We start from the raw sequence: 144,179 nt of genomic DNA, 5'->3' as shown, positions 1-144,179 counted from the left end.
TCTCTATCTTATTTTCAGTATCTACCATGAGCACCAACATACGCATACACACACACAAGAGAAAGAGACAGACAGACAGACAGACAGACAGAGAAGAGCAAGAGAGAGAAGGAACAGAAACAGAGAGAGAGATTAATGGATGATACTGAAATAACCAAAACCTCTACTTGGTGCTGTGGTGATGGTAATATCCCGAGGCTACCCAGGGAACCCAGCTTCAGTAGGGTAAACTCAGCATCATAAACTCAAATGTGGACAGCAGGGTTCCTTTTGTCAAGAAGCCCCTAGGACTCAGGAAGTTCCAGGAGCTTTTGGAGCTCTGTGCCAGGAACCAGAGACAATGATCAAATCTATTTGCTTTTACCATAGCTCCCTATATGATTTTATGTGTACTTTGACCAGCCCTCTGGTCAAACAGCCTAAGAATGAAAAATTGGTCATAAAAAAATAAAAGGGGATCCCGGATGGATCAAACAAAGCAGACATGCTGCAAAGACTGGTCATGCTGGGCTTCTTCTGTGACTTAGACCAGAAGCCAGTAAGTGGCATTTGCCTATAAACTAGCACTTTGGAGTCTAAAACAGGAATGTCCTGAGTTCAAGATCAGTCTTGGATACATGAACCATGTCTCTAAAAATAAATAATATAATATAATATAGAATCCTATTTGAACTATACATGTTAAATGGGGGGGATCTTCTTTAAGATTTTAAAAATCACCTCAAGAAAACTGTTTTCTGAAAACTCTTCAGGGTGCACCAGTCTTTGGTCCCAAAAATGTAATATCATTGAGGGGTCATAGCCTGGGTCCACCTAAAGCTGAGTTATTATTGCTATGCCACCATGATTCTCTCTAAACATACTTAGTTTGGATGTCATCACCTCTGGGTTCTTCTAAGCAACAGAGTTCTATCTAAGTAGCAGAAATTTGGGGAAGCATCTAATATCACCAAAGAAAGTTGATGGTGGTATATGAGGTTATGCGGTGATTAGCTACACTGTCTATCAGAACTCTCTGTATCACTTCCAACAGATGCAGTTGACTCTTTGTGTCTGTAGGGTTTGCAGCTATAGATTCTGCCACCTGCTGCTGCTGCTGGAAAGTATTTAGGAAAAGCTATTATGTGGCTGTTGATACAGACAGTAACCTGTCACGTGGCTGTTGATGCAGACTGTGTAGTCATACCTCTAATGGTTGCATCTGGAGTGAACGTGTGGAAATGTGTTCATCCTTCCCTAAATAATACAGAGTAATAACTGTACAAAGCATTCATATTGTGATAGATGTTATAGATCATCAAGAGACTGGAAATGCTAAACGCAAGGCCACTACCTAAAGAATAAAGGATATGGGAGGATGTGTGGGGGCATATGTAAATACTGCACCATTTCATGGAAAGGGCTGAAGCAAGCAGGGATTTGAGAACCATTCCCCATGGATACCAAGGGACAGCTCTTCCATCAAGGCCAGTGGGAAATTTGTATCACCCACTAAGAGTTGTAGGTATTTATCTTAGGTGATTGAGTTGGAGCCTCACAGAGGCCTTCCTGTGCCTAGTGAAAACCATCCTCACTAATAAGGGGGCCCAACACCTGTACCAGCAGCAGAATGCCTTCTGCACCCTGGCAGATGGAAGGGACACCTAAACTTTTCCACTAATGTCACTCACATCTGTTGGTGATATTGAGGGTTCCCAAAGATCATGAAGCATGGTATGAAGGTCCTATGTCGCTTACACTTTCTCTGGGGGAAATTTTGGGGTACCTACTAAAGCAGGTTGGAGGAGGTTGGAATGAGGGGGGAACCTGTCCTGAAGTAACATTACGGGACAAGTAGCCTGGGATGGGAAAGGAAAGAGATCAGTAGAGATGAGTACAAAAGTAAAGCCCTCAATAGCCACCCTGGCTCCACCCCTCGCTCCGCCCCTACTTCTTCACCCCTGTGACCTGCCCTACAGTAAGGCACTCAGCAAGAGTGCCCTGTACATCACATGACCCTCGTTCTTTCAGAACCCCAGACCAGCAAGTGTCGAAAGGCTATTATTTGCTCATGTAGCCCATCTTCCTTAGACAATGATACGATCTGTAATAGGTAAGGCCCTGAAGGGAATGGGAACACCTCCTTTCCAACCAAGGAAATCCTACGTGGTATGTGGTCATTTGGTTATGCAGCTATGGGAAAAACTCAGAAGCAAATGAGACGACGAGGTGACGCAGATCATCAAAGCAGGTCGATCTTTCCACCTGCTGTGATTTGACTATTTCTCCTCTCTCCAATTCGTGTTGACCTTTAACCCCAGTGCAACAGCGCTAGGGGTTATGGGTTCCCGATGAGAAGGGGAGTCCTCTCCTCTCTTATCCACACCTGTCCGTGCCCCACCCCTATTTTCTCCCTAATGTTTACCATGTAAAGCCTTGCTGATGAAGCAAGAAGGCCCTCGCCAGATCTTTGCAGCCTCTAAATTCTAAAAAATAATTGCTTTTCTTTATAAATTACAGCCTGGTATTCTGCTTTGCCAACAAAACATATACCAGGACATCAGTCTCTGATGAGAGATGGAGGCAGACATGAGGGGCTCCATCATGTCTCCAGGGGACCCTACTGGGCACCAGAAGCTACAGAGAGCATAGAGTTGTTCCCAGAATGGAGAGCAGCCTGTCTGAGATCCAGAGATCCCTGATGTCTCTCCTCTTTGCCCTCCAGTCCAGTCCAGCACTGCCACTGGGCTCTAAGGGCAGGGGAACTGCAAGGGTAGAGTTCCCTGAAAAATAGCCGGGCAAAGGGGGGAAATGAATCCAAGAGCAATCCGATCCCATATAGTATGTTCTTCAGATGAATTCCATATTTTAGGCACTTGATTTTTCCTAGTGCTGTCCTGTTACATGCTACAGTCAGGGATAATAGGTCAAACATACATTAGAAAATGTCCAGGGGTTGTGACTCGGTTGGCTGGTTCTAGTGCTTTCTAGGAGACACAAAGCTCTGAGTTTAGTACTTAACCTCACATGAAACTAGGCATGGCAGTGCATGTTATAGTCCCGGCACTCAGGAAATGGAGGCAGAAGGACCGGAAGTTCAAAGTCATCCTCAGCTAAGTAATGAGTTTGAGGCCAGTCTGAAATACATGATACCCTGCCCTCTCCAGGCCCCCTCAAAAGAAAAATGAGAAAAACTTACAAAGTATGGCCAGGCATGGTAAAGCATACTTGTAACCTTACTACTTAGAGAAGACGGAGGTAAGAGGATTGTAAGTTCAAGATCAGCCTGGGCTACGTAGTAAGACTATGTCAAAATAGAGGAAGCAAAGGAAAGTTAAAATAAAGTGTTATAAAACTTAGTTTTAAAAATGAACAAAAATTTTAAAGTCTTCAGATAATTGCCTGACTTTGTGTTGGGATTGAGAGAGTGGTGATGACGAATTGGTTTCTGACCAAGTTATTATGTTGGCTAACTTGGTTTGGGTCACATCATTGATCCCTAAAAGGATTCAGCACCATGTAGCAGCCTCATTGTTTTCTAGGGACCCACCAGGCTACAGTGTTAAGATACTGACCTCCTCATTAAAGTAAAGCTGGCCTGGTCCAACCAGAGACAGAGCAACACAGGCAACTAAAACTGCCTCAACTTCTTTGAAGCCGTGAGCAGCGGTCACCAGCCTGTAACCCAAGACAGCTGGTAAGAAATGAAGGTTCTTAGGCTCCACCCAGACTCAGGTGGATCAGTACAACCCAGGGCCCTCTGCTGCTCTGTCTACCAGGAGCCTTCATCCTCTTCACACACACACACACACACACACACACACACACACACACACACACACATACAAGCACACACGCACACATGTACACACATACACTTGAGCACACACACACGTGAGGAAGGAAGGAAGGGACGGAGGGGAGAGAGAGAGAGAATATCTTTATGAGAAATTGTGTTTTATCTACTCCAGACAGCACCACCTCTCAGGAGTTGGTTACAATTCAGGGAACAGGGAACAGCTTTTCAGTGGCTTCAACTCCACAGGGCACCTGAGAGGTTGCTGGTCTCTCTCAAAGCTGGGCAGTTCTGTGTGCCTTTTGTTCCATTTTATTCCCTCATTGTGTCTTTTCCCCATAATGTTCTAGATTCTACTGAAGAGGCTTCTCCTCCAAACCCTTCCAGTTGGGTCCTGTTAAGTGTAGGGTAGATCGTCACCTCCCAATTCATAGCCACGGACCCTCAGTTGGAAGGGGGGACTCCAGGCCAATTCATACACAGCCTCAGGAGAGACTCTGATTATGAACAGCCCCGATGGAGAGTCACAGAATCTCAGAAGGTCTAGAAGTCTCCATACCCCACAAGTTCCTTCTTCGCTCAGCCACAGAAGTAGATGGTAGGGTTTCATGAGTAGTTTCTTGTGAGGGGGGTTGCATAGGATTGTAAGCCCTTTCCACCCCACTGTGGTCTCGATAGACTAAGGAATAAAGCTTTGCCTGGCCAGAGCTGCAAGAAGAGCTATTGAACCATGGCCACTAGAACTAACGTGGCAGATGTGCCTGGAATATTTACCATGTCCTTTGCTGGCAAACTTTACCATGGCAAGCACCTGTACTGCTTGTAACCTGATTCTTGTGTTTCTGAGGCCTTCCGATACCAAGTGTGTGCCAGCCTTGAAATTAAAATATTAATAACTACTATGTCCTGCCATCTGGTGGTAGGCACATGAAATGATGGCTGGAAAGTCCAAGTCAAGAGGAAAGCAGGTTCCATTTTGCAAAAACTACTGAACACAAGCTGAGGAGAATGTGTACTAAGGCCAGAACCTATCAAGATAGGGAATAGGAAGTGGTCATGTATAAAACAATAGTCACTTCATTAATAGCAGCTACATTATCTCACCAACCTTTATAGCATTTATTCCCCCTTGAAAAGTTTGTTTTTTTTTTTTTTTCGGTTTTTCGAGACAGGGTTTCTCTGTAGCTTTGGTGCCCGTCCTAGAACTAGTTCTTATAGACCAGGCTGGCCTCGAACTCACACAGATCCGCCTGCCTCTGCCTCCCAAGTGCTGTGCCACCACCGCCCGGCAAAAGTTTGTTATAAAGTGGGAAAGAATTTAAAAAAGAAAGTCCCTGAGCCAGTACTGGATGCATAGTGATCACTCACCTGTTAAGTGCGTGTTCGTTACTTTTATTTTTAATTACATGTATCTAAACGTGTGTGGTTATGTGTACATGAGTATAGATACCTGCAGAGGCCAGAAAATGGCACCAGATTCCCTTAAGCTAGAGTTCCAAGTAGTAACTGATGTGGGTGGTAGGAACCGAAGTCAGGTCCTCTGGAAGAGCAGCAAGCACTCTCGACCACCTGGAACCATCCCTCCATGCTTTGAGTATTTATTCATAAGTACTGGTGGTCCTCGGGCGTGGTAGAAGATGCGCTGTAACCGTGGTTCTCTGTTTCACAGGGGTCTCCTAAGACCAGTGGAGAACACATATATTTACAGGACAATCCAGAATAGTAGCAAAATTACAGTTATGAAGTAGCAATGAAAATAACCTGATGGTTGGGGGTCACCACAACACGAAGAGCTGTAGTAAAGGGCTTGTGGCATCAGGAAGGTTAAGAACTACTGCACACCATGCCGTCATCTCGTTGTTCATAGCAACCCTGACAAGCGAGAGTCATTACTCTTACCGGGTGGCTGATTGGACAAGTGACGCTCAGAGATAAAGAGCATTGCTGGAAGTTGCAGGACTCCTATGTGGAAGAGACGTCATGGCCGCCCATCTCTGACCTAAACCTGTTCACTTGTCTGTGCATCTAACCACCAGAGTGATGGGATGCATCTTCTCGGTGCTTATAGAAATTTGATACCATTCCATGTTCTTTACCTCTTCCCAGCACACACAGGGGAGTGGTGGGGAGAGAGCCTGAGAGACTATAGGTTTTTCCGGGGAGCACCCACAATACCATTGTGTCCCCAGACCCTAGCACAGTGCCTGGTGCATACCAGAGGCTTGGTGTGGACTGCAGAAGAAATGAGCCAGTGGCTCATCAAACATCCCTCATTTTATTTTTATTTAGGTGTGTGTGTCTATATCAGTATATGCCATGTGCCCACAGAACCCACAGGCATCTGAGCATGGAAAAGTGGAATTATAGTAGGCAGACGTCAGCCTCCCAATGTGACCGCTGTGGACTGAGTTTAGGCTCTCTGCCTAAACAGCAAGGGCTCTTAACCAGGAACCTTCTCCCCAGCCCCAGTCAAGTATCTAATCACTAAATCAGAAAGGAGGGTGGCATCCGAATTGAAACAGAAGACCAAATGAAACATCTTTAAGATCTGACAAAATGACTTATATAGTAAAGACCACAGCAAGAGAAACAGTTGTGTTATCTGGGTATATGAAAAGATTGTGTCCCCACATGCAACAGAAACAGCAAGGGTCCTGTGGACTCCACAGCAGTGAAGTCGGGGATCAGAACCTGGCCTGTTCCTCTTGAGTTCTGAAAGTGGAAGCATCACAGTGGTGGTATAGACACCTCCACATGGGGACGTAACTGCCAAGGCCAGCTGGGGCAAGGCCATAGAGACAGCCTTCTGAAGGACACAGTTCCAACAGGCCCAAGGCAGCCTTTCACTGAGAAGACCCAGCTGTGTCTCCTGAGGAGGTGATGACATTGGCTTCTCAGTTTCCTACTGCAGATGTATGGTGGTTTGAATAAAATGGCCTCCACAGGCTCACAGGGAGTGGCACTGTTAGGATGTGTGGCCTTGCTAGAGTAGGTGTGGCTTTGTCGGAGGAAGTGTGTCATTAGCGGGTGAGCTTTGAGGTCTCAGAAACTTAAGCCAGGTCTAGTGTGACGTTCAGACCCAGTAGCTCTCTCTCTTTCTGCTGCCTGCCAATCCAGATGCAGAATTCTCAGCTCCTTCCCCAGCACTGTGTCTGCCTGCACAATGCCATATCCCACCATGATGATAATGGACTGAACCTCCGAAACTGTAAGCCAGCCCCCGACAAATGCTTTTCTTTACAGGAATTGCCATGGTCATGGTGTCACTTCACAGCAGTAGAAGCCCTAACTAACACAAGGTGTTTCATAAGGCTCAGATGTCTGGACTTGCTATGAGCTCCCAGTACTCAACACCCTCCCCAAGGCCCACCACATGAAGAAGAGGGTTCAACAGATGCCCCCCACCCTTAATCTGAAACCCTCACTCCTTCCAGTGACTCTGCTTTTTGTACCTGTGTCCCTATCTCAGAGTCCTAGGGCCCTGGTAGAAGAGAACTGAGTCAAGGTACCTAACTCAAGGGAGTGAGATGGAGACGTGGGGCTGGAGGAGAGGACACTGGAGCCAAACCTTTCTCTCCTAGTCAGGATCATGACTTGTGACCAGTGGCCCCCAGTGACCTCTCCACGAGCTTATGGACTCCTTTGCAACCACTGAGCAAGCTTCCCAGTGCAGGGTAGCATGGATGCCCTCAGGACTCCTCCAGCGTCCACAAGCATGTAAGCCGAAGCAAATCCCAGGTAGATAGGTGGTGGTGTGTGGCATTCTTGTTTGCCACTGCCGTATCTGGATGGTGAGATCTGGAAGAGATGCAAGAGACTCCTGATGGCAGACAAAGACATTAAGGACTCAAGAGAAGCAGCGCCCCTGCGTCTGTGACGCTGGAAATAGAGTTGCGGCTAAGGTGCAGACTCCTGGCACCCAGGCATGGGCTACAACGGGCTAAGTGTATTGAAACCCCACAGTATAGCATTCACGTGTAAGACTCCTGATGAGAAGGGCTGTCTTCTCCACCATATTTTTTCCCAGAGCATCCCACAGCATGGGTTCTAACAGTTTGATAAGCTTACTACAAAAGTAAGTTGTGTGAGCTAGGATTTTAGGGAAATACTAGGATAACTAAGGAAAACCATCCCTTGTTATAACTCTGAACGTGTTCAACTTTAATCTCTGCTCTCCCCGAGCCTGTTTGACCAGGGAACTTCTGGGGGTGGCAGGGAGGACCTATAAGTATGCCTCTCTATACAAATGTCCCATCCAACCCAATTCTTGGCAATACTTACTTATATCTAAAGCACGCCATCGATCAAAGGTGTAAAGTGAAATATTTAACGGTCTGGATAATAGGAATTGACCTGTAATCTTTTAACATCTCAAATGCAACAGAAGCTCAATGCCTTCAGGTAGGAAAAAGTCACCTACGTGAGATTCCGCGGTCTGTAGCTCATCTCCTAATCCCTCTTCACCTGTGGCGTCGGAGCGCTCTCAGGTTGGGCCTGCTTCTCTTGTGTCCCTCCGTGAACAGTCTACACCTGCTGAGGTTTCCTCCATTCCTGAGACAGGAGCTCAGTACCCAATAGTAGCTCCCTAAATATTTGGCTGCTTTGCCCTCTGGCCAGGTTCTGAGAAGTCAGATTTAGAAAATGAATTCTGTTTTCTAAATAGTAGCAAGTTTTCAAAACAGAGCTAAAATGTGTTTCATTTTACGACAGCTCTCTCGCAAACACCCCAGCAGCCTCCTAAAGCCTCAATCCACTTCTTGGGAACCACTTTAAAGTCTGATTTCAGAGGGTCCCTGAAGCAGCATGTCCTTGATGCTTGGGCGTAGACCACAGGGGAGAAAAGCGGCTGTTTCCCATCCCTCTCAGGTCTTGAATTGTGATTCGGGGCCAGTGGGTGGGGAACATGGGTGATCTGAACATGGGAATGAAAAGACCCTCGGTTGGAATGGCTGATCCAACCTGACATCCCAAGGTAGTACACACATGAAACCCCAGCCCTCAGGAGGCTGAGGAAGGACAATAGTGAGTCCAGACCAGACTGGACTACATAGCAAGGCTATTTCAAATCACAACCAAACAATACCACACAAGATACCCAGCCCCGTTTCTCTCCCCTTCCCTCACCTGCCATTCCTGCATTTGACTAGCAAGGGTGAAGTGTTCTCTCTCTCTCTCTCTTTCTCTCTCTCTCTCTCTCTCTCTCTCTCTCTCTCTCTCTCTCTCTCTCTGTGTGTGTGTGTGTGTGTGTGTGTGTGTGTGTGTGTGTGTGTGTACAGTATTTGAGGTAGATGATGGGCACCAAAGCAGGAGGGGCTTCCTCTGAGGGGAGGGTCATCCTGAGGACAAAGCCCCATCTATGACTGTTTGGTGCCTCTGTCTTTGTAGGCCCAATGCAGGCAGGCACTGCTGTAAGTTTATAAGGACTGTGGCTAGGGCATGGCCAGAAGAGAACATTTCCCAGCCCCACTCCCCATGATCGGGTCCTTCATTCTCCTTACCTATCTTGTTCCCTGGGCCTCCCTCTGTGACTCTCACTTGGATCCATTATTGCTATGAGGGGTAACAAGCGGTTTGTTAGCTGCCTTCCTGCTTGCATGACAGAGCTGGCCCTGTCCCTTCCGCACTCATCTCACTGAGGTCTTGTTGCTCATGTTTTCATCAGTGAGCTAGAGTTCTTGATAGTCCTACTCGTTTTGATGGTCTGATGACTCCAGACTTGGCCAGCAGAACCCCTCTAAGCTGCCTAAGCAATCACTCTCTACACCAGCCCTGACCCCTTGGCGCTCTTTTTTGAATGCTGTCAATTTCTCTATTAGAAAACAACAAGGCTTCCTACCCCCATCCCCATTGTGAAACAGGATTTTCCTGCCTGAAGATTTCGCCACTAACTAATGCAGCCCTGACCATCTTCAAACACAGGGCTGTTTAACTTCAACACGAAACACGGACAGAGTCGAGCAGTATGTGGCAGCCTGGGAGCAGGTGGCACCTGCACTAGGTAGACTCAGCCATTCTAATGGTATTTGCTTTTCCCCTGTGTAAACCAAACCCTGACTGCAAAAGCTAAGCCCTTTGCTTCCCTGTTGCTGTTTATATCACTCCAAAGACAAAGCAAATTTGGACTCGTCTTAGCCATCAAGGGCTTCCACTGTAAGTTAGGAAGAAGGCGGGTAGATTGCTCTTTCGGAACTCAGTCTTCCCTCAGGGGCTGATAGTTTTCTAATTTCATATATCATGCTGGAGGAGGGATGTTTCCCTTTTGCTCAGAGAGTTCCTTGTTCCAGGCAAAATGTGGATGGGATTTTGATATAGGCACTGGAAATGGACTGAACTTGATCTGATGTGTATAAGGAAGAATAATCGCAGATATGGGTGTGTGCGGTGCGGGAAGGGGGGTGAGTATATTGGTCCCACCCTATTCACCTCTGGGTCATAGAACCTTGAACATTAGAGCCATTTGAGAGAAGGAATGTCACCAGGAAAGGAAATCACAGAGTGGAAAGAAAGGGCAGGACCTGAACCAGGAAGACTGTCCCACAGCTCAAGCCGGTACCTGACTCAAAAACATGGCTCTCGAGTGTGAGACGGGACCTGAAGGAAAGCCAAGAGGTGAGCCCTAAGAGAGGCAGTTTAGACACTAAAAAGGTAAATGCTACTCAAATAGCCTGTAATTGCAGGGTTTAGTAGAGCAGTGTGGATCCTGTCTCTCCTAGGACAGATGGGGGAGCCTGAAGAATGCAGGAAACACACATGCAGTTGAAGGGCACAATCTCTAGTTTGCCTGCCTCTGTCTGTCCATCCCCCTTGGGAAAGGGTAGGAGGAACGTTAAATCCGGGCCATTCCTGCATTTCTGAGCAATTTACTCTGTGACTCTAGTCCAGCAGAAAATGCAAAAGGCTTTTAAGCTTCACCAAGTAATAGCTCCCAGGGATCCAAGCAGCTGCTAAGAAGCTGGGAGGGACCAACACTGTGCCTGCCCCCACCTCCCCGGCCCCACCCCCTTTGCTTCTTTTCTCCCTCTCTTCTGGCTGCTAAACTAGAACTCCAAAAGCTGGCCTACTAATTGCTAATATTCAGTTATAGAACTATCTCAGTCTGTCTTTTTGGTTTCTCAAAAACTATTGAGCTCCCTTTTACTTTGTCTTAACTAGTTACCTTCTTACCTGGATTTAAAAAAAAAAAAAAAAAAAAAACAAGAGTTAAGTATTACGGTATTGCAGGTCCTGTCAGTTATAACGTATATTTCCATCTGATCTATGAGTTATGAGCAGAAAGTGAGACAGTAGGGAGGTAGAGCTAGGAGCATAATCCTAAAAGCCACTGTGTTTGTGTGTGTATCACATGTGTGCGCACATGTGCATGTGTATGTGTGAGCATGTTTTTATGTGCTGCTACTTAAGCATCCCGTCCCTTCTTTCTCTGCAGGGCTGCTGCACTTTGGTCTCTGTGTGTTTTTCACTTGATGTCATGATTGACAGACCTGTACCATTGGTCTTTATTCCAGAAAGAGTTAGTTCTTGGTGTTGCTAATGCCTGTGTTATGGCAACTTGATTGCATGTTTTGTGAGTATAAAGTGTGTGTCTTTTATAATACAAATAAGGCATGGAGAGCTGACTACATCATGAAAATAGATCAGAAATGAATCTACGACGTATCAGTCGTAGCACAGGCTAGGAAGATAAATGAAAGATAACCAGGAGGGAAGATGAGAGATGGCTGGGTGACCAAGTAGACTTGCAAATTCACTAAGGGATTTGGTGCTTGGGGAAAGGGAGGATATGTAATCACTTCCTGTGCTGCTGGAAAAATTGCTACAAATGGGGTTTTCAGACAAGTAGTCAAAGCTTATAGAACATCATAGTAGGACCACGTGACAGAAGATACTTGGTCACCTCATGGCAGTTGAGAAATAAGAAAAAGGAAATAAAAAAGAGGGCTGGGTCCAAATATTCTCTTTAAAGGTATGTCCCCTAATGATCTAATTTCTGTCCACTAAATGCCACCTTCAAAAAAGCCCACCACCTCACAGTAGTACCACAGGCTGGTGACCAACCCTCTAACACATGGGCCTTTGATGGACATTCAGGATCCAAACTATTGACATCTTAATACCTGAGGAAGTGGCAAGGAATTCTCTAGGAGTGTTTACACCTCCTGCTGCTGAGCTGTGTGTGCTGTGTCCAGAATTCCTGGGTCCCTGGGGAAGACCACAGGCCGCTAAGCATCATGGGTCCCTTTGCTCCCGGCATTATTTCACCATGCTTTTCTCATCTGCAGATGGCAGTGGAATATAAAACTTGGATGGCTGAAGAGGGGTTTGTGTGAGTCAAGAGTAAAGAATGGGAACTCTGAATCCATGACTTTAGAAATGTGAGGCGGGTCTGTCTTCCTGATTCACGTGCTATCCTTTGACCAGAACTCACAGCTCTTAATTTTGATTATCTAGAAAAGTAAACTAGATTCTCACTAATACGACTAATGACATTCTCTTTTTCTTGCCCTTTCTTTTCCAGATGGTAACAAAAAATAATCCAGATGGGGTGCAGGTGCTGTAAGATGATACACAGGTAAGTGAGCAGAGATCGCATGGCCAGGGGAATCTGTAGCCACTGCGGGGTCTTGTGAAGACCATGCCTATAAAATAAGACGTGGAAGTAGAAGAGGGACTCTAGGGAGAGAACGGGACAGTGCAGGAAGGGAGGACACACTAGAGGATGGGGGTGAATAGTCAAAGTCAATTATATACAGGGATGAAAATGTCATATGGAAAACCATTGTTTTGTCCAACAGCAAACGCTGAAGCAATAGCAAGCTTATAGAAATAAATAAACCCATAAAGACAATGCATGTGGCAGCAGCTCTAAAAGTAACCCAGTGCGATTGTGCCGCCATCAGTACACGTAGGCAGCTCAGGCGTGGCCCGCATTGCCAAGACACAAAGGCTTGGCTCCATTTAGCATTGTTTAGGTGTTGTTTTTTAAATTTTTCTCATTGCTCAAAACTGTTAAGACATACCATCCCTCCTGGGGTCAAATTTACATTTCTCCCAAAGCCTTCAATGCAGGGGGGAAAAGGGCTCAGGTTATAAAGTACTCCTGAAGGACATCACCGATAATAAAGAGTCCAGTCACCTTTCTTGTGACATTTCATAAAGCCTTGAGTGACGTGAGTCATAAGGAAAACAAATTAACTGATAATGAAATGACTTCCCGGGCTGGGGTGGGAGAGGCAAGGCTGCAAGCGGGAAGCTCTGACTTCATTTGATCCCAAACACACACATAAGCGTCCCTCTATCACAGCCCTGTGATGTTGGGCTTCGTTCAAGCGGATTTATTATCTCCAGTATTGGTTCTCTACATCCATGGACTCTACAGCCAGGGTCCACCAACCTGAGATTCAAATATTCAGAAAAGAAACCAAGTCTGTGCTGAGCATTTGGACTTTCTTCTTGCTGCCCCCTAAACAGTGCAGGTTGAAGATCATCCATATAACGTTTATCTTGCCTTGGGTAGAACAGAGAATCTAGAAATGACTTGAAGTGTAATGAGGTGTGTGCAGAGTATATACCATAATTTAATATAGAAAATTTGAGCATCTACAGATATTGTTATTTATGAGAGTTGTGGAATTAAACCCCCAGGGTCTGTTTTTTTTTTTAAACCTTACCACAGGCTTCATATTTATCATTTTCATGATTGCATAATATTCCCTTGGAGAAATATACTGTTGGTACTTGGTATTTAACCCCTTATTTCCCTGTTAGTGGACATTTTTTAAATTCATTTTCATTTTTAAATTCCATGAACTACTTTATAATTCACCTATCCCTTTCTTTTGGGTCCCTGCAGCTCTTTTCATGAGCCAAAGATTTGTATGCCAAGTGTATTTATTCTCTTCTGTCCTCATGTCAACTTAGCTGATGGCTGTTCCTCTCACCCCCAGCTATCTCTTCGACCCGGTTCAAGTGCCCTCCCCTGGCTTTGTCAACGAAGTAAGCAGCTGCAAGTTGGAGGAGGACACTGTCAGACTAAAAGGCACCCAGAACAGCGAGTTTGAGGTGCCCAGGAACGCGCTGCATGCTGGGAGCCTGAGCAAGCCAGAGAACAGAGATAATATATCTGGTCTACCTCACCAAGGACCACTCCCTCAGGAGGACTCAGAAGAGAGACGCTGTGCAGAGAAGCAGGGTATTGTCAATGGCATCAGCCCCACTGCCAGTCTGCACTTGGTCAGGCCCCACCAAGATGACGGTGGCTCCTGGGCCAGCAGCCCCTGGGCAGGCTCTATAGACAGTGCTCACCCAGCTCAACCCTTCCTCGAAGGAGAGGACTGCAGGAAGCAAAGCCACACAGTGCCCACCTCAGAAGAGACCCAGACGGTGGGACACGGAGACTGCAGAGCCCCTGCTGAGGTCTTGGCGGTGGCTGACCACATCCTACACATACCAGCCCCGGATTACCCCCAGCTCTGGAGCCCCACGGTAGACGGTGGAGACCCTGAAGAAAAGGATTATCTTTTTGAGAACCACTCTGAGGTGGAGCCCCTGCCGGCAATTCACCCCAGCATGAGTGAGCAGGGTTTGAACCTGCCCTTCTCCCTGAAGAGAAGCTGGGACTCACTGAATGAGGCAGGGCCAACAGAGGTTCTGAATGTCTGCTTTAAAGAAGAGGGTCCTGCTCACCCTCCATCAGTGGTGGATTCTAGAAGTGAGCGGGAAGTCCCCCACACCTACAATGGGGACAGGGACAGGGTTATGGTAGATGAGGACGCTGAGGTGGCTGAAGCCCTTGCAGCATTAGAAGCTGCGACCGCGGGAGAAGATGCAGACGAGGCAGATTAGGGGAGGGGCTAGGTGAAGGGCCCCAATAAGGTGAGAGAAGCCTGTAGACGTGGGGCTAACCACTCTGCGGGCATCCCCGGGCGGTCTCACCAGCTGTGCCACTTGTTTACATCTGTTCTCTCCCCGTCGCCAGGACCTGTGCCAGGCTGCCGACTGTCGACGGCACCCCTCTGTGCAGCTGGACTCTGACTCAGAATGCTAGAATCAGAGTTAAGTGTGGGCCGTCACGACCATGTCCACAACAAATGCAGAAGTTAGGCAGCTTGCTTGCTGGCCCTGGAAGCTCCCCTAGAACATCTGTCCAGATGTGCATGAGAATGCCCTGATATATATTCCCGCACCCGATCCCAGGGGCACACAAACATGGGCCGTGCTATTTGAATGTATTTCTTTACCTTGTTTTTTTTTTTTTTTTGAGAGCCAAATATGTCACCCGACCTAGATAGGGTAACTATCCACTTAAAGTGCCTACTGTATACCAGAGGTTAACTTCAGGAACAGGCACCCAGGGAACTACTCACTAACCACTTGTTGGACATCAGGTTAAGTTCTGCAGCCTTCAGGGTGAACCGGATGTGGCCAGTGAACAAATGGTTAGTCCGTAGCTGTGCTAATGAAAACACCTTCACCTTAACTTTTTTTACACGATTACTTTTTAACCTCCTCTAGGATGTGGGGTCTGGCCAAAATACTTCTTAAAAACAAGTGTCATGTTTTAGTTCCAAGTTCATGAGTGTTTTGGAACAGCAAAGTCATTTGTGGAGGGGTTTGTGTCATTAAATGTCTGGTAAAAGCATCAGCACATCTATGCCTCTCTATCTTGTCTCAAACACCATCAGCAACCGCTGGTGTCTCCTCTAGTTTACACAGGGTAGACATCCGTTCGTTGGAATGAAAAGGGAGGGCCCAGATGTGGCACTTCCTGTGTAGAGGTGGTATAAGTGCCACTTTCTGCTCACACCAGGTTGGTTAGCATCTGGTCACTTGGCCACATCTAGCTGGAGAGGAAAGAATAGCAAACATAATCAAGCTGCGTACTCGGGTATCCCACATCAATTTGAGATATAATCCCTGAGGATGGGAGAGAACGGACATTGATTCTGAGGTGAGCAGCCTACAGTCTCTGCCATGTCAGAGGCTTGGTTTACAAGAGGTCCAAGGATGCTTCTCACATTGATTGTGGCCCAGAACAGCCTTAAGTCTTTGGCCCAGGAAAAGGAAGTCTTGGCAGTTACCACCACCCCAGCTTCAGTCACACTCCCAAAATGGACACAAAAAGGAAATTCAGACAGGGCCTGGGTAAAGAACAGACTGATACAGACAAGGCTGGCTGGCTGTCCCCAAAACATTGCACTAAGCATGCTCAGTATCTACTCGGCTTGTCCCCTAAATTCCCCAGCACAGACAGCTCTCTCGCGTTATAGGGCTTCATTTTCTGCAAAAAGTTGCTTTGAGAAGGTTAACAGCCAAGAATTCCAACCTTTTTTATGAAACAATCTTGGCCCTAATCACCTTCACCCCCACATACAGGATTCACCAAAGGACATCTTTGAGCCAGCACTCTGAACTCAAAAACTGAAAAAACTCCCCATTCTGGCTTCTTCTATGGGTTGGCCCTACAGCCACCAGCATCTTGTGTGTATAGTATGTTCTCAGGGGCGCTTAATCAGAAGGGTGAGGTGGAGACGGTGCCCTTTGGAACATCTGAGCATCTTGAAAGCACAGGCGCACCCAAAGTGAGGGACCAAAGGTCAAGCTCAAACATCACGGGTCTCTATAATCTGTGTGTGTGTGTTGCACATGGAGATCAGAGAACAACTTGTGTAACTCAGTTTTCTCCTTCAACTGTACAGAGCCCAGGAATGGAACTCAGACCATCAGGAAGGGCAGCAGGCACTTTTACTGGCTAAGCCATCTCACTAGCCCAGCTTTATTTTATTTATTTATTATTACACACAGATTGCTCTTTTGAGTTAAGACTACATTTAACTTTTCACTGGTCGAAACTGAACTATCCTATACGTCAAATTGTCATTTCTTGTTGCAGATTGTTATAATTGTCAAGGCAGGGCCTCAAAGGAATGAGAATTTCAGTGTCCCGCAGGGCACACAGTATTTGTCAGTGCTCAGTGAATGACGCCATCTGTCATCTCCCGTCTTCCTCCGGGTCTCTCGTCGGTACATCCTTTCAGCTTGAGAGAGCTGTCAGCCCTGGGGAACTCAGAAGCAGTTCCTACATGTAACTTTCTGTGCACAAGGAAGCACCAGATACAGAAATATGAGCAAATATCTCCTGACTTGCCTGGCTTAGTCCCCCCTGGCCCCCATAGCAGGCAGGACAGCCCCAATGGTAGTTTGGACTTGAGGTCTCTTCTCACCAAAGGCACTCTCATCTAAACAAGTCTTTTTTAAAAGAGTAATTTTTATTTATTTTAGTCAATTCATACATGTTTGATATACATACATATATTTTTTCTTGTTTGGGGTTTTTTTTTTTTTTGGTTGGTTGGTTGGTGTTTTTGTTTTTTGAGACAGGGTATCCCCACATAGCCCTTGCTGTCAGGGAACTTACCCTGTAGGATGGGGTTGGCCTTGAACTCACAGACGCGCCTGCCTCTGCCTACTGAGTGCTGGGATTAAAGGCGTGCACCATCTTACCAGCTTGTTTGCAATAAACACTGAACATAATCCAATCAAGCCTCCATCCCACTCACTCAGACCCTACCATAACCCCTCCCACCTTCACATCCTTTCCTTTCTTTCTTTCTTTCTCTTTCTTTCTTTCTTTCTTTCTTTCTTTCTTTAAATTAATAGCCCATTGAGTTCAGTTAGTGCCACCAGTGGTGAATGGGCAACTTCCAAGTTGCCACATCCCAGAAGAAATATGACTCTACCAGTGCCATAAATTGATGGAGTTCCATGAGCCCACTCCTGCCCATGCTGAAATACTGACTGGCTTTATCTCGCACACACCTTTATGATGGAAAAGAGAATTCTCCCTCTCTGGTTTCATTTTACTTTTCCTCTAGATTAAACTCATTCACCTGAGTTTGGTGACAGAGATGGTGACAGATACTCCAACGCTGACATTGACTTATGGCAAGTGCTTTCCCTGAAGATGAAAAAGTAAGCTTTTAGTTTTACTTTTGGCTTTTTGAGACAGAGTTTCATGCAGCCCAGGCTGGCCTTAAATTGACTGTGTAGCCAAGGCTGGCTTTGAACTGCTGATCCTCCACCTCTGGAGTGCGAGTCACCTGTGTATTTATGTACTGAGTGTGTAAGGCTCTCACATGGGTCAAGTTCCGGAAGGCTTAGGGAGCAGACTGCTGAAGCTCACCAGTCTCTGAAAGAAAATAAAACCCACACTGGTTCTCAGCCAGAATGTTGACTGAAGTTGACTCACCTGCCCCTTGAAGTGAACTATCTGCTGTCCTTCCCACAACTACCAAACAGGTGCCGTTGGCTACAGTGTACAATCACATATGGCACAAGCGGTAACTAAGTTCACCCTCTGCTGAATGAATGAACAAACACTCTGCACATGGCCTGAGGAGACGTCAGTCAAGATGGCTGAATGACGACAGTGGCTTCGTGTCCCGGTGACGTGCACGTATGTTTGTAGCCTGGCAGAACTCAGGCCCACACAAATCAGGTTTCCTGCAGGCATTTCACCCTAGACTGTTTACTCTTGTTCAAACCAGGCTTTCTGGTGAGCCGAGGAAGGGCAGACACAGACTAGAACACTGAGTCCTTATTCACCTGACGGTGGGAATCCCAAACTCCGTCAGAGACCTTAAGAAAGCCAATGTTTAGGCTAAGATGTTGGGGGTTTGGTGACCTCAGATTTCAGTCATCTTGAATTTAATCTCTAAAATTCCAAAGCAGGAAAAGCACAGGACATATCCTGTGAAGAGCCCCCCACTGTCCTTTCTCTTGATTCCAAATGTAGAGAAAGTACCTTGGGCTAGCTCTTTACAAATGTAGAGAAAGTACCTTGGGCTTGCTCTTTACACAAACTTACAGCCAAGAGTCATGGTGTCCAGGTGCCCAGAAGTTCTGACCCCAGGACACTTGCTCAGCACCTCACACACACACACACACACACACACACACACACACACACACACACACGGGCTTCAGTCACGCTGCTCCTGGAGTCCCCTGTGTCTCTTGCTATGAACCAGAGTTTACATTTCTTCCTCTTTCTTCCTTTTTCTTGTCTCTGATGTGGGGACACTCCTGCTTCCTAGCCTGAAAACATACTGTCCAGCTTCCCTGTGCTCTGGAAGCACACACTGCCTTTGTAAAGAAAGGGGAAGGAGAAAACGGATTTCTAGACCTCAGAATGCAGAGACTTACTAGACCTTGAGGTGGTCCCTGGCGTCCACACTGTTGACATGGGCAGGTTCCTCGCCTTGTCTAGCAACACCGAGGCAGTGGCATCGATGGTAGACACCTTGTTGACCTCACACTGGTCATCAATAACAAATCCAGTACACTCACCCTACATAGGTATGTTATAACTAAGTGTCCTGTCTTCTTCTGGTATGAATTCCACCTCACAGAGCATTAATTAAAATATCAGAGTTGAAAATTTCTTTCCCATACCACAGGGACCTGTGATACCTACTTCGGAAACCACTGATTTAGAAGACCAAACGAACCCACATTTATAAAAGCTCTCTGTGAATAAATAAAACGAGGCCAATATTGGCAGAATATACAGTACCCATGTGTGCGCGCCTCAGCCTGAACACATGCACGCTTGAAAACACATACCCAACGCCAGCTGCCTGCCACTGTTCCCTCACTGGGGCTGCTGGGGAGCACTTTGAGGCATTTAGGAATAGTTAATAGGAAACTAGATTGAAATGTGATCTAAAGGCCAGGGAAAAAAGGCAAAGAATTTCACTCATTTCCCTTATCAAAATTGCATGGTCCAATGTGGATGGGGGAGGGGTGGGCTAGCCTAATTAGAGCACTTAGTTAGAACCTCGCTACTTTGTGCTTTCCACTCTTCCAGAGGAAGAGTACCCACATCCCAGTACCCACATCGGGCCACCACTCACAACCACTGTTACTCCAGTTCCAGGGGATCTGACTCCATCTCCTGACTTCTAACTTCCACGGGCACACGCGTACACAATATAGACACATACATAAAAATAAATCTGAAAAAAGAAAGGAGAATCTTGACACTTTGAAAGCAATACAGTACACTTCTCATTATAAAATAATAACTCCCAGACAGTGGTGGTGCACGCCTTCAATCCCAGTACTCCGGATGCAGAGACATTCAGATCTCTGAGTTCAAGACTAACCTAATCTACAGAGCGAGTTCCAGAACAGCCAGGGGTATTACACAGAGAAACCCTGTCTTGGAAAACAAACAAATAAATGAAAACTTACCAGCTGGGCATGATGGTACATATCCAAAATCCCAGCTCTCAAGAGGATGAAGCTGGAGGACTATGAGTTCGAATCCAACTTGGGTTATATAAGGAGATGGTATCTCAAAATGGAAGGAAGTAAGCCAGGAAGGAAGGCCAGACAGATGGACAGGAGGGAATGTAGTTCAGTTGGTAGAGTGCTTGCCTAGCATGCGCAAAGCCCTGGATTCCATTTTGGAACCTAATAAAACCACCCTGTGAGGTGCACACTTGTGATCCAGCCCTCAAGAGGCTGAGGCAGGAAAAGTCAAAAGTTCAAGGTCAGGTCTGTAGATGTGGCTCAGTGGTTAAAAATGAATACAGATCTTCTATGGGACCCAAGTTTGGTTTCTCAGCATTAACATGAGGCAACTCACAACTGTCGGTACCTGCAGGTCCAAGGGATCTGATGCCTCGGTAGGAAACTGCATTCATGTGCACATCCCACATACAGATGCACATATATACAAATAGTAAAGTAAATATTTAAAACATTTAAGGTCATCTTCAACTACATAGTTGGTTTAAGGCCAACCTGAACTTATAGGGCATCCTTTCTGAGAAAAAAAAGAAAGGAAGGAAGGGGGAGAGAAAAAAAGAAAAGAAAGAGAGAAAGAGAAGCAAAAAAGGAAGGGAGAGAAAGAAAAGAGAGGGAGGGAGGGAGGGAGGAAGGAAGGAAGGAAGGAAGGAAGGAAGGAAGGAAGCATTAGCCCTCAAACATATATGTAGAGAGGGTTTCTCAGGTTCAAGAGAGCCAGCTGTGGTCTCTGGGTGCGGCTGAGATTCTCTCCCTGTCTAAAATGTTGATGACTGAAGAGCAACAAAAGGTTTAAATTACGAATTTGCAAATCCATGAGACTTGAACTCAAAAAGTTTCATGACATCAGCCAGAATCCAGGTGACAATCTTGCAAACACGGGTGTCACATTTAAACTATGTCACAAATAAACTAAGCTCATTTATTTATAGCAAGATGAAATAACTACACCGACCCTGCTTCAAAATACCTCGCTGAACTGGATGCTTATTGGTTGGATTATTGACTCGAATCCTCTTCAGTAGTATCTGTGAGCAGATGCTGCCAGTGCATGCTGAGATCTACTCCCGTCTCATCACCTGTAAAGCAGAGGTGATGCTCAGGCCTCCCTCCGCACCACGAGACCACACTGAGACACGAAGCACTTGTCACCTGCCCAGACCCAGGGAAAACATCAATACTGGCTGTCACTTGGACACTCAGCTAAGGCCACTGGCTCACTTCTGTGGGTGGCACTCACCATCCTTTGATGTTGTCTTAGCTGCCATGCTGTAAAGCTCTCTGAGTCACTTCTGATGACAGTCCTCTCTAACGGGATGAACCCTTTCCCACACACATCACCAGTTACACCTAGCCTTAGAAATACAACAGGGGCCCTTATCTGAGACAGGCTTTAATCTCCTCTGTTTCATCCCTTGCTGGATAAAGCACACATGCAGGTACTTACGCTTTTAGGTCACCTTGTCCTTGAAGTGAGCACCTTATTAAAATGGATCTTTATTTTATCCTTCCTTGTCCCCAAATAAAATTTTATATAATAGAATGCACATTTGCTACACAGTAGAAACCTTGAGAGGGCCAATAGTGCTGGATGGTTACTCTGAGGGGTTACGTTTGGTTTTGCTTTTATTTAGCGTGGCTTATGTTTGATATTGCCAATGTTAAGATATATGTGCCAGGCGGTGGTGGTGCACGTCTTTAATCCCAGCACTTGGGAGGCAGAGACAGGTGGATCTCCGTGAGTTCAAGGCCAGCCTGGTCTATAGAACAAGTTCAAGGACAGGCTCCAAAGCTACAGAGAAATCAAAAGAAAAAAAAAAGATATCCATATGTAACCGGCTAACCCATGGATACTGCAATTTGAGCACAGTGTTGTAACTGTGAGGACATTTTGCTTATGGTTTGTCAGGTAGAATAACTCAATAACAATAAATCCAGTTAAATTCTACCATACTGAGATGTTCATCTCTTTTTAATGATAGAATAAAATTACAGCTAGTCCCTTCTGTCATACTTAAGAGTCCATTCAGCCTCAGGGAAAGACAATGATTCACTCAAATAAGGTGTATGATCTGCTCCTAAAGACTCAGTCAGCAGGGCTGGAGTCTTGTCTTAACCTAGCTTTCCCCTTAGGTCCTCAGTCCATCTTCAAAGGCAAAGCATTGTGATTGGGAAAGAAACATCAACCGGCTACACTCTCAGCATTTCATCTCAAAAAAGAAACAGAAGGGACTAGCTGTAATTTTATTCTATCATTAAAAAGAGATGAACATCTCAGTATGGTAGAATTTAACTGGATTTATTATTATTGAGTTATTCTACCTGACAAACCATAAGCAAAATGTCCTCACAGTTACAACACTGTGCTCAAATTGCAGTATCCATGGGTTAGCCGGTTACATATGGATATCTAATTTTGTATAGTTTTGGTATTGAGCGAGTTGAGTGCCAACTCTATCTGGCCCTATACATGACACACCCAAGCTTGGGTAATGCTCAAAAATGCCACCCAAAGAGTACATTATCTTCACAGAATTTGTAGGATGGGCAAGCATATATGGAAGCTGTGCTCTTACAGGATCTGTAGGAATGAACCTTGTGCTAAATCAAGGAGAAAGAGCACAGAGGGCTTGTGCTAAGGCGATGGGAGGAGGATTAGTTTGCAAGACCTGTGCATGATCAGGACTCCTGAAGATGGACCCAAGGCAGCTCTGGGCTCTGAAATGCTGTGCTTACTACAAGGGCTTTCAAAGGTATGTACATCTGGGACCCCTCACCCATCTCCCTTTCAGTAGGTAACTCTATTTGTTACCCATCGTCTTAGTCAATGCTGTGAAGAGACACTATAACCACAGCAACTCTTGCAAAGGGGCTCACTTACAGTTTCAAGGTTTAGTGATTATCAGCATGGCAGGTAGTCTGGTGGCAAGCAGGCAGACATGGTGCTGGAGGAGCTGAGAATTCCACATCCATATCCACAGGCAGCAAGAGGAGAAAGATTCTGGGCCTGGCTTGAGCTTTTGAAACCTCCAAGTCCAACCCCAGTGACACACGTCCTTCAACAAGCCCACACCTACTCCCATGAACAGTGCTACTCCCCAAGCAAACATATGAGCCTATGGGGGCCGTTCTTATTCAAACCGCCACACCCATTGTATTTCAGTTAATAACTCCATTACTGTTTGGGGTCTATTGTTTGTATGTTTACAGTTGCAATAACAAGAGCTCAAACTATGTATGGCAGAAGAGATGCTACCACCATGGCACAGGGACAGGCGAGTCTGAGACGCCTGTCTTCCCTCTTCATGCTTCCTTCTATTCCTCACACGAGTTGGTCTCTCACAGCTCCAGTTTGTAAGCATCCCATGCAAGGGCTTCTTTAGGCCTGGCGGAAGTTAGGTCAGGGGTCCACCCTGAGCTGCAGTCTGAAGGAGGAGCCACCAGTCCCTAAAGGGACAAGGGCACTGTTGATGAAGACTAGATGTCCCACTACACACTCTGCCTTTCACCCTCAGCTCCTCACTGCATCCCTGGGCTTCAGCATCTTCCACACTTGGTCCCTTCTTTGGTTTTCCTCTGAGGTCCATGAGCTCTAACTTGGCTCAATTCAGAATAGGAAACTTACTGGCTCAGTCAAACTCTAGACAAAGCTGTGTGTGCTTGGCCAATAGAGAGATGTGCACAGACCCACAGAGATGTTTAGTGGTGTACCTAGAGTTTATCTCCACCAAAACAACAAAAATGATTTGCAATGTAATCATGTGAGGGGCTCGTGGGACTATAGGAGATCGTTATGTTATGGGGGCTCAACACTCATGAATAGACTATTGCTCAATTTACTGCGTTGGGCCTCAAGACACAATTAAGGAATGAACTGGGTCGTGTGAAGCTGCATTCGTTACCCAGAGAGCAGACTATTATACAGCAAAGTCGCCCTGGAGTTTGGTCTCTTCTCTCCACCTTCCTTCGCCACTCACACACCCTCCTGCCATGGTGATGGGGCACCTGCCACGTTACAGTGAACATTAAAGCCTTCACTGAATGTGCCTGCCAAACTTAGACGTTTCACCATCACCACCGACACTTGGGGCCAAGTAAAGTCTTTTCTCCTTTAAAGTATCCAACCCCAAGTTTGTTGTTTATAGCCACACGAAATGCACCAAGAGCCACTAGAATATCAGTGCCCTCTGGATATCGATGGGGAGATGATGGCAGGCATCGTGATTTTGCATGCATTCCCTACCCCTTAAAAGCCCATGAGGGATCCCCACAGCAAGCTGGCTAGCTAGACTAGTTGAGTCAGTGATCTCTGGGTTTAGCAAAAGATCCTGCCTCAGTCAGTGAGGCAAAGAGCAAATTAGACTCTTGATATTGACATACGCATGTACATACATGCACACGGGGATGCACAGCACACAGGCATAACACACACACGCGCATGCATGCACACGTGCATCCACACCACACATTCACATGCAAAAGTAAATAAATAAGTAAATCCACCATGAGAAGTGGCTCAGGAAAACGCTGAGCCTCCGAGAAGCCAAGAGCCCGGTTCCCAACACAGCATGAGTACTGGAGCTCAAGCCCAACTCTACAGCAAATGCGAGCCTGCCTCTCTGAGTCCCAGTTAGTTCCAACAGTCACACCATTTCCATTACAGGCGTAAGGCCTGGGGTTTCCTCCACCCAGTCACTCCTGTCTTCATCCAACAGGGCGCCTTCAGGAACAAAGGTGCTGTGTAAGATAAGGAAGCATGTTGACGGGGAAAGCAAGATAGGACTCACAGAATAGGAAAAATAGATCAGGGAAAAAAAAGACCCAAACGTGGTATTTTCTATCCTTGATTTTTACAGGTTTATTCGTTCCGCAAACACACTGTGGGGCTCTGCATACCAGTGCCTTAAAGATGCATTCACAAATGGCCAGATCATCCTCCCTGCAGTTCCTACATCCAACCAGAAGAGGGAGGCAAAGTGCCAGCCCTGTGCAAGGTGGAGTCAAAACTTTGCTACAAACCTCTGAGCTGTGAAGGATCCCACTTCCAAGCAAGCAAACTTCCATTTTGGACTGTAATTTTTAGATAGAGCAATGTTGGTCAGCAAGACATGTAGTGGCATTTCAACTGTATTTTAATAAATAAAGACTGCCTGAAGATCTGAGAGTAAAACAGTCCCACTGGTCAGATTTACAGGCCAGATTATGGTAACACCATACCTTTAATCCCAGTACACACTAGTTGCCACAGAAACTAGGCGGAGCATGCCTTTAATCCCAGCCCTAGACAGGACTATAAAACAAGGGGAGACAGCTCTCACACAGTCTCATTCTGAGATGCCAAGAGGCAGGATCGCCATTTCAGACTGAGGCCGAGGTAAGAGTCAGTGGTTGGCTGTTTTGCTTTTTGGATCTTCAGGTTGAACCCCAATTTCTGGCCCTGAGTTTTTATTAATCGTGTTTCAAAGTCAGGCTTGAGAAGGGAAGGCACAAGCGTGAAGAAACAACAGTTTCCCCTCTGAAGCCACAGATGTTCCAGGAGCCCAGGCGAAGAGCACTGACCAGGGCATCCAAGCTGGCCAGGATCGGCCATATTCCCAACACTGACAAACATAAAAGTTAAACAATGTCTTGGCATCTCTAATCTATATCACATGCATTCCCAAAAAGGCTGATTAAAAACAAAATATGCCACGCCAGTAACCCCTTTTGACTATGAAATGAGGAATCTAGGGACTTTCCAGTATCTTCCCTGGTGCACAGTCCAGGTTTCTGGGTTTTCATGGACAGAAATTATGTCAGCCTTTCCATTTCTCCAGCCTACCTGACAGTACATCTTCACAGACTCCAAATCAAAACCGCTCAACTCCACGAGGAGTGAAGGTTACTCAATAGGCATTTGGAACTTTTCGCCTGCATAGAAAGGAGAGTTGGAGAGATGGCTCAGCGGTTAAGAGCACTGACTGCTCTTCCTGAGGACCCAGGTTCAATTCCCAGCACCCACATAGCAGCTCATAACTATCTGAAAATCCAGTTCCAGGGGATCTGACATCTTCACACCAATGCACATAAAATAAAGTTAAATAAACAATAAAAAGATTAAAAAAAAAAGAAAGAAAGGAAAGTTGGAGGTGGACCATGAGTGACCAACACCTCTCTGTGCTCCAAAGGAATCCTCTAAAACTGCAGGACAGGCACCGAGGGAGCTGATCCGACACCAGAAGTCCAAAAGGAAAAAAAGCTGAGTCTAGTACTGGGAGCGTCCTGCTAGTTAGCGTGGCTCTCCTGGGGTAGCTTCCAACTATGTGTATACCCGCACTGAGCAGGTACATCACAGTATTGTACAATAAGAGTCCAGCAAAGTTGAAAACACGTTAGCATGAATGCTACAGAGCAAGCCTAGAATCAGGGGTTTCACAGGGACTTGGGCCCTTAATGCAGACACACAGAGATGTGTACACAGACATGCGTTACCAGAGTCTAGGCTGGGACATCCGACATCGGTGAGTGAATCCTGAGGCCTAATTTTTCATTTAAAAAAAAAAAAAACAAAACCCTCATTCTCCAGCAAATGATTCAAGGCTCCCTGGAGACGCAGTTGATCCAGAGACCAGGGCAAGAAACATGAAAATAACAAGAGCCTGGAGCATCTTCAGGGCCAGAAGGTAACAAAGGGTTAAAAAAATGAGGGACAGAGGTGTGTGGACATGTGGGGAAAGAAAAAGAGGGAAGGGGTAAAGACACCAACCTTAAGAGCTTTCATTACAGGCACCATTCCCTAGGGAAGGAAGCTGTTCCCCTGTCGCACCCCATCGCCCAAAAAAAACCCATGTTGATACTGAAATCCCAATTTCTGGAGCAGGACTCAAGTGACCCTACTTGGAACCAGGATCTTTGCAAATGTAATCAAGTTAAGAAGAGTTCCTATAAGGACTGCAGTGGGCCCTAATCCCAAGGACAGATGGCCTTATAAGGTGGGAGAGGACAGACACCCAGAGAAAGACATCTCAAGACACTGCCCTTCAGTGACCCAGGCTCAAACCAAGAAATGCTAAGAACTTTCTAGCAACCATTTGAAGTTAGGAAGGAGGCATGAACCACAACCCTCGGAGCATCCAATGAACCCAACCCTGGCAAAAGCCTGGTTTTAGGCTCTAGCCTCCTGACCTGAAATAACAGCCTTCTGCTGCTTTATGAGTAACAACAGCTTGTTGACAGGAGTGCTGGGGAAACCAACTCCCATGCATGGTAAAACTCTCAGAGGAAACTGTAAGCACGGGAAAGTCACTGGCCTAATCTCCAAGTATCGCATCTCTGCATTACAGAGGTAAAAAACAGTTAACTCTGCTGATGTGTTTATCTAATTATTCTTTACCAATGAAAGCCTGGGAGTCAGATAGAGGGGTAATGATCAGAGAAGCAGCGGCGAAGCACCACTGACCTCCTACCTCTTTCCGGTCTTCCATTCAAAAGGGCAGAGACCCTCTCTCAGCCCCGCCCTACTACTTCCGGTGTCCATCTGTTCTCAGTCCTCCAAAAGCTCTATGGTTAATTCTGGTCAGCCAAAACAAACTTTACTGTCAGTCTTGGGAGTGTCCGAACGCAATCAAAACATCATCCACTTTATCATAGTGAAACCTGCTGGACACACCAACCAAATGACAGGAATCACATACCAACTACATGGTCCCTGACAGGAAGCACTGAAAAATCATCACCCAGGAAGCAACCTTCCAGATGCAAAAGCTCAGCCTACCCGTGTCCAAGTCGAAGGACACTGGACAGAGCTGAGCAGCTGACGATAAGTGTCATGACCATGAAACTAGTGCACAGTGCAACGGGGAATAGTAGGGCAAAGTGGGGAGGGCCCCAAAATCTGCTTTATCAATCTTGAGTCTATGATGATTTCTTAGTCCTGATCATACTCCTATGGAGATACAGGATGTTGATGAACATTAAGGGTAAGAGACTGAGGGTTACACACAAATTCTGCACTATATTTACTTCCCCATGCCCCAAATTACCCTCAAATTAAGAAAGGAAAGAAAACCAGTTGGGAGGAAGGAGTTCTATGTAAAAGGAAATCCAGTGCGGACCAGCCCAGCGATCTCTCAACAGCCAGTAATCAAGATGGAGCTCGTTCAAACACACTGGTTTAACGCTTTTATTTTTAACTCTGCTTTGGTAGTACAAAATTTGTAAAAAGTACAAACCAGACAGTTAAAAATACATTTGACACTGGAAACAGTGAAAATTTCTCTTTACAATTTTTTTTTACACTGAGGTGGCAACTGACTCACTCGTCACAGCAAGGAGCTATCCATCATTAGTGTTGTGGACAGGAGCTCGTCCCGGGTCCCCATCCTTCTGAGGAAGAGGAAGAAGAAGGGGGCATAAACATCAGCTGTTCAGGGAGCTCGTCCCGGGTCCCCATCCTTCTAAGGAAGAGGAAGAAGGGGGGGGAGGGGCCATAAACATCAGCTGTGCGGGAACACTCAGGATTCTCACCTAACAGTATAAACCAGTATAAAGCTTAAGTGTTCAACGTATCGAATGCTGAATTTTTGGCATCTCTGGAAGCCAGTCACCCAACTAACTGCTCAAATATTTAAACATGTTTAAAATGTACTCTCGGTATATAAATACAATTTTAAATATCTTTGCGCATTCTTTTGGTTTTTATTGCTATAGAAAGTGCTCTCTAGGTTGAAATAAAATTAAAAAATAATTAAAGCTGAAGAATATCTTACATATTAGCCCATCACCATTTAAAGGACATTATGAGTTTTTTTTAATGCAAAGTGTATGGGGTTTTTTTTTTGTTTTAAGTAAAAATATTGGCGTAGCTGCGCAAACATTACTCTTACTAACACACACTCCACTTCCTGGACCACAGCGAATCCAGCATCCACACTGGCTTCTCTGCTTTGTACACGACACACAGATGCCAGTGTGAGATCACATCAAAGTGCATCTACCACTCCCATAAAATGTTAGAAAAAAGTTAGTTTGTTTCCAGAAACAGAATCAAGTAAATCTATCTACAGAAAATACCCTGTGGTATATCTTTTTTTTTTTTTTTTTGTGCCAAACAAAAACAAGCCCTTTTTCTCTGAAATGACGTACTCAATGCTTCCCACCAATGGAAGCAGGGAATAGAGCTGCCTCACCCCCACCTACACAATTACTATCACTTTTAGGTGTTTTATAAAACAAAGCTAAGAGAGAGAGCAACAGGGCAGGGAGCCACTCAAGCCACTGAGCACGCCGGGAAGGTACTCCACCACTCAGCTAGACCCGTAGCCCTCTTCATCTGGCTCAGTCACCCAGGCTACCCCTGAACTCTCTCTATAGCCCATGCAGGCCTTGAACTTGCAGTCTTCCTCAGAAGCTCTTCCAGAGCATCAGTTACAAGATAACTGTGGGACCCAAAGTAAAACACTGGAGGTCTCAGCAGGGCTCGTTTGTGTAAGAAAGAGTGTTTCAGTTTGGCTTCCGGTTGTCAAAACTTTTTTTTAAGAGTGACTCTAAACCATTTTCCCTTTTACTCAAATAGGCTAAATGAGAATTGTTTAAGTTAAATAAAAACAGTAATAGTCTCTGTATTTTCTAAGTGACGGAAGAGTGACAGGGGTGTCCTGATGGCGGCAGCATTCGATGTTGAAGTCTTGGTCCAGGAATCAATCAGGATACTGCAGTGCCCGTGATTTCCAGCTGATTCCAGGATCTCCTGGGGGATCAATTCCTGAGCACTCACCAGATGCTTCCAAGGACCTTTTCCAGGGAGTCTTCTGTAACAGCCCACGTGTACAGGAAGATCTTAGAACCAGTATCAAAATGGAATCCAGCTTGGGTAACAGACGTGAAGACTCCCGCATAAGCCCAGGCTGTCAACGGCTCCACTGTTCACAATGTTGTGATTCCAAGGGAGGAGCCGCTTGTGCACAGAGCAGCAGGAATGCGCAACTGGGAACCACGGTGGATGGCTAGGGACGGTCCACAGTACAAAAAAAATGAGCTCTTTTCCTCTGGGAAATTGAACTAAAATTTCCATTAGACTTTTAATCCCAAAACTTCTTTCAAAGCAAACTGAATTCTGTGTTCAGCATAGCAAAAATATTCCCTTTTGGGTTTGAGACACAAGCCCATTGACTTCATGATAGAAACTATATAAAATATATAAAAATATCCCCTAGTCAACTTCATATCTTGCAAGTTTGGAGTCTCTTAGAACTCTTCAAGAAAGTCCATGCTGCAAGAGAAAAGAACACAAAAAGCTGTAGCAAAAGGGAAACACCACATGCCTATCAGCCCGAGTCTGTGGTCCCCTTCACCCCAGCAGACCACACCCCGCTTTTCCCTTTCCCACTACACCTTCCTACCAGAATTTAGTTCAAGAACATTTAACTACCGCCCATTCAAAGGACCCTTTCACGCAGGTCGCCTAAGACCATCGGAAAACACAGACATATACATTACAGTTCATAACAGTAGCAAAATTACAGTTATGAAATAGCAATGAAATAATCTTATTGTAGGGAGTCGCCACGACATGGAGAACTGTATTAAAGGGTCAGGATCAGGGTGGTTGAGGACCACTGCTCTGGAGGCTGAGAACAGAGGGAACAAGGCTGTCTGTTTTCACACGCGCTCCCCATGATCCCTGCCACCTCTCCAGGGAACGGGGTCTCTCTCAACCCTGTGCTGTCACATCCTCAGCTGCAGTGATGACCTCAGATGACCTTACAAACAGCTTTCTATGTCCCAAATATCTCCTCTATAACAGCTTTATAGCTTTTTATTCTGAAGACCGAGATAGCCCAGTACAGAATTGAAATTCTAAAGGTGTCATTGTATACTGAAACAAGCATACTGTGCAAGAAACCCGTGCAAGGTTAAGGAGCAAAGCATTCTCTAATCTAGCACACGTTTCTCTATAATCACTGAGCAAAAAAGAGAGGGGTCTAACTTGCAGAAATATGAAAGACTAACAAGAATTAGCTGCCAAATCTTAGTTTAAGAACATACTATTGCTGTCGGTGTTGGTGGCACACCCCTTTAATCCCAGCACCCCTTTAATCCCAGCACTGGAGAGGCAGAGGCAGAGGCAGGCCAGCCTGGTCTACAGAGAGAACTCCAGGACAGCCATGGCTACACATAGAAAAACCCTGTCTCTAAAAACAAACAACAAAAATATACTATTTATAAGTCTGTGCCTCAGACCTATAATCCTAGCTAGAGGCTGAGAAAGGGGGATCCCCAAGCTCAGGGCCAGGGTGGGATACACAGTGACTAAGTTGGGCTGCTTAATGAGATCCAGTGAGAGGTAAAAAGAGGACTCGGGGGAAGCATTTGCCTAGTATGGGTAAGGCCCTGGGTTCAATACCCAATCACTAACATATGGGAGGGGAAAGGAGGACGGAGGGAAAAAAGAGGAGGGAGAGGGGGAGAGAGAGAGAGAAAGGAAGGAAGGGAAAAAGAGAAAAGGAAGAACAAAAATTTACCCTTTAAGATATGTACTCTAAGATTATCCACTATTTTAAAGATATATTTATTTTATATATATGAGTGTTTGCCTGAATATATGTTTATATACAGAGCACATAGCTGGTGCCCATGGAGGCTGGAAGAGTGTAAGATACCCTGGAACTGAAGTTAAGAAAGGACGTGAGCCATGATGAGAACTGAACTCAGGTCATCTCCAAGAGCATGCTCTTCCCTGCTGAGCCATCTCTCCAGGCTCCAAGATTATCATTTATATTTTCCCGACCATTCATGATATTCATAGTGACTTATGATGGAGGTGAGAGAGGAGACTGATTTTCCAAAGAGATGAACTGGACCAAGGATCCTCTTCTTAGCCAAAATGGAAAGGAAATACTATCCCCTAAAATGGCATAAGTCAAGTTTTCAATTCTAAACACAGGTGGTCCTTCGTGGTGCTGAAGAGTGGGTTTGGATGTGAGGCTGAGCAAAGTCAAGGCTGAGGTTGATTTCAAGAGGGAGACAAGAAACACAACATTCTAGCACAGAAAAAACTGCAAGGATGTGTAGTGGAAAAATGCAAAGATGCTCCCAAATGTGGGGGGGAAAAAGGAGTTAAAACTTTGTTAGAATTTTAGGACATTACTTAGAAACTATATATTGGCTGTTATTATGTCTCCTCTTAAGTGACATTTTTATATCCAGGAAAATAACAAAGTTCAAGGCAAGAAGGTCAGGCCTGGGGTACAAGATTTCACCAGAGCAGGAGGGTGTAGTAACTCATGTTTATAATTACAGCAGTTAAAAAGCTGAGGCAGGAGGATTGCCACAAATTCGAGGTCAACCTAGACCTTGTCTAGGAGGGGGAAAAAAAAGAAAAAGAAAAATCATTCCAACCCAGAATTTGTCACTTAAAGGAACCATACAGTAGATTCCTCTGACCTCCAGGGCTGGGCACTTAAGACCCAGGGCCAACAAGAGTTAAGAGCCAGAGTCTAGATTCAATCCTAGATCCTTAGTCCAAGCTGCTGAAAATGCACAGTCCTCTGGCATCTCCACAGGGTCCTGGCACTCGGTGTTTATCATGGCGCCCAGCAGTCAGATTAGCATCATGTCCTCTGCCGTCCAGTTCCCTGCTCTAAACCATCTTGGTAGCATTCAACAGCTGTCTCCACAGTTGACTAAAACTGCCCTGGTCAGAACAAGGACGTGGGAAATCCAAGCTGCTGCTTAGGGACCACAGAGACTACGCAGAAAGGGGAAGATACCTCTACAAAAGTCATGCAGTCTGATCTTTGCTCACTAAAAGGCCGCTTTGAGTTTCCACGTAAGCACCTGTCTCCTCAGAATGACAATTTAGAGGGGAGGAAAGCACCAAACACTCAACAGATGTCTGGTCTCCCGCCCCAAAGCCACAAGTGCTCCATCCAAGGACAGCTACAGATGGTTCAGCGTCAAATCATAAACCTCCTTAAACATCAAGATCGTGGGGCTGGAGAGATGGCTCAGCGGTTAAGAGCATTGCCTGCTCTTCCAAAGGTCCTGAGTTCAATTCCCAGCAACCACATGGTGGCTCACAACCATCTGTAATGAGGTCTGGTGCCCTCTTCTGGCCTGCAGGCATACACACAGACAGAATATTGTATACATAATAAATAAATATTTAAAAAAAAACATCAAGATGGTGCGTTTTGTCTTGTTTTGGGTAACTCAGTTATGCCATTCTCAGTTACAAATCATGTCAACAACACCAAGCAACGACAAAAGGTTGGACACACCTGGCGTAGCTTGCGAATGTCCAACCGCGGGCTACTTCCTGTGGGGGAAATGTGGAACCTAAAAAGTGGAGACTGCATTCGGTGTGTTTTAACAACACCAAATTCTTTCCCTATTTTATGTGGAGGGACTGGGTCACTCTAAATTAGCACATCTTTACCACTATAAATGAAGCAAAGGTTAAGGGGTGCCTTCCATATTGTTTAACAGAGCGTCGTGTGGCTGGCACAGAAGCCTCAGAGCCCAACAGCAATGGGCACAGGAAGGACACGGGTGCACTATAGTTCAGAAGCTGCCTCTCTCTTTGGGGGAAATGTGATGACAGGCTTAGACAAAAGGATGCTCAAACTGGAAGAGATTAAGCAAGACGTTGCTGCATTGAAAACAAGTCAGCAATCCCAAGAATAACCAATTCCCTCATAAAACAAGACTGGTGGGAAGAACGGAGGACTCCACTCATTGAAGACTCACCGAAGTGAAGGAAAGGTCACCAACTCCTCCAAAGCTTGTAGCTTATATAGTTACCTTAGCTACAAAATGAGAGCGTAATGACAGTATTGAAGGAAAGGCATAGCTCACCTAATTAAGCCCCATTGATGAAACCTTAAATTCTCTCTAATGGCTGGCCATGAAGGAAGCTAAAAGGACACAGCTTCTAACAGTGTTTTCACTCCTCTGCACACTATCTATAGTTGAGATTGTTGCTGTCATTTCTAGATCACTGCCAAAGATCTTTATCAGTGAAGTACCCTGTGTGATGACCTCCAATTCTCCTCACCCTCTGAACCAGCGCTCACGTAAACTGGCTGACACAAAATCCCAGCACTAGGGACTACTCAGAGTCAGGAGAATTGCTACAAATTCAAGGCCAATCTGGACTAGAATAAGAATGTCTCAATAAAAACAAAAAAACATAAAATGGAACAAATAAAACCCATCAGCTTGACTGGGATGTCTCATTCCGTATAATAATTCATCCAGATGAATTATTCATTCCGTGTCCGCCTGGACCTCAGAAGACTCTTATGCGAGTTACATGGGCAGGCTCACGTTCACATTGTCTTTGTTAAGACAAAACTGAAGCCTTTTAAATTTCATTATCAATAAAGTTGGGCTCTGTGTGTGTGTGTGTTTCTATCTGTCTCTTGTTTCTCTCTCTGACTGTCTCTCTCTCTCTTTCTCAGACAGGGTCTGTCTCACTGTGTAGCCCTGGCTGGCCTGGAACTCAGTATGTAAGCCAGGTTGGCTTCAGAATCGCAGAGATCCATCTGCCTCTGCCTTCTAAGTACTGTCATACATCATCATGCTCAGACTAAATAGGGCATTTGTCATATTTACTGATCACGGTATCTTCAGTAACACACAACACTCATATTTTGATGAGTGGTTTAAATAGTTAAAACCTTAACTTTTAAATATCAATAATGAGCAAGTGTTCCCATATTTGGATCAGTTCATGGGGGAAAACTAAAAAGCATTTATAGATTTTTTTTTCAATCAAAATTGAAAGTAAGACAATCAAATAAACAAAACCTGACATGGACATCAGTGAATATTCCTGCAAATTCTATTGCTTTCTTTTCTGAACAATGTCCATGAGAAACCAAGCCTTCACAGAGCCTCGGCTTCTGGTGCTTCGATCATTCTGGGAAGTTTGCAGGCTGCTCTAAACTGGGTTATTCGCCAGTATCAACTCCTGTCCTTAGCAACATACAGTTAATTCAAGTGATGAGAATTGGACACTTAAGATTTACCAGCGTTGGGGAACGTGAAACTCAGGAGGAAGTTATGCTACATGAAAAGCCACTGATGTCCAGCGTGGCTCTGGACCTGGAGGAATGAAGACTGAACAGCTCACCTCTGACCCCAGACTCCACTGAGCTACCCTTAGGCCCCCCAAGGTCTGTCTTTAGGGTCCCTAGAGTCCCTAAGCCTGCAATGCTCCAGAGTTTAGGATGAACAGAGCAGATATTATAGCCCCCTCTTTTCTACGTCTTGCCAAGGGGCTGTCAGGGCTAAAGGGAAGGACGGATGAGCTCTCTGTGTGGTAATTCATGGTCAGTTACCGGGAAGGGCCTAACACAGGTCTAACCAGGAGATGGCTTGCTTTGTGGACAACAAAACAAAAAACCACTGGTCTCTCAGATCCTCTGACCCAGAGAACACTAGTCAATGTGTCTGGGATCTTCCATGAACAGAACCAAACTATAGAAGAAAGGCTTAGGAAGAGTGCTGAAATGCAGAAGCCCAAACTCCAAGATGAAGGCTGTAACTGCCGGAAAGATCTGTCTATCTCCAACAGTAAAAGACAAACAGCGAAAGGCACCCAGGAGGTACAAGCACAGTCACGGCTCCGTCGAGGTGGAAGGGGAAAGACTGGCTCCTCACCAGGGAGCAGAGGGAAAGCTCAACAGCTGGGAGCACAGAGCTATCAGCTTCCACAGAAGCCAACTGCCAGGGAGCATAAGGGTTCTTAGCTGGGCAAGAGGAGGGAGGGGCTCCATCCGCAGACACGCTGTCCAAGCACGCACACGAAGAGCCACACAGACACTCAGAACCACAGGCCCAGGACGAGGATGATTCAGGGCTACTGATGAAGATGGAAGGAAGGCTTTTGTTTGTCTTTAAGACTTTTTTTTTTAATCCTGTAGCTCGGTCTATTGCTTGACTACTTTACGACAGTATGCTGACTATTTCTATTGCTTAAAAAATGATGCACCTGTAGACCAGAGCCCAGCATAGCCATCATCAGAGAGGCTTCATCCAGCAACTGATGAAAGCAGATGCAGAGCCCCACAGCCAAACGCTATGCAGAGCTTGGAGAATCCTGTGGAAGAGGGGGAGGAAGGATTGTCGGAGCCAGAGGAGTCAAAGACACCACAAGGAAATTCACAGAATCAACTAACCTAGGCTCACAGAGACGGACCCGACAAACAGGAAGCTTGCATGGGACTGACTTCGGCTCTATGCATATATGTTACAGTTGTGTAACTTGGTCTTCTTGTGGTGCTATTAACAGTGGAAACAGGAGCAGTCTCTGACTCTTTCACCTGTTTTGGTGACCCTTTTCCTCCTACTGGGTTTCCTCATATGAGGGGATGTGCCTAGTCTTACTGCAGCATGATATGCCATGTGTGGTTAAAATGTCTGGTATGCCTACCGTTTTCTGAAGGGAAACAGGAGGAGTGGATCTGGGGAGGGGGGGAGGGAAGATGGGGAGGGGGACTGGGAGGAGAGGAGGGTGGAGAAAATACAGTTGGGATATAATATAAAAAGAAGAAACAACAAAAAGTGACTGCACCTTCAATGCTTATAATCTGCATTAGAGACAACTAAGGGGCTGAGCCATCAGAACGACGTGTGGCCTCCTATGTCATGCCTTAAATGAAACAGTGGGAACCAGGGGTCTAGTCTCTCAACTCTGAACCCAATGGACTAACACACAAAGGGAGAGAAATCAACTACAAAGCCAGAACCAAACTCCAGGAGAACGGCATGTGTAGTCTTTCACACTGCTGCTCCTATGATCCAGCCTAGCATAGTGCCTGGAACCACGGAAGGGCTCAGCAGACTCTTCTGAAAGATAAAACTGTGTCTGAGTTGAACTGTGTCAGCAATCGCTGATCCTTTGAGATCTCAAGGTCTGTGACCTCTTTGTCCTGGGGCGAGGACTGGGTCAGGTGCTCACACAAACCAATGCCCAATTTGTCCAGGCAGCACTTTAAAAAGCTAATGACATCAGACGACTCTATGGGGACCAAAGGAGGCTGCCTGTGATGATCTGGATGAGAACGGCCCCCACAGGCTCCTATGTTTGAATACTTGGTTCCCAGTAGGAAGAACTATGGGAAAAACTAAGATGTATGGTCTCACCTCTCTCTTTTCCTCCCTCCCTCCCTTCCTCACCTCCTCTCCCTCCCCCTTTCTTTCTGCTTCATGCCTGTGGATCAGGCTGTTAGCTCTTCAGCGCCATACCTGCTGCCCATGGTCATGGGCAAACCCTCTGACCTGTAAAACTGTTTCTTCTCTAAGTTGTCTTGATCATTGTGTTTCTTCACAGCAACAGAAAAGTAACGAAGACACTGCCCTGTATTCAAAGCCAGAAGTCTGAAATGCTCACTATGGTGAGGTCACAGGCATAATTCTGTTCTCTCCTTTTCAAGGAGAGAAGCATTCCCTCACATTTTACGGCCACTGAGCACGTGAGCTCCAGAGTGGAGATTTCTTCCCACCCGAAAATATAGAAAAAGTAAGTCCTAAGCCTGACTCCCAATCTGCAAAACAGGGGTGGTAGTATTTCCCACAACCCCCCCAGATCACCCTGCTGGCTCAGGCGTCACTGGACTCTTTGCCCTTCTGACTAGTCCTTGTATATCCTCCACAGAGCAGGCCTGGACAGCCCCCGCCTCCCAACTTCTCATGCACAACCATGGCCGCACCTCCCACAAAGCATGTCAGGCACCACGCAAGACAGCCTGATCCTGGAAAGCAAACTAGGGGCCTTTCATAATGTGTGTCCAATGCCCCATAAGGCCAGTCAACTAAACTAAGGGTCTTTATTCTACCTGAAAACTTCTATATTTAATAAATAAACAAACAAACAAACGTCTTTTCCACAAAAACTTTAGAAGCTAGCAACAAGCTACTGGCTGCAGCTGGCATTTCCCACCATCTTTCTCTGTGGAATCTGAATGAATGAATGAATAAAATAAGTAAATATGTAAGTAGGAAAAACAATGCCAAGAATGTAAGGCGGGACAACAAGCTCTGAAGACACCCCCCCCCCCCCCCCAGTATCTACCAAGCAATTGGCAGCCAAGCTGAAGGGGAAGAAAGCTGGCCTCCCTCACTGAGAGGGGTCAGCTGAAGGTCAGGAATGCTGACCTGTGATTGGCTGGATGCTTGGGAAAGCAGCCTCTCCCCAAAGCATGGTGCACACCCAGTCAAAAGAGCCTGGGTCAGCAAAGCCCTCCCGTCCCCTCCTTCTTGGTTTTGATTCCCTACAAGGCGTGGCAATTTCTAAGGCCTCCTCAGCACAGACAAAAATGGCTCAAATTCCTGAGGGACTTGTCTACATCTGGGTGTCCTGAGAGTCCAAAGTTGTTTTGTTCTTAAGAAGTAAAAGAGGATCTTTTACTCAAGAAGTAGCCTAATAAATGACAAAGGCCACTGGGAACACCAAGACAGATTTTGACGGTGGTGAATAATTAGTAATAATAATGATGCCAACTACACATAATCCTGCCAGTTAACACTAAAAACCACCGTCCTTCATGAGGAGAACACTGAGGCTTGAGAAGGTCAGGGATGGCTGTAATCCCAGCACCCTAGAAGGTCATAGAAGCAGAAGACTAAGATTAAGAAGTTTGAGGCTAGCCTGGACTACACGTTTGAGGTTAGCCTAGGCTATGAGAGTGACACAGCTGTGGGAATACGGTGATGCACACCTGCAATCCCAGCTCCGTGGAGGCTGAGGTGGGGGTGGGGGGGTCACTGGGAATTCAATATACAGTGTGGGCTATCTAGTAAGCATCGGATCAGCCAGGGCTGCAGAGAAAGACCCTACCCATCAGGAAAGAAAAGAAAAAAAAGGGAGAAATAAAGATGAGGGGTAAGCAATTTGCTTTATAATCATCAGCAGTTAAGTGACACAGTTTAAAGTAAATCTATACAGTTTAAAATCCAGCTGTGAATCACCAAAGTAAATAACCAAAAATAGAGTACTTGCAATAATAATAATAATAATAAAGGTCTCCCCAGGAGTGAGAGGGGGCCAGAGGCTGGGGTGGGAGTAGTCAAACACATCATATCCATGTGAAGATCTCAGAGAACAAGCTCAATAAAAATAGAAATGCCTCATAATTCACTTGCTTTAACTTTAAAATTCTACTGTAAAACTACCAGAGGAAAGCACAGGAACAAACCACCATAACATGGTCTGGGTAGGGACCCTAAGAATCACACTCAAGGAAGCAAGAACAGACAAGTGAAGTTATATTATATAACACTGAAGCTTCCACACGGCCAAGCGAACAGCAGAGTGAAGAGGCAATTTACAGAGAGGAGGAAAATGCTTTCTATGTTTAAGTAGGTCGATAGATGGGTGTATACACACACACACACACACACACACACACAAATGTACTATGCATATGTGTGTGTATGACAGGTAGATAATATGCAGAATCTATAAATTCCAAAACTCAACAGCAAAATCTCAAAATAAAACAAAACCACCTCAGTCCAATTTTAATAGGATGAAAGTTGAAAAGTAGTTAAAATTAAAAATGTGTGAAACGTTGTGCAACTTTCCAAGTCAGTGTTTCCAATAAGTGCGATCAGAGAGAACACACCTCAGAGACATGCACCAGAGAATGCGAGCTGCAGCATCATTTTTAGAAAAAGCCAGAGCCAGTGACAATGAAGACAAGGCTGTGGCATCTGGAGACTGAAAGCAATTCGATTTATTTAACTTTCAAGAACAAAAGCTTATTCTTCTAAGGGGAAAAAAAAAATCAAAACACATTTTCTGTGAGAAAAAAAAAGAAACCATTTTGACGGCAATGCCAAAATAAACCAGGCAGAATGTAAGTCAGAACGAGCTACAAAAAAGGAGTTCAAGCCACGGGGGCAGGAGAGGACAAACAGACTTTGTTTTTAAAAGAGGGAAGGAGAGAAGGAGGAATCCTAGTCCATTGGATGTGTTCTATCTAGAACACGCCATGGTCCCTCAGCAGCTAGAAGGGTCAGCTCAAGGACCTCCATGGACACCAAGAGCTGTGGGTGTCCAGTCCCCTGGATAAGAAGGCACAGGATTTGCATAGCAGCTGCACGTGCCCTCCTGTAAATTCTAGACGATCTCTGAGTTACTTACAATACCAAATGCAAGTAAATGCTATGTAAATGGCTATCATGCAGCATTCTTTAGGGATCATGGGAAGACAGGCGCACATGTGTAGTACAGACAAGACTTCGAGACAGACAGCATTGGATACTGGATGAATCCAACAATGCAGAATCTGTGGCTATGGGAAACTGACTCCACCAAGCACAAATTCTGTTAAAAACAAGAATGAAGTATGTGTGTGTGTGGGGGGGGGGGGAGTGAGCAGGGAGGAAGAATCCTGTAAGTGAATGTATGGTAAATTAAGGTACTGTACTAAAACAGCTGGGAAAATCCAAAATACCTTGGAGGGAAAAACTACAACTTCAAACTACAACTATATAAAACTACAACTATATAAAACTACAACTATATTAAACTAGGTCAGCCTTTTACTACTATACGAGCTATGCTTTCTTCACCAAGAGAGGGTCTCACTGCGTAGCCCCGGCAGAACTAGAACATACTATGTAGTGTTCTGGTTCTGTGTAGTGTTCTGGTTCTATGGAGTGTTCTGGTTCTGTGTAGTGTTGTTCTGGTTCTATGGAGTGTTCTGGTTCTGTGTAGAGTTCTGGTTCTGTGTAGTGTTGTTCTGGTTCTATGGAGTGTTCTGGTTAGGTGTAGTGTTCTGGTTCTGTGTAGTGTTGTTCTGGTTCTGTGTAGTGTTCTGGTTCTGTGTAGTGTTGTTCTGGTTCTATGGAGTGTTCTGGTTCTGTGTAGTGTTGTTCTGGTTCTATGGAGTGTTCTGGTTAGGTGTAGTGTTCTGGTTCTGTGTAGTGTTGTTCTGGTTCTATGGAGTGTTCTGGTTCTGTGTAGAGTTCTGGTTCTGTGTAGTGTTGTTCTGGTTCTATGGAGTGTTCTGGTTAGGTGTAGTGTTCTGGTTCTGTGTAGTGTTGTTCTGGTTCTGTGTAGTGTTCTGGTTCTGTGTAGTGTTGTTCTGGTTCTATGGAGTGTTCTGGTTCTGTGTAGTGTTGTTCTGGTTCTATGGAGTGTTCTGGTTAGGTGTAGTGTTCTGGTTCTGTGTAGTGTTGTTCTGGTTCTATGGAGTGTTCTGGTTCTGTGTAGTGTTCTGGTTCTGTGTAGTGTTCTGGTTCTGTGTAGTGTTGTTCTGGTTCTATGGAGTGTTCTGGTTCCGTGTAGTGTTGTTCTGGTTCTATGGAGTGTTCTGATTAGGTGTAGTGTTCTGGTTCTGTGTAGTGTTGTTCTGGTTCTATGGAGTGTTCTGGTTCTATGGAGTGTTCTGGTTCTGTGTAGTGTTCTGGTTCTGTGTAGTGTTGTTCTGGGTCTATGGAGTGTTCTGGTTCTGTGTAGTGTTGTTCTGGTTCTATGTAGTGTTGTTCTGGTTCTGTGTAGTGTTCTGGTTCTGTGTAGTGTTGTTCTGGGTCTATGGAGTGTTCTGGGTCTGTGTAGTGTTGCTCTGGTTCTATGGAGTGTTCTGGTTCTATGGAGTGTTCTGGTTCTGTGTAGTGTTCTGGTTCTGTGTAGTGTTGTTCTGGTTCTATGGAGTGTTCTGGTTCCGTGTAGAGTTCTGGTTCTATGGAGTGTTCTGGTTAGGTGTAGTGTTCTGGTTCTGTGTAGTGTTGTTCTGGTTCTATGGAGTGTTCTATGGAGTGTTCTAATTCTGCCTGCCTCTGCCTCCTGAGTGCTAGGAATAAAGGTGTCTGTGTATCATTACATCCAGTTGTTGCTACATTTTATGGCAAATCTTCTCATTTGGTCCAGAACCAGGAGTTTTAGCCCAGATGAAAACTTTCAGGTTTTCTTGGTTAAAAATTCAAGACCAATTAACTGTCTCAAGGATACCTTCTTCTGAAACATTGGAAAATTTTAACAAATATCTAATATTTTAAATACTAATGACTATTGCTCATGTCTTTTTCTTAGTCCATATTCTCATAAATGAGCATGGACACAACCTACCCATTTTTCTTGGATCAGGTTAACATCTATGACAAATGAAGTCTGGCTACCTGGGTCTATCCTGAACCCCACCAATTCCAAATCAGTTGTTTTAACCTTGTGCTAAAGAACTTTACCTATAAAGTGAGTTACTCAATTTGATTCTGCGGAGTGTAAATAATTATTATTCTCTCTGCTTTTGAATTTTTTAATTTCTACAATAAAAATGTCTTCTTTTAATTTCAAAATTAATAATAGTGAATTGGAGCGTCAGAGAATATGATTTCACTGACTTGGACAGTACACCACATTTGGACAGTGGAAGCTACCCTCTTCTGAGAGCCAACTCCTTCCCAGACACTCTCCTGGCACTTGCCTTGAATCAATGCATTAATATCTTTATTTCATATAAAAAGGAGGTATGAGCAGTTAAGAACTATTTATTTCCAAATGGACTCATGATGGAACCGTGCCTTCTGGTGGAACCCAAACTAAGACAGTAGCCTACCTGACTACAAGCTACTCTAATAGAAAAATTCTAGAATGATCCACAGTAACATTCCCCCAGCCAGGGCTTAGGGCCTAGGCTTCCTCCCCAGGAGCACCTAAGTCATACTGGTCTGGCCCACGGTTCTATCTTACAGTCAGAGACCTGGCTATGAAGCTTGGATCTTCTCTCTGGTGACATGGCCACTGATACTTAATCTATGCACCTGTGTACCAGTTTCTTCATCTGGGTGATGGTGTGAACCCCGTTAGGAAATGTTATAATGATGACATGGTAGATAGCAGCACTATGTCCAGAAAACCAGAAAAGCAAGTTAATGCCATCCCCTGTGGCTAGCCATTTCATCACCCTCTTTCCCTAGTTTCCTCTCAGCTGAGAAGTCAAACTTTTTGCCTTGCACTTCCTCGTGAAAGAAAATTCCTAAGCCAGGTAAGGTAGCTCACACCAGTAATTACAGTAGGAAGGCTCAGAAGGGACTGTTGTGAGTTCAAGGCCAGCCCAGGCTATATGGTAAATTCCAGGCCAGCATGAATATAGTTAAAAGACTGTACCTCAAAAACAAACCAACAACAACAAAACAAACAAAAACCAAAAACGATGATCAAAAAAGTTCCCATTTAGCTCCTCAAATAAGAAAGGGCCTACATGAACTAAAGAGGAGCCAGTACCTCTGTGCTAGAGAGTTAGGGAGCACAGCCTCTCCAGATGGTTCCAGAATGTCTTTAGCCTTTGAATCTGCAGACTATCAGAGAAGCTTCAACCAAAATGCCCTCCACCCCTCCATTCTCCCACCAAACTGAATTGACTAGGACACCAGAAGCACTGTCTAGAATGTGCAGCACACCAGGCCCTGGGCTTCACTGCTACTTCAGAGAACTCTCAGGGTCACCCCATGGCAGGCAGTGACTTCTCCATATGCCAGTGAGACACAAAAGGCTGCCATGCCTGGCCAAAGCCTACGTCAGAGTAGCAAAGAGAGATCCAAATCTGGCAGCCAGATCCCAGACTCAGTTCAGTTCCACCAGCTCGCTGTACTGTCAAGGACGTGCCTGACCTCATCTGCCCTCGCTTCCTTTACGTGCACCAACCCTTCCATCCTCAAGTTCAGACCTTGCCCTTTCACATATAATAAGCATAAAGACAACAAATGCTCCTCAAGCCAGAAGGGAAGGAGTTGGATGAAAGCTAAGCCAGCCAACAGGAAGTCATTACAGGGAAATGGCTGATTTTAGAGCTCTTAAAACTTCTAAACAAAGAAGTGGTCACCCTGAGTTCCGAGTGCTTCAGGATAGCTGGTGTGAAGAGCATTGCTCCCAGGTGGGGGGACATGACACCTCGGAGAAACGTTATTACCGAGTACTGCAGGGTAATATTCAGACTGGGTATTCTCTTTGTTACAATAAGTGAGGGAGACCTGTTTTCCAGTTCAAAACATTAGCGTGATTGCTCAGTCTTTCTCAGTTTACTTACACATGGCAAGAATGCACATCCTTTGCCCTGTATCTTTCGCTTGTTTCTTCTGACATAGGGTCTCACTGGCCAGTATCAAAGTCACAATCCTCCTGCCTCAGCCTCCCAAGTGCTAAGACGGTCCTATACTACTATTCCAACCTGGGTTTTGTTTCTTTTTTCCTTTTATACAGAAAGTTTAATGTGCTCCCAACCCTTTAAAAGCTTATGTACTTTCTAAAATTCTAGATTTTAGCCTTGTTTGAATGCAAAGAACAGTAACATTATGGACTTCTTGTCTTGAGGTGATGCACCTCCCAGCATGCTGTGTGATTCCTGGCTCACCAGTCTCTACCACCCTGCAATGTTCCAAGCCTCTTTACAAGGGGCCCTGGGCAGACAAGTAATCATGAAGCCTTGGTACCCACAGTCATACCAGTTTCAAGGAAGCCCTCTTATTATACATATAGGCGGCTGGGAAGAACAAGTGACCTTTCCCCCAGCAAACTGGCACCAACGTGGCAAACTAAAACCCACTTAAAAACCTGAATGCAGACTTCTCGCTGTTTGCTGGCGGCCTGCCGCAGCTCCTTTAAGAGGTTTTCCTGACTCAGCTGTAGAAAAAAAAAAGCTGCACCATTTAAAAATGCCAGCTTTCTGGGCCCTGCCAGTCTGAACTCTGACTCTTTCAGGCAGGAGGTCTGGCCACAGAGCATTTGGATGGGGTTTGTGAGAGCAGACTTCTGCAGGCTTGCTTAATGGAGACACGGACTGGCTGTGTGCCTGAGAGTGGGGCTATGTGTGAGGCTCAGAGGCACAAACGGCTCTGCCATGCTTGACTGGGCGGGGCAAGCAGGAAGGACCGTATTTACCATGGTAATGGAAGCTTAAGTTTTAAGAAGTGCCAGCATTTTAAAAAAGTGATCATGGACAGTAAAGAATTATACATATGCAATAAAGACAAATTGAGATGAGTCATAGTGTTGGATAAATGTACATAGGCTTCAAAGAGAGAATAGAGAGCCATAAAATAAAGTTAACGCTTTAAAAAAAAGGGGGGGGGGTAAAGTCTTTAAAGAAACAGAGTACAGATAGTCATAGATTAAAAGAAATAAAGAAAAATAAGCCACATAAAAATGGAAAATTCAGCAGTGCGATGGTGGCGCACGCCTTTAATCCCAGTACTCGGGAAGCAGAGGCAGGCGGATCTCTGGGAGTTCGAGGCCAGCCTGGTCTATAAGAGCTAATTCCAGGACGGGCACCAAAGCTACAGAGAAACCCTGTCGAAAAAAACAAAAAACAAAAAAAAAGGAAAATTCACAGAGAGTCTGGATTATGTATATTATTGTGTTTTATTTGAATTTTCTGATCGTGAAGGAGCTAAGTACAGAGAGACATTTCATTGTATGGGCTGCTAAGCTAAATAAGCATGTATATTATAAAGGTTATCATGACTTCAAAATTTATGTCTAAGGATATGTTGCTTTGGAAAAGAGGTTCTTCTCTTGTTTCCACAGAGGATGAGAACCTATGGATTGCTTCCAGACTGGTATAGTTTAATGGAACAAGTCCCCCTGAAAGGTCCCCTTGAACACCCTCAAAAAATTACTTTGCCTAACTGCTGACTGAGGTGAACCTAGCACACAGAATACACCATGAAAGACCTGATTAACAGCGCCCCCGAACAACAGGAAGCAGTATGGACAGAACTACACCCATGTACCCAAATATTGTTTATAATTATTTGTTTACATTTAAAAGGGGATATGCTATAGAGACGGATAATTTGCATTAGTATGTATCTTGGTTTACTGATACAAATTTAAGGTCAATTTTGTTATATGTATACGTATTTCTGACCTTGATTAAGGTATTGTGTTTGTGTAGCTCATTTAAATATGTAATGTATAATTAAGAAATACAAGTTAATAGATACTCATCCGTAATAGTCAAGCTTGTAGCCATGTTAGATTTTCTAGATGGATAGAGATATATTTTGGATAGGTATTCTTCAAATCTTTCAGAGACCTTCAGAATATGGCATTTAAAATGTTTTAATAACTTATAACTTAGAGCTTTTCATGACAATGAGACACATCTGCTCCTGGCAGCACAAGCTATTTCAAGAGGAAGATGGGCCTCGAAGAGGCTCCTTATGAGTTGGTTAGCTATTTGGGCAAGAAATTGCTCTTGCCTGGACCGCTTAACTGGACATGTAGGACCCACAGAGAAATGACTGCTGAGCTTGCCTAAAGGTGAGATGATCCTTTGGGGTTCCTGCTTCATGAAAGAGTCTGTGAGACAGTCTACAGGATACAGAAGAAAGTGACTGGCAAACTGCCAATATAGGCTGTCTTTGAAATTTCCTGCTTCATGGAAAAGTCTGCTGGATACTATGGGCCTGTAGGCTGAAGATGGTGCCCCAAAGGTACAGAAAAACTTTGGGTCACTGTCCAAGCAGTGAGTGTCTCTGTCAATTCTAGAGTTTTGGAAGTTGCTCACAATGCACTTACTGTTTGTTTACTTAGGAAATATTATATCCTTCTAGAGTCTTTGATGGAGTTGAAGAATAGATAGTAATAATATAGTTTTCCTTAGTTATGATAAAAGATAAAGTAAATATTAATATTAAAACTGTAACTCTTACTTGATAACTGTTTTGTTATATGTAATTTTACTATCTTAAAGTTAAAGCCTTCCTTTTTGTTTAAACAGAAAAGGGGAAATGGTGTGGAAGGTCCTTTTGTCTATGTGTTGCTTTTATTGGTTAACGAATAAAGAAACTGCCGTGGCCTGTTAATAGGGCAGAACTTAGGTAGGTGGGGAAAACTGGACTGAATGCTGGGAGAAGGAAGGCAGAGAGAGAAAAGCCATGGAGCTGCCGGAGACAGATGTGCTGAAACTTTGCTGGTAGACCATGACCTCGTGGTGATGAACAGATTAATAGAAATGGGTTGAATTAATATGTAAGAGTTAGCCAATAAAAAGCTAGACTAGTGGGCCAAACAGTGATTTAATTAATATAGTTTCTGTGTGATTATTTCGGGGCTGAGCAGCCGGGAATGACCAAGCAGCCTCTCCCCTTACAACAATCCCCCTCCCAAATGTCATTCCTCTGTGGCCACAGACCCCAGAAGGGCTCGCCATGCCTCCTCCCTACTCTCCCACACTCCAGCCCCAATGTCCCCAAACCCACAGCTCACCTGCTACTCAGTGCCACTTCGGTCCCTCTTCACAGGTGTCACAGGCACATCCCCATTGACACTCTCAGTCCCACTGACAGACATCAAACTTCTCCGCTCCTTCTGGTTTGCCTTGTGTTCCACTTTTGTAACTCTAAACCTAGGGAGGGAAAGGGGAGATGCAATGGGGTTTTGCTTTTCCATTAAACAGGGACTATAATTAAAAAAAAAAAATCACTTGCTTGAAGGACACCAAATAAACAGCCTAAAGGGAGAACAGCAACAAAACACCCACCAGCCAAGAGGGGCACACTCCCCCGCAGACCCCTGTGCAACCACCTCTGATAGTTCACGGAGCATGGAAAGCACATTAGAAAACACTTAGCTTGCGAGCTGTGATTCCCAAAAGTGACATGGGAATCAACCACAGAACCCTGGGGAACAGGAAAAGCAGCTTACAGCGCAGATGGACATAATCAAGATGGTCACTGCATAACCACTCCCAGCAGGTACACACCTGCCAGGCAGAGGAGCCCAGTGGTGGCTTCACTAAGTTGCTTCTGCTTTTCAAAGCCAAATTTGGGTTAATTTTCATTCAAGATTGAAGATGACAAAGAAGTTAAAGAAGAGAATTTCATGGAGAAAGTTGGGGTAATCTACTCTATGTGCTTTTCTAGAATGGTATTATCAAATCCCCAGTTTCCAATAACAACATTTATATAGTTATGGTCCTAATCGCCTTTAAAATGATCTAAAATAAAAATTTCCTTCTTTGTGTAAAATGAGATCACCAGCCACAAAGAGGAAGCATCTGGGAAGTAGAGACTCTGCCCTGTCAAACTGAGAGTCTTAAGCAAACACTCTGAAAACCAGCTGTAATGATTAAATACCCAGCATAGCCAACAGCTAAGAGGGGGATGTATTCTGAGCCCTAAAAAAATGCATAGTGGATTTTCAAAGAGAAGCACAAAGTGCTTCGTCCAGAAAGCTTCAGGTTCTCGTTCACTACATGCATAAAATGCCATGGCTGTGTCTCTTAGCATGAACTCTTAGGAAGTCTGGTCCTGAGCTGGACTGCCCTGCTCCGAATGGCATACAGTTCTCAGCCTTGTGGTTACTGTTAACACAGGACAAAACTCAACCAAATCAAAATGACAATAACAATTTCTAAAACTGCCAATGTTCCTTGGATGCTTAGGAGCCCCAAACCATACTAAAATCTTTACCTGAGGCACCATTTTTAGCTTTGACAGGAGCCCTGAGAGATGAGGGTGGGATTGCCATACCATTTTGTGCAGGGGAAAACTGAGGCACACTGCGACATCAAGTATGCCAGGACTAGATCAGGGTAGATACAATGAGTCCAGGCATGTCTTCCTAGAGATTTGTCCTAATTTAAACTCGGCACTTACCTTGTCTGACTCCTGCACAGGTAACCTTTCTCATGTGACACATTCCCAGGCAAGGAACTTCCTCTATAAGCTCTTAAACTGCACAAGTGTCCCCAACAGGCCTGCTCATGTCAAGTCTCACTAAGCTGTCCATCAAATAGAAGCATCTTCACAGCACATGTGGATCACAAGGAAATTATGCTCTAAAACCGAGGACCCCAAGACACAGCAGAGGTGACCTCAAAGAAAGTCTGCTACTGGTGTGGATCTTCAGTGGCAGAAACTGAAAAGTTCTGGACCAAATCTGTCTCTCTGTAGTCTTACGCATGGCAGGCAGCATGACATTTCCTGATTGCCTGACACTTTGGTGAAGGTAAGTGACCAACTGGAGGCAGTGGCATGTGAGTCAAACGGCACCTACCGCCCTCAGGCTGGTGTCACTCAGAACCCCTTTATAGCATCTGCTGCAACTCTCTCTGTTTACGAACCTGCAGAGTCAGGAGTGGAAGGGGCTGGGGCCCTGCACAGCTGTGTAAAGAGCCACACACTGACCTGATCACCTGCTTTAGATTCTCTCAACAGAAAGAGAGACACTTGTTTTGGACACAGCTGAGAGTCTGGGCTCCGGCTATGACAGAGAGTAATTAATTACTCACTTTAATTAACACATGTTCTATATGAGCTGTCAGTAACTGTCCGGTCTGTCAGGAACATTCATGGTTCAGACCAGGGCACATCTAAGAAGCCAGGTTCATGAGAACTTAGCCTCAAAGGAAAAGCTAAGTATAAACCTATAACCATAGCAACCAGGTTGCACAGAAGCGGCATCAGGATACCTTACCTGCCGACAGAGAGGACAGTGACCTCCCCTTGTCGCCGTGGCCGGCCTTCTTTGGACTTGGTGGTAGGTCTTATGAAGTGCCATCGCTTGTGCCTACAGCGCTGGCAAACGTCCCGTTCAACAGCACCTCCCACGGTGTGCAGATGGTGGCCACAGACATGCTTCCCTGGGGTGCCCCCTGGTGACAAGGGTCCAGGACTCACAGGTGGGCTCCCTGGAGTGCTAGGGGTCACAGGGCTAAAGGTGAGGAGGAAAAAAAGAAGGAAGAAGGTAAAAATGTTTAAAAGGAATCCCAGTCTTCTTTATCTTCTAAGCCCTGGCTCTCGCCCTCAACACCTAGTGGTTCTTGAGCTACTCCTGTGAACCCCAGGCACAGGGCAATGGCCTTCCAAGGAACACTGACAGTGTGTGGAGACATTTAGGTTGTCACACTTCGAAGGATAAGTAGAGCTCAAGTCACCAAGTGAGCAGAGATGGAGGATTCTGTCTAACACTCCACCTTGTACCAGCCATTACTCTCAGCCAAGACTTGTTTGACCTCCAATGTCAATGCTACCCAAGGCTAGAGGCCAGCTCTAGCTGAGCGGACCGCCAATGGCATCAATCTGAACAAACGAAAACCGTCTCCATCCATAGGAAGAGAGACTCACCTTTCAACATCACCCACGCTGTTGTCAGCTACCATGGCTTTCAAAATATCTGCATTCGCTGAAGAGAAAAAGAAGGAGAATTAACTGAGGTGAGTGAGTAACCACAGTCACCATGCTAGGAAAGCTGTCGGTGAACACCTCAGGCCTTCCTTCCGTTCACAGAGGAGTTCCCAGGGCCCCGAGGACACTCCAGGGTCCCGGATGAAGAAGGGGAAGGTTTGCTTTCCATTTGGCCAACTGCCTTTGCTTTCCTCTTGGACTACAGAAGCCCCTCAGTCAGGACAAATAACTCAAATTCATGTGACATAGGAAATCTTAATTTCGACTTACAATGTTCACTCTTTAAAATCCCAAGTACATGAGTTGTCAACAAAAGCAAACTGAACCTAAGCGCTTACGCCTGACCCACACCCACGCCCTGCATTCCTACTTCTTACACAGTGGTCAGCCAAAGCCACTGTCAAGTGTCTTTTGGCTCTTTAACTGCCAGGGCCCAAAAGCTATTACCAACTCCTAACCTTTCCACGAATTTCTAAAGCACTGTTCTCACGACTTACCACAATAAATTCTCTAGAGAGGAAGGAATAAAAAAAATTACTATTTACCATGTGAGCCAATGTAACATTTTACACTCAAATGACATTCCCAGAGGACAACTACCTCTATTCCAGCTGACGCTGGAAGGGTTGAGAGGTGAGGGTGCACACGCTCTGTGTGCTTCACAGTCTGACTTCCTTTTTTGTTCCCTCCCCATCCTCTCATGACCATCCAATGCCAGAGATTCATATCCACTTATAACCTACGGCATATCTGCTGCCTTACATATCAGAGAGAGTGAAGGTCTTGTTCTGTTTTGTTTCATTTGGGGCTGCTCCATGAGCCCCGACTTTCACTACCTTGGGAAGCAAAAGAGCTCACTGCCCCTTTTAGAAACCCATGGGGAAGGAGCGTGTTTTATAGAAATACTCACACATGTCACCCTTTCCTAAAAAAGGACTTTTTGCCCTTCACAACTGAGGCTGTGTAAAAGCACTGCCAAACACAAGTTTTGATGTAAAACCAAAAGTGCTTGCCATTTTTTGAAAAAAGCACTAAAATTAGATCATAATATCTCCACCCATATAACAAAAAAGACACACTAACTATGCAAAACATACTTCATAATCCTGTGATGTATGTCATTTTTCCTTCTAACTATTAATGAGAATCCAGGAAAATAATTTTTTTCCAAGTAATAAGTTGGGGCTTGAAGGCGTAAGTCATAAACAATGCCACACCAGTTTGGAATTATGATTAATAGGGTGGTATTTATTTAAAGGGGAAAAAACTTACAGATCACCGTCAGCCCTCTGCGCAACCAGGAAGGGAGTCTAGTCGCCGGAGGAGCAGGAAGTGAAGAGAGAGAGGAGAGGGAAGTGGCCGCTTTTTTAAAGGGAGAGAGACCACGCCCCAATGGGCTGGTATCTCAGCAGCTATAGGCTTGAGGAGCGGGAGGACCTCCCACAACACCTCCCCCTTTTGTTTAAATAAGAGAGTTCTAAACCTACTATGAAATTATATACAATAAGTACAAATATCCTATTCTAACTAGCTTAGAATCTTCCTGGTAAAACCGGTGCTCACAGATTATTAGAGATGGGTTGATCGGGATATCAGATTTAGCCAGTAAGGACTAGAGCTAAAGGGCCAAGCAGTGTTTAAATGAATACAATTTGTGTGTTGTTATTTCGGGGCATAAGCTAGCCAGGCGGCGGGGGTGCTGGGGACGCAGCCCCGCCGCTCTTATTACTACAGGGGTTTGCTTTGGTTTGGATGTGGTTCATCTCCCAAAGATTTCTGTGTTGAGAGAGCTTGGTCTCCAGTATGGCTTCTGTAAGTGCTATTACTGCTATCCTTGGCAACACACCCTTTGATGCTATTCTCCCTCCAGTTTGGTGCATGATGGTGGCAAACTGGTCACGTGGAGGTGGCACTAGGGGAAGTGTCTAACCTCTGAACAGTGAGTGAAGGTGAGTAGGTTCTGGGACGCGGCCCTCAGAAGTAAAGCACTCTCCTCAGTCCTCAAGAAGGGGTTGGTATAAAAACTAGAGGTCTGCGGCAGTAGCTCAGCGGCAGAGCCTGTGCTTGGCCTGCACAAGGAGGGAGACGCTCTCTGGCTTCCCGGCTAACGTGTGTTCTCTTCCTTTCACCCACTCTTCCAACATGCTGCCATCCACTAAGATGTGACCCAGCCAACTGGACCCTCACCAGGGTCAGATCAATGAGGCTGCCTGATCTAGTACTTCCATCCTCCAAACTGCGAGCTACAGCAACCCCTCTTCCTTTGAGAAGCACAAGCTCTGTACGTTTCATTAGAAATAACAAGGTGAACTAACAGAGGTACGTAGTCTCCTATGTGGCTTATATAAAATACACAGTAAATGGCCAGTTTGCACTCTGCCATCGCTTACCAAACTTGACGAAGAGAACGTTAGCTTTTTTTTTAAATGTGCATTAGTGTTTTGCCTACAATTGGAATAACAGTTATTAGCTGCCATGTGGATGCTGGGAATTAAACCCGAGTCCTCTGGAAGAGCAGGCAGTGCTCTTAAAACACTGAGCCACCTCTCCAGCAGCACTTTGACAGAAGAGAAAAAAATAACAAGAAAGGGAATGATGCCAATGCTGGCTGTAATAGAATTTTGATGGAGGAAGGTCATTGGTTAAATAAAAAGAAACTGCTTGGCACTCATTGGTTAGAAGATAGGTGGGAGGAGTAAACAGAACAGAATGCTGGGAGGAAGAGGAAGTGAGCTCAGACTCGACAGCTCTCCTCTCGGGAGCAGACGCCTCAGAGAGATGCCATGCTCTGCTCTCCCGGGCAGATGCACGCGATGAAGCAAGCCGCCAGGTTAGACATGCTGAACCTTTCCCGGTAAGACCCGTGCTCACAGATTATTAGAGATGGGTTGAGCGGGATGTGAGAATTAGCCTGTAAGGGCTAGAGCTAAAGGGCCAAGCAGTGTTTAAATGAATACAGTTTGTGTGTTGTTATTTCGGAGCATAAGCTAGCCAGGCTGCCGGGGTGCTGGGGATGCAGCCCCGCCGCTCATATTACTACAGAATTTATAATGATAAGCATTCAAAAGTGAGTTGTTTATATTTACCTAAAACAGTTCCCTACAAATGATGAATGCTTAGTAAGTAAAATGCCAAATTATTTACTAGTTCTTAATGCCTTCCAAACTTCTATACAATGCATGAAAACCGCATGACCACAAAAATACTGCTCAGCTAGGCTCTATAAGGCAAGGTAAGTTAAGAGATAGCAGCACTAGGGTTACTCCAACACTCGGCATTGGGGAGAAAATGCAGTGTGTGGGTGTGTCAGAGAGCTCTTAACACCCTGAGAATTTCCTGAGTGAACATCATGAGTCAAACAGGAGTGTCTTTTGTTATTCATAATGAGCTACCCGATCATATCTGAGTCTACACTGATGAGATAGGGGCAAATCAACGTGGGAAAATGTTAATGGAGAGAGTGTGCTTCCTGTTATTCCTTTTTAATTTCTTATGAAAGTTTGAAGTATTGCTATAATTTACAAACATAGAGAGTGTCTGTTTTGGAAAATAACAATGGAGTCTAAGTTGAAATAAAGTTTGAAGTTGTGCTAACAACAACAGAAAACAAGCTGGGGTAACAATGTGCTTGTTCCACACAGTAGAGAATTTTAGCCTCAGAGTCAACATGAAAAAATCCTAGGTTATAAACTAGTGTGCTTGAATTCAGCATTGCCAAACCCTATGCCCTGAAGGGAAGCCTCGGGAAGATAGACCCAAATCCAAGTATTCTTGTTTTTCTGTTCTTATTCTAAAAAAAAATTCTAAGTTTGTTATCTAGATTTTTTTTTTTTGCAAACTATCAAAACTGAAAGAGAAAAATAGTATCATCTGGTTGAAAGAAGCACTGTAGTTGGAACCAGGCAGAAGGCACTAGCCACTGGAGCCTGACCCTCGGAGCCTCCCTTCCCTCGCCTGTAAACTGAGTACATGCCAACTTTACACGGATGCATTCAGAGTTAGAAGAGATCACACAGCAAACTACTAGATCTAAGTCAAAGATATAAAGCTCTGCTAGAAAACAAGTGAAAACCTTAGGCTGGACCAGGTGGGCGCTCTTGCTGCAGAGTATGTGTGTGTGCGGGGGGGGGGGGGGGGGGGGGGGGGGTGTCACAGAAAAAGGCTAACGGCAGAGAGGGGGTTACTTGCTGACCTAAGCGCATACCGTAGCAAAGGGGAAGGAGTGCCACAGACCTTAAAAATTATTAAGAGGAGAGAATCTGCTCTGGTTTGGGTGTGTCCTAAAATTTATTCATGTGATGCGAACATTATCCCCCAAAGTCATACTGATGGCATTTGGAGGTGGGGCCTCGGGGTGACTGGGTCAGGCAGGCTCAGCCCTAATGAATACATTGGTCCACTCATGGGTTCTTGGATTCCTGGATTACTGAGGGAGTGGCTTTGTCATAAAGGCAAGTTCTTTTTGACATGATTGCTCTGTCTTGTCATGTCCCCAGGTCAGAATGCAGTGATGAAGGTCCTCTCCAGATGCCAAGCAGAAACTGGCCCCATGCTTAGATTCGAGTGGTGATCTAAATAAACTCAGTTATACCAACAGAAAATACTATCCTATTAAGATAACCCCAAAGCGTTCAGAACAATGACCCTAACTTATTTAATAACAATTAAATTATTCACTTTAAAAGTTGCCTTAAAACAAATTTCGTGAGTCTGAGCATGGTGGCACATGTCTATAATCCCAGCATTTAGGAGGTAGGGGAAGGATGACCTGGGATTCAGAACCATCCTTAGCTATATACTGAGTTCAAAGCCAGTCTGGACTACATGAGACCCTATCTCAAGAAAAAATATGGAAAAAGCAAAACAAAACAAAAAATGCTTAAGTCCTATTGCTGAAGTGGTTCCGAGAAGATATAAGCCATAGAGGAAGGAAGCATAGCAGTGCTTATAAGCAGCTGGGGAGGGAGAACAGGGAAAACAGCAGGCATATTTCAGTGTAGGGTTTGAGGAAGTTCTGGAACAGTGATGATGCTTGTGTTAACACTTAGAATGGACATGGATGCTACTGAATTCTCTGCTTCCAAATGGTTAAACTAGTCAAAGTGTGTGTGTGGGGGGGGGAGGATTGTGATGTGGGAGAGTGTATGTCCACACATGCATGGGCACCTTCCTCAATCACTCCCCACTTATCGGTTCCCTCACCGAACCTGGAGCTCAACGACTGGCTAAACAGGCTGGTCAGTACACTCAACCCTGCTGTATCCATCTGCCCAGCACTGGAGCTACAGGAACTTGCTGCCACTCCCTACTTCTTACCCAGGTGCTGGGGATCAAGTTCATATCTCATGTTCGTGAAACAAGCATTTACCCACTGACCCATCTCCCCAGTTCCTTGAAACAGTAAATTTTATGTTTTATATTTATTACGGTTTTTAAGTGCGGCCAACAGAAATCGGGTAAAATGTAAACCCTTATGGCATGGAGTACTTTGTGTGTGCTATTTCACAGCACTGCGTAGCGAGTGTGAGTGTGATTCTCACTCTATAGGAGGACACTGAGGCTTTACAAAGTCATGTGACACACAGCCTAGCCATGGTGAGGCAGTCTGACCAGAAGCTATCAACTTGAGAGCTGGCTCTGCGTGATGCTGAGGCCAAACGCTCACCAAGGAAACTCCCCCTAGTACAGTGCTAAAAGCTGAGGTATTACAGAGTTCAGATAAAAGCAGCGAGAAGCCGTTCAAATTCTGACTCTAGGGAGATTTTTAATAAGAGTGAAACACCCCGAAACATGAACATATTCCTACCTTCATTTTTCATGATGTAGTGGACAATTTGTCCAACAGTATCACTGTTTTCATTTATACTGTCATTCAACTCTAAAAGAGAAAAAAGACAGGACAGTGTTACAAATGTCACCACCAAGTCAGGTAGACATCCGTCTTAGAGCCCAAGACCTCACTGAACAACTTTCAGAAAGCCCAAGCACCCTTACCCAGTGCTGAGACTCTGGCGTTGGTCCTTCAGCCCCCACCTTCTCGGTATCACAGTTTGAGTTCCTTGGCAAATGCACATTTATAAATTAAAAGAAAAAGGCTCAGGGCTGTCCATCAATCTCTCCTTAAGATCAAACATCCACTCATTTTGTATGATAATACCATAATGCATTTATACCTGTCCCCACTGCTCATTTTTCGACTTATTACCTCAAACCCTCAGGGGAAACAAGAAGAGGGCTAATGAAATGAAATACCGTTTCCTTGGGTTTTACCTAATGCAGACTTAATATCTAAAGCTGGTCTACTGACTTGTTTTCAATTGAATCAGTAAGTATTCACCTATGTTTATAAAACGCATTTTTCCCCTTAAACAAGATACCTAAATTTGGGTACTAATTATTTGTTTACAAATTCAGTTTACTTTGAGAACCCAGTACCAACAGTACATGTGACAGTCAGCAGGAGGGGAAACAAAGATCCACTTGGAAACCGATCTGTGTAATTTATTTAGCAGGACAGAAGAGAGAGACTGGACTGAGACACCACATCCTTCTTAGGAAGATGCATGGAGCAAAGGCAATGGCTCACCCCTGGACCTGCAAAAATGCCCTCTGCACCCCAAGGGCAGCTTCTCTCCCACAGCCCACGGATGTTTGGACAGTCAAAGTGGAAGCTGCTGGCTGAGCCAGCCTCCACCGGTTCTGCTCTGTTGACAAACACTCAGCTGGCTTGCTCACTCGCTGCCGGTGACTCATCATGGTCACCAGTGTGCCTCAGCCTCAAAGGTCAGCGAGGGAGGAAAAATCAACAGTCCGGCAGGCTGGCAAGGACTGAGGAACCTTCCCCATGGGCCCTGCAGGTATGCTCCACAGGTGACCAGCTCCAAATATCACCTCTCCACAAAGATGCCACAGAGGGGCTGAGCGGACTAAAGAGTGATACACTAGGCCCATCAGCAAACCTTCCCAAGGCATGCCTGGAAAGGCATATCAGCGAGGAAAACAGCCACTGTGGGGTTTACCCTAACACCACCTATCAGTGTATGTGCACAGGGAAAGCTGAGCCGCCCTGACATTCACATGGAAACGTCCTGGCCGCACCTCCTACTGCCCTATGCCTACACCCACTCACATAGATTTTAGCTAGGACCCCTCCTCCTGTAACACAAACACCACAGACCTGATGAGACCCGTTTCATGTTCCTACCATTCTTATTAGAATCTTACTCAGTAAGTAGCAGCAAGGATTAAGGTTTATGAGTGGCTTGAGGTGCCAATCACCAAAACACCTTGCCTCTAAATTTCACAATAACCCTTCAAGGTGGAGACTGTCCTCATTAAAGTCAAGGTCAATAAAATTAGAAATAAATATCCACAGCGAGAATGAGAGGCCCAAGGCACCAGGCACTGAAGTAAATACTCCACAAGGATTCAGCAAATGTAGGCAAGGGTTCAAACTCTAATTGCTACAGACAATACAGTTTCCTCATTTAAAGCAATGAATTATATATGAAGATTTTTTTATCTAGTACCTGTTTATCGACCCATTTGGGAAAGAAAAGCAAAGGTTATTTACCTATCTTTTCCACCTTTTCCTCTTCAACTTCCTGCTCGGCCTCCGTCGTACACCGATAGCCTTTCTTCTTAAGCAAGTGGCAGATGAGGACACCAAGGAGACCCATGATGAAGAACACTGGGACAAGCACATACGCGATATATTCTGGGTGTCCGTTCCCAGCATTGTTGGTGGGTGACGATGGCGTCGTCTCTGCTCGGGAGTGTAACGTGCGGCTGCCAGTGTTGTCTGCAGAAAGGGAAATGCACAGCGGTGTTAGCTTGTGACGACCCTCGGGAGACATGTCCACTAAATGCTGTGTGCTCCAAAAGCTGCAGGCTCTACAAGTCTGGGGGTCCTGATGCAGGAGACAAAGGGTGAGATCACAGGCTAGAGAGGAACGAATCCAAAACCACCTCCTGAACTATGAGGTCTCTACGACAGAGGGTGTAGGAGGCACAGGATTCTAGTGAAGTGCCCTCCACAGAACATGCATGCAAGCTTAGCACTTAGTAGTTACGGAATGCCAACTCCACCTTCTAGCAACGCTCTGACAAGAAACAAGGATCTAACAACCAAATTTCTCTGCCTCTTAGGAAAGCAGCTCCCTACCACTACCTGCACATCTTTCTACGAAGATGAAATCAATTATCGTGGGTCAAATGCACTCAAGTATATCTACAGAGGCAAATGTTTACCCTGTTGTCAGGCACATCCCAGGGACGCAAGTGCATCACACCAAGCCAGACAGACAGACATCTTGTTCTCATGTGCATTATGTTCTAGAAGGATTTACTGAACTAACATAGTTAGAGCACAAGGAAGGGAGGGGCGGGGCCCAGGGATGACCTCAGATTTCTGGCCAAATATAAAAATAGAAGCCCGTGCATGTATTCATTTGTTGATCTAAATAACATGTAGTGCGTATCTGCTGTGTGGAGAGCTGCAGCTGAGAGTCGGGACAAGAGGGACGAGGACACTAGTCCATTCCCATCTAGGAGCTAGTAAGGCAGCATCAGGGTAGCATCCAGATCAGGGCACACGGAAGGAATTCATGTGCACTGAGAGATGATGACAGCACTAGGGGGCTGTCCACAAGAAAAAGGAAGCTGTAGAGAAGGTGTGATTTGGAAAAATGATGTTCACTTTTAGATCTATCCATGGACTTATCCCAGCGGCAACCTAAAAAGGCAGTCTATGAGCCATGTGGCGTATGGAAAGTAAGACAGAGAAATCCTGGGCACCATCATGACAAGTGGCCAGGAAAGAGAAAAAAGAGACTGCAGAGAAAACCTGTGGGGTAGATGGGGGGACAATGAGAACATGGAGAGGAAAGGAGCCCCTCATTCCAAAGGCTGACTGACGTCTCTCCCTAGACGAGAAGAAAGAACCGCAGCACAACTAACAATTGTTGTATAGGCTGCTGATATATGGGTGGATAAATGGATGGATGATGGGTGGATGGGTGGATGGGCGGGTGGGAGGGTGGACAGATGGATGGGTGGGTGGATGGAGGATGGTGGATGGATGGGCGGGTGGGAGGGTGGACAGATGGATGATGGATGGATAGATGAATGAGCAGGATGAGAAGGTGGATAGATAGGCAGATGGGTAGATAGACAGATGGGTAGATAGACAGATGGATAATTTTATTTTGAAATAACAAAGAGCCAGACTTGGGGGCCTTAAGATATATAATCCTAGTCTTCATGTCCCCTCCTATTTTCAGGGGATCTCAAATAGCACTAGGAACTCTATAGAGTGAGCCCTCTTACCTCCCGTATCCAGTGATCTACAGTTTTACCTTATTCATCGTAATCCTGTCCATACCACTTCTCCATAGAAACCTCCTATGCAACCCTTTGAAGGAAACAGTTTCAAAACCCACCCAGGTGGTCTATGTGTCTCTTGTAAAGACAAAGGGAGACCCTGTATGAAGCCCTCACCCGTACTCTCCTGTATGTTACTTTCGTCTGAGTTATCTTTGCAGTTTAAAAGTTCTCTGCTTCATCCCAGCTCGTCCTGAAATTCTTTCCTGTGTTAAAGCCAAGATCAATCCATTTGGAGGGCCTAAAAGATTAAGGGAATTTGTTGTGTGATGTTTTATTCTTTTGGCTTTTGTGGGGGGGGGGGGAAGGGGGCACCCAGCTGCCAAATAAATCACATACAGAGGCTTATTCTTATTTATGAATGCCTGGCCTTAGCTTGGCTTGTTTCTAGCCAGCTTTTCTTACCTTTAAATTATCCTAACTACCTTTTCCCTCTGGACTTTTTTTCTTTCTTATTTCTGTATATCTTACTTTCCTTATTACTCCGTGCCTAACTGGCTGACCCCTGACATCCTCTCCCTGTTCTCTTACTCCTCTTTCTGTCTCCTCCCAAATTTCTCCTTCTATTTATACTCTCTGCCTGCCAGCCCTGTCTGTCCTTGCAACTGGCTCACTATTGGGCATTCAGCTCTTCATTAGGACCATCAGGTGTTTTAAGCAGGCAAAGAACCACGGCTTCACAGAGTTAAACAAACGCAGCATAAACAAAAAGTCACAGACCTTAAAATAATATTCCCCAATAGAATCAGGTTGTTGCCAGGATAGAGTGGAGCTTAGTCTTTGTCCCTGCTACCTCTGGCTGAACACTGCCCCAGAAAAACAAGCAAACGAAAGGAGGCGGTCAGGTGGGTACAATGCAGCATTTGGCTGAAATGAAGTCTCAGCTCAGACTCTGATGTGATAAAAAATGAAGCTTCCTGCAGAGAAAGCGTCACCTACCCTGCAAAAGAAACCCCAAAATCAGAAAGGCAGCATTCTTAAGAACAGGCTGGCGAGAACTAGTGTGGTGTGACTAGGAGCACAGGCCATGACTGCAGCCAACAGTTTCAAAGTGCATCATTTTGCAAGTCGGAGTCCATGAAACAAAGAAACTACTTCTCTCTCACAGGGAAATACCATTGTCTTTGAGCAGTAAGGGAAATTGCTGGTTTCTTCGGACTGGAAATGGTTGGGTTCATTACTTTATCAGGCAACCTCCAGAATCTGAAATAGCATATCTTTTCTTATTTCTCATTCGAACACACACACACACTGCACCTGACTTTTCACATCAATACACTGGACATATAATAAAGACCTCACAGATTATAATACAATTTTAAAATTCCCTTTTTTGTTAAGCTGCTCTTTTTGCAGTTAGATACACAAATACCACTGTCTGAAGGCTTCATTAGGGTAATATGGTATATAAGTTTATATATGTATCATGTAAGTGACAGAAGGCTGCACCATCTAAGTTAACGTAAGTATACTGTTGTCTGATGAGGCCTCCTATCACTAAGCAATGCGGATCTATATACAGTAAGTATGTATGTGTCTATGTATGATGCATAGGTATGTACAAGACCAGAAACATTTATCTAACTTCTTTTATATATATATATATATATATATATATATATATATATAATGTATACAATATTCTGTCTTGTGTGTCTGCCTGCAGGCCAGAAGAGGGCACCAGACCCCATTACAGATGGTTGTGAGCCACCATGTGGTTGCTGGGAATTGAACTCAGGACCTCTGGAAGAGCAGGCAGTGCTCTTAACTGCTGAGCCATCTCCAGCCCCTTATCTAACTTCTTTACAGTTCTGAGTAAGCCTGGTTGGTTGGTTGCTTGCTTGCTTCCTTCTTCCTCCTACCACACATTTTAGGACACAGGAACATCTGAAGACCAAACAGCTTCCTCAGTCACTGCCTGTTGCAGTCAGAAGGTGAGGGTCAACTAGCGTTGGGAGCAGGGAAAGAGCGGTGGGGCTCAGACCTGGGGTGAAGCAGCATCTCTGACTCCTGAGCCGTGGCTGAGAATGAGTCTTCACTGTGCACTTGGCACCTGTAAACTCTCACTGCACGTACAGAGATGGGTGAGTCGCAAACAAGACTCGTCTACTAAAGCTGCAGATGGGAAAAGCCATGCCATGCCATCGTAGAGATGCAATAAAACACTGAAGTTAAAAGCCCAGGCTGTCTGGGGCATGGAACAGCTCAGCCACTTAGGAGAAATCTCATCTTCAATGAGTAAAATGTAAACGTTCAACGCTTGGTTCCCTCATCTGTAAAATGCAATTAGTGACTGCAGCTGAGCTGGGCACAGAGGCACACACCTATAATGCCAGCACTGAGAAGAACTGAGACAGACAAGAGCCCATCTCAAAACAAGCAAAGCGCCGATTGTGCCCTCCACGATTCTAAAACACAGCCCATTTTTAGATGCCACCCTCGCTGACAGGTGCGGCCACCATCTCCTCTCCTTAAAATTCTCACCTTTGATTCAGAATTTATTGGAGTTGGCACCTTGTCTGTGTCTAGACTTAAGGAACTGACTTTTTACCTCCTATATCTTTAGACATCTGCTCTTGGCTCTCACGCTGTACAGAGCTCAACCTGTCTCGTGGAGAGACCAGCAGCAGGCATCACCTTGCCCCCAGTAAACAAGCTAGCTTGGAAGTGAATTTTGTAGCCAGGGGCTGCAGAGATGCAACACGGAGCAAAGACGAGCTGTCCACGTGGACACTGCCCAGACTGCAGATCCTTATACCAGTCAGTGTGTGCTAAGACAATAAGCTTGGAGTAATTTGTTATGCAGCAACAACAAGCAGATGCTCTACCCCATGAAGCCGCTGAGAGGATCAGCTACATTAACATGTAAAAAAACTCAGAAGGTAAGCACTGTTGAGGATGTGTCGTGGCCATTACTGGCTGACAGTACCTGGAAAAGTAGCCACCAGCCACGTGAAGCTACTTAAAGGTGAACTGAAGGCAAATGAACGTTCTGTTCCTTGATTGTATTAGCTGCAGCTCAAGTGTACACCTGTCACGGGGCTGTTTGCTGTCCTCTGGTGCAGCTCAGATAGATAATGAGCATTCCCAGCACTGCTGAAAGTTCTGTTTGCTCTTCAACATTTCAGACTTACAAGGAAGTGTTAACAAAAAAAAAAAAAAAAGTATTGGCTAGAAACCACTGTGACCTGTGAAGCATAACTTGCAGCACAATAACTATTAATTAACAGTAAGTAAGAGTGAATGGTGCTGAAAGCACCATTTAACTGGTATAGGGTTATCTTTCTTTCAATTAATAAATTCATTGTCTGGAGAGGTAGTGGTGGATGGGTATGATCTCAGAAACAATTGTATGAATTATGAAATTTTCAAAACATAAGCTTAAAATGTTATTTTTAAAAACTTTCTGTAACATGAGGGCCAGCTTGTTGGGTTTTCTGTCCTGCCTGGTCCCCACAGCCAGCAAGTCCCAAAGAAAATCACAGAATCTACATTAGGTTATAAACTGATTGGCCCATTAGCTCAGTCTTATTAGCAATTATAGCTTATATTAACCCATTGTTCTTATCTATATGGCTCGGTACCTTTCACAGTGGGGCAGGTCACATGTTGCTTCTTGGGTGATCTGGGCTGAACTGGGAGGAATAGGCTTCCTCCTTCCTAGCATTCTCCTGTTCTCATTGCCCTGCCTCTACTTCCTGTCTGGTTGACCCGCCTATACTTCCTGCCTTGCCAATCAACGTTTATTCAAAACATGATTGACAGAATACAGACAATTCTCCTGCACCAACTTTCTATTGCCTTAAGCTGAATCATGTCAGAATTATGAATAAAGCACTTACTGATCGCCAGAGTTTTAACTGATCTAGATCAAATAACAGCAACAGCTACACGTTTGGCAGGAAGAGCTAGCTCACAGTCACCCATTAGATATCTGACGGAACAGTGTGCACACTGTAAGCACTCACAAAAGTTCTGAGCAGACACAGCAAAACTCACAGTCCAATGCTGAATGCCCAAAGTTGGGGTCAATGTCTTAGTTGCACTACCATCTAATTAGTAAAATTAATATCTATAGTAAAGTATCAAAATATATAAAGACCAGAGATTAAATTATTCTAGTGGAACAATGAGATTAAATTTTATTTTCCATGTTTTACTGCAATTTCCTAAAATATAAATTGCCTTTTTTGTTTTTTGGAACTTCTATACTGTTTTTTTTTTTCATTTTTCATTTCCCTTTCCTTCCATTTCAATTTTTCTTTCAGAACCTACCACTCATCACTTCCAGGAAGTCCTTCCAAAGTGGTAATTGTCAAAATAGTAATAGTAATAATAAATCTCTGACATGATTCTAACGTCAAATCTTACATGTAGTTTCTGTAGTTTCTTGGGCCCTAGGGTGACAGAAGGGCATGAACGAGATACAGATGGCACCCGAGACTGGGGATTATTGCAAAAAGGTGATTCTGTTTAGTGTCAGACATGAAGTCTCGTTATGACATCTCTCAAATTCGTATGTTGAATTCTGAATAGTGGTATTGGCTTGAGTACCACCCTGATATTAATTGCCACTATAACAATATGAAGAAGTAGGTGCTTTAGAAAAGGATTAGGCCAGAAGGGCTGCAGCCTGATATATGAATACCCTTATCCTGGGAATGGGCTGGTTATCACGAGAGTTAGTTATCCAAAAGCAGGTTAGTTATCCAGGAGTGGGTCAATTATCACGGGTTCCTAATGAGAGGCTAAGCTTGGCCTCCAACCAGATGTCAATTCCTTTAAACAAATAAATGCATACGGTTTGCAAATTACCTAGCCCGTGGTACAGCCATACTGGCACAAAATGGGCTAAGAAAAACACAGACCTAGAAGTTGTGGGAAGGAGACAACACTGAGCCACTGAGTCTGCTCCACGAGGAGCTTGGCAAAAGAAACCATGGTCCCATGCTAGGATGCAGTGGAAGTACTTTCCAGGTGCCGTGAGTGGCAAGTACTGCAAGAGAAACTAAAGAAGGAGGAAAATGAAAAGAAAAAAGAATAAAAACACTACAGAGGTTCCTCCAAAAAACTTAAAATGAAAAATAAAACTGTCACTTGTCTCAAAAACTCTTACAACTCTGATTATATCCAGAAGAATTAATCAAGCACCATGAGGACCATCTGCTTTCCACGGTCACTGAAGTATCATTTATACAAGTCCCGGTAGGGAAGTAACAGAAATGCCTCTGATGGACAAGGGGATAAAGAAATGGCAGTGTATGTACCACACAATGGACTACCACTCGGCTCTATAAGAGAGGGAAACGACCCTTCTTTATAGCATAGATGCCCCTTAAGGATGTTGCACTAAGTCAGTTGCAGAAGGACAAATATTATATGGCATCACTTATATGAAATGATTAAAATACGCAGTCCCCACTTATCTGCAGGGGATTCACTCTAAGACCCCCATCCTGTGGATGCCTGGAGACACCAGGAGTACCCAGCCCCTACCTACTGTGTTCTTTCCTTTATGTACATAGCTGAGATGATGCAGTGTAGCTTTAAAACTGATAATAAAAGTTACACGAATGTACCCTGTGGTGGTTTGAATGAGAATGCCCCACCCCCATAAGCTCATATATTCGAACGCTTGGCCACTAGGGAGTGGAATTGCTTGACGATTTAGGATTAAGAGGTGTGGCTTTGTAGGAGAGCCCAATGTCTTTGTCTCCCCATCTGTAGGTCTGAATGTACAGCTCCCAACTACTGCTCCAGCACCATACAACTGTCATGCTCTCTACCATGAGGATAACCGACTGAACCTCTGAAACTGCAAGCAAGCTCCCGATTAAGTGTTTTCTTAAGAGTTGCCTTGGTCATGGGGTTTCTTCACAGAGAAAGAACAGTGACCAAGACATGCCCCCAATCTTCTCTTACCATACTTTCAACTTTTCACGTAGAAGAAGCCCTTTTATGGCTTCTCTTTAACATATCAAAATTGCCAATGTCCTTCTTGCACTCTGGGGACATTATACAAAGTCAGTCTGATGACCGAGATGGCTGCTGACAGATTGGCAGCCAGCATCATGGAACCCTGGACAAAGGGATGATTCATGTCCCAAGCTGGAAAGAGCAGGATGGCTCCGGGTTTCATGGCGCTAAGACTCCATGCACAACTAAACGGGTACAAATATTTCATTTCTGTAATTTTCTATTTAATATTTTTGAACCACAGCTGATCGTGGGCAACTAAAACCACAAAGAGCAAAACTGTGGCATGCAGGGACTGTTGTGGTCAGAGTCCTAGAAAGAGAAAGCAGACAGGGCTGGGGAGGGGGATAGGAATGGTTGCTGTACAGAGGATATAGAGTGCCGATTATACAAGATAAATAAGTCTGACAGTACTATACTGTGTAGTTCATTTGTTGAGAGGAAGAACACATGTTAAGCATTCTTACAGCAGAGGGAGAAAGGGAGGGTGGAAGGGAACCTAAAAAAAAAAAAAAAGATTAGGAAGAGATCTTTGGGGACCACAGGCAGATCAGATCACACAAATTTCCCTGAACACATGAGAAACTTTTCATTAGTAATTTGGAATTGGTGTGAAATCTTTTAACTTCTTTCTCGCTGGATTTTACTCCCTATTTCTTAGTAGTTTCTTGAAGTAAAACATTCTTTTTAAAGCAATGTCAAGCATGGTGATGCATGCCTTTAATCCCAGCACTCAGGATGCAAAGACAGATGGATCTCTGAATTCGAGGCCAGCTTGGTCTACAGAGTGAGTTCCAGGACAACCCGTGATACACAGGAAAAAACCCTTCTGTGAAAAACTAAAAGTAAATAAACATGTAAATAAACAAAACAAAACCTAAACTAAAATTGATTGAGGAAAAAGAAGACAAAAGAAGACAGAGCAAAGCATAGGTCTTTGTGGTGGCTGGGGACCGCGGTGCCAGGGATGAGGGGAGGAACTGAAGAGTGAGCATGGTTTGCTCCTTCCAGAGCACAACGTGAGCAAGCACAGTAGGAGAGGAGCTGCACTGTGGGTAAAGGTGGGAACCTTTTCTCTGGAGATTTTTATTTTTCAATAGAAGAAACCAAAGTGAGGGTCCTTTGCGTGTGTCACTAAAGACAATAGAACCTAAAATTTGGTTATTTGTAGGAAAAATATGTTTACTTTGGCTCAAGGTTCTTGGAGGCAGCGAATCCAAGAACTGGCACTTGGTGGTGCAAGTCTCCTGTGACTCCGGTGGGAGGCGGGGGAAGGCGCTCAAAGGCAGGAAAGGGAGCACTGAGGCAGCCCTGCCTCAGGACGTTAATCAATGCTCTGCTGTAACTAATGGTCTCATGGCAGCAGGAAATGGCTCAGGCTAGCCTTCCTTCCACTCACACGGGCTCCACTCCAACACCATGAGGCCCACCCTCCCCAACACAGGAGCATCTGGGACCTACTCAAAACACAGCAGCATTTCTTAGTATATTAAAGGAAGTGGGGCGGGGGATATGGAGTGTTGAACTTGAGATGAATGATTGCCAGGCAGAGAAAATGATCAAAGACTTAAACAGGAAGAGCTATTTCTTCCCGAGGGACCCTAAGGTACGTGGAAGGAGCCAAGGCAACAGGTGGATGAAATCCTCAAATTTTCTATTACATAAGAAGCAACAGCATGTAAGGAGAGGGGCAGAGCGGAGGGACTTAGAGAGCTGGCTCAGCAGAAGGGCTAAGGAATGGGAGAAGCCAGTGAAAAGCAGGAATAAGGGCATCTGTCTTTCTGTGTATGCAGACCCACCAAAGGCATACAGCGCAGGCTGCAAAGCCCAGGAGGAGGACAAGCAATTGGGGTGAAAATGGAAAGGCAGTGGAGCTAAGGCAAGGGAGGGAAGAGCTGAGGTGAGGCGGGCTCCAGGGGGGGCATCTTACCACTATCCCTACTGACAATCGCTACCACTTCAATGCCGGGCAATCCGAGCCAGCATCATACTAAGCACTGAGTGACTCTGTACAATAAGCCTACTTATTAACATCATGCAGAAGGCTATGATCCTCAAGTTCCAGATTGGGAAACTGAGTCACAGGAAAGTGAGGGAAGTTCCCAGATCACAGGGCTATTGAGGAAGTGGCAATGCCTGGATTGAACGAGTCAGATCCTACCAGTTCGAGTCAGATCCTACCAGTTCGTTCAGGCTTCTTGTTACCCTCAGTGTCTGTATCAACAAAGGGCTCAGAGAGCCTCAGCCAAGACCAACTTCCTTAAGTTTTAGTAATTTCAACAATATTTCACTGTCTCAGCCATTTTTCTGCTAGCATATTGGATGTTATCCTGCTTCATCACATGCTATTCACAACTCGGTTTAAAAACTCAGAGCTTGGGTTCCAGTTAGGATAGCAAGAAAGAGGGTGTGTCTGGAGAACCATAACCCATTTTTTCAACAATAAAGCAGTTTTCCAAATGAAGGACCCCCACTGTGTCCCCAATCTCCATTCTCCCAACCCCAATCATGGCCCAGCCATATTCTGGGGACCTCACAGCCTTGCTGTGTCTCCAAGAATAGGCCACCACCTCACTTTAAGAACCTGTAGTGCCAAATAAATAAATTAAAAAAAAAAAAAAAAGAGCCTGTAGTGTCTGGAACAAGACAAACAGGCCTTCTCTGCCCTGACCTCGAAGGTAATCCCATCCACAACAAATACTGCCCAACAAAGACCAGTGTATATCAATATTGTTTGGGTTTTCCCCCAGGCCTGGCCAGCTTTAGCTAATTCATGGTCCTCTAAGGGCTCACTGTGTCTCCCTGTTTGGCCCAGAGCTCGATGAGCAGATTATAAAAGAGGTGGGAAGGGAGAATGACCGAGGACGTGTGGAAGTGAGAAAGGGTGAGGGCTGTATGTCACCCTAAAATGCCAAAAGCAATTTTCTGTTTCCGAAGTATACTTGTATTTTCAGCTGGCCGGGGAAGCTGAGACAGAAGCGGCATTCCTAGAGGCGATCGGGCGCAGCCAAAGCACTTCAAAATTAATGGGGAAGAGGTAGCAGAAACCAGAGATGCCAGACAAGTGGCCCCTGTAACCAGTTCCAGCCCAGCTCTGGCCAATCAAGGCAGTGAGGAAGCCTGCGCTCCAAGGGCTCCAATAGCATCTCCCGCTTGTCCTGCACTGGGATGCATTCTGAAGTTCAGTGCGCATAGCCATCCACAGGGGATGGGAAGGGGACCCCTCCCCAACACCCATTCTGTCAGCTAGCCCTCCAAACACAGTGCCCAAGAACAATTATTTATAGAAAACGGACTGAAGAGGGTTTTCTTTGTGCATCTTTGCCACCAGCCACCTCTGTGACAACCAACAAGATACTTCTGTCTCAGTCTCAGCTTGCTTTTCTGGAAAATCCTGAACAGGAGCCTGTGTTCTTTCTGTGTCTCAGAATCTCACAACTTGACAGCTCTCTCCACCTCCATCCATCCATGATTCTCTGGGTTCCTGCTATCAGAGACACAAGCCCGTCCTCCATGTCCACAAGGCCAAGCTGGAGGCCCTCAAATACCAATTCTTTACATCTTCCTTCATAGCAGAATGCAATCTTACAAAAGCATTCCGTGGGAAAGGCAGTACTGACCTAACTTGCCGCACAAATATTAACAGACGTGATTAGAGCTTGGATAGGGAGAGCCACAGCATTCAGAGTTTAAGCCACATCTCCAACGGACTTCAAACATAATGTCAGATCTGAGGCAAGTACCAGAGTCCAGAAATAAAATGTAGAAATGAAGGGTCGGTCTAGGAATATAGAAATATAAAGCTGTAAGCCCAAACACATTTTGGGGAAAATAAATAAATAAAGCTGGGGCCACTTTTAACATTTAACAAACACTGTCTGCCCTAAGAGCAGACATCCCAGCAGCCATGTGGACAGAGGTAAACTTGTAACAATTGTTTCCTGCCCCAGCTTCCCAGCTAGGCAGGTACTGGGGACAAAGGTTAGCTTCTAACTGTTGCCTCAATGGGACCCTCTACTTGTAGTCCCTTAATTTTTAACTGTCCCCTATGTGACTCTACTCTCTGCCTTGCATTCTTTCAAGGACAATGAAAAGTGGCTGTGACAGTCACAGGCTTTCGCAAACACTCAAAGTTAACATTCTAACGTCCTATAACCAAAGGTTGTAAAACTTAAAATGTAATGTGACTTTAAGCCTGACCTCAAGGTTGTAAAAGCTCTTTAACCCACACCTAGTTCTTGACTTTACTATGAGGAGGCCCCAAAACCAGCCCAATGCCACAGCTACAGAAGACCGCACCGATCCCTGACTATGCTCACATCACATCACTGTGCTCACATCAGCTCATAGCTGATATGCTTTATGTGCCCCACATTTTTTTTTTCTTATTCTGGAATAAAGCTTGCTTCTGGTTTAATAGACTTTGGTGGTCTGTCCTCCATCTTTGCACAATGTCTGGACTCAACAGTGCTACTTCACAGGAGAAGAAATAGAGGTTCAGTTAAGGAGGGGATACTTGCTTGAGATCTCATAGTTTAAAACAAAACACTGGCAAGCAGCCTGGTTTGGGCAGTACACCACCTTTAATCCCAGCACGCGGGAAGCTGAAGCATCACTAGAAGTTGGAGATCAGCCTGCTCTACAAAGCAAGTGCCAGGCTAGTCAGGACCCTGTCTCGAAAAAACAAGACAAAAACAAACAAACACAAAACACCCCAAGTCCTGAAACCCTAAATCAGAACCTCGAATGTAATGATCCATTCTGTCCCTCACAAGCCTCCGTAGTTCCAGAATTTATTACCAACACTTACTAGGCAGAACCTCATGATCTCTTAAATTTTCCCCATCTGCAACGCCTTTTTACCTGCAACCCTAGGTATGTATATAAAGAGCCGCTTACTTTATAATAGAGTAAATCATAAGGAAACTTATCTTAGGACAATTCTTCTGATACACCACCCTTCCACTTAGTGAGAGGGGAACAAATCTGCATACTAATGACATGACCATGACTTGCTCTTGTTTATTTGAACAGGAAGAATTCAATCTTGTCTTAATATCTGACACGACAAAGACCAACTTCAACACTTTTCAGAGTTTATGACATACTTTGGTTTTTGTAATCATCTTGCTGATAATTCTGATTTGCATGAATACATAGTTATCAAATGACTGAAGTATATTAAGTCATTTCAGACACTGTGGGAAATTCTGTCCCAACTTCAAGGCAAAATTCACTTGATTTTTTTTTAATGAAACTCAAGTTAGAAACTCAAACAGCAATTTTTAAAACAAATAATTCTAATGCTGCAATCCAAAGATATACTAATTTAATATTAACATGCTGAAGGATGGCTAAAGTCTCTCCTGAGCTTCTGCCGAGCAGAACGCTCACTCAAATGCACAAAGTTCAGCAATCCATAACATACAACAGCTCCATCTGAGCCGGCGTCCCAGGTGGCATTCGTCAGTACTACCTGGAGAACCACACTTTACCGCTGCTGTGGTTTGCATGATCCACGTTCAGCATGGAACTCCTCATGGGGTCACTACCCATAGCAGGAGAAGCTGTGAACTAGTAGACTCCACCTGCTTTGATAAGGTTATAGTTCAAGTACAGTCAAAATCAAGTACCGATACTATAACAGGAACTTAACGCAAATTCTACAAAATAAAACCATCCCCCAAAATTTCTGTGTGTCTATGGAGACAGCTAAAGCCACAGAGCCTGTACAACTGTGTCATGGCCTCAGGGCCAGCACTGTGAGGCAGCCTTCGCTCAAATTCATTATGTTTAAAAATGGGTGAGGTGTAAAATGGATGACGAGAACAAGTGAATTCGTGTGAGCACTGAAGAACGTGAGTCTTGATATCAATGCGCTTACACTGTAGATCAGCTACTACGCAGAGGCGGAGCTGCTGGAGCCCCACCCTCTGTACAGTGTGGCACCTATCTACCTGCAGAATCCTCCACCCTACCGCATACAGCCCCTCACCTGCCCTTACTGTGCCCAGACCTCTGAGAGGTGATGTAACTCGTGAGCATCCATCAGGTGGAAGCAGTAAACCACGCGGGAACCAGGGCTCCAGGGTCTGGACCACTGATGCACACCTGCACCCCTGGAAGTACAGCACCACTAGTTGGGAAGGGAAGTACCGAGGACCCAGAAAGGAAGCACAGCTAATAGTAGACCTACGTAGAAAATCTGAACCTGATGGGCTAAGGAGGAACAAACACTCTCTACAGGACGGAGGCTGGGAACAAAGCAGAATCACTTCGAACCACAGATCACTCCCAGATCAAAGGCCCGAAACTGAGGTGACGTCAATTTAAAAAAAAAGAAAAACGAATCTAAATATTTGCCATCCCTGGTTTCAATTTAAACTAAGGTTAGGGTGTGATTTTAGAGTCTAAGAAAGTCCCCAGCATTCTCTAACACTGGAGGTCATATCTTAATGCCACAGAATTCCCTGACCAAACAAGTCCCTTAAAGGAACAGACAATAGCAGTTGACCCTTCCCCTAGCTACTCCTTGGGAAGGGATTAGCTCCAGGATCCCAGGAGATCTGGGGAGGTCACTTGCTTAAGTTCTGGACTCCTCAGGAATCTTCAAGCCTACCTCAAACAACGGCTAGCATTCAGGAAACAACAGAAGCGGATACAACGGGGCTTCACCTGAAACGGGGCATGGTCAATTTACCACACTTCCGCTCTGGCACATGGGCCAGGAAGCCATTACCATGCCTCTAAGGCAGAGAAGGCAGAGGAGTCCCAGAGGCACCCCAAGTGGCCAGAATGACATCAGGGCTGGGGATGTGCCTTTTTTTCTTCCTGTCCCCATGTCTACTTGCCTGCCCATCTCCCTTTAGCTGTTTTCAATGCTGTGCAGAGGAGGATGTTTGTAGTCTTTGGCTCTTGGCAACACCGTCTCTTCTAGGACAGGCCTGGGAGGCTGGAGTAGAGGTGGAGAGACTTTTACTATAAACCACCTAAGCACTTCAAGTAACGAATTACATACCTGCACAGCAGAGCTAGTCTCGGCGTTTATTTTTCACACGCGCCTTTCAAAAACTTCATGGTTTGCGTGTAGAGGTGGCTCCATGGCTAAGAACACTTGCTACCTTTCAGAAGACCCAGGTTTGGTTCCCAACAACATCACGGCAGCTAACAACCATCTGAAACTCCAGTTCCAGGAGATCCAGTTCGCTCTTCTGCCCTCCATGAGCACCGAACACACACAGTATGCTGGCAAAACACTACTATACACATAAAATAAAAATAAGCCTTAAAAAAAAAAAAACAGGTGGGCTACACCTTTACCCACCAACCCAAAGACGGCCTGTAGCCTAAAACAGCACGTGCCGCCCCTGTACCTTCTCCAAGTGGCTGAGAGGTGCCTCCCTCCAAACGACCTCAATATGTATTATCCACACATACATGCATCTTCCTTCAATGTAAAAAATCCTCTTAATGACAAGTTAGCTATGAGGATACGGTAATGTACTGACAGCATTCCAAAAGAGAAAACACCCTCAACAACTCAGCATCATCAAAACCTCCAACATCAACTATGAAAAGCCGAAGGTCACTCAGAAGCACAAATCTCATGCACTTCTTCACACCCTTACAAAGGCAACAAGATCAGAGGAGCTTGTCTCATTGACTGACACACGTCCTTCCCCACGTGTGTGTTCATATTAATCACAAACTACTACACTTGGATTGTATGCAGTGGTTGCTAGACATGACTTGTAGGCTCATGGTAATGGAATGACATTTAAAGTCTTTTTGGAGGGAAGACATGCGGGAAGGGTGGAAAAGACAGCCATAACAGTCACACACAATAGCTAGAAACACATTGTGCAAGATATGAATGATCCCACCCAATTTCCATGGTGCTGTCCAGGGCACTTCCACATTCGAAACTGGACCTAGACTCCACAGCGGAAAGGAGCTAGCCAGTGATTACCCATCTCCTCATTTGGTAAGTAAATCACAGCCTTCCCTGCATCACAGTGGTAATGACAGAAAGACAAGTGCAGCAGAAACTACAAAGGTCAGACAGTTTGTCCCCTTCCTCACCCACTCAGCACATCAGCACAGCCCAGAGATGCCCCACAGAGACACTGGGCAAAGGGACCAAGCACAAATGGGGCACAGAAATCACAAGAACCCTTCTTATCTTAAGCCTTACGCTTCTGAGATGGAGGGCAGGTGCCAGTTACAGCTTCTGGGATACAATGAGGACACCCTGAACCCCAGCCGCATGCAGTCTGTGACAGCAGGGCCGTTCCTTGAGAAGGGCTCCCAGATCACCCACGGTACACATCGACACCACTCTAACTTGACAGGTACTTTTGTTTCGATCTTAGTTGGGTCTGGTATAATTAGGCTCCGGTTGACAAATGCCAGTGGTTCCCAAAGACATAAATAAGTAGGTTGTGTTCAAAGCTGAACTGCTAACCCTGAAGCCGCGCACACTGGTCCAGCAGCCTTTCCTGAAAGACAGCAGAACAAAGGATGCCCTGGCCTCATCCACACCAACAGAGTTCCAGTCTGCAAGGATGCAAAAGAAGGCTACAAATAGTAGCACATCTCTAAGCCAGCTTCGGGAGCTGGCTCTCAATTTGATGGTCACAGGACTCTGGCTCTCTGCATCTCGCCAGGTCCTTACAGGGACACTAAATCCAAGCTTATGTAACCTCGCCAATGGCCAGTGCCCACATTTCAGAAGGCTACCATCCTAACCAACAGCTCATGTTCCTTTCAAGAAGTCAGGCAAGACTAGGCTAGAAATTACTTAAACTACAGCAAGAAGGCCAAGTAGTATAAGCCAGAAGAAAGCAATCAAACAGGAAGCAGAAGACAGGTCCAGACGGCCCATTTCCTCAGGAGGGGAGCATTAGGGATTCCTAAACTATCAGTGACTCCCCAGAGACTGAAAAAGGGAAGCTGACCCAGAGGACCAGTTCTTGGGGAGCTGGATACCTGGCTTCTGTGTACAACATCCCTGCCAGGATTGAGAGGTCAGCCAAATCTTTCCAGCAAGCAAGGAATAGAGCAGGAACTAACCATGCAGGGAAGTAAGGCTTCCCAAAGGTGTTGGCCCAGCTCCCCCATCAGTGGGACAGGGACATTCTCATCCCCAGGATGTTCTAGGAGCTGCAGTTGCCATGCTCCGAGCCTCTGGGATGCTCAGATACTTTGCTACCAACTGCTAAAAGCAACCCAACTTCAGTGACACTTCAGGGTTTTTACCTACGTTAATTTTCTTTAATGCCCACAGCTCTGAGACAGATGTTAGTATTGAGTGTGTGTCTGTGGGAGCCAGAGATCAGTATCACGTGTCTTCTCCAATTGTGCTCTCCCTGTGTTCTGAGACAGGCTCTCTCACTGAAAGGAAGCTCACTGACTGGCTAGAATGACTAGCCAGCACAGCCCGCAGATTCTCCTGTCTCCATCTTCTCTGTGACATGCACATGTACGCTCACGCGTACGTGCACGAGCGTGCACACACACACACACACACACACACACAAAACATGCACACAAAATGGAACTACAGTTATGCAGTGCATGGCTGGTTATATAGGTGGGTGCTAGGGATCCAAACTTGAGTCCTCATGCTCACACAGCAAGCACTTTATCTTCCTTGGCCAAAGTTATTATTTAGTGTGGGGTCTTTTATTGATCTGCCTGGTGAGTGTGTGTGGGTTTTGTTCTTTTGTAGTAGGCAAAGAACCCAAAGGCTTGTAGAACTCTACCACTTACTAGCCAATAGATGGCCAGCCAATAGCTGCTATTATTAAACCCATCTAGAAAGGGAAACATAAAGAATAAAGCATTGGAGTCAATGGCTCTTCTAGGGTAAGGTTGGGTAGAGACTTGAACCCTGGATGACAGCAGGCAAGACAGAGATTCTGAGCCAAAGCTGCTCCTCAGCAGGGCAAGGAGGCAAGCAGAAACCAATTCTTTGTTTGCATTATCTTCAAATTGCTCCAGGGGCAAGCTGATAAACATCTCTGTGCCTCAGTTTCCTCAGCCATAAAATGTGAACTAAAGTTGAAATGTTGCTGATTATTCTCTAAGATTAATCTGGCTTTATACAGCGTGTGTTCATTGTTGGTGGCTATTAGCAGCAGTTACAGACGTACAAAGCCAGACAAAGACAATGAAGCCAGGAGCCTGACTAGAGGAGGCATTGTTCCGCATGAGGTGCCTTGATGTGAGGGATCAGCAGCCATGCATGGGCGCTGCCATGCAACATGGCAGGCTAAGGAGATTCACAATAAGCAGTACAAGGCCATGAGCCATGGTGGCCACTCAGAAGCACGGTGCACAGAGTCACAGCAGGCAGGCTCCCACACAAGGCAGAGCCACAGCAAGGCAAACTCCCACGCAGGGCAGAGCCACAGCAACAGCAGGCTCCCACGCAAGGCAGAACCACAGCAGGCAAACTCCCACGCAAGGCAGAGCCACAGCAGGCAAACTCCCACACAGGGCAGAACCACAGCAGGCTCCCAAGCAGGGCAGAACCACAGCAGGCAAACTCCCACGCAAGACAGAACCACAGCAGGCAGGCTCCCACGCAGGGCAGAGCCACAGCAGGCAAACTCCCACGCGGGGCAGGCTCTCACACAAGACAGCTATAGCAGGCAGGCTCCCACGCAAGACAGAGCTATAGCAGGCAGGCTCCCACGCAGGGCAGAGCCACAGCAGGCAAACTCCCACGCAGGGCAGAGCCACAACAGGCAGGCTCCCACGCGGGGCAGGCTCTCACACAAGACAGAGCTATAGCAGGCAGGCTCCCACACAAGGCAGAGCCACAGCAGGCTCCCACGCAGGGCAGAGCCACAGCAGGCTCCCACACAGGGCAGAGCCACAGCAGGCAGGCTCCCACGCAGGGCAGAGCCACAGCAGGCTCCCACACAGGGCAGAGCCACAGCAGGCAGGCTCCCACGCAGGGCAGAGCCACAGCAGGCAGGCTCCCAAGCAGGGCAGAGCCACAGCAGGCAGGCTCCCACGCAGGGCAGAGCCACAGCAGGCAGGCTCCCACGCAGGGCAGAGCCACAGCAGGCAGGCTCCCACGCACGGCAGAGCCACAGCAGGCTCCCACACAGGGCAGAGCCACAGCAGGCAGGCTCCCACGCAGGGCAGAGCCACAGCAGGCAGGCTCCCACGCACGGCAGAGCCACAGCAGGCAGGCTCCCACGCAGGGCAGAGCCACAGCAGGCAGGCTCCCACGCAGGGCAGAGCCACAGCAGGCATGCTCCCACGCAGGGCAGAACCACAGCAGGCAGGCTCCCACGCAGGGCAGAGCCACAGCAGGCAGGCTCCCACGCAGGGCAGAGCCACAGCAGGCAGGCTCCCACGCAGGGCAGAGCCACAGCAGGCAGGCTCCCACGCAGGGCAGAGCCACAGCAGGCAGGCTCCCACGCAGGGCAGAGCCACAGCAGGCAGGCTCCCACGCAGGGCAGAGCCACAGCAGGCAGGCTCCCACGCAGGGCAGAGCCACAGCAGGCAGGCTCCCACGCAGGGCAGAGCCACAGCAGGCAGGCTCCCACGCAGGGCAGAGCCACAGCAGGCAGGCTCCCACGCAGGGCAGAGCCACAGCAGCTCCCATGCTCTCTCACATCAGTCACACACAGCCAAGCTTCTCTTCCTTCCAGGAACAGGAAGGGGAAAATGATGAAACAGAAAACTCCAGAAGTCCTAAACAGAGGGCATTGTGATTAGTCACAGGTTCAGTCAGGCAGTTCCCACACGCCAGGCTCGTGGGTACCTGGGAACTGGGAAGTGAAGAGGGGCAGCCAGGAAACTTCAAAGGTCTGAGCCCACTGAAGTCACCTGATGTGAAATCCCCTCAACTACTTCTGGAGAAAGAGCCAAGGGAAGGGGGGGTAAGGAGGGGGAGAAGATCAACTAGGGAAAAGAATGCTGGGAAGATGAAACAGGCGATCAGGAAAACCCCAGATGGGAAAAGAAGTATGAAAGGCATTAGCATAATGCCCAAATGGGAGCTCTGAAAACCTGGCACAGGACTTGAGTATCAGAACAGATGCTGAGGCAGGAGGATTCTGAGTTTAAGGACTGCCTGAGCTACAAAGCCAATTTAAAAAAAATTAAATATAAAAATGTATACACAGAAAAAACATTCTAATCACATATATATGTATTTGTACCGTTACTATCCAAACACGTTACAGATTTATTAACACATCCAACCTTGACAACAATCCAGTCAGGCAGATATTATTTTAAGCCCCATTTTAGACATAAACACTATACCACAGAAAGGTCAAATTTAGCAAGAAGCAGAGGTGAGGCAGTAGGCACTGGACCCTGGTGCTTTGCTGTCTCTGAGGTGCTTCTGGCGTCCAGTACAATTCCACAGAACGAGATTATCCACAGCTCTTCCTGTAATACGACACACAGAGTTAAGGCAGAGCTGTAAGTAGACAAGCGGAGAACGGGCTCCGGGAAGCTGTCCTCGAATCGCCACATCTATGCTATGACATGTGAACTCCCAAATGCATGCACATGAACACATAGATATAACAAAAAATTTTAATAAAAAAATAAAGAGTAATTTATGCATAAAAAGTAAAGTGTTAGACAATACTTTCTCAATTTAGTCAATATTTACTTTTGATTTGTAGAACATTAACATTTTTCTCTATTTCCTTACATTTTCTAAAAATGTTAGTGATAGTCAGAAGAGGTGGATTTTTTTCACTACAGATAATGAAATCAGCAGGAAGTCTTTATTTATTTCAAACACGAAACTGCTGGAACCAGAGGGGAAATAGTTGGCCCCCGGCATTTTCACATACCCAACCTAGTAGTATTCATTCTGCAGAGGTACCCCAGACTACAGAACAGAACCCTCACTAAGAGGACTGCCCCTCCACAGTGACACCCCAGATCTCCACAGGCTGGGAGCAGAGAGTGCTATGAGACCTCCCATACCCATCACAGGAATCAACGGTCAAAGAAAACCCAACGTGTGCCTTGCACTTTTATGTACGATAAAGCGTGATGCCAGCATACAAACAGGACAGCAATGGTCTGGTAACTTTTGCTTTCCTGTTATTTTGCAAATTCCTTTGAGTCTTCCTCTAAGTAGAAGACAAGCGTAACTACAGAGATTATTCCAGGCATGTTTTAGTGGTGAGACAGACATATGGCTTCCCAGTGAGATTCAAACTAATTCTGTTTCCTAACATCCACCAGGTGTCCTAGGGTTCAGTTACATTCTGACTCTAACAACCTGGAGTTAGTGCCCACCCACTGGTTAAGAGCTATCCCTGCTGGATGGTCCCCAATTCAGAGGCCAGCCTCCAAGAAGTCTCTTGGCCAACTGCACTTCTGTTTGGTTACAAATTTGGGGGTTTCCACATGTCACTGGAGCGACTTAGAGAACTCAGAAAGCAGTCTCCGTGACCATAGATTTAGTATGAAGAAGATATAAGACCCCATATCCAATCAGAAGGGCCACAGAGGGCAAAGGGAGACCAGTGTCCACTCCTCTGGTACCTCTCCAGGGGTACCACCTGCCAGCACAGCCCTGATTTCATCCCTAGTGTTGGGAGCCGTGAACCCCCAGATCCTGAATTTCTTATAAACTGGTTTTCCCCTGATCTGAGTGCCTGCAGCTGCTCTGAGCACGAGACCCTCAGGAGTTCCTGATGGCAGGGGAGTGATTTCTGGTGGGTTTGGCTGGGGCATGGCTATCCCTGTATAAGCAGACCCTGAACACAAGGGGGCATGCTGGCTTCAAGGATGACCCTTGTCTCTGTGTGTCTTTCAATCTCCAGGCCTGGCTCACGAATGGTCCTATAGTGCACACAATACAGGAGTAGTACCGAACTGTCACGTCGTACAGGCAGGCAGTACACCTAGAAGCCCCCTCACTGCCCTGGTACAGAGCTTTTAGGAAGAGTGACGGACTCAATCATTAGCTGATGTCCACTGAACCCCAGAGATCAAGGAAAGAACAGAAAGTTCTGGCCCCTCCCCTAAATGACTGGTTCCTCTCCGCACCAGCTCCACACTGATGCTATGTAGGCCCCACAGTCACTTCATTACCAAAATCTCAAGTGTGGTCAAGGGGGCTCTTTATGGCCAAGAGAGGCTCATACAGCTACACTCCCTTTTATAGGTTAGGAAATTCAGGGAGTTCTAAAAGAAATCCGCAACAGAGATGGGAGGCGCGGGCCAATTACACTGACCAACGTCAAAATTTCTACTCAACAATATTTCCAGGTACAGCACTACCTCAGCATGGAAAAAAAACAAGTCTCCCATTACTCAACAGTTGCCCCTCCCTCCTCAAGTCCTCTCCCCTCCATACCAGAGATGGGGTCCACCGTCTGTGTAAGGACTGTTTGACACAGCACACAGACACCAGACGATGTTATCCCACTCTGAGGCTGCCCTTCTCCCAGTCCGTCCAGAGACATCACAAGGCGCCGAAGAGCAGAGACACAGGCCTGCAGGAAGTGAGAGAGATGGTGCCCCTGGCCAAGCTAGGGCTTTAAGCACCCCGTGCTGCCTTGTGTTTTACTTATAGACACTGCCCTAAAGGAAACAGCACTCCAACCAGGAAGGAGAGGCTAACAACGTGCACTTGGAGAATACAAAAGTCCGACGGGCTTCCAAAAATAAGTGTTCTACAGCTAATGATCCTGCATGCGTGCTGATTCGTATGGTTTCCAAGGAGTGGCCAACTGGAGACAAGTGGGTACCACGACTGCTTCTTGGCTGTCCCATGAGCAGGACTCAACCCACAACACTGACTTCATGATTTTCGCTCCCTTCATTCCTTAAGCTGAAAGATTCTTCCTATCCACACATTACTACTGCATTCTAGAGCTTGCATTTGTGTCACTTACAAAGGAGGGCATTATTTCCTCGATCCTGCAGATGACTCCAAGATGTATAAACACAAAAGAAGCATTATTTTGCACTTAGGCTCCCTTGAGTTCGCCTCCCTACCTCCACCCAACAAAGATACAGAAAAAGAAGCCCAGCCACCTCGCTGACAGTCTGGGACCTGCTACAAACTCAGTTCCATTCATATCACTGTTTGGGGCTCTTCCATCATACGCCAATGCCCTGCGCTCCTCTGGTCCTCCATTCTCCACTCTCCACTGCCTGCACAGCGCTCAGGGGCCTCACCTTAGCCTCCCAGTGGAGAAGCTCTGTTCTACACGAGCTGCAGTAACTCCTGTTCCGAGCTCCCGTGCCTCTGCCCAGGCTGTTCCACGGGGTTGCTAGGTGCAGTCTACTACAGTTCCCCTTCTTTGTGGGCTGCTTAAATGCCCAATTCTGGGCTATGGAGTCCTTTCTGTCCTTCACTTCAAACAGGAAGTCTACTCTTGTAATCTCAGACAATACTGAAGTCTGTGATCCTGATTACACCAAACTCCTTTTTCCATTACATCACAAGGACTCCCATTCATGGCTTATCGACACTTCTCCAAGTTTCACAGGACAAAAACTAAAATGGTTGTTCACTGGTTCCACATATACAATAGGTACCCTGCAGTATCTCCAATAAAGAAAGCCCCATGTTTCAATTAACTGTGGGCTGCGAGTACAAAGTTATCCACAAGCTCCAGCTGCAACAGCTATCACCAGGCTCCTACTTGGCAAATACAGGTGTGAAATATGTTACCCCCAAAAAGCCCAACTACCCAAACATAAGCATGGCTCGAGGCGTTGGCTTCTGGCCTGGTGGCTGTTTTGTATTTTGCCTTTAGCAGAGGCAAGAAGTCGGAAATATCCGGGGAAGCAATAAGAAACATTCAGGCCATGCTAGCGGAGACTACATACGTACAAAAGAACACCAAGTCACGTCTGTGGGTAACCACCTGCCACCTTGCTGCCGCCAGGAAGTCACAGCTGCTGCTTCCTATAATGTGGCTAATACAGCATGACCGTGTCGGGAACTTCCAGCTCCGGAGGGCCATGAGAATAGGGGAAACAGGTGCCTCCCCCGACCTGACATAGTGAGACACAAAGTCCAGGGAGTGCTTCAAGCTTCCACTCCCTGGCGTAATCTCAGAAAGCCATGTTATGTCTGTGCGTATGCAAAGAGGAGTAGTCTTGGCACTGAAAGCAGCTCTTCCTCCTTGGCCCTGTGTGGCATGTGGCACACAGGTTCTTCATCTACCACTCACACTAACTTAACCAGCCGGCCAGGAAAGGTTATAGAACTGGTGTTCTTTGGTGAATTAAATGCAATATTTCTTCCCTCATATCTCTATCATGCCAAAACTTTAGAAAACATAACTTATAGAGGAAGAACAGGTGTCTCGCTCTGTAGTCTTGGCTGGCCTAGAGCTCACTATGTAGAGCAGGCTAGCCCAGAATGACCTGCCTTTGTCTCCCAAGTGTTAAGATTAAAGGTGAACACTACCACACCCAGACAGAAAAACATTTCTAAATCTAATCATGTGTTGACTGCATTGCCACCTTCACACGGTGGCAGACGCCTGTAACTCCAGCACTCATGAGCCTGAAGCAGGAGGACCACAAATACACAATTTATTTGTTCACTTTTGGATATGCATCATTTGCATGCCCAATCCCGTGGAAGCCAGGAGATTCCCTGAAACTGGAGTTACAGACAGTTGTGAGTCACAATGTGAGTGCTGGGAACCAAACCTGGGTCCTCTGCAAAAGCAGCAAAACGCTCTTAACATGTGAGCTATCTTTCCCACCTCAGAACCGTACATTTAAAGCCCACTTAGACTACAGAGTGAGTTCAAGGTCAGCATGAACTACACAGTGAGAATCTGTCCAGGGAGGGAGAAAGGGAGGGAGGGAGGAACGGAGAGAGGGAGGAAGGGAGGGAGAACAGGCAATATCTCAAGACTTCCTGGGTTAATGGCCTATTTTTGACTAGGTTCACTTGGTAAGATGCCTTGGTCTCCTCTTTCAGCATATGGAGCAAGAATTAAAAAGGCCTAGTAAATATAAAGCTTCCCTCCAACTGTTGACAGCAGAGAGCACGTGCCATTTCACATCAAAGAAGGAACATCTGGGGACCAGGGCCGCTCACCCTCTTCGGCTTCCCCGCTCACCCTCTTCGGCTTCCCCGTGATGAAGAAATCTTGCTCTCATCCTGATTACTCCCGGTTGCCTCTCACTTTCCTTTGTTCCACAAAACAGTCTGTTGTTGGGGGCTGTGGACCCAGACCCTGAATTTCCTGTAAACAACTTGTTATGCTTGCAGCTGCTCTAAGCAAACTTGTTTTCCTGTGTTTGCAGCTGCTCTGAGAAGTAGACCTTGGGGGGGGGGGGGGGGAGTGGCTTATCAGTTAAGGATCCATACATAAGCGGCTCTGGTACACAATAAAGGAGCATTCTTGTTTCAAGGATGGCCCGTGTCCCTGTCTATGAGTCTTTGTGTGTTTAAATCTCCAGCCCCTTGCCCGGCTCGCAAATGGTCCTGTAGTGCAGGCTGCGCGCTACAGGCGCGGTACCCTAATACACGTAATAGTACGAACGGTGCAGCCTCTGGTGACCTGCTCCTCACCGTGATTGCAAAAGTTAAATCTGAGCAAGCAATCTAATGTTTAACACAACTCACGTACTTGGCCATTAAGATTTCTAGTTAAGAGGAAACATACAGTGGTAATAAGTACATATAATGGGAAACCAATAACATGAAAGGGACAGCGCACACCTGACCTGTATTCGGGTCATCACAAGACAGTCTGAGAGAAGCCACAGGAAAGGGTTCCTGGAAGCATTATCCTTGATCTCAGCTGGAAGCATGGATACCAGACAGGATAGGACAGGCCAAGACAATGCGTGGGAGAATGAAGAGGGGTAAGCCCACCATCTCTCCTCCCCCACGCTCCCCTGCTCACATTCTGATACTTAGTCAATGTCACCAGAACACATGACAGAAAAGCAAACTCTCCCCTTCACCCCAGGCCTATTGTACTGTCTCTGCTATTCTGGGGTGGAGCTGGCTACGTGGGCCACGACCAGCCTCCAGTGAGGCCCAGGTTGGAGAAACACGGCTGCAGCCTAGCTTGCTTTCTTCCCTCCTGTATTAACCCATTTCAGCTGCCAGCAACACAACTGGGCTCGCCAACTTTTTAAAGGGGAAGCTGACTTAGCTCACACTTCTTGAGGCCGGAGACCCCATCAGATAGCGGTCTTTTCCCTGGCAGAGTCTCGGAGTGGTTCAGGGACACACACGGAGACATGGGGGCCATGTACATACGTGTGTATGAGTAAGAAACACACTGAGACTCTCCCTGTCTACCCCTTCTGGCCTCTCTTCAGCTATGAAACTCTGAGGATTCCATCACAAGGACGCCACACTAATGGCTATACCTACACCTAATTGCTTCTAAACACGGCATGCAGTAAGTTTCCACCCTCTGAAGGCCTCACAGTGTGAAATAAATGTGAACACATAAACCCTTAGGGAACAGACTCAAGCCATAGCCAAACCATCACACACACCCCTCTTCGGCAACCACTGGCTCCTTTCACCCAGCTCTTCCCTACAATTGTGCAGTGAAAATTCAAGCCTTGTTTGCTCCGGAAAGCTTGCCCAACCTGGCCTGGATTCTCAATTCTCCACGCTCCCCACCCCCAGCCCAAGGTTAGGCGCCCTGGCTCAGTGGTCTCTTTCCTGACTGAGGTGCTAATAGCACTCACCTTCTCTGACAGCTCCATGGGCAAGGATTCCATAGGCACATCACTTTGCCCTCTGTGCCTTATGTGCAGTAAGGTGCTTTGTTAATATCTGGTGAAAGACGAAATCAATCAGAAGAACCTATTGCTATGGCTTGACTGTGTTGAGACTTAATTCCGAAATTGACGTTTGTGGTGTAAGGAGGTGGGGCCTCTGAGAGGTAATTGGGGTTAGACGAGGTAATGAAGATGACGTTCCTGTCTAGTTCTAGCCTTCTTTCTTCATTCACATTTTAAATGCCTATTCTAGCCCAGGTTTGGCTTGGGACCTGGGCCTCCAGCAGTGAACAAGATCTACACATGTCACCCTAGTGGCTGCTAGGGATGAGCTGCCCCTGACTCCTGGGGGACACAGAATCTGTCTGGGCTCAGTTTCCCCATATGCACAGCAAAGGGGCTAATAACAAGACAAGTATCTCTAAATGCATTTGACTACGAACAACAGTCACCCCGATAATAGGTAGTCATTCTGCTGAGGTCCGGTTCATCCCACGTGAAGGAGCTGGGGAAGCAGACCTTTGAAAGTGAGCCCCAGGAGCAGGTGTGGACCAAGGAAACCTGCCTGCCAGGAACAGAGACGACTGCTGGGTCCACTTCAGTGCAAAGATACTCCAACAGGACAGGAGGGTCCCCGAGGGAGCAAAGGAGCTTTCTGAAATCTTGGTGGTACCAGCTCAGTTTCCTCTCCACTACACCAACTCTGAGGACATCGCCAGGGACATTGCAGACCCTAACATTACAGACTCTGCTTTCCTCTCTTGAATTCTATCTCATCCAAACATCCCTGGGAGTAAAGAGTCCAACAGCCAACTAGGCCCTCAATAGCCAAAGCATATGACATGATCATTACTACAACTAGATTGGTTGACTGGATTGATAAATCAATCCCCCAAAGTTCCTCCAAAAGAAATCCTCGTGGTCTATCTTTACAAAGGTAATGGTTTCTTTGCCTCCTCTTTCCTTCCTTCTATTAGTGTGACTGTCAATGGCTTTGCCTCTACCTCCCAAGAAAACCCACACCGCCCAGACCATTGTCTCCTAGACCTCCTCCCCTAGGGTGGCAATGCTGCCCAATCCTGCTACCTCAAAGCCCTCTCTTGTCCCTTCCATCATCAGCACTAGAACCCAGAGCTCTGTGGGACAGGACAACGAATGCTTGGGAATGGCAAAGAAACACAAATGACATTTCTGGTGTGTTTAGTGTTGGATGGATTTGTTCTGGTTGTTGTTTTGCTTAAGCCAAATTTCATGCGGTAGCCCAGGTTAACTTGGAACTCACTACACAGCTCAGGATGACCTTGAACTAACAGTAATCCCTTGCACCTCAGACTCTTGGTTTAAATCTGGAGTCAAAGGCTTAAGACTAGCTTTGGAGTGGCTAAGAACGTTGTTTCATCCTTTCGATGTGAAATATTAGTGTCTGAGTAGGAACAAAGGCTAAGGGACAAACCCATTAAGCACAGCCGACACTTCAGCAAACGCTCACGTACTTTATCTCACATAACCGTTTTAATAACCACACGAGGCAGCCTGGCCACTTTCCTCCATAATACAGCTAAGAAAAATGGCTTAAAGATTTGTTTTCTCTGTACAACATGCACTTTTTATTAGTGGTTGGAATGTTGTTATACCCAGGAGTCTGCAAACCAAGTGAGGGAGGGAGTTTATGGGAGGCTGGCACAGGAAACAGAAGAACCCAGGCTGGGGAATTGTCTCTTTCTGGCATCCCAGGACAGTACCAAGGGAGGAACGACAAGGAGGCCTTGGGGTATTGCAAGTGGGAATGGAAACTGGGTCTCCTGAGTTCAAGCAGGCTGGCCAAAGAAGCCCCAAGGTAAGATGACTGGCCCCAAGAACTCAGATTGCCTGGGGTAGCCACCACCGTCCAAAACAACCCCTGGTGGATTCAATTTCTTTCCCTTACAAAGAGAGCCGTGTCACTAACTGGCAAAGAAACGCAGCAAAGAAAGCCAGCCTAGCCTCTCGACTTACCCATCAAGGTTCCATTACAGCAAGCACTCACCCAGAAAGCTACCGAGCAGACAAAACCCCAGCGGCCTCCAGGTGTCTTTATCAGATTCCACTCCAGAATGTCAAGGCAGCCTTTCTTCTCCTGAAGCGCTGTACACCAGAAGGGTTAGTCATGGCTATTAGGCTGTTTTTAAAACTCTTTACTGGCGATTTGTCGTTTTTTCAAATCTGTGTAAGATTTTAAGATGAATTTTCTTTTGATTTTATGTGTACGTATTTATTTTACTTGTTGTACGTATGTATCTGCACTATGTTCGTGCCTAGTGCCCGTGGAGGACAGAACAGAGCATCCCATGCCTAGACCTACAGTTTATGAGCTGTGAGGGTGCTGGGAATCAAAGCCAGGCCATCAAGAACAGTCACCACTCTTAGCCACTGAGCCTTCTCTTCGGCCATAGAAGAGTCCTGATATTTCTCCATGGGATGTTTTAGATATATACACAGGATACTTAAATCTTTGTTCCCAAAAGATGTGAGAAACCACGAAGAGATGAAGCAGGAAAAGCAAAGGCAGGACATGAGTCCTTTAACTGAAAACCTCCAGGCAGCGTGACCAGAAAGCTAGCAGTGAGCATTCAATGCACACTGTGTCTCACTCAGAAATCAAACATGCTGGATTACTGCAGCAAAGCATACGGATATTCAACCTCTGTGAGATCAAACACACACTTGGACAACATGCACTTTTTATTAGTGGTTGGAATGTTGTTATACCCAGGAGTCTGCAAACCAAGTGAGGGAGGGAGTTTATGGGAGGCTGGCACAGGAAACAGAAGAACCCAGGCTGGGGAATTGTCTCTTTCTGGCATCCCAGGACAGTACCAAGGGAGGAACGACAAGGAGGCCTTGGGGTATTGCAAGTGGGAATGGAAACTGGGTCTCCTGAGTGAATCTCACACTGGGGCAGGCTGTGTGTTGCCACCGCCAGAGTATATATAACAAAAGTCCTCCATTTCTACAGCATTCTGCATTGGAAAAATCTCCAGAAAAGATTACAGCAATGTGCAAATGCCTCAGATACGAGGGGGGAAAGCCCAACCCAACAAAGGATATTAGAAAAATAGCCCCTCTTATAAAAACGCAAGATTAAAACAAATTAAATAAGGTGCCAATAGTTGCCTAACAAATTAGCAAGTACTTTTTATTTTCAGAGGAAAAGGTACTAAGAGCGAGAGATGAGTGTTTCGGACCACTTCTATAAAAGCACACAAACCAGGCCAACCTGCAGATCAACGGGGCAGTCAGTTCTCAGCGGCCGAACAATGGGAACACCACTGACACGCAAGCTGCTTTTCCAACAACCTATTTTCCAACGTGAGTAATCAACTATTAGACCGAGCATGTGGACAAAGGTGTTCGCTGAAACAACACAGTTTTAAATCACACTTTAAAACAATTACTACCAACAACAACCTCCTGAAAGGAGGCACGGTGAGGTACAACACAGAACACAGGAAGCAACATGACTGAACCCTGCAAGACATGTTCCAGTGTGTGAGCAAGGAAGACTACAGGGAACAAAGGTAAAGGGGACTGTGGCTAAACCGCCAGCATTAAGATCCTATCCGAGGTCAAGATGTCTGAAGCCAAGAATGGAATGCTAACTGAGGCAAGGCCTCTAGCAGAGATCAAGGGGAATTCTCTCCCTCTTCCCACGCAAACTGTGGGAGGGACTTTTCAAAACTACCTAGGACACTGCAGAGGGAGTCACACTCTTGTGACTCTCCATAAACATTTTAGGATAAAAAGAACTCTCAGAGAGAGAGAGAGAGAGAGAGAGAGAGAGAGGGAGGTTGGTTTAGAATGCACTTTGGAACTGAACGGATATGACAGAATGACAAAGCCTGGATAAAACCGAGTGACTTTGCCAGCTCTTGGACATTCTGTTTCTCCACCATAAACACAGGAACAAAATCAGTCTTATGGAATTATAAGAATTAAATGACCTGAGTACAAAGCCCACGACCTGCCATCAAGCAGGTAGAGAAAAAAACAAAAACAAAAAAACCACAAAGATTACTGGACAACACTAAGAATAATAGCTTTAACTAATAACAGTTTGGATTATTCTTTTGTTTTTGTTTCTTTTTCTAGGGGGCAGGGCTTTTTGCAGTGCTAGGCACTGAACTCAGGGACATCTGTCCACGACAGGCAGGCACTCCACCACTGAGCTACACCCAAAGCCCAGAAGCCACAGTGCCTTGATGCCCAAATTTTGTTCTTCAAACCTACACCAGATTTTTTTTTAAATAATATCATCTGTTAATGTGTGTCATTTTTAAATAACGTAATTAAAATGACCCAACGTGTACTAAGACTTCAACATCAAAGCCAAACTATGCTTTAAAAAAGTAAAAATGAAAGTTTCCCGTCTGAATCACCTGGACCGAGTCAAATCCAACTCCTCCCACAGTTTGCCCACCCCATTCTTTCCTGAAGGGCTAGGAAATACACAGAGAAGAAAAAGAAATGACAGTCACTGGTAACATTTCTCATTGCCTCTTTAAATTTGGAGTAAGCATGAAAAACCCAGCTCCAAACAGTTTATTTATTTTTTCAAAACACTGCCCCAATGTCTGTGTCTCATGTGGCTCTTCAGCTGGGCAGCTACCCAGCCAAAGGAGAACCCGAAATTTAATCAAACGTATCTTCAGCATCTAAATGAGGAATCTGAGGCTGGAGGGAGGCCCACGGAGCCCAGGGAGCGTGGGCCTCTCACAGCACCGGCCCTCACGCACTTCTCCACTCAGTTGAGGGCTGCGCCCACTGTAGGATAGGAAAATTGAGAAATCAGTGGGTCCAGAGGCTGAGGAACCAGAGAACTTACGTGCATAAATAAGGCAAGACCTGGAAAAGCATCTCTGCGGCTGGTAGAGTGTTGCTAATGCCACTTTTTAGGCAGTTGACAAAAAAAGGAAGTGAGAGAGACTGTCACCACCCACTGTAAAGCTATCTGTCCTTTCTCCACTGCAGGGCTGCACATAACTACATGCTCATGACATAATATTTGGGTATCTTAAAACTATCTTACAATGACTAAGTCATGTTGCTGAGGGTGACTTATGCTCTTATTTTCTCTAGGAAGTTGGGGGGGGAGGCAATAGAAAGAAAATGAGTTTAAAATCAAGCAGGCTTTATCATCACACACACACACAAAACGTATGTAATGCTTACTGATACAGAATTTACATGATGACAGGCCTCAGTTGCTTTACCGAAAATAAATACATCTTAGTTTTAAAATACACACAAAGTGCCCAACCAAGCACACAGCAGGCTGGCTGTGAGTTCCCACTTCTTTCTTCCTGCTTCTCAGCTTTGATTCCAAAGAGATCAGATGCCAGCTGTTCGGGGCTCATCTCTCAATTCAGGCCTCAAAGCCTGCTAGCAAATCTGAATCCGCATCTGTGCTATCTCAGATACTTCATTCATTCTTCTCAAGCATTAACTTTGACCAAAAAGGTGACTAGTAGCACAGCTAGGTAAGACTTTTTTCAGTCGCATTGCAGGCCTGATACCTGGATGTTGTTCAGAAACCCAGCAAAACATAAACCTACTCCAAGAATGGGTTTCCTCTGATGAAGGCCGGCTGCATGTCTCCTGTAGTATATTTTAACAATCTGACTCCCAGGTTAAGCTTTTTTATTTTCCAAACTCTGCAACAAGTGATTCCAGACAGACACTATCTGCAACCTCCAATCTAATTTGAACCTATTTTGCATTTACAAGTCCCAGCAAAGACACAGGATGCGCACGAAAATCTGCCATCCAATAAAACCTGTCACCAGCTTCCTTTTCCCCTGGGTGAACGGCTGAAGGAAATGTGAACCTGCTAATCAATATTCAAGAGACACATGATCTATCTCTTGGTCCCTTCCTAACATGCTCGGATTCCTATGAAAAAGTGAAGGCCAACTGATACGCCAGTTTCAAAGCTCCAAGTGACTGGAATGTTCAGGATAGAAGAGCAACGCCTGTACTTTATAAAAGCGGCAGACGCTGCTGGAAGCCTTCCAGCTGCTTATTATTTGGGCCTGAAGGGGAGCCACCCCTGAAGGCAGCTTGGCAGAGACTGCTGACGTAAGAATCAGCCTGTGGTAACCCCAAATGGCCAGGAAGGCTTAAGTCTATTTTTTTTTTTTAACTACTGCAATGAGGTAGCAATTAAGAGGGGGAAACAATGCTTGAGAATCCCTGGTGTGTGTCTTATAAAAACAGGAGTGTGCGGCAGCGCTTTCTTAAGTAAAAGGTAGACAGACGTCTTAGGAGATTTCAGTTAGAAACTCGCTGGTGGCTCCTAGTTGAGGATAGCACTCAGCGTCTCAGCTGGTGGCTTCCACCCTGACCACAGAGGGTTCATCCTTTTGTGATGACAGGATTTGATACAAAGGAAAAGCAGCGTGCACTACAGAAGTGACTGTCCTCTTTTCCGATCTAATTTATCCAGGATAAATGGGAAGGAGCGCGAAATTACTGAGTTACTACAAGAATTCACAACCACCTGCAAAGCCCAAACTTTCAAGGCTTTAACATGATGAAAAAGAAAATAGGAGAGCGAGGAAAGCAGCGGCAGGGCAGCACCCGCTCCCAAGTATCAAGATCTTCAACTGGCGAGGCCTTTGAGGATCCGGACGGTAGAAAGGGGTCCTCAGCCGGGCACCCGGGGCACGCGGCTGGGGAGACGGCGCCCCTACAAGGCGACACTCTAAAGACTCCGGGTTGGGAGCCCGCGGTCCAGAAGAGGCGGGGGAAGGAAGGCGGGAGCCCGGCAGGAGGGTGGGGAGGGACCCGAGCCGCCCCGCGCGCCGCACCCTGCCCGGGCCACCCCGGGACACCCAGATGTTCAGAGCCGGATTCCGTGGCCGAGCGGGACACCAGCAACTCAAGGCGCGGCGGGGCTGCGGGCTCAACCAGCCCGGACCCGCCATGCCCCTCGCTCCCTTCCGCGTGCACACCCGACTCAGCAGCACCTGGCGTCCCCGCCGGGACCACGCACTCACCAGGGGCCACCAGCAGCGAACTCACGGCGCCTCCCACGAACACCGCGGCAGAGAGCACAGCGGACCCCGGGAGTCCCCACGGAGCCATCGCCGCGTCCCTGCACCCTCCTCTCCCCGGCCGCCGCGTCCAGGTCCAGAAGATGGTGAATCTCCAGAGACGCCCCGCAGACTGAGCCGCGGAGCTCGGCCTCCTCAAGCCCCTACTCGCCGGCCTTGAGCCGCTGAGGCCCCTCCCACAACGCGGAAGCCCCGCCCCTACCCGCCGCGCCCGGATCTCAAGTGGCCTGGCCCCGCCCCCACATGCATGACCCCGCCCCTGCCCCACCCCCGCGCCGCTCCCTGCCACTCTCCCTTTCTCCTTCGGAACCCTTAGGCTGCGTCAGGCGCACGGGTAAGCCGGGGCCCCGCCCCCAAGTCCCGCCCTCCGCTGTCCCGCTCCGCCTCCTCTGGTTGGGCGGGCTTCCTTTCGAAACCCTGCCCAGCAAGGTGGCGGGGCGACGGCAGCGCGGGAGCCTCAGGCGGGGGCTGGTTGATCCTTCTTGATAGTGGGGCTAGTCGGGCGTGGGAAGAGGAAGGCCGAGGTTGGGCCAAGAAGCCCAGGATGGACCCCAGACAGAAGCGGCAGTGGAACGGAGCGATATTTTTTCTCAAATTAGCGTCTCTTTAACCAGGGTTAGTGGTCTAGGAAGAAATGCTGCGTTCAAAGTCACGTTTGGTTGGAAATTAAGGGGGAAAGATGAAAACTTTTCGTTGTTCCCATTTGCTGTTTCTGTCTAAGCTACTTTTGTTGAGGAAGGTTTTTCCACACATTTCCAGGAAAAACTTAGAGGGCTTCTGTTTGATGAGTTGGTTGCTTGAGTTGGATTGGGTTATGTTTTAAGCCTATGCCTACATTGCATCTTGCAAATACTGCCCTGAAACAGCGCTTCAAGTTATCCAGTCACTTCTTAGGTCTTTATATACTCACGTCGGCTCGGAAGGTCAGTATTAACCCCATTTCACAGTCCGGGAAGTGAGCCCACGACGTTTAAGCCACTGTGCTTATTGTAACTCCAGTGTTTGCTCACCGCTGTAACCTCAGCACCAGGTTCAAGGACAGCAGGCTTAAGAGGTCAGAGGAGTTTTTAAAGGAAAACGGACCTTTTTCTGAATAGCTACTTCTCATATTAACTAACCCTTGGAGACTTCACAACAAGGTCCTTAAGGCTAGCCTTCACCGATGAGTTGAGCAAGCGCTGAGCAAGAACAAAGGACTGGATGGAGGCTGGATCTTAAGGCTCTTCTGTATGCTGACTGATGGCCTCTGAGGTTTTTTTCTCCTCTCTAACATCCTTCCTGTGGTTCTGCTTGGTTGTTACAAACAGCACTGGTGTGAGAATTGCTAGGGACAGCAGCTGAGCCTGAAGGTTTGAGGCCCTGCCCTTTGAAGCCAAAGGCAGGCACTATGGCTGCCCAGTTTGTGGCGCACCCTGTAGTCTAGCAGACTAAGAAGAAAGACTCTTCTACTTGTGTATCAAAGGGAAAACTTGAGAATAAATGCAAAGGAAAGACATTGAGCTGACTAGTTTTATGTCAACTTAACACAAGCTAGTCGTCTTAGAACCTCATTGAGAAAATGCCTCCATAAGATCCAGTTGTAGGGCATTTTTTTCTTAATTATTGATTGATGGGGGATGGTCTAGTCCATTTTGGGTGGGGCCACCACTGGGATGATGGCTTCTATAAGCAAGCTGAGAGAGCCATGAGGAGCAAATCAGTAAGTAAGCAGCACCCTTCCATGGCCTCTCCATCAGCTCCTGCCTCCAGGTTTCTGCTCTCCTTGAGTTCCTGGTCTGACTTCCTCCAGTGTTGAAGAGCAGTGTGGAAGCGTAGGTCAAACAAATCTTTTATTCCCTGTGGTCGCTTAAATAGGAATGGCACTCATAGACTCATTGTTTGTTATTTAGAAGGTGTGGCCTAATTGGAATAGGTGTGGCCTTGTTGGAGGAAGTGTGTCACTGTGGGGTGGGCTTTAAGGTTTCAGAAGCGAAAGCCAGGCCTAGGGGCTCATTGTCTCTTCTTGCTGCCTGAGCATCAGATGAAGAGAACTTTCTGCTACCTCTCCAGCACCATGTTTGCCTGCATGCGGCCATGTCCCACCATGATCATGATAATGGACTAAACCTCTGAACTGTCAGCCAGCCCCAGTTAAACGTTTTCCTTTACAAGAGTTGCTGTGGTCATGGTGTCGCTTCACAGCAATAAAATCCTAACTAAGACACTCCCTAAGTTAGTTTGGACATGGTGTTACATCATAGTAATAGTAAGCCTAAAATAATAAACAAGAGGACAAACATTCATATGGATATCTAGCTATTAAGGAGGCAATCCCCAGCTTAGAAATTAAAACTATAAATTGTCAACATCACCAAGCTAGCTATGTCGCTTGCTGGACCCCAATGCACATTGAAAATACAGGGCTAACCTTTAAAAATGTGTCTGGGATCCCAGGGGGAAAAAAATGCATGTAATCCAAAGTATTTTGGCAAGGCAAAAAGTTTTGCCTCTGCAAAGGGGTGTGAAGCCACACCCAGTGGGTGTCCTGCAGGGCTTTTATTCCTAAACAAAAAGGGTCCTGTGCCTCACTCTGGATGGTCAGACTGCAACTTCACGTTATTTTGTGATTGGCTGGTTTGAAGTGGCAAAGCCGATTAACAGGACGCAGTTTCCAACAGGAAGCAGTTTCCAGCAGGAAGCACAACCCTGAGAGCTTGCTTTGGTTTCAAGAACTGCTGACCCTGGAGCAATCTGAGTTTCTGCTAAGCAGCTTCTTGACAATTTTTTTAAGTGAAGATTTGTCTTAACCCTTGGGGAGAAAAGACATGCATTTCTATTTCATTTCCCAAATAATGAAGAAAAAGTCTGCGTTGTTTGCAGGAAATGTAGATGGAACTGGAGACCATCCTGTAAAGCAAAATAACAGATTGGGAAAAACCAAATATTGCATCTTTCTCTCATGTGGAATCAACATTTAAAGAAAAATAGGACATGAAAGTAGAAAGGGACCAGGCTGGTAGGGGATGGCTGTAACCAAAGGGCAAATGTCATATTGAAAAAAAGCCATTATTTTGTACAATTAATATATGCCAATAAAAAATACATGCGGGCTGTTCATACAGAAATCACCAAGAATTCCAAGAGCACAGAATCAAACCACTCTCTAGCTTTCTTAAAACATGATCGCTTGTGTGGCCAGTGCCTGTGACTGTCGGAAGTAATCAGATCTTCTGAAAATGGAGCTATGGTTGTGAGCTGGAGGGGGGTCCTGGAAATCTAACCCCGCTCCTCTGCAAGAGCAACAAGTGGGCATGGGTGTGGCTGCTGAGCCTTCTCTTCTCCAGCCCCCCAGGTCCCTAACCTTTACCTGAGAAAAAACTTTCTCTTTAAAAGCATATCTAAAAAGCCTACTGTTTTATTTTAAATGAGAGAGGACTCAGAGGTCCCTTCAGTCTTACTAAAATTGGCATTACAAAGCGAGGTATCCCAGTTGTTTTTCAACAACAAAATGTAATGTAGAAATAGTTGTCACGATAGCCTTCATTTGTTCATCTCCTTGACTCTAGACGTGTGGAGAGAGCACCTTTTCACATCACTAAATCCTCACAGCAATGACTAGTTTGGAGAAGTGGCATTAGCTAGCCTCACTTAGAAGCTGTAGAAATTTTGAATTAAAGAAACTTGGCATCTTGGATAGGGGGTGGAGTGGAGAGAAAGGTAGAGGGAATGGGAACTGTGATTGGTATGTAAAATGAAAAAAGATAGTTTGTTTTCTTTTTTAAAAAATTAAATTAAAACTTAAAAAGTGGCTTGGCATCTTCCTAAGGGACATAGCTGCCGCCTGGCTCAACCAGGATACAAATCCATTCACCCATGCCTGGGCTTGCAACCTGCACACACACAGTTCGGCCTCTGAAATGCAGGACACTGGTCTTTTAGTGCTTCCTTTTCCAATAGGAAGCGTTTCCTCTGAATTTGTCACTGCATGTCCAAACTGAGTTTTTTGAACTTTTTTCCAGACGTTCTACAGCGCTATCCTCCAAGCCAAACAGCCGCCATCTTCATAAATTCAGTTGTTGCTTGCTTGCCGAAGATCCCCACTGCTGGCTTGAGGGCTGGAGTTAGGTTTTAGGTTAAAATTACTGTGCTTAAAAGAGCTAGAAAACGAACATGCCTTTAATCTGTAAACCCAACTTGCCCAAGGACCGATAACTTTCGAGAATGCTGGAGGCTGTTATTCATATTAGATAACCACATGTTTTCACCTCTGCCAACAAGGTTGGTTACCCCAACTGAAAAGGATATGCATGATCACACATAGACAGGACACACATCAGAATGTATGCATGCCCCTAATTGAACTAAAGCAGGAAGTGTGTATGTAACTTGTGGATTTTGCCTTTATAAGCACGTGACTAATACAATTTGTGGCCATCCTCTGAGAATTCAAGGTATGGACCTGAACAGTGTCCATCATCCTGACCAGTTTTTTTTTTTTAACTTTTTTTTTTATTGAGAAAAGAAAAAAAAAAAAACAAATTTCCTCCTCCTCCCAGCCTCCCATTTCCCTCCCCCTTTTCCCACCCTTCTCCCCCTCCCCCCACTCCTCTCCCCCTCCCTCTCCAGCCCAAAGAGCAGTCAGATTTCCCTGTCCTGTGGTAAGTCCTAGGTCCTCCCCCCTCCGTGCATTTCTAGGAAGATGAACATCCAAACTGGCTAGGCTCCCACAAAGCCAGCACATTTTGTAGGTTCAAAACCCCGTGCCATTGTCCTTGGGTTCTCATCAGCCCTCATTGTTCGCCATGCTCAGAGAGTCCAGTTTTATCCCATGCTTTTTCAGTCACAGTTCAGCTGGCCTTGGTGAGCTCCCAATAGATCAGCTCCACTGTCTCAGTGGGTGGGTGCTCCCCTCGTGGTCCCGACTTCTTTGCTCATGTTCTCCCTCTTTCTGCTCCTCATCGGGACCTTGGGAGCTCAGTCCAGTGCTCCAGTGTGGGTCTCTGTCTCTGTCTCCATCCATCACCAGATGAAGGTTCTATGATGATATGCAAGATATTCTCCTGACCAGTTTTTAATAAGGCTTGCTTCAAATTTGGCTCAAAGATTGTGGTAGTGGTCTTATTCTTGCCTGATGGGGTTAGCACTGTGTTTCCCATATAGGGGAGGATGTCAAGGGTCACTGGACCTGAGTATTCCACCCCTACCCCTAACTAGATGTGTGAAATTCTGTGCTAGTTGCCCTTGGCCTGGGTCCTTGGAGAGAGGCTAGAATATACAGGTTGAAGAAGAAAGAGGCTCCATCTTTGTGCTATAGCAAAGCCAACATCCATGCTGAATGAATATTTAGTGTGGCTGCTTTGGGATCACCCATGCTCAGAAAGCAAGCCCGATAAGTCAATTTATTCCCCAGTAGACAGCTTTTGTGGAATCCAACTTTGGTTTACCTTTGGGACCTTAAAAGGGAGGGGAGTAAACCTTGCCTAGCTCCCCCAACGTACCAGAGCAGCATTTCTCAAAACACCATGGTTGCTGTGATGGAAGTACCACCACCAAAAGCAGTCTGCGGAGGAAAGGGCTTCTTCGGTGCTGCCACACACTCATCCAAGGAAGTCCGGACAGGAACCGAAACAGGGCAGGAACCCAGAGGCTGGAGCTGATGATGCAGGGGGCACGGAGGAGGATGCTTTTTGGCATGCTTTCAAGACTTGCTCAGCCTGCTTTCTCATTGCACCTAGGATCGCCACACCAGGGTGATGTGACCCACGGTGGGCTGGGCCCTCCCCCATCAATCACTAATTAAGAACGTGCCCCCCCAGGTTTGCCTGCAACGCAATCTTAAAGAGGTATTTTCTTGATGGAGGTTCCCTCCTCTCAGATGACTATAGCCTTTGACATACAACTAGCTAGCACAATTGCTTACAACTTCTTCTCCAAGAAGAAATGATTTTATTATGGGAATGAGTTATATATCAGAGTGTGTGAGATGAATTTGAAAACCTTGTACAATGTACTGTCCTTTCGGTGTTCTGTTTTGTTTTCTAACTTCTCTGTAAGAATTTTGTTAATCATTCTTTTTAGCAGAAAGCTTTCCTGTTTTCCTCTCCACTGCTAAATGGTCATCTCCATCCCCGTTCTGTAACTGGAAGTCTCTAGTGACTGGTCCTTACTCTAATGAGCACTGAGCATTCTCCGTAGAATTTTCTCTTTCTGTAATTTAGATGTAGTCATACGTCCTTATGAGCAGTTACATCTAGGAAATAAGTTTACAGCTTAATTTTTTTTAACAATTAGAACTTCAAGGGAGTAAAACAGTATTTTTAAAAATTTAGGTCTTTTGACCTAACAACAAATTTGCATTACATATGCCAAAAGTGGGAGACTGAGAGATGGGACAGAATTATTGCGAATTAATAAAAGATCCTAGCATTGCTTATCGAGATTTCTAACTTAGCTGGGAGAAAGAAAACAACCAGATGGTGAAATGGAAAAAGTCAAGGGTCCCAGGGTCACAAGAGGGAGCCTGACTTGTGTTAGTTCCTTAGCTGCGTTCATTTTCTATGCTGATTAAAGAAGCAAAGAGCCACATGGCAGGCCACAATGGGTAACAAACTTTATTAGAAGTGAGGAGAGAGAGAAGGGGGGGGGGGATGGGGAGGGATGGGGAGGGAGAGAGAGAGAGGAGGGAGAGAGGGAGGGAGGGAGGAAGGGAAGAAGGGAGGGAGAGAGAGAGAGAGAGAGAGAGAGAGGAGGGAGGGAGAGAGAGAGAAAGAGAGAGAGAGAGAGAGAAGGGAGAGATGGAGGGAGGGAGGGAGGGAGGGAGGGAGGGAGGGAGGGAGGAAAAAAACACAGAGAAAATACTCCCTGCAGAACAGAGGAGACCAGGGTTCTTTTTCCCAGGAGGGCTGGGAGTTTCAGTGTTTCTGGTGGCCTGGCATGGGTCGCCTTCCCTAATTTTAGTTTGAACAGCTTAGCAAAAGGGAAGTTGGCAGGCCCACAACTTCAGGTAAACATGCTCAGGGCAGGCTTTGAATGTAATTTGACAAGCCTGGAGTGGTCAGCCAGAAGGGTGACCCTGCCAGGCCTTTTTTTATTGTCTATGGCCCCTTTCCCTATCTGCCTGCCTGTCAGAGAGCTGTCTAGCTCCTAGTCCCGCACAATGACTCAGCCTGAGCCAAACAGCTTTTCTTAGATGAGAGACCTGCACAATCGGAGGGGCAACAGGGTGATTTCTGAGGGCTCCGACCCTGGGACAGTGGATGATTCTACGGTCTAATGCGCGGCCAAATGATAGGGTGCAGGAGGCCAGCTAGACTACAAGGTTCCCGGCACGAAGGACCTTGTGTGCTTGCAAGTGCTGTGTTCCGAAAGACATGGCATTGCCTCTATGAAATAAATGCCAGCAGCTTCCAGACCAGCTGTAATACCCAAAAGTGTCTTTAATGTGACCAGGTGTTCGTGGGGTGGGTATAGGAGACAAAAATCACTTTCAGCTGAGGACCAGGGAACTAGAGACAGTGCAAGAAGTGTAGCTCTGCCACTTCCTGGACACTCAGAAAGGTGGGTGGGGAAGGTGTAACCTGAGCTGACTTTAGAAAGAAACTTGGGACAGGCATTGGTGAAGAGGAAAGTGGACGAGTGACAGACAGCCTAAGGATGGGCTCATGTTGAACACACGGTGATGCGTACTCAAGAGGAGAAGAGAAAGGCCTGCAAGGACCAAGTCAGAGCTGAGCATCACCACTGATGAAAGGAGGACAGAGGGCTTCAAATGTCTCACAAATAGTCATCTATTACAGTAAATAACTGTATCTCCGAAATAGATTTGATGTGAGATGAATTCCCAGTGGTGACTTAGGTACCCCCTCCCCCACCAACTGTGAATCAGAAGACATCAGATAGGCCAGTCCTCCTTTTGTCCACATGCTCCAGAGAAGCCAGGGGCATATGAATTAGCTCTGGTGTCCTTAACCTCTGCCTGGATCACATCAAGGTGTTCTTTGTGGGCATATAGTCTCCTAAGTGTTGCAAGTAAATGGCTCAGATTATTGGCCGCCTCATACGGGGGAATATAACATTGGTGATCGTCACAGTGGAATTACAGAGCAAAACCATATGGCTTGGGAACAGCTTTATGACTAAACATTTCAGAGGACAGACTCTACGAGGTCCAAGGCGCTTTCTTGGACACACCTCCTTTAGATTACCACCAATAGGAATGTAGACACTAACTCTCTAAAGAGTAAAGACAACAGTAGAAGAGAGAAGCTTTCACATGTGTGAACGGAGCTCAGTTTCAAGTTCTCCAGCCATGGTGCCCATGGTTCTTTCCCAACCAAACCCTGGTCAACATGACTATGACCTCTATTGACAGACTGTGAGCAAGTTTTCCTTCATTCAGAAGAACCTGACGCCACCTGCCAGGGGCTCTAATCCTAGACAGGGAAATTAGACACCATTCTCCCACCAACAGATACACAGGGCTAAATAGTGTGCACACGTGCATGATTGGGTCAGCCCTACTCTAAACCTTGATTTTACCTTGCTGCCCTGGGAGGCCTCATTTTGCTCTGGGCAGTCGAGCAGAGATAGCTACAGAGGGCTGGAGAGAGCTCAGAATGCAAGCCGCTGACATGAAAATGTGAGCCATCCATTTTCCTCTAGGACTTTGGAAATCCCTGTCCGCTGAGCACCAGGGCAGATCTACCCAGGCTGAGCAATCGTATTCTGTTAAACTAGCTGGAAGAACAAGTGTTTGTTCTGCTTGTTATGGAGGCTGCTGGGAACCGTAAAGATTTGAACAGCTGCTGCAGGTAATGGGAGGTCTGCCCAATGGGCACCACTGTGCATCGCTGAGCACACATCTGGGCTGCAGTCCAGGAGTATTTCATGGTCCAGTCTGAGCAGCTGTCTGAGAGTCTATGCCCATGCACAGCAGGAAGTTAAAGCAGTTAGGAGATGGATAGAAGTAGAGGGATGTTCCTTTGAGGAGTCTGATACTTGGGGAGGCTTTTCAACCATTTTTGAAAGCTAAGGGATCCGCATAACCAGCTTCAGGTTAATTTAGACAACAGAAGCCTCAGCTTCCGAGGTCAGAAGGACTTGAAATGTCTGGCAGTTCATGAGCTATGAGATTAAGGTGATGAGGTAGGAGGTTTAAGAGAACAAAGGATGAGAGCTGCCAATTTCACCCGATTGCTGAAAATCCCATATGAGCCATTCTGCTGCCAAGGCCCAGAGCAGAAACATGAATTCGTCTTGTCTCCTCCTCAATACTGCCAGCAAGTCTGCCGGCTTGGCTAGCCGCTGGGTATCCACTCCCACACACTCTATCTACTTATGGGTGAGGAGATCTCACCCCACCCTAAACTCCATGTGGACCATCACATCCACCCTACAAGGCCCACCTCCAGGATATCACATCAAAAAGAGGGTAGGGGGACTCTTTCAGAGCCAAGGGGTTTCCTTGCAAGAACTTTGCACAGGAGAGAGAGAGAGAGAGAGAGAGAGAGAGAGAGAGAGAGAGAATACAATGTTTGTTGTTTGTGTAGGTGTTGTGGAAATCCCTTCCCTGTGGAGAGATATAAATGTCTACTGCCTCCCAAGGTCCAAATGACAAAACTAAGTATGATTCCACCAAAGTTCACCTTATATAACCAACGAATGTACTAGATTTGTTTACAGAACATGGTTGAGAGGTTACTGATAGAAACATGGGTGACCCCAAGCAGTCGCATTGGCAGGTTTTAACTCAGCGTGGATGCTGGCTTTCACATAACCCCTTCCCCTCCTTTCCCCACCCTTTACACTTTAACACCTCTCCAAGACTCCAAAGCCACCTGCAACTGAGGCAGACTTCTACACAAACAGCTGAGAGACGTGGCTGGATGGTCCCCTCCTTCTTGAAGGAAATGTCTACAGTCATGGTGACAGACTTTCATGAAGATAGTGACCACTCAGCTGAGAGAGTGGCACCTCACAACAATAGGCTACGCGAGACTATGACTATGTGAGTTTTATGGGTTTGGTGGTTTCAAAATGGCCCCCATAGGCCCACAGGGAGTGGCTCTACTAGGAGGTGTGACCTTGTTGGAGTAGGTGTGGCTTTGTTGGAGGAAGTGTGCCACTGACGATGGGCTTTGAGGTCTCAGATGCTCAAGCCAGGCCTAGTGTGTCTCAGTCTGCTCCTGCTGCCTGTGGATCCGGATATAGAACTCTCTGCTCCTTCTCCAGCACCAGCACCGTGTCTGCCTGCACGATGCCATGCTTCCTGCCATGATGATAATGGACTAAACCGCTGACCTGTAAGTCAGCCCCAAATAAATGTTTTCCTTTATAAGAGTTGCTGTGGTCATGGCTGTTAAGCTTCAACCAGGGATTAATAGCTGAGATGCCTACTTAACATGTCAAAGCACCCCCTGGCCACCAGACTCTCCCTGAATGCATCAGTCCCTACCTGTCACAGGGCCCTCCTGACTTGCATACCCTGCCCCCTACCCTGAATGTCTATAGCCCAGGGGTCTGGGCTTCTTATCTCTCTATAATCCAACCATTTTAATTACCCACTTTCTTTGTATTTTTGAGTCTCCTGGCTGCTGCACCTGGCTCCCTCTCTTCCCTTTCCCTTCTTCTCTCTCTCACCCCACACAGCCCAGCTAAGGGTCACGTGCCCTCTGGACTTTCCCAGAGGTCCCTGCCTCTAGCCATGCTCTCTCACACATATACAATAAACTTCCATCATGCCTAGGAGCAGTCATATTTTCTATCTTTTCTTTTTTATTTCTTAGGGAGTGGCTGCTAATTGGACCGATGGAACAAGGAGCACCCATTTTCAAGGAGAGTCAATTTGGGAATAGTCGCTCAGCTCCAGAACTGCCTTATGGGAAAGGCTGGGGCCTCCATGACAACTGCAGCCCGCTTATGATCTTCCTCTACCCAGCCCTAGCCTTTCCCACCAGATGCACAGGTGAGGATCAAGGACGCTCCCTGGGGAACCCCCTCCATGCAAAGCCCCCTCTCAGAGTCTGCATCTGAGGGACCTGATCTTTTTCTCTCCTTCCCTGCCAGGTCCTTCTACTCCTCACTGCCCATCCCATTGTCCCTCCGTTTTGGGTTTGGTGTTTGTTACTTTCATGGGACTGTGAGTTGGTGTGGTAGATAGAACACCCAAAGTTGTCCATGCCCTGATCCCTGGAACCTGCAAATCTGAGGAGTAGGTAGCATAGTAGAGGGAATTAAAGTTGCCGATCAATTCACGTCCTACATTACCTGAGTCGGGTCAATGTGATCAGAAAGGTGCTTAAAATAGAAAAAGGAGCCAAGCCACAGGAGGATTGAGAGACAGAGTCTCTCACTGTGAAGATGAAGGAAGGACTCATGCCCAGTGGACGTAGGAGGCCTCTGTAAACTGGAAAGAGCACAAAATCATTTACCCTCAAGCCTCCAGAAATAACCCTAAGCCTTCCATACTTGGATTCTAGCGCAGTGACACCCATCTCGTGCTCCTAGCCTACGCAACTGCAAGGTAATACGTTGGGGTAGTTTGAGCTGAGGACCTTGTGGCAGCTTGTTCCAGCAGCAGTAAGGAAGGCATACAACAGGGTCACTCAGATCCACACAGTAGCTCCTGGTACACTGCTGAAGAGATGCTGAGACTGCAGGTGTCTTGAACCAAACCTTCAGTTGATGCTGCACTTGAAGCCATCCCTGGCTGCCACCCTGAATGCAGAGACACATTCATGTGAAGCTCGGGGTTGGGGATGCCAGGGGATTCGTGGGTCTTGGAAAAGCATCCACAACCTTTAAGGGGTCCAGTTACTACCAATATGGCAGTAATGCCCCCCCCCCAAAAAAAAAACAAATAAAAGGATATCTGTACACTGTCCAAACCTTCTCCCTGTCAATTCTCTCTCACCCAGGGATCAAAAATGAAACCACAAGCTTAGTTCCTGGGGGAAAAAAGAGGTTAAAAATATTGAAGCTGATTATATCTTGCTCAATATTGTTGGCAGTGAACACAGTTCCTGGTGTTGAATTTGTTACATATTCAATAAATGTGTTTACCAGCATGACTTTCTTTGTGATGTGAATAAAATTCAACAGTCCTGTGATACTCATGTGAATTTAGATAACAATCTCAGCTGATATCATTATGCCAAGAACTGAGAAAGCAAAAATTATGAATTAGAGCAATATCCTAAAACCCACGCATGAAGATGCTATAATGAAAGTCATTGCTGTGTGTGCAGACTTAAAAATTAGTAATAAAAAAAGAACAAGCAAGGTTGCGTTCTTCCTAGTGAATCTTGGCATGCTCTCTGAGCTAGAAGCATAATGAAAAGATTAGTTGCAACTTTCCTAACAAAGCTTGATATTCAAAACTGACATCTGAAGGCAGCACCGTTGGTTTTCTGTTCCGCCTCTCGTAGTCGAGGGCTGTCAAAAGTCAAAAGCAGTTTGGTCAGGATTGAGAGGGAAGAGACTGAAATGCCACTGGGGAAAATCTATCTGTTTGGGGCCTTTCTTAAGCAGTTGGCAGCTAAGTGAGAGAAAATATTGGTTAGTTGTTTGACATTATTTTAATTAAAAAATTTTTGAGACATGTATCCAAGACTGTATTTGTACTACTTTGAACTCTCTGTGTAACCTAAGACGGCCCTGAACGTCATCCTCCTGTCTCCACCTCCCGAGTGCTGGGATTATAACCATGTGCCATCATGCCTGGTTGTTTATGCATGTGCATGCCTTGTGTGTGTTGGGCAAGCACTCTACCTACTGAGCTACAGTTCCAGCAAGTGGTTGTTTTAGATGCCAAATGTGAACTGCCTCAAATACTGTCTCAACGGAAGGGATTAAAATAAGGGCTTTAAATTTCATCAAATGATCCTAAGGTAGACTGGCAAGCCACCGATCAGTAACAAGTCCTGATTCTGGTCTGTAACATGCTCAAGCGGCTTAATGAGGGCTGTCAGACATTGGCAAGGGTTGTCTCCATCATAATGTTGGGCAACACTACCAGACGAATAAAATTTTTTGGCTGCCTCATTGTTTAGTCCATTCTCTTTCGATCCTTCTCCTACCTGACTGTCAAGAAGTGTCCACCTTACTGAACCTTTTGGTGCAGGTTGGCGGCTTCAATTAATAGTAGGGTTGAGGCAAGAGCAATGAATTTGAGGCCAACCTGGGAAACCTAGCAAGACACTGTGTCAATACAGAGAGTTTTAAAAAAGTGCAGATGGCGGTGGGTTATAGGTTAGTGGTCTTACTGAGTAGTCCTTGGCAGGCAGTTCTCTGCAAAAATGCTTAGGTGAGGATGGAAACATCCCGTTGATGCTAATACACGGCTACTAGCCACAGACACAAGGCCACTAACTATCTGAAGTAAGGCGAGTGAGAATGAGAAGTGTAAGGTCAAATTTCGTTTAGTTTCTATCTAGTTCAGCTAAATGAGGTTAGTGGCTGCCATATTGAACAGAACGATTAGGGAAAAGCACGGGCACGTTTGAGAACACTTGAGTTTACCAAAAAGCGTTCTTAAAGATGAATCCCTTTAAGTGAAAAAAATCTACAACCTCTCTAAGTATTAGCATGCTACATATTGCTTTGTGTATTTATTGTACTTCCCTCCAGCACATCTCCCCTGCCTATAATTTTGTTTGTAAATAACAATATACAAATGATATCTAAAAATCTAGACAATGGGTCTTTTCAAGTCATGGTGATTTTAGGTGCCAAAAAGGACAAAGATGACGATGATGATGATTTTGAGTCAGGGTCTCTTTCTGTAACCCTTGCTGTCCTGCAGCTCGCTATATAGACCAGAGTGACCTCGATTCAAGATTCACAGAGACTGCCTGCCTCTGCCTCTGAGTAGTAGGATTAAAGGCATGCATCACCATGCTCTGGTCAACTTAAAGACTTTTAAGGAAGTATAGGTAACACAGGTGAATGAGATTATGCCAATTTTTTTTTAAGTAGATGGAAGGAGTCTTGGGTAAATCTGACTACCCACCCCCACTCCACCCTCACCTCTGCTCAGGAAAACTTGCTTTATACTGCAAGGCCTGCAAACAAACTTCTGTTGCTCAGTGCTCCGCCCTCCCTGACTCCACCCTGTGGCAGCTCTGTCGGCTAGGCTCCAGCATCCACAGTTCCTACCTAGGAGTTCTTCTTCCTCCAAATCTCTACCCTTTTCAGTCTGCACCAGAAGCATCCTGCTGGAATTGCGTTCTTGAAATCCTTGTCAATCTGTGGGATCCAAGCCGTCAGAGTCTCCCACACAGCTTCCCTGAACGACAACATTTCTCTGCTGGCTTCGGCTGCAAAGGTTGATTGGCTCTGAGTCACACCTTAATCTTTTCAGCAAACAGTTTTCTAACCACATAGCTTTCTGCTCTCCCAACAGGATATCTGGACAGTCTGAAATTTTCCCAGAACTTCAAGTGCGTAATCCCTTTTTCCTTAACAGCTCATTCCTTAATTTGTCATTTTTGCCCCAGGATTTCCTATAAAGGCCAAAGAAAACCCAGGGGGCACCTTCCTTTCTTTACTTCTGTTTCCTCTCACACAGTGTGCTTTCCATCCAGTACAGCAAAATTTCACAGCTTTCTGCCATTTTGTAAGAAGAATTGATTTTCCTCTGGTACCCAAAAGCATGGCCATCATTTCCTTCTAAGACTTCTCCAAGAACCTTCAAAGCCCATCTTTCTGCCCACCATCTTTCCAAGGCTCTTTCTATCACAAACTTCAACATTCTCTGTGTGTATACTCTTTGTGCAATAACCAAATTAACTTCCATTTTTAAAGGAGACAGGATTATAGAAGTTCCCCACTTTCCAATGTTAAAAATCTGTATTAAGGGCTGGAGAGATGGCTCAGTGGTTAAGAGCATTGCCTGCTCTTCCAAAGGTTCTGAGTTCAATTCCCAGCAACCACATGGTGGCTCACAACCATCTGTAATGAGGTCTGGTGCCCTCTTCTGGCCTGCAGACATACACACAGACAGAATATTGTATAAATAATAAATAAATAAATATTAAAAAAAGAAAGCTAGAAAGAAAAAAAGTAACATTAGTTCACTATTTAAAAAAAAAATCTGTATTAATGCCTTAGAGTATCTGTAACAAAATGACACAAATGTTTGACTTAACATCAGCCGTTGCTTATCACACAGATCCAAAGGGTTATAGTCATTCTGAAGCCTGGAGGAGAGGATCCTTGTTTCTTCCAGCCTCTAGTATCCTCAGGCATCCTTTAACTTGGTCTGTTTCTTCTCCCCTTATGAGGACACCAGTCATATAGTGCTAAATGCCTACCCTACTCCAATATGACCTTATGTTAACCAATTAAGTCTGTAATGAGTCTATTTCCAAATAAAGTCAGATTCGGAGGTACTAGATGTTAGAAATTCATGATATCTTAGTGGGGGCACAATTCAGTTTGTAACTAGATAGACAGACAGACAGACAGACAGACAGATAGGTCTTTGGAAGTGTATACCGAAGGGCACAGTTCAAACTTAAAAGTACATGTAGCCAACACCTAGACCAAGACACAGAACACGAACAATACCCCAAAGCATCCTCAGGCCCTCTTCCAGGACTGCAACTGACCCTCACCAATAAATGCTTCGTGAGTGGCTTAGTCTGAGTAGCTCTATTTCTACACAGGGCAGTTTTTCTTTTAGTTATATATTCAACCACAACATTCACACGTTTGAAGAACACCACTTGGTAGTTTTTAGTATAACCATAAATTTGTGCAAGCATCACCATAATCTAATTCTAGAACATTTTCACCATCCAAAAAGAAACTGTGCCCCATTATCTTCCTTCCAGTCACTCCCCACGCAAATCCTGGTAATCACTAACCTACTTTCCCATTTGCCCATTCTGAACATCTGGATCACACATCTGGACGCATACTCCACACAACCTCCTGCTTCTGTCTTCCTTCAGTTTCCGTGTCTCACAATTCATCAGTTCCTCATTTCTTACGACAGAATAATACTGCTATGCACAAATGTGTCACCTTATATCTATTCTTCAGTAAATAGATACTTTTGTTGGTTAGTTTTCTAGCTACTATAATGTTACTATGTACATTTGCACATAAATTATTGTGAGGGCATATGTTTTCATTCCTCTGGCTATATATTAGTCTTCTTTTGTAGCCTTATCATTAAATACAGTTGAAGACTTAGTGCAAATGTCAATTCATTGATTTTTAAATCAAAAGTCATCCAATCCCCAGTGACTAGAGAGATGGCTCAATGATTCAGAACACTGGCTCTTCTTGCAGAGGACTTGGGTTTGATTCTCAGCACCCATGTGGCAACTCACAACTGCCTGCCACTCCAGTTCCAGGGATTCTAATGTCCTTTTCTGGCCTCTGAAGGCATCAGGTGTGCACACAGTGCACAGACACACATCCAGGCAAAACACTCATGCACACAAATAGATCTTTTCAAAAAAGAGGAGACCAAAGCTCTGCTATACCAGTAAAGTAATTTTGACTCTTGGGAGAACTGTAGCCTTCTTGTTTTTGATATACATAATCATTTTCTGTGCATCCTTCCAACTGGCAAGTGATTGATTGCTTTCCATATCAGTGTTATTGCAGAAGCAATATTTTGCTTTTGTTTTCAAACAGCATTATATAAAGTCACAATATGATGATACCTGCTTAAAAATGACAAAATGGAATATTTAGGAAAACTGCTGATTTCAGGGACATTGGTGGCCTGGGGGTATTGAGAAACAAAGCACAAACTCATCATTGTTCCCTGTTGAGGACATCAAAGAAGAACAGTGAAAGCAAAATCCCCAGGGATCTGTTCTATCTGCTCTAAGAATCTGGCAGCAATGACTGGGATATGGTATAGTATGCCTCTCTCCCTCTCTCCTCCATCCCTCCATTTCTCCCTCGTCCCTATTTCTTCTAACATTTTAAGAGGAATGAATGAGTGAGTAGATGGATAGACAGACATGTGGCAAATAACAATCAAAAGATAATAAATGATATACGTGTGCAGATCAGCCCAGTGCTTTTGAAGATCCTCTATCTTTCTCTCAGTGTATTCATATGGTCATTTTGGGGATGACTTCTATTATAACCATTGTGCATCTCTGTGTGCCTCTACACGAGACATTTTGTCCCTTTCCTTTAACATCTGACGTACGCAGATCCCATTGTTTGCATCGGTCCCTCACTCATTTTCACGTCACTCACTGAAGCATTTGTAAGATTAATCCACATATACACATTTTGGTTTATTCGCCGTTACTACTCTGTCCAACAGAAACAGTGTATGGCATTCTTTCTCTGTGCTGACAACAAGATGGGTAGCATGTGTCTCTTTCCTCCATGAACAGCCCAGTTATAATCATCCTCACCCACGACTCTGGAATGTGGTGTTTTCTAAACTGCATTCCTGCATATACACCAAGGAATGGAACTGTTGGAACATGAATTGTTTTGAAATTTTTGGTTTTTTGTTTGTTTGTTTGTTTGTTTGTTTGTTTTGAGACAGGGTTTCTCTGTGTAGCCCTGGCCTTCCTGGAACAAACTCTATAGACCAGACTGGCCTCAAACTCAGAGATCCACCTGCCTCTGCCTCCTGAGTGCTGAAATTTAAGGCCTGTGACAAATCCACCCAGCTGTGTTTTGACATTTCAAAGCAGTGGTAGACCATCGTTCTAAGTGATGAGGCAGGTTTTGACCAGTAATACGCTAATAGTCATCATTGTTTTCTGTCCTAACTAACTCTTAGCCTTGTCGGGTGTATTAATTTTGCTATTTGAATGAATATAAGATGATACACTGTCAATCACCGATAGTCACTACCACCATAAAAGTAACATAGTAGCGTAAGCAACACCCATTTAGCATCTTTCATTGGTCTTGTGTATAATGAATAGTTCTACTGGTCTAGTTGGATCAGGCTCTGCTGGTTGCGCTTGGATTTGCTCATCACAGAGATCTGGCTAGTTGGTTAAGATGGCTTCATGATTCATCTCTGTTCTATGGGGGTCTCATCCTTCAATTGCCTAATACACGCTGATCTTCATGGTCAAGGCAGAGGAGCAAGAGGAAGAGCAGAAACATGTCTGCCTGCAACTAGTTTGCTATTGTAAGGTTAAGGACGGATGAGACAGAGTCATTGAAGACTGGCCCTACTCAGGAGTGTAGCCATGAGAAGGCATGAGACTTGAGGTCTTCAGTACACTCAGTTTACTGGAATGAGTTTAGTCTGTGTTTCCTTGGTTGGTATGGAAATTTAACACTTTTGCATATGTATTTATTGGCTATTTGTGTTTCATTTTCCAAAATGACTCTTTGTATCTTTTGTCTATTTGTACGCTGACTTTAGTTTTTCGCACTTTGGCTACTAACATATAACATATTATAATCATATAACATACTGATTTTTGTATATGATGAAAATAGGAGTCTGCAGACAGCAATCATGGTGCCTAAGCCACACTCTCCTATTGCCCAATAATCTGCCTTCCTGGCTGTATCTGTCATGAATTGAGCTCCTGTAATCATGTTGTTGTGATAATTTGTTTGTGCTTGCCTGAAGATCAGAGGGCAGAGCTAGGCCCTAGTTAACCATAGAGGTCTGGAGATCTCTACAGACAGACAGGAAGTGATATGGCTGGACAGAGAGAGGAATATAAGGCACCAGGAGACAGGAGCTCAGCCCTTTTTTGGCTGATAAGTTGACTAGATAAGAAGTGGATGTGACTCGCTCCTTTATCTCTCTGATCTTTTATCATTTACCCCAATATCTGGCTCAGGGTTTTTTATTATTAAGCCCAATCAGAATTCATTCAGCTTTAAAGTCTCTATTCTGGTGTGGGACACAGTTAACTCCCTGTTGCCTGCAGATCAAAATGTAGAACTCTCAGCTACTTCTTCAGTACCATGTCTGCCTGCATGGCACCGTGCTCCCTGCCATGATGACAATGGACTAAGCCTCTGAAAGTTTAAGCATGCCCAGATTAAATACTTTCTTTTCTAAGAGTTGTTGTGGTCATGGTGTCTCTTCACAGCAATAGAACACTGACCAAGACAGTTGCCTTTCAAAGGCACGCCAAGGCATATTGTAATTAGCTCATGTTTATTAACCATTAGGTTTTTTTTATTTATTTATTAAGGATTTCTGCCTCCTCCCCGCAACCGCTTCCCATTTCCTTCCCCCTCCCCCGATCAAGTCCCCCTCCCTCATCTGCTCGAAGAGCAATCAGGGTTCCCTGACCTGTGGGAAGTCCAAGGACCGCCCACCTCTATCCAGGTCTCCTAAGGTGAGCATTCAAACTGCCTAGGCTCCCCCAAAGCCAGTACGTGCAGTAGGATCAAAAACCCACTGCCATTGTTCTTGAGTTCTCAGTATTCCTCATTGTCCGCTATGTTCAGCTAGTCCGGATTTATCCCATGCTTTTTCAGACCTAGGCCAGCTGGCCTTGGTGAGTTCCCGATAGAACATCCCCATTGTCTCAGTGTGTGGGTGCACCCCTCGTGGTCCTGAGTTCCTTGCTCGTGCTCCGTCTCCTTCTGCTCCTGATTTGGAACTTGAGATTTCTGTCCGGTGCTCCCGTGTGGGTCTCTGTCTCTGTCTCCTTTTATCGCCTGATGAAGGTTAATATTCATTAGGATGCCTATGTGTTTGTCTTTGGGTTCACCTTCTTATTTAGCTGAATTATAAGCTCAATGTCCTTTATTTGTGGCTAGAAACCAAATATGAGTGAGTACATCCCATTATTAACCATTAGTTAAACAGTTGTCATTTGCAACTGATCCTGCATGCTACCTAGTCTAATTGCTCCATTGTCTTTGGGGGGCATACGGCTCTCTTTCTTTCTTTCTTTCTTTCTTTCCTTTCTTCCTTCTTTCCTACTCTTCATTCCTCTCTCTTTCTTTCTTTCTTTCTTTCTTTCCTTCTTTCCTTTATCCTGAATATTAAGTAAAGGGCCTCATATCTACTAGGAAAGGTTCTACCATTGGGCTACTCTCTCAGCCTAAGGAATGCACATCCTTCACAAGAGAGCAGTCTCTGCACCCCGCCTGGGCAGCACACTAGAACTGAACCTGTTGTCCAGGACCCAGGTGAGCCTGGCCCAAGGGCGTAAGAGCAATAAAGCTGACCTTGCCTCCTTCCTCACCTGCCACTTGGTGCAAGAGCTGGCTCCGGAGTCACAGAGAGTGAGAGAACTAGCCCTGTCCCTCACCAACTACAGCACACACAACAGCAACCCTGTACCCCATCTGGGCAGCACAGTGGAACTGACCCTGTTGTCAGGGGAGATGAGCCAGCCATGAGGGCATCAGAGCAGGAGAACTCCCCTCCCCCACTATAACCTCTACAGCAATAGGGAGGAAGGGCCCTGCACCTCTCCCAGGCAGAACAGTAGAGCTGGTGCGGTGGCGTGGGTGTGCATGAGCTGGATCTGAGGACCTGAGAGCAGGAGAATTGGTGCTCCTTGCTGCAGGATACATTGGGTAAGCTAATCTAGGCAGCGCTGGAGAGCTTGCCTGGGCAATGACGATGGGGGAAAGCTGGCGTACTGATCAGTCCAGCTGCCACCCAGACCCAGAACCAGGGCTATGGATTGGCCCACCCCAACATCCACCTCATCTATGAACTTTTGGAGCATGTGGAAGCGACAAGCCTAGGGATCCAAACATGGATCTCCATTACACAGGTCAACAGGATAGCCAAGAGGCGCTCCAGTGAGGGCCCATTCTAGGTGGTGTAACAGAGACCAAAGGCCTTGAGCCAGACCAATGAATGACTCAGGGCAATAAACACTTGCAAGTAAAGATGAATGGACTAAAGGGTAAACTGTGTGACTCAGTGGGCCACAGGATAGCTTCCACAACAAGATTCTTCCTCCTCCTCCTCCCCCTTCTCCTCTTCTTCTTCTCCTTCTCCTCCTCCTTCTTTTCTCCTCCTCCTCCTTCTTACCTTCCTTCTTCTTCTCTTCTTTTTGGTTTTTGGTTTTGCTTTTAAATTTTGTTTTCTTTTGGGGGCGTTACAAGGGTAAAGGACAGATGCAATGGGATGGGATGAAAAGTGGAATTGAAAGGCATGATGTAAAATCTACTAATAATGAAAGTTAATATATATAATATAAGCCCAAATAACAATAACAATGTCAAATTCATCATACTTCTTGCCTCTTTCTCATTCCAACAGAAAGTGCAAAGCAAGTAGCAGCGTCTAAGGTGTTTCTCCCACCCACTAATGAATCACTTAATGCAAATTGCCTGGTAGTTCATGTGGGGGAAGGGATGACTCCAGAAGGCTGGCAGGCAATTGAGCTTAAAATATAGGTGTTTACGTATAATGACAATATTTGGACCACAGAAGTTTCTTGAACTATGCTCTGGTTAGTGGATGTCTCTCTGTGTTGTCTGCTGACTTGTTTGTTGGCCAGGCCTTGCTGGTTTTGGTGAGGGAAAGAGGCATTGCCCTCACTGCTCTTGGCACTGACCCCCGTCTATTATCTCATTTTATCCTCACAGCAACCTGGTCAAGTCGGGAACAGGCGGTTTCCTACTCTTACCTTACACTTCTGTTAATTGTTATGCTTTGAACATACCCCTACTTTTGGAGCCACTTAAGCTGTAAATATGTATTTCTCCCTTCTGAACCTTATGTTTCTATTGCTGAGATTAAAAAACAAACAAACCAAAGAACAGTAATAAAGACAACAAACACATAAAATACAGCCCGAGCCCTTTGAGTGCAAACCTAAGTTCAGCCATTGTCATCTGAAAGCTGCCCCTTCCTCACGCCCTTTCAGAGGATAATCCATATATAGCCTGAGTCTCTGTTCCATCAAGTATTGGTTCTGGAGGACTAGACAGGACGTATAACAGGCAGAGTAGCTTCCAGAGGAATAATGAGCCCTGAGTAGGGGCCACAGAGGTCAGCTTAGTGACCACAGGCCTAGCTAGCCTAGCATCTACTTTCAACGTCTACATATACATGTATAGATGCGTACATGCGCGCGCGCGCACGTGCACACACACACACACACACACACACACACACACACCCCACAGAGCCATGAACTCTCAAATCTGATCACTTTCCCTATCCTCCTCCGCTTTCATCCCAGAAGTGCTCTGTCATCTTCTAGACAAATACCCATTCCTTTGCTTGGGCAGAAGGCCCTGCCTTGCTTTGCTCCTATCCACCTTTCCAACCTCACTGTTAACCATTTTCAATAGTCATAACTGCACTTGGGCCATTTCGTACCTTTTCTTCATGCAGAGCCTCTAGATTTTCACTGTCTAGTATGTCTTTATTTTTCCCTTCACCTAGTTAAATTCTACCCAGGTTCCATCTAGCTTCAAATTTTACCTCAATCACATTACTTACCCGGAAAGGCTTCTACAACCTCTTAGCACTCACTAGTTACACATTTCCCACTTATGTGTGTGATGGTTTGGTTAGTGACCAGCCCAACAGAACAGACACTTTATTTCTCACCAGGGGGTGCTCAATGCCAGTTCTCTCTCTTATTTTTCCTACCAAGAAAGATACATACATGACTTAGGACTGAATACCCCCAATCATTGGCCCTACCCACAGTGTATAAAACCCCCCCTGGAACCCCAGTCTAAGTGCTGTGACAAGGTAGATGGTAATGGGTTGCAGACATTGTCATGCTGTCGCCGAATCACCGGTGCCGCCTGACGCCACTCTGCATCCTGGTGAGAGGTGTCTCCAGTTACTATCTTTATGTGCTGGCTTCTGCCTAGTTTGGTATAATGACCACAGAGTTAGCATGCCCGACACTCCTTCTTATGGCATTGCCTTCAACGTCTAAAACAGAGAAGAGGAAATGGGGATTCTAAGGGAGCCAAGAACCCATTTCGGAAATGACAGCCTCTGAGAAGAGAGACAGTAGAGACAGAAAGTTGGACAATAAGCTTACTGATAATGGGAGAGGATTTTCAGCATACAGGGGCCATACAGGGACCGTACAGGGGCCGTACAGGGGCCGTACAGGGGCCATACAGGAGCCATACAGGGGCCGTCTGTAATGTCCCACAGACAGAATATTAGAGTGACGCATGCTTGTGATCTCAGAACTGAAGAGGATGAGCCTGGGGCATCATGAGTTTGAGGCTGACCGGGACTGTGTACCTAGTTCCAGGCAACATCAAGACCCTGACCAAAAGACAAGAAAAAAAAAATAGGACACATTAGATACTCTACCACCAAGTTACCCTTGGCTGCAAGTTTCCATTTAATTCTGAAACAGGAGGTGACTAGTGTTTGAGATCTGTCTGAAACCAAAGCAATGTACTGGCAATGTCTTTTTGAATGACCTCTCAGAACGATGGTCTATTTCCAAGATAAACTGTTCTTGTCATCTGTCCCTGCCAGCACGATAAAGCTGCATGACATTTTATTTCCCAAGCATGATGTCTCGAAGAAAGCCTTGTACAAATGGCTCTAGTCCTAGATAGACTTAAATACACCACACCCTAATTTGAGACACGGAACGCTTTTCGAGTTGCCACCTTGCACTTAGAATCTCGAAAAACTCTCATAGGACAGCCTCAGTGTGTGGGCTGTGAACTAGGGTAACGGCTGATCCTAAAATGTTGCAGAAGGCATTCCAGCACCCACCCGATGCTGAAATCCCAAACACGACTCAGGGATAGAAAGGGAAGGTGCCAGACCCTGGATGGGCCTCCCTTTCAAAACAACAGGCTGCCCAGTCTGAGGAGGAGCTATGTCACTCTCTTCCTGACTTGGGAAAGGTAGGACGGTGTGTCTCAATGTCTGCCAGGTGCTGAGTGTCTGTTTTTCCTTTAAACTCCCATTCTAAATATATACAGTCTTTCGAAAATCTAACATTCAAGCAGTACCGTTCGTACCTCTCATGCTACAGGAGTTTCTGGGCCTGATATAAATATAAATAGCTATATTGTAAAATGGTTGGTAAGATTATCTCCAGACCCTAAGCCAATACATCCCTTTCCGTCCTCAATTATTGATGAGAGACCCCTGGGAGCACTAATAGAGTTTAATCGATAATAAGGGAAAATGCTGAGCTACTGGATGTTCTCTGCTCAAAATACATGAGCCACCGAGTCACAGTTGCCCTCGGCAGTTTCCTGCAGTTTAGTGCCTGGTTGAGGCTTCTCAATGTTACTCGTAAGAATAAACCTGTGCACCCAGAAAAGTATGTGCATTACTTGAGGTTAAGCACAAAACTAAGTCCCCATCAAAATCTGTGTATACCTAGAAAGGCAATGAATTCCTTCTAAATAAAAATAAATAAAAAGGAATGATAACTTTAACTCATTTATTATCTAACAGACACCTGTTCAGAATCTGATGGATCTATGTTTGGACCTAATCAAGCAGTAAGTGAATAAGAGCATTACTTATTTATATACTCATTTTCTGTGGTAAATTATAATATAACCCATTTCATTCAGATTAAAAATGACTTCCCAGGGACTTGGGAAGTAGCAAATAATGTAACTGTCATAAAGCCAAAAAGTATTATGACTGGGGAGTTACAACAGAAACGGAAACAAAGTTTGTACCTATTTTTTTAAATTGTTGTTATTGAGCTATATCTCTTTCTTCGCTCCCTTCCTTCCCTCCCCACTCCCTTCTACCCTCTCCCAAGGTCCCCATGCTCCCAATTTACTCAGGAGAGCTTGTTTTTTCTACTTCCCACGTAAATTAGATCCATGTATGTCTCTCTTAGTGTCCTCATTGTTGTCTAAGGTCTCTGGGGTTGTGAATTGTAGGCTGGTTTTTTTTTTTTTTTTTTTTTTTTTTTTGCTTTATGAGTACATGTGATATTTGTCTTTCTGGTTCCGGGTTACCTCACTCAATATGATGTTTTCTAGATCCATCCATTTGCCTGTATCTATTTTCAAATGCTAAAATCATAAGGAAACTTTTTACAGCTACAAATACTGATTTAATTAATATATTCCAATCTAGATACAGTGGGGACCTTTGATTGTACTGTGCTAGCCACATTAAAACTGGAACTTTTCCAGTGGATAATCATGAACTAGATTCCAGAAAAATAGTTTTAAACAACGCTTTGCATTTGCATTTGAGTTTTGATAATTTCACTGCAGCAGGTGACACATTGCGTGTCCAATGTGGCCAGTATCTGTGGATCGGCTACTGCTAGGTAATCATTTTACACTGGCGCAAACATTCCACACCGTGTCTAGACATCTATCTGCCTATTCAACCGGAACCTGGGGCTTCTTGGGACTCATCTCAGATCCTGGACTCTCTGCTTACCCCTGGATGAATCACTGCCAATCCCCAGAGGCACTTCCCAGTTTCTCAGATGGGATGAAGATCTGCCAGCTTGTCCATTGCCTGCTCGCTACAGCTCCTAGTGGAGGACACGAATATCCCTGGGGATTCTGATGAGGTCTGAACAGAGGATGTCCAAGTTCTCACAGGAAAAATGCTTGTCAGTGATGTAAGATAATTATTATGATGTAACTAGACATCTTTGTGAACGGTTGCAAACAAGGGAAGATGTGTAAATGCTTGAGTCAAGGTCAAATATTCAGAGTAACCATGATCTCTGTGACTGTAAGAGTGATGCATTTTTTGGTTAGGAACATATCAAATAATTAAAATGAAAAACTCATACTTTAACGTCCGCACACAAAACATCCAGACTACATCTCTGGTTGATTGCTTATCCCCTTTCCTTCCGTAAGCATACTTACAATTACCCATTGGTGGTCTAACATTATGGTCATTTAATTAAAGAATTAATATAGTATTCATAGCGGATTTTCTTATCTATGAGAAATGCATCAAAGCCCTCGTGAGAAAATTTCTGTAGTGATTCACATGAATGGAAGCTCACATAACTTGAACTCCTCATCAGTTTTCACTTTCTTCTCTATCTCCCAGTCAAGCTGAACACACACATACACACACACACACACACACACACACACACCCCATTCTGTACAGTCTGGCCTCTGGGATTTGTTTGGTATCACACTCTCCATCTTCAAGGCTTTCCGTATCTGTGTGTTTGAATTGTATGGCGCCAAAAGGTTATGGTAGCTTGGAGCAACACAGCTAGAAGCCAATTCTGAACCTTCTGCTAGGCCACTAAAGCAGTTCCTTCATTTCTATTTGTCTGTTTCCTCACCCAGAAAAATAATAATAAAGGTTCTTACCTCCTGAGATTAGTTATGAAAACTAAATGCCTTAAAGGTATGAGCTGAACCCACCCTGCAACTACCCAGGCCCAGAACCAGGGTTATCAGTTGACGCCTTCCAACAACCACCCCGTCTGTGATCTGCTGGAGCACATGAAGGGGTTGGTTCTGCAGACAAGTTGCAGGATCTCCATGACACAGGGCAACAACAGGATATCCAAGAGGAGTCCAGTAAGGACCCAATATCAATAGTGTAGCAGAAACTAGAGGCCGCGAACCAGATCAATGATTCTTTGAAATGAACACTGGCACATAAGAATGTATGTATAAAAGGGTTTATTGTATGACTCACTATGCCACACTACAGCTTCTATGATGAGATTTTTCCTTTTTTTCTTTCCTAAATTTTATTTTATTTTGCGGGGGTGGGGTTGTGGGTTGCAAGGGCAGAGGACAGATATGAAGAGATGGCAAAATGAATGGGATTGAAACGCATGATTTGAAAGACACAAAGAATAAATAAAATAAAATTTAAACAAGCAAACAAAAAATCCCACATGTGTTGTGTATATTATCTTCACTATGTAAAGATGTGTTACATTTGTTTATGCTGAAGAAAATCACTTTAACTGTGTAAAGGTGTGTTACTTTCGTTTATGCTGCATTTGTTTAATGATGTAAGGACATGTGTTAAATTATGCAAAGACATGTTGCTTCTGTTCACCACCTGATTGGTCTAATAAAGAACGGAAAGGTCAATAGCTAGGCAGGAGAAAGGATAGGAGGGGCTGGTAGGCAGAGAGAGGAGAACAGGGGGAGAAATCTAGGTTGGGAAAAGAGAAAGAAGAATGAGAGAAGAAGGAGAGAACGAGGGACAATACCGGGGCCAGAAGTCAGGCAGGCACCAGCCAGACATAGAGAAACAGTGAAAGTAAGATATACGGAAGTAGGAAAGGTAATAAGCCCCAAGGCAAAAGGTAAAGAGAAACAGGTTAATTTAAGTAAAAGGTGCTATCCAGAAACATGCCTAAACTAGACTGTGCATTCAAAACCTCTCGGTGTCAAGATTCAGGAGCCGGGTGATGGCCCAAAAGAAAAGGACTGTTACATATATCTGTGACATACACACTTCATACACATGTATGAGAAAAATATCTGTATCTGACTCATAGAGCCTGGTGGGGAAAGGCTATGCTTCTACCAATTTTATCAACTCCAAATACACATCCATTTTTCCACATTTGATGTTCTTTAACTTCAGAATGCTTCATAAAATCAGTGGTACCAAAAAACTACTCTTAGGTGACGGTTACGTGGGAGTCATTTGAGAACCTCCCCATGACACTTTCTGATGGAGTGTCAGTGTCAAAGACCATCCACTTCTGTGCAATATCTACTCAGAGAATAGCTGAGGACAGGAACAAGTCACCTCCAAACCCTGTTTCAAAACCAAACAACCAACCGACAAGAATAAAATAAGATCCCCTTCCAGTTCTGTTAATTCTGGCATCTTTGGGCAAACTGCTAAACTTCTCCAACTCACTGCCCAGTTCTTAAATTGCGAGTAATAATGGCTTCTACCTTACCATTGAATTATTTAATGAATGGAAGGGGCTAGAACAAGCACATGCTAAATACTACTTAAAAACTAATAATAATAACAACTTAATAAGATCCCACCGCCGTGTGTGTGTGTGTGTGTGTGTGTGTGTGTGTGCGCGCGTGCACGCGCGCGCGCGCACGTGTGTTGCTGGGAGTCAAACTCGGGGATATGTGCAAGTCAAGAGAGTCTCTATCACTAAGCTATTCCCCCAAGCTGTTAATTATAAATAATTTTCATTCTTATTGTATTTGTGTTCTAAAGGTTTTGAAAGGGTGGTGGAATTATTCCTATTTAGAGACTAGGAACCTGAGGTGGGGATGGGAAGGGGTGGAGGCGGTGTGATATTTGACATTAACACCTGCAAATGAGGGGACAACTGGAAATAGACCCAACATGCATGCTCTCTGAGTCCTTAAGAAGGGTCACCCTCCTGGCAAATAGTCTATCTAATTCATTGGGGTAAGAGCTTTTCCTCTTACCCTAAGGACATGGTCAGCCAAGGGAATGGACAAAGTTATCATGATTCAGTCCCACTGTGCTGACCTTTGTGGAGCTCAGGCAATTCTTTAAAAGGACCAGAAATTGCAGAGTTGAGTAAGAAGGGACCTGTAAACAGGCCCTCACCCTTGGGTTTCTATTCATCAACAAACAGAAAACACTAAAGACAGTCTCTAGCTTCCGGCAATGGAAGACTGGTAGTTAAGAAATGTTACCAGTTTCCTCTCTGTGGTGAAACTCCAGCTTCCTAGTCAGAGTGGCAAACTGCACTTGCCCCAGGGGTCCAAAGGCTGAGTGGGTATGGAAACTTGCAGAGAAAGGACAGGAAAACCCTCTGGCTAATGGTCTGTGGACTTCTGGCAAAGGTCCTTGTTAGTCCTGAAGCAGACTGGGTTTAATTCATTCTAACACACTTCTGGTATCTTTTAGAATAAAGAGAAAGAAGCCTGCCACAAACATCGATAGGAGCCTGGCATAGGGGCTCATTCCTATAATGCTAGCATTTGGGGATTAAGGCCAGAGGATAGCCATGAGTTCAAGGTCAACCTACAGTATACTATACAGTGAGCTCCAGGTCGACAGAGTTCTCAAAAAAGAAAAAGACTTGATTAAACATAAAACAGAAGAACAGTACATGCCATGGGTTGGGGAGCGGGGAACTGAACATGCCAAGAATGGGGTGGCTGTTAGGTCAGTACTGCCATCCTCTTCAAACCATCATAGTGGGCACATGGCACTGTGCATTTGTCAAGACTCAAAGCAGTGAACGGCACAAAGAACCAACCTGAGCATATGTGATTCTGAAACATATATTAATTTTATTATTAATATTAGCACGTGGATGCACATGCCACAACATGTATGTAGAGGGAAGATAACAACTTTGTAGCATCATCGGCTCCCTCCATCCATGTTGCGGGAGGTCCTCCCACTCCTCCAGCCTATCACCGCTGAGGTACCAGCCCACTGGGGCGTGGTTTCTCTCCCTTTAAAAAAGCGGCCACTTCCCTCTTCTCTCTCTCTTCACTTCCTGCTCCGCCTGCGACTAGACTCCTTTCCTGGTTGCGAAGAGGGCTGTTGCCTGGGACAGTGATCTGTAAGTTTTTTCCCCTTTAAATAAATACCACCCTAATAATCATAACCCCGAATTGGTGTGGCATTGTTTGTGACTTACGCCTTCATTTTGGCGCCCAACGTTTGGTTTTAGAACCTCTCCTTTCCCCACTCGCAGCCGCCAGTTCGGCTTGGCGGCCCCAAGTTCGGCTTGGCGGCTGCGGGCTTGGCGGGCGCAAGTTCAGCTTGGCGGCCGCGGGCTTGGCGGGCTCTAGTTCGGCTTGGCGGGAGCCCTCCCCTTCCTCAGCCGCCAGCGGCCTTGGACTCCCCACGTGGATTTAAACTCCACAGGCCCGCGTAGTCTCTGGCCGCGTGGTTTGCTCTTTTCTGAGTCATTTTTAAATCTCCCTTGCAAGTACAGCTCTTAAGTGGCACGAACCAGAGCACGTGGTTGCTGAAAGCTGCAACCCCTCAGGGTGACTTGTTCCGTCTCAGGAATTGATTTAATTAGATTTATTTTGTTGAGAAACTTGAATTTTCCAGTTTTTAACATCTACTAAGGCACTGAAACAGGACCATGTTTTCACCGCGACTCTGCAACAGCGCCACCTGCTGGATAATAGGTAATATTGCAGTTTTTGTTTCTAACGCAAATTTTACTGCTTTGTTTTCACTAATACAATGGATTAGTAAATTTATATTTACTAATACAATGAATTACATCATACAAGGTTTATATGATTATGGGGATACCTTAATTTGCTTGTTACTAGCCTTCAGTTTTCTTTTCCATATTCTATCATTAAGGAAGAATATGGCACTCCTAAGAACGATTGAATCTTTACGTACTAATAATGAACAGAAGAATATGGCACTCCTAAGAATGATAGAATCTTTACGAACTAATAATGAACAACTAATTGACAGGATTAAAATTATTGAAAATCAGAGGTTATCTGAACAAGTAGATACTATGACAGACAAAATTGATTCCATATCCAAGGGTATTAGAAAGTTACCTGAAAGGGTTCAGGCTGTTGAATTTGACGTTCAGACTTTATCACAAAGTTTTGATAAGGTAACAGACAGAATGTACCTCCAAGATGGGAATCTACATGATATACAAGAAAAGTTTAAGGAGGACATGTTATCTTTGAAGGAAAAAATTAAAGCTTTGGAATCACAGGTGCAGAATGGGGACCAAAAAATTGATACCTCAGTGAAATCACTGGAAATATATACAGGTCAGGAGATTCAGGATTTAAGAGAGACAATGATAAAAAGATTTGAAAAGATTGGGGAAATTATTGCAGCTGGTGAACAGAGTAAGGAGGCACAAGGACAGGATACAAGGCCTCCACCAGCTATTAGAACTGGCTTACCCAGGGTTCTAGCGACATACCCTATACTTAATTCTGAAAAAGCATCAACTTCTAAAGGCTCAAAGGGAGTCAGAGAAGCTAGATGGACGCCAATAGCAATGAATGATCTGAAAGAAATTAAGCAAGCTGTTGTTAATTTTGGCTTGCACAATGCATATGTAAAGGAAATGATAAGGACTTGGGCTTCTAATGCTAGAGCTACTCCCCATGATTTCCATCAGTTAGTGTCTGCAGTTTTAGATAATGGACCTTCCTTGATGTTCGGAATTTATTTCAGAGAAGAATCCAAACATATGGAACAGCAAGGAAGAGCAAAAGGTATTGAGGTTTCCCAAGATCAAATTCTTGGTGCAGGAGAATATGCTGATACACAGGTCCAAGCTCTTTATGACGATGAAGTACTGTGTCTATGTCACCAAGCAGCTTTAAATGCTTGGAATAGGATACAAGATCCAGCAAAAAGGGTTGAATCATATACCAGAATTAGGCAGGGACAGAGAGAACCCTTTATTGACTTTTTGCAAAGATTAATTAAGGCTCTGGACATAGGGGTAACAGACCCAGAAGCTAGACGAATACTTCTTGAATCTCTAGCTTTTGAGAATGCAAACATAGAATGCAAAAAGATAATTGGGCCTTTAAAGTCTAGATCAGCACCTATGGATGAATGGATTCAGCATACGATGAATGTTGAGACGTTTAGCTATAATGATGAATCTTGGGTAGGAGAAGCGATTTCCAAAGCAATGAGGAGACATCAAACTGCCAGGTGTTTTAATTGTGGTAAATTAGGACATTTGCAAAGGAATTACAGGCAAAGAATTTCTAGGAATAATATCTCTTCTGGGAATGACAAAAATAGGAGACCTCGGCCTTCAGGTATATGTAGGAGATGCGGTAAAGGCAGGCATTGGTCCAACGAATGTAGGTCAACAACAGACAGACGGGGCAATCCGATATCATCGGGAAACTCCTTGGGGGGCCTCTCGCAGGCCCCCAAGCCAACAGTGGCCCAGTCATTCCCAGTCACAGTGGAGAACGTGCCTCACCAAGAAAATTAAAAGCTCCAATTTCTGCTGTAAAAAGTAATACTGGTCTAAATGAAGAATTACGTGTGGAGGATGAGTCAAAAAACCCAATAGGACAGAGTAAACATATATTTTGGCAGACTTCTATTAATGATCAAAGACCAAAGCTAAGAGTCTGTATAAATGGCACTTTTATTGAAGGCTTATTAGACACAGGTGCGGATGTAAGTATCATTACCCCAGAATCTTGGCATCCGAATTGGCCTCTTCAAGAGGTAGATGTTCAGTTCCTGGGAATTGGAACCCTATCTCGTGTAAAACAAAGCACAAGATGGGTTGAATGCATAGGGCCCGAAGGGCAAATAGGAAGACTAAGGCCATATATAGCCAATATTGCCATAAATTTATGGGGCCGTGACCTGCTACAGCAATGGAATACCCAGATTAACATTCCTGTATTTCCAGGAACTCATAATTCTGGGAAGGATATGATGAGGTATTATGGGAAAAGGTCACCAGCCATTCAGGCTGTACAAGAACATACAGCAAATACCAAACCTTTAGAGGTACCAACGGCCCTACCTTTAAAATGGCTAACTGAGAAGCCAATATGGACCAAACAATGGCCTCTAGCTGAAGATAAACTACAGGCATTGGAACAGCTGGTGCAAGAGCAACTAGATGCTCACCATATTGAAGAATCAACCAGCCCTTGGAATTCTCCTGTGTTTGTTGTAAAAAAGAAATCTGGTAAATGGAGAATGGTGACAGATCTAAGAGCTGTCAACAAAGTAATTCAACCTATGGGCCCACTACAATCTGGAATTCCTTTGCCTTCTCTGTTACCAAAAGGATGGCCTCTTATAGTTATTGATTTGAAAGATTGTTTTTTCACTATACCGTTACAAGAAAAGGATAGAGAAAAATTTGCCTTCACAGTGCCTACTTATAATAATTCTCAGCCTAATAGGAGATATCAGTGGACTGTCCTCCCACAGGGTATGCTCAATAGTCCTACACTGTGCCAATATTTTGTAAGTAAGCCATTGGAAATAATTCGTAAACAATTCCCCAAGTCCATCATTTATCATTACATGGATGACATCTTATTATCTGATTCAAATAAAGATACTTTAGAAAGGATGTTTGAAGAAGTAAAGAAAGTCTTGCCTAGGTGGGGATTACAAATTGCCCCTGAAAAGATTCAAAGAGGAAATTCTATTAATTACCTAGGTTACAGAATAGGGTTAGAGAAAATTAAAACGCAAAAGGCACAAATTAGGAGAGACCGGTTAAAGACTCTTAATGACTTCCAAAGATTGTTAGGAGACATTTCCAGTCTACGACCAGCTGTTGGGATAACACCTGATCTAATAGTTCATTTAAACAAAACCTTAGATGGTGATAAAGATTTGAATAGTCCAAGAGAACTGACAGCTGAAGCAGAAAAGGAACTGACAATGATTGAGGAAAAATTACAGGAGGCACATGTGGATAGGGTGAACCCAAATCTTAGCTGCATCCTAGTCATATTGCCTTCCAGAATTTCTCCTACAGGGATTCTAATGCAGAGGGAAGATATTATTTTAGAGTGGATATTTATACCTAATAAACCAAGTAAAAAATTAAAAACTTATGTGGAAAAGGTCTCTGAATTAATTATAAAAGGTAAGCTGAGACTTCGTCAACTAGCAGGTATAGACCCAGCAGAAATTATAGTGCCTTTTACTACTGAAGAAATAAAAAAGTTATGGGAAGACAATGAACCGTGGCAAAGAGCTTGTGCTAACTTTTTGGGAGAAATTAATAGCAACTATCCCAAAAGTGATAGACTTAATCTCATAAAAAGAACTTCTTGGATTCTTCCTAGAATTGTACGTGATGCTCCAATAACTGGAGCCCGTACGTTCTATACTGATGCAAATAAATCAGGGAAAGCAGGTTACAAGTCAGATGAATTGAGTAAGGTGGAACAAAGCCCTTATAATTCTGTCCAGAAGGCAGAATTATATGCCATTCTTATGGTGCTAAGGGATTTTAAAGAACCTCTTAATATAGTTACAGATTCACAATATGCAGAAAGAGTTATCTTGCATATTGAAACCGCTGAATTTATACCAGATGACACAGAGTTGACTTCACTGTTTATACAGGTACAAGACATAATCAGGAACAGGCTTTGTCCAATGTACATAACACACATCCGGTCCCATACAGGTCTGCCTGGTCCTCTAGCCCAAGGCAATGCTGAGATTGATCAATTATTGATTGGAAGTGTGTTGCAGGCCTCGGAATTTCATAAGAAGCATCATGTCAATAGTAAAGGCCTAAAGAAAGAATTTTCCATTACTTGGCAACAAGCTAAGGACATTATAAAGAGATGCCCTACTTGTTCTTTCTATAATCAAACACCGTTGCCTGCAGGGAGTAACCCAAAGGGTACTAAGAGAAATGAAATCTGGCAGATGGATGTGTTCCACTTTATGGAATTTGGTAAATTAAAATATGTACACCACACCATAGACACGTATTCAGGTTTTCAATGGGCTACTGCCCTGAGCTCAGAAAAGGCTGATTCAGTAATCACACATTTATTGGAAGTTATGGCCATCATGGGTATACCTGCGCAAATAAAGACAGATAATGGTCCAGCATATGTATCTAAGAAAATGAAACGCTTTTTTGATTATTATAATATAAAACACATTACAGGTATACCAAATAATCCTACAGGTCAGGCAGTTATAGAAAGATCAAATCGTACTATAAAGGATATGCTGAACAAACAGAAAGGGACTGAAAATACCCCCAGAAATAGATTACATAATGCTTTATTAACCTTGAATTTTCTTAACGCTAATGAGAAAGGAACGACAGCAGCAGAAAGACATTGGATAATGGAAAAGTCTGCTGAACTAAATCAACCGATTTATTTCAAAGATGTGCTGACCTCTCAGTGGAAGCCAGGAGATGTGCTACGTTGGGGAAGGGGTTTTGCTCTTGTTTCCACAGGAGAAGAAAAATTGTGGATACCATCAAAATTAATAAAGTTTCGATTTGAAGAGGAGAAACCTCTTGGAAAGGAGAAATGACAACTCATCCACAACGATGATATTCATACAGGTGGTAAGAAAAACATATAGAATGGGGGCAGGGTTCTGTTCTTATCTCCACAGGAAAACACTCATCTTTGAGAAATTCAAGGGACCCTGGATGTTTGGATACTGACAAATGGAAAAATACCTGCCCAATAGGAAATATGAAGACAACTGAATGGATTGTGTAAGTAATATTAAACCATATTTCTAAATTTTTATAAAGCTGGTTTTGAAGTTGGACTTTGGCTCAGTCCCTCTCCAATTCCAAGCCTGTTAGTAAGAGAAAAACCCAGAGTTTCTGGAGTTTCTGTCTCATGTCAAGAGCCATGATATGGGACAGAAAGAAATATGAGTTTAGAAAACATCTTTGCTTTTCTTCATATCTATCATACTTTTCATTGAATATATCTATCATGTCTTTCATTGAATATATATATATGTTTATATATGTCTATATGATTAATGTTTAAGTTTTTCATAATGAACAATGAGTTTTTCCTGAAGTGACATTTGAAGTTTCCAGGAAGAAGATGGGGCCCCATAACAACAACTCCACCTGGTTGATATGACGTCATGATGCTGATAGCGCTACTACAAGACCTGCTTTTGGTACCAGCTGCACAAGACAGTTCCAACTTGGTTAGCTGAAATGGTGCACATCTTATACAACATTTTGGCCAGACCTGCACAAAATACTCAGAGACTATTGGCAATTTTAAAAGACATTGATCTTGAAATTTAACCATCATTTCACTTTCACAGGATCCCCCAGAAAGAACGTCGCCCCCATGACAGCTGGAAGTAATTCTAGAGGACGACGTCCCCTTTCCCAGTAAAACTTGCCCTTGGGTTTAGGGACATCATTTAGGGGTTGATTATAATTAGTACACGATTGAGGGTTGGGGGAGGAATTTTATACGCTCAGGGATCATTTTGAAAAAAAGAAAAAAAAAAAAAAAGAGGGATGATGGGATAATAGATTTGTAATTGTGAGTTACTGTTTTTAGACAAATACATTGGTATAGATTCTTGTATATTGATACAAAGTTAAATTATATTGACTATTGTACGCATGCATGTTTCTACCTCTGTTTAAAACATTTTTTATGTATTGACATATATTGTATTGATATATATATATATATATTGTATATATTTACCATATTGCAGTGTACATTTCTACCTCTGATTAAGATACTTATATAATGATTGTGTATTGATATATATTTGCCTACTGCAATGTATATTTGTACATTGTTTATATTTGGAGGTCATTGTCCTCATTTGTTTCACAGTCGTTTATTGTCTTAGTCTTTAAGTTAGATAGATATTGAGAATTATATAGACTAATAGTCATCTAAGTTTGTCATTTATAATAGACTAATCAGGTTCTTTAGATATATAGAGATTATACTCAGTATAGATAGATAATCTTCAACTTCTTCAAAGAGCTGTAGAAAATGGCCTTTAATCTAACTCAGAGTTTTGTGGTAGTGAGACACAATTGCTCCTGGCAACACCACTCTATTCCCGAGAGAATGTTGAGCACCAAAGACACTCCACCTGGAGCCTTTCTTTTTGGCAGAACTGGCGTTTGGGCAAAGAAATGCCCATACCTCAACAACTGACAAAGATACAGAGCATGCATCAATGGATAAAACAGGACTGTCATATCCTGCCAAGACAGGGTAAGATAGTTTTGAAAAGTTGCTTGCCTTAGAAAATGGTATGTCAGTTATGTTAGGCCTTAGCCAAAGTTGGTTGCTTCAACGCTGCTAATGTGACTTTGGGTGATTGCCCAGGTAGCTAGTTGTCTCTGTAATTTGTTGCATGTTTTGGAAGTTGTTCTACTGAACTTCCTAATTACCCAGGTAACATTATTTCCCTTCTCAGATCTTCGATGGGGTTGAAGACTATATAAATGTAGTTACTTTCTCTCATGACTTGGCCAAGTTATTTATTATACAAGACCTAAGCTAGTTAGAATAGGATATTTGTACTTATTGTATATAATTTCATAGTAGGTTTAGAACTCTCTTATTTAAACAAAAGGGGGAGGTGTTGCGGGAGGTCCTCCCACTCCTCCAGCCTATCACCGCTGAGGTACCAGCCCACTGGGGCGTGGTTTCTCTCCCTTTAAAAAAGCGGCCACTTCCCTCTTCTCTCTCTCTTCACTTCCTGCTCCGCCTGCGACTAGACTCCTTTCCTGGTTGCGAAGAGGGCTGTTGCCTGGGACAGTGATCTGTAAGTTTTTTCCCCTTTAAATAAATACCACCCTAATAATCATAACCCCGAATTGGTGTGGCATTGTTTGTGACTTACGCCTTCACATCCACTTTTCCGTCTACTCGTGGGATCAAACTCAGGTCCCCAAGCTCATAGAGAAAGTGCGTTTATCCACTGAGCCATCCTGCCAGCCCCTAAAACATCATTGCAATGGGAATCTCTGGTAGGAAGAGAAGAAAGCACGGAGGTCTATACTGTAAAGAATGAGACCATGCTCCCCCAGGATAGGGATGCTTTGCTGCTGACTTGAGCACTTTGTGTAAAGAGTCTGAGACTAACCACAGAGGAAACTGCGCACGGACACCGTATTCTACATAGAAGAACATTTCCCACTGGGCCTGAAATTCTAGTGTCGCTGTTTGTGCATACTGAGGATGAAGAACTTAATAATGTTTGGCTCCTCGCTGCTAGATAGGAGCTGTGGATGATCCAGAAGAGAAGAGGAAGATCCGGCCGTGAATGGATTAGAGTTCAAGAGGGCAGGTTTTAACTCATGTTTCATTTTGCACAGGCAGCATCTTGCTCGTTCTGTGCTGCCATAATGGAGCGTTCAACGGCTGCTGCTTTCCAGCCAGCAATGACTGGCTCGCAGTCGCAGAGGCTTTGAAGTCCAATGCGGAGGTTTTCCATCCGGCAAGGGACTCCTAGCTGTATCATTATGTGGAAGGAAGCAGAGTGAGTGGGCAAGAGGAGGCCCAAATTGCTCTTTTATAAGAATAACAATTCCTTCCAGGAGGGCCTAATTACCTCCCAACACTGTTCAAACAGCAATTCAGTTTCAGCGTGAACTAAAGCGGGCTTTCGAAACACAGCAGATAGCCGGATTCAAGACTAACCCTAGGAGAGTCGGCGGACATATCTGCATCACTGTGGTTTGTCAGCTGAGGAAACACAGACACAGGATTCCAGCAGCATCGGGTACATCAAACCATTGTTTGACTTTCAACATGCTTCCCGGTAAAAGCATGAGAAAGCATTGGCTAATCCCGGGGCTGAATCAGGAGATAAAAAGATCCTGGGGTATTTAGTACTACTAGAGAGTAAGAACACGGTAACTCACGCATGCGCACATAGTTGAGACACCAAACAGACACAAGAACCAACTCAATGTTCTTTTAAGAGTCAAAGATGGAACAAACTGGGGTAACTAAATAAATAAAGTAAAAATGATCTATAATTCACAGCATGAAATAAACATTCAAGAACTCATACTGGTGTTTATAGATTTAAAGACTCAACTCTGCAAAGTTCACCTCTGAACTCCACCCCAAATATACATACACACATCAACAATAATAAATACAAGGGAATACAGAGAAACTGTCACAAGCAAGGACCCTAATGGTACACGCCAGCTAAACATACTGTGGTGCCCTCAAAGGGATCCTGAGCAGAAAAAGGACATTAAATGGGATTAGGAAAACAGCAACAACTAAAAAGGCAAATGAAATATGGTCCTTAACTAATAATAATATGACAACAAAGGCTCGTGACTTGTGGCAAATGTGCAAGGTTAATAGCAGGGAAAGTGGGCACAGGCTAGAATATCCAGGACGTTTCTGCACAGTTGCACAACTCAAAATTGTTCTTAAGTAAAAGATAAAAAAAAAAAAAACAAAACCAAACAAGGCCCTAGAAGTTTTATGTGGAGATTCCTGGAAAGCTTGGTACACTCTTCTACTAACTTTGTTGGCACCACACACTCCCTGGTTTCTCCCTCCTCTGCCTTCCCAGTGATGTCTCTGCTAGCTGTTTCAACGCCAACAAACACAACTTCTCCAAGTCTCCCAGCAATACAAGGGTTTGCCTTTAGCCTGCCCGGTCCCCTCAGTGGGACAAACTCCACCGCTTAACTGAACAGCTTTGGCCCTGGAGTTCACCCTTCTGAGTAGGTAACTCTCCTACAGAACCAATTTAGGGGAATGTGCTCAAGTGACTTCATTCTTACTCACTGTGTGGCTTCCGGGGGGGGGGGGGAATGGGAGTGGAAAGAGCCATACAAAACCAACCTCAGAGAGAAAGCCTACAGGATTGGGAGAGATTGGGGGGGATATGGAGACTTTGGGGAGTTCCATTATAATTCCCACAAAAACTAACAAATAAAAAAATGAGAACTCAAAATGCAGGCTGGGAGGTAAAACAGAAGCCTCCAAGAGGATGCAAAAAAGGTGCTAAGTAGGGGAGAGGTTCCTGCTGAGATCTAGGCTCTTCACCAGTCACCCACAGGAAAGGCTCCAGGGCATGGCAGGGGAAAGCTGGTCCTCAGGTGTGGGGCTGGTTTGCAGACTCACCCACCCTGTCTCCCAGTTGTTTCAGACAAGCAATCCTCACCTTTTCAGAGGAAATTAAATTTTCAGACATGGGTCTGACCACGCAGCCTGACCTGAAATTTGTAACAGTTCTCCTCTAGTGGCTCCTGAAAAATAATTCTCATTTAAAAAACAAAATGTTTCTTTTGTTTTATTTTATGTTATGTGACAATCATTTTGTCTGCACATATGGTTGCACCGTATGCAGGTCTGGTGCCCTTGGAGGCCAGGAGAGGGCATCAGATCTTCTGGAACTGGAGTCACAGATGCGTGTGAGCTGCCACACAGGTCCTGGGAATCAAACCTGGGTCCTCTGTAAGAGCGGCTGGTGCTCTTAACTGCTAGACTGTTTCTCCAGCCCCTAGAACCACCTTTGAATGGACCATGAATGCTGAAGGCGATCAGGATTGGGAGGCAGGGGCAGGTGCCAAATGCCCATGGATATTTGGGGCTGCATTCTCACTAGCCTCTACCCTAGCCAGAAGGGGGTAGGTCAGTAGTTAGAGAGGGAAATATGTAAATCGTTTGAAGTGTTGGGTCTTTTACTAATCCACAAAAGGGATGCCATTTAAGGGCTAAGTGCCTAGTGCTACAAACTAGTCATGCCTTCCAGAAAGAAGAAGCACAAGAGTGAATAGTGTCCTTGGGAGGCTGAGGATGCAGGATGGTGAATTCAAGGCCAGGCCTACTCAAGGAAATCCCACACACAGCTTTTTTAATGTATCGTGCATAAACACATTTGAATATGCATATGATAGTATTTTTTTTTATTTTCAGCGTCTTCAGGATATTTGATGCTATAAAAAAACAAATACACAGTTGTATTCAGTGCTAACCTTATTGGGAATGCTACACCATCTGCACCCCCATCAACCCTGCCTTTACACACATCTCTGTAGTCTCCTGCACTCCCTATCTTTTTATCATCATGGACTCCGAAGAGAACAGACAACCTGGGCTGAAGACAGAAGGCGTTAGAGTGGTGGCCAAGAAAGTTTGTGTGGACCAGGAAGCCTAAATCCAGACGCCGTAGGAATGGAGCTTGCCAACGGCATTCCTGGCCAGAGCAAAGCAGAAACTGCCTGAAAGGCAGAAGCTATAGGATGGGAGGGGTAGGGAGATTTAGAACAGACCTACCCAAGAGTCATTATGAGTCAAGCACAATTAGAAACCCAGAACCTAAATCTTGGAGCCTTCAGTGCACACATTGGCTGTATCAAGTAATTCTGGCCCTTCATTCGGTCACTCCTCCTCCGTGCACTTGACTCATGGGCAATGACAGAGTTTCAGAGTCTTCCAGGAAGACTACAAAGCTTCTTATTTGATAGAAAGCATGCCAAGTATCTGGGCTGTATTTTAAAGTGCCAGGGTAGCTTTTGATGTTAGCCATGAGCTTCCAGTAAGAAGCTCCACTCCCGTGGGGTTGCCTCGCACCAAGAAAGCCCAAGAGACATGGAGAGGCTGGCACCCCAGGCCACAGGCCTAGCTGAGTTCTTTGCTTAACCACCCCAGCCGTGCGTGCGCGTGCGAGTCATGACAAGTGACAGCACAGACATGGCGCAGAAGCTGTCTCTCCTGTGCTGTTCTTGAATTCTCAATCCACAGGCTCTATGAGAATAATAAATACGACACTGTGTTTAGAGCATTTGTTCCAGAATGATATTCTACCCGAGCTGTTGCATTCCCAATGGTTCTGTTAGAGAGACAGCAACACCGAGATGGGGGAACTGAGTCTTAGAGGGTTCTTACGCTTTATGGCAAGTCATAGCTCATAGAAGTGGTGGCCAGGTTGAATTCCAAGGTTAATCAAATCTAATGCTAAAGATTTAGCTAAGGAACTAAAGCTCTTACTTACCCCTTCCAGGGAGTCATGGGAAATCTCTCTGATGGAAATATAGAGCCAGGGTTACATGTCTATCTACACACTGGCTCTTTCATATTGAAATAATGATGAAGCATATTGGAACTGAATCCCATTATGACGCACTGAGAGAATGGAAATTCAATCTATGACATTCAGAATCGAAGCCTTTAGTGAGGGGATTTGGACAGCATAGGGCCACCAGGGTAGGGGCTTCACAGCTGAATATTGGCAGCGTTTTAAGATGTCAAAGAGAATCTGAGACATACTTGCAGTGTCTTAAGCTGCTGCAGGCATCTTTCAGGAAGATGGCTATCATCAGATGTGACCTTGGGACCAGCACTGTAAACCCTCTTGTTTTCTAATTCACCTTGTCTGTGGTAGTGTGTGATTAGCCACAGGAAGCAGTCAATGACAAAGTTCTTTATTCTCCTGTGCATTTCCCTTCTCCATTCGAAGTCTTCCCAGAGTTGAGAGATACTTACCACAAGAAATGTCTCTGTTTTTTTAACTTTGAGGGACAAAGTGGTTACCTTTTTAAGTATGTTCTGAAGTTGCTCCTTTGCATTCTTGAGCTTATGAAATGGCCTTACGGCTCTGTGGAGTCGGTTGGTGGCGAGACCCAGATGGGACAGATATGCTCCTTTCTTTTTGCTTTCCCTTCTTTCTTCTCACTCATTGTGGCACTATTTGAAGTTTCTGAACCAGTGACTCCACAGCTTCTAGTTGGGGGAGGGTGGCACAAAGGCCGGGGGAACTGTCACATGGTATTTGGGTGGACTTAGTTTATATATCATCTAATTCTCATGCTTACGTCCGAAAGAAAACTTTGGACTGTGCAGATAACTCAGAGAGTAAAGGTTCGTTAAGCCTCCTGACCTGAGTTAACCTGTGGGACCCATATGGTAGGAGAGAATTGACTCTGACCCGTGTAGTACTGTGGCCTGAGTGTGTGTGCGCGCGCACACACACACACACACACACACACACACCACACACACACACAAAAATATAGTTAAAACCTTTCTTTAAAAAGCAACAGCCCTCACCTCACATTGATCTCTTTTAAGTATTTTTTATTTTTCTAGCTTTAAATATTCTATCTTGTTGCTAAGATAAAAGCCCTTAAATTTTATGGCTATAATCTATTTATTCCTATATAGGTTCATGTTACTCATAGATATTATAATGGGCTTCAGCTGGATTCTGGAGCTCTCATGGCTTTGCTAATGTCTTGGTGACATCATTCTAATAAGTATCAAGGTTACTTTCATCTTAGAGATTGAAATCTGAGATGGTAAGCCATTCTCTTGGGTGACAGAGCTTATAATCACCAGAAATAAAAATTTCTCAAATATCTTCTAATACTGAGATTCTATTTTTTTAAAGCTTGTTTTTTGGACTTTTTATTTTTTTATTTATTTATTTTTTGGTTTTTCGAGACAGGGTTTCTCTGTAGCTTTGGTGCCCGTCCCGGAACTAGCTCTTGTAGACCAGGCTGGCCTCGAACTCCCAGAGATCCGCCTGCCTCTGCCTCCCGAGTGCTGGGATTAAAGGCATGCGCCACCACCGTCCGGCTGGACTTTTTATTTTATGTGCATTGGCATTTTGCCAGCATGAATATCTGTGTAAGGGTAACAGATACTGGAGCGATAGACAGTTATAAGATGCCATGTGAGTTTTGGGAATTGAACCCGGGTCCTCTAGAAGAGCAGTCAGTGCTCTTAACCGCTGAGCCACCTTTCCAACCCCCCCTTTCTATTTTCTATTCCATTATAAATCTGCAGAACATGAATCATAAATGATCAATTCCTAAGGTACTGCACTTAAAAATAGAGAATTCAGCCAGGGTGGTGACACATTTAATCCTACAGATAGGAGGCAGAAGCAAGCGGTTCTCTGTGAGCTTGAGGCCAGCCTGGTTTACTGAGCTGCTGTGGGACATGGTCTTTTATCCTGTCATTTGTATTATTTTTAATAAAACGCTGATTGGCCAGTAGCCAGGCAGGGAGTATAGGCCGGGTGACCAGGCAGGAAGTAGAGGTGGGGCAACAAGAACAAGAGAATTCTAGGGAGAGGAAAAATCAGTCTGCAGTCTTTACCCAGCTGCAGAGGAAGCAAGATGAGAATCCCTCGCTGACAAAGGTACCAAGCCATGTGGCTAACAGACAAGAATAATGGGTTAATGTAAGATGTAAGAATTAATTAATAAGAAGCCTGAGCTACTAGGCCAAGCAGTTTATAATTAATATAGTAGACCTCTTTGTGTTTCTTTGGGACTGAATGACTGGGGGTGGGGGTGGGACAGCAACCCCTGTCAACACAGAGCGAGTTCTAAGCCAGTCAGAGCTGCAGAGTGGGACTCTGTCTCAATGAATCAACAAGTAAACAGAACTTGAAGAAAGGTTTGACGTATCAGCCACTACTTAGTACCCTGCAGTTATGAGAATGCACCTGCTTTCTTACTGTAAGTTTTTCCTAGAATATTCTGGGCATTTACTTGAGAAGATGATGGTGGTTATTGCCTTTCCTTCCAGTTTAAGCATTTATACTTATAACTTACAGAAGACCAAAAAAAAAAAAAAAGGTGTGTGTGTGTGTGTGTGTGTGTGTGTGTGTTCCAGGGCCTTGAGCATGTTAAGCAAGCATTCTACCACCAAGCTTTGAATCTCTAGCACAGCAAACAAAATTTTGAATTGGAATTCCATGTTGATCAACTGTTTGTGTGACTGGGGTAATTTGTTCTTTGCTCTGGGCCTACAGGTCTCTCCAGTTCTCTTCAACTCAAAATTCAGAGTCTGATTTGAAACACAACTCAAGATCTACTCACCACTTTGCAACAGACCACTTATTTCCGGCTCCTCGACATTCTCATTCTAATGTAATGGGATTTTGAGGTGGAGGACCAGGGAAGTGAGTAGGTCATGAGAGTGGATAAGTGTCCTTACAAAGAGGTCTAGGGTTCTTGTTCACCTCTTCCTACAAGTGAGGACACAGCAAGGGTGAACAAAAAAGGACTCTCCAACACCACACCTGCTGGCATGGTGACTGTAGTGATATTTCATTTGTATTTTAATAAATAAAACTTGCCTGAAGATCAGAGAGTAAAACAGCCATCCTGATCAGCCTTCCAGATCAGGCAGTGGTGACATACATCTTTAATCCCAGTAACCACACAAGTTTGCCATAGAAACCGGGTGGTTGTGGTGCACACCTTTAATCCCAGCGCTAGAAAAGAATATAAATCAGGAGGAGACAGCTCTTAGTTTCATTTTGCGGATCCCTGGATACAGGATCGCCATTTCGGATTGAGGTAGAGGTAAGAGCCAGTGGCTGGCAGTTTTGCTTTTTTGACCTTTAGGTTGAACCCCAATATCTGTAGTTGGGTTTTTAGTAATTGTGCTGCAGGTGTTCCAAACATCCTAGCCCCTAAGAATGGTGAGAGATGAACTCTCTTGCTGTTAACCCTTGCATTTTGGTCCTTTACAGCCCCGTCAGGAGAGTGCCAGTGGAGTGAACGCATCTCCAGGCTCAGCATGGCTCAGTGTGAGCCGAATCTTTTACATTATCAAACAGAGCTGTCTGACCTAGCCTGGATTTGCCTGGACCCGCCTGCTGATCCCAGAGCAGGGCTTACCCTCCCCTCCCTACAGGCGAATGAATTACTTTTTAAGATGTGTTTGTATTTTCCATCCAGCTTCTTGGCCAAAGCCCCATTCTTTTCTTTAGGAGCTGGGTTAGCTGGGCTGCTTCCCGTTTTATATTTCAATGCCTTTTGAACTATGATGAAAGGATGTTTTAAAAACTCCAATGAATCTCACAGTAATAATCTTATGAATTTTCAGGCATAATAAAGAAAATTAACTTCAACTGTTTTCACCAGCCCCTTCAGTGAAAAATGAAGAGATTGTATGGAATGACATTTGAGGCAAAGTACCACATCCAGAACATGCTGGGTCCTGATCTCTGGTTATAGATAGGACCTTGGCTTGTCAATAGATACACTAGCTAATGTATAAGCAGCTTAGGATCAGATTCTCCGATATCACGCAGCAGGGAAGACCCTCTCTTTAAAGTGCCAGGCATGGTGATACATGCCTGTAATCTCAGTGCTGGTAGAATTGAGGTGGAAGGGCCATGAGATCTAGGACAGACTGAGCAACATATCTGTCTTTAATATGTGTGTGTGTGTGTGTGTGGTGTGTGTGTGTGTGTGTGTGTGTGCGCGCGCACGCACGTGTATACCCTACCACCTGATGGGGTATGCAATAAGTTAACTTACTTTTGAAAAACAGTTCTAGTTCTTTATCAGCTAGTGCATATCTCTTTTCTGGCTATCCATGTTCCATCAGAGTTTGGTGGTGGCAATAGAGGTGATAGTGATGGAGGCAGTGGTGTGTGTGAGTGTGTGTGCATGTGTGTGCATGTACACATATGCACTTACTGGAAGGAAACCTAAGTCCTTGTAGATGATGGTCAAACACTCTAGCACTGAACCTGCCTCAGGCTGGCTCTCCAGTTTTAATTCTGTCGGGTCTCTTTTTTTATTGAGCTGTCCAGGCTGCCTCTCCTCCCCGTCTCTGCACGTTCTCCCTCCTCCCTCTGGACGTCTGAGGCTCATTCTTGAAGAGGTTGCTCTCTTCTCATCCCCAGGCACCATTCAATGCTCTTCCGGGGAGGCTGGTCTTGAACACCCAGTGCAAAGGAGGCACTCCATTGTGCTTGTGTCTGTCTTTGAAGTCTCCACAGAACACTGCTCACTACCTAGGTTCTCAGTGTCTGCCTCTGGGCTCTCTTTGGAAAGCAGCCTACTCTTTCTTGCCTATATCTAGGCCAGGGGTTGGCCTATGATCGGTCCTTGGCAGTCATGTTTTGCGTGAACAAAAGGCGAATAAGGGCCATAGGAGAACCCATGATTCATTCTTTAAACACCAGTCGGCTTAGCTGTCAGTGTTGTGGTAAACACGGTTGGATACCACGATCTCTGCTCACCATTTTCCAGCCTAGCTTTCAGGAAGAGACACACCCAAGGCACTGTAAGTCAGTCCGTTGAATGTAGTGGCCACAGAGAACTGCAGATCTTCCTCAAGGTTCATTCCATGGTGCTGAGGTAACAAGCGCTTGCTTTTGACTTATCAGCAGGGTTGTATTAGAGCTGGGTTTTGATTAGTGAGCATAACTCGAACAAGAGGAACTTTCAAAGGTAAAGTATTCCAATGCATTTCTCACCGGTCGGCATTTCATAGGAAGCCCAGTCAAGGGTCTTGCATGTATAGGAGCTGTGCTGGTAACTTGGCACCAGCTGGCGTCACTTGGGAAGAGAAGCTCAACTGAGCGTTGTTCCAATCAGATTGTCTTGTAGGCAAGACTATGGAGCATTTTCTCAGCAATGGTTGATGCGGGAGAGCCCAGCCAAGTGTGGGCAGTGTCATCCCTGGGCAGATGGTCCTGGGTTGTATAAGAAAGAAAACTAAGCAAGCCATAGAGCGTAAGCCATTAAGCAGCTTTTCCCTGTGGCTCCTTCCCCTGTTCCCCTTTGAGTACATCAGTGAGGGACTGTGATGGGACAGTAGGCCAAATAAACCATTTCTTCTCCAAGTTGTTTGTGGTCATGGTGTTTTTCACGGTAACAGAAAGCATCTGTAACCATCAGTGGAATAAAGCTACACCCCAAACTCTCCATTTCCACTTTCCTGAGACTCTTCGGATCATGCATATGCACACGGGAGCTACATTCAGAGAAACAGTGAGAATATGGCTGCCTGGCTGGTTTCTGAACAGGTCTCTGTGGCAATGACTAATGTAAACAGCATGTGGATTGCTGAGTTTTCAGCCAAGGAGACTGCCGGCTCGAAAAGACAGCCTACCAGATACCGCCTGCCAGATAAACACCCTTGATCAGTTTACAGGGCTTTCCTCAAGCTTCTGTCCATTCCTGTAAAAGATGAATAATGTCCTCTTTAATGCATTTGGGGAGGATTAAAAGAGATAATCATGTTAGCTACTTCATACAATCTGAGCTCTGCGTTAAAATAATACATAGATTTGCTCTCCACGTGGCCATGGCAAACACTCCCATCCTTTAAAGTCTGGTGGTAACTAAATATGCTTTAACTTATTAAATCTGGATTAAAGGGTAAGCTATACACAAGGACATTTCCAGAAGCTTTTAACTGGTGAAGGGTTTGGCATATGATTAATAAGCATCTAGTATGTGCTGGGCATTTCTCTAAGCATAGAGGATGGAGTGAAAAATAGAAAAGCTATGCATGCCTATCTTTAGAGCTTAGTGGGCCAAATAAACAAGGAGAATGTAAATCTGTGAGGTGCAGTGGCTGGGATGATGGTAAGGCTTCTTAGAGTTTGTCTCTTGAATGGGCTTCATAGGTTCAGGCGTTGAATGGCTGGACCCCAGCTGTGATGCTGCCGGGACATGATGAAATCTTTGGGAGGTGACCCTGGTAGGAGGATGTAAGTCACATCATTGTAATGTGCTCTTGAAGGAAGTATTGGGCGCTCTCTCTCTCTCTCTCCCTCCCTCTCTCTCTCTTCCTCTCTCTCTCTCTTTCTGTTTCTCTGCCCTCTCCCCTGTGCTCCATGCTGTGATGTTGCTTCTTACCACAGCCCCAAAGGCAACTGGGCTGAGCAGCACTGAACGGAAACCCTCAAAACCCACGAGGCTCTTCCCTTGGATCTCCCGTGCCTGTCCTAGCAACAGATGTGGTCTGCAGCTCAGCGGTAGAGCACTTGCCCAATATATGCAAAGCCCTGAATTTCATCTCTAGCACCATGGAAAGCAAAACTAGGCTAAAACTAAAATGAAAGCACTAGGGTTGGAGTGTGTGAATGAATCTCCAGGGAAAATAATGCCAAGGCAGGGCACCGGCTAGACACACTCTTTCCCAGCTTGCCCCAGGCACAATGCACAGTCATGTTGGGTGCTCGGCTTTCAAAAAGCTGGAAGATGGGATGGGGAGATAGTCTGTGCTACCCCTAGAGACCAAGGGGGCAGATCTAGCGAAAGGGTGAGGCAAAGGCCTGGTAATCAGACCCCTTCAAGATTAGAACTCTTCAGAGGAGTTTGGCTTTGAAGAGATGGAAGGGAACGGTCTGGTGCTTGGAGAGGAAGTGGAGCCAATTAAGAAGGTGTTTTGGATTTTAGATAAGCAAACCGCCTGCATGCAGATAGGATTCGTGGTTTCAGAGGAAAGTTTGACAGTTCAGGAGAAAGAAAGAATTTCTAGAACGAAGCCCTTCGGCAAGGGAGAAAGGGTGGGGAGGAGCGGGGACACAGGGACTCAGGGTAGCATGGGCAGGCATGCCAGTCAGTTTTCAGGTACTTTTAACAAATGCCCACGACCATCAATTTATGAAAAGAAAAGGTTTGTTGTGTGTGACTCACAGTTTTAGAGGTTTCCCTCCGTGGGGGGTTGGTGCTGTTGCTTTTGGACCTAAGAGGATTGAGCACATGTCTGAGGGTCCACTCAGAGCAACGCTCTTCAATTAGGAACAGAAGAAGAGAAAGAGAGGGGAGGAGATCAGAGTCCGACAATCCTCTCTGAAAGCCTACTCCCCGAAGAGTCGACCCCCACAGACTCTACCTCTTAAGGGTCTCCCAACTTCCGACTGGTGCCACGCTGGAGAGTCATCCTTTAACAAATGGTCTTTGAGGGGACAGCCCTGAGCCAAAGAGCAGCTGGGCACACAATCCTTATAACAGGAGAGAAGGGAGAGCATGGCATATGAGAGTGTGCGAACATAGGAATGTGTGTGTGTGTGTGTGTGTGTGTGTGTGTGTGTGTAGGGGTGCTGTGAGTGTATGTACTGGTATGTGTACATTTGAGTGTCTATGAAGATGCTATAGAATAACTCATGTGTCATCCACAATGCTTGTGCGTAATGTGTATTCACATGTGTATGTTTCTCACTGGCCTGGAACTCACCAACTAGGCCAGATTGGCCGGCGTGGGAGCCCAGGGCTCTGACTGTTTGTTCCTCCCTGGTGCTGAGATTACAGGCACACATCACGACTTTACTGGTCAAGCAAACCAGCCTAGGAATTCCCTTCTGATGGCTTCTGTTCTCTGAGCAATTTAGAGAGCAATGCGCTATTAATGACCCTGGAATGAGGAGCTATGGAAGCCTGAGGAGTCAGGAAGGATGACGGTCACATAAAAGAGTTTCTGTGGTCAATCATGAAGTTCTTCACCCTTGTATGGTCACACCTCATGTAAAACAGGAATGCCTGTCACCGGAGAAGGAGCTATTTGAATTTGATGTAAAGAGGAAATGAGAGCTGGAGAAACAGCTTAATCCTGGTCAGTAAAGTACTGAACACATGAGCATGAGGACCGGGATTCAGGTCCCCAGTGTTGGCTGTAAAAAAAGAATCTGCACAGGCACCATGTGCCTAGAGTCCCAGCACTGCAGGACTAGAACCAGGAGGATTCCTGAGAGCACTCAGGCCAGCCACTGTGACCAAACTGGCAAGTTCCCTGTTGACTGAGAAATCCTGTCTCAAAAAACAAGGTGGAAAATGACCAAGGGAGACACGGATGTTGGCAATGTTGGCCTCCTGCCTACTCACACGCATGCATGCACACCCGTGTACACTATGAATACACACACAAAGGAAGAGGAACAGGAAGAACTGGGGTGGGGAGAAGAGATAACAGTATTCCCGAGAGAATGATGGGCTTTAGGAGATACGATGTCTAGGGTTAATGAGCTATATTAATCAAGAAAACTTGAAGGCCAAAGCTGAGATATTCATAATTTGAATGTTTTATTAAAACTCAGTGGGAGAGATTTAACTCATATGAAATAGGAATTTTAAATTATTCATAGCACCTGCTAACAGGAAATTTTAAATTAAAGTTGTAGGTGCATGAACTTGATTTAAATAATTCAAATGCTTTCATTAATCCTGAACATACCATGGATAGATATTTTTTTCCAAAACACTTTACGTGGAAGTCTCACCCAGAGGTTTAATATCAACTCCCAGGCAGCCGTGAATGAGTCAGGAGCCCCAGAGGGAGGCAGCTACCAGGAATCAGTTCCATCTCAGGGAAGTGAAAACAACAGTTTTTAGCAATCACGCTACCAGCCAAGGTACCAGGGATGGTCTCGAATCTCTAATTTGGACCACACTTTAAAAAAAAAGCCAACCCTCTGTCTCGTATAGACACACAGTGTGATGGGGAGGGACTTCATGAGATAAGCTGGAAGGTACTTAGACACTGCAAACTGGCTTGGCCATTCCTGAGCTGTGGTCTTCTGTCTTCAGCTCTGTGAGGGTTTTCCCTGTTGCATTAGTTCACACTGTGTCTCACCCACAAGCAGAATCTGGAATCACTGTGACTGGCAGCCCAGGTCCAGAGAGACAGGCGTCCAACCCTACATCCCAGCTGGGCCCAAACTGACTGGCTGCCTGCCTCTGTATCCATTCTTCCGTCTTCCTTACTAATAGAAATACTGATTTTGATTTTGACAGGTGATGATCTAAAGAATAACAAAGGTATTCCTGCATCTCTTTTGCAGCCAATGAAGCCAAGGTTATTAAGTTTGATCCATGAGGTATTAGCAAAAAAGGCATGGCAACTTTTTAAAAAAGATTTTATTATTTTAATTTTGCTTGTATGTCTGTGGACCTGTGTGTGTACCTCATGTGTACAAGTACCCACAGAAGGGGGGGGGGGTCAGGGCCCCTGGAACTAGAGTTACAGACAGTTTTGGGCCACCTGATGTGGGTATTGAGAACCATACCCCTGGCCTCTGCAAAAGCAGCAAATGCTCTTAACTGCTGAGCCGTCTCGTGAGTCCCAGGTTCAGCAAGTTTTAGGAAGCCTCCTTCAAAGACAGCTGGTTCTCCTTTAGCCTTTTCTTTTTTTTTTTTTTTTTTTTTGGTTTTTCGAGACAGGGTTTCTCTGTGGTTTTGGAGCCTGTCCTGGAACTAGCTCTTGTAGACCAGGCTGGTCTCGAACTCACAGAGATCCGCCTGCCTCTGCCTCCCGAGTGCTGGGATTACAGGCGTGCACCACCACCGCCCGGCTCCTTTAGCCTTTTCTTATCTCTGTCTTCTTGGAAAAATGCTAAGCCCAGTGGTGCTGTGTTGCCATCTTGGACCACACCCTAGGGATGATCAATGGTGAACTGGAAACCTAGCCAGCCGATGGAGCCAACTTTTCAGCTCTTTGGCATTTATCTCCACATCTTGTTTCCAAGGCAAAGAAACAAGTGTGTGCTTTGAATAAGCCATGACTTGCTTCCTTCTAACAAACACGCCAGCTCTTGAAGAGGTCTAAAATGAGCATCACTAATGGCAAGATCACACACCCTGGTACCACATTACACCAACTTGACCTCATCTCTTCCCTGGTTTCCCACATCCTCACAAGTGTTCCCACGAGCCTCACCTTAACAAAGGGCAGGAGACATGCTTGAGAAGCTAAAATTAGTGAGAAATTATTTATCTCTTTTCTATCTCCTCCCACTAAATCAGAAGATGGTGTTCTCAAAGTCTGGCCCAATGGATACCCATATCAGAATCTCCTGATGTTTGGTAAATATCCATCCCACATCTGTCCCCACAAAATGTCTGGGATAGACACAAGAATCTACATGTTTAACTTGACTTCACTCAGGTTCTTATACCAACCAGGTGCAACCTCCCTTTATGAGAAGCTCATTTGTCTGCCCATAACAATAATTTCTTTGTTTTGTAGATGTGTGTTCCCCAATGGTTTAACTTTGGAGGGGCATAAGTGTGCACAGGAATGAGCAAATGCTAGATCTGTATGTGAGTGTTCGCTCATGAATTTTTGCCTTTTCTCTCCTCTTCCTCAGTTCCATCACTTTTTTTATTTTTTTGAAGTATTGGGCAGGGTTTTTGTTCCTGATTTGCAGAAATGCAGTAGGTCTGAGTTTTCCTCCTTAGTGTCTGTAAAGACCTAAGGTTTAAACTGAGCCCTTCTCACGTAGGCCCTTTATTCTCACCGGTGATCCTGGGCTATTAGAAGATGCATTTGTCTGAAGATCTAAAAAAATGCCTTATTCTGAGCATCTCGTTCACTGCTGAAATATAAGTACCTGTCTCATAGCCATCCTCATTGGACCACAAAGAGAACACAACAAAGCTCAAGCCATTGCAACCAAAAACAATTGCCTCAGTGAGTCAAAATCTTTCTGTTGCAACTGCATGGAAATGTGGCACAGACTGGCAGAGCATAAGCCAGCCTTTTGGGTCAATTCAATACAAATTCACCCAATAACAGATATATTAGATAACAGGACAGGACACATATAGAATGAGTAACCATTGGGGCAACCTTGAGGGTCGGAGCATTTCGGGCAAATCTGAGAATACAAACCTAGCAGAGGCAGAAGGGCAAGGTCCTGGGACGTGAGAATCCTCAAAGTGGACAATGGTAAAGGGTTTTCTGATGAGGGTTTCACAGCAGTGGAAACAGTGGAGTGCTCCGGGGGTGGACGGCATTACACTCCCGCAGTTTTCAACCGT

The 144,179-nt window shown here is 45.2% G+C and overlaps 2 protein-coding genes across 8 annotated transcripts in view; one reads left to right on the top strand and one right to left on the bottom strand.

Moving 5' to 3' along the window:
• The window catches only part of CUNH4orf19 (chromosome unknown C4orf19 homolog), an 81,258-nt gene extending 65,845 nt beyond the window's left edge, over window positions 1–15,413 (top strand). For 4 of the 7 annotated variants that reach the window (XM_041671546.1, XM_041671544.1, XM_041671549.1 and 1 more), the window contains 2 exons: window positions 12,291–12,344; window positions 13,720–15,413. In XM_041671546.1, the coding sequence (XP_041527480.1) occupies window positions 12,313–12,344; window positions 13,720–14,617 (930 nt within the window). In that variant the 5' untranslated portion in view covers window positions 12,291–12,312 and the 3' untranslated portion in view covers window positions 14,618–15,413. The other 3 variants (XM_041671548.1, XM_041671547.1, XM_041671550.1) reach the window with 3 other exon arrangements.
• Window positions 15,414–28,230: 12,817 nt separating this feature from the next.
• Window positions 28,231–91,539, bottom strand: Rell1 (RELT like 1). The gene is made up of 7 exons (XM_041671594.1): window positions 91,315–91,539; window positions 57,777–58,004; window positions 56,010–56,081; window positions 50,144–50,201; window positions 49,494–49,730; window positions 47,283–47,421; window positions 28,231–30,332 (listed from the first exon to the last, which is right to left on the bottom strand). The coding sequence occupies exons 1-6, from the start codon at window positions 91,400–91,402 to the stop codon at window positions 47,286–47,288; spliced, it is 819 nt and encodes a 272-aa protein (XP_041527528.1). The 5' UTR covers window positions 91,403–91,539; the 3' UTR covers window positions 28,231–30,332; window positions 47,283–47,285.
• Between the last annotated feature and the right edge of the window lie 52,640 nt (window positions 91,540–144,179).

This window comes from Microtus oregoni, unplaced genomic scaffold (genome assembly GCF_018167655.1).
Source record: "Microtus oregoni isolate MIOR12 unplaced genomic scaffold, Mior012 000021F_ref0000039, whole genome shotgun sequence".
In the NCBI taxonomy this organism is placed as follows: Eukaryota; Metazoa; Chordata; class Mammalia; order Rodentia; family Cricetidae; genus Microtus; species Microtus oregoni.
Note: the sequence above shows the minus strand (reverse complement) of the source record. Positions and strands in the feature narration are given on the sequence as shown.

Bases quoted from the DNA above. Each gene is read 5' to 3' on its own strand.
- Rell1 (XM_041671594.1), bottom strand. From the start codon at position 91,402: ATGGCTCCGTGGGGACTCCCGGGGTCCGCTGTGCTCTCTGCCGCGGTG. The intron at 56,082-57,776 runs GTAAATAACCTT...TTTCTCTTTTAG, and splicing joins GGAAAAGGTGGAAAAGATAG to AGTTGAATGACAGTATAAAT. The intron at 50,202-56,009 runs GTAGGAATATGT...TTTTCTCTTCAG, and splicing joins CTACATCATGAAAAATGAAG to CGAATGCAGATATTTTGAAA.